Genomic DNA, 138,426 nt, shown 5'->3' on the forward strand with positions numbered 1-138,426 from the left:
CAAACCTAGACATTAGTGTCTCCTCCTACGAATTGTAAACCCATTGGCTGCAAATGGGTCTTCTGGATTAAGTTTCGTGCCGATAATTCTCTTGAGCGGTATAAAGCTCAATTGGTTGCAAAGAGATTCCATCAACAAGAAGGCATCGACCACAATGAGACTTTCAGCCCTGTCATCAAGCATGTGACAATTCACACTATTTTCTCTGTTGCCTTTTTTCATGGGTGGCAAGTCCGATAGCTTGATGTGAAGAACACCTTTCTTCATGGTCACCTAACGGAAGAAATTTTCATGGAGCAGCCCCATGGCTTTATTGAATATGCTCATCCCCGCTATGTCTACAAATTACAATGGTCTCTTTATGGTCTCAAACAAGCTCCTCGTGCCCGGTATCAACGCCTCGATGCTTTTTTGGTTTAGCTGCGCTTCATTCCTTCGCTTGTTGATTCCTCACTCTTTATTCTTCATATAGCTCAGCATAGTATCTTCCTTTTGGTTTATGTTGATGACATTATTGTCACCGGGCTAATGCGCACTTGTTGGCTTTCATTAAATCTCTATAGCAGGAATTTTCTATTAAGATATGGGAGAGCTTGATTACTTTCTTGGCATCGAAATACAATGGATAGATCGAGGCATTATTCTCCATCAAGCTAAATATGTTGCAGATTTACTTATGCGGGCCAAAATGACCAAGGCTCGTCCTGTTTCCGTGCTATGTACCACTTTGGTCGGTGCCTCGTCCGCTCATCTTGGTGCACCCTTCTCCGATCCACCGCTATATTGCAGCATTGTAGGGGCTCTACAAGATCTCACGTATACTCGCCCAGCTATCGTATATGTCGTCAACACAGCTTGTTAGTTCATGCATTCTCCCAATAAGATCCATTGGCAATTTATTAAAAGGATCCTTCGTTTCATCAAAGGCACCGAACATCATGGTATTTTCTTCACTTCCATCTCTTCTTTTTAGCTGCATGCCTTTTCCGATGCGGGATGGGCTAGTGCTCCGGATACTCATCGCTCCGTTGGGGAGTTTGGCATCTTCTTGGGTTCAAATCTCGTTTCATGGAGCTCCCACAAACAGCGGACCATTGCCCAATCCAAGATCGAAGCCGAGTTTAAGTGTCTTGCCGACACCACCGCAGAACTTATCCGGATAGAAGCTCTGCCACGCGATCTTCATGTTCGTCTACCCGCTCCTCCCGTTTTTGCTGTCTATCTTACCGGCAATCCCATCTTCCATGCTCGCACTAAACATGTAGAGATTGACTACCACTTTGTGCGCGAGCGTGTGACCGAGAATAGCTTCATGTTTAATACATCTCCACTCATGATCAACCAGCCCACATCTTCACTAAAGGTCTCTCCAATCGTCGGTTCCCTTTTCTTCAGATCAAGCTTACCATGACCCCTACCACATCAGCTTGCGGGTGCATGTTAGACAACAAGGCTACAGCTCAACAGAGATTTCCTCCATGATTATTTTCCTGTGTTAGACATATAAATATATTTAGGAGATTTGCCCTTGATTTTGATTTGGTGTAATTGCTATTTTGTTATTCATTACTTTAGATAGTTAACCTTTAAAGCCTATAAATAGGCACATGTACATTTCATTAGTGATGTACAAAATATTATAAAACACAATATATATGGCTACCTTTATCCACAACTCTTGTTGCCTTACGATATTAATTTCTTAAGGTTTTTCAGGGTCAACAAGTTGATTGGGTCGAGTCGACCCGACCCAGTTAACTCGGTTCGGCATTTCTACTCAAATTGGGCGCCGATTCAACCTATTTCCACCGAATTGATGCTATCAATCAATTCTAGGACATGTCTAAAACCCGGAAATGGTACCTTTTTGTCCAATTGATTTGCTTATCTAAAAAACCCCCAAATTGTCAGATTGATCCGAAAATGATTTTTGAATAATCCAAATCTCAAACGATCAAATCGAACTGATTCAAACCCACTAATAGATTCATAATGATGTAGAACTTTGGGCCGTGGTCTTAGATTTGATTGAAATTATCCAAAGAATGATTAATTGCATTTAGAGTGAAAACAAGGGACTAAATTGAAAATAAAAAGTGTAAATAGGTCCTTTTAGCCAAAATTGCTCAATTTTATAAACAGTTGGAATGAAATGCAATATGAGACATTAAAGGTAAATGTCATGACTTGGAAAAAGTGAAAATAAAACATAAAAGGACTCAAATTATAATTTTTTGGCCCAATTCGGTGTTTATGTTTATGAAGACTTTTGCAACCCCCAAATTGAATTTTCCAAATTTTAAACGGCCAAAATGAAAAGTGAATTAAAATAAAAATATTGGCTAATTTTTTTTATTTTTATGTTTTTGTGGCCACAAATTTTATTTTTCTTTATTTTATTTTGGATATTTTCCTAATATAGAAAAATAAAAAAAAGAGAAAAATTTCAAAAATTATTTTTTTTTTGTTCAAAATTGGTTCCTTAGGCTTGGCCAAGCTTATAAAGCTGATTTTCAAATTTTATGAATTTTTATTGTATTTTTAATGATTTTTCTAAGGAAAAAGAATGATTAAAAATCAGGTGTTAACCGACACCTTGCAAATATTGAAAAGTTTCAAGTAGTTAAAGAACAAGAGACGTGATCTCATATCATGCCAAACAATCAATTAAAGAGCAAGGCCGTGGAGATATCCGGCCCTTGATGGTTGCCGTCGCGGGAGAGGTGGCCCCCGACCGCAGACGCGGGAGCAGCGAGGAGGCAGCCTAGCGCGGAGGAGAATGGTGGTTATGGAAAAACCTAATTCTCTTCGTTTATGCTCTCTTGAGAAATCTTATCATGATCTATTCCACTCACTCTCCTAGGATTTTTTTTATCCGTGTTATATCCCATTTATCCTATGGATAGCTATCTATTAAGCACAGGATATGATAGGACATATCATATCCCGACTCATATCCTGAAGACCAAACGTGGCCTAAATGTTTCTGTCTCCTCCTTTGTTAATCAAGACCAAATCTTCCACTTCTTTCTACCTTTTGACTATTCAATTTTCTAGAAATGGTCACGCATGCAATTTTTTAGGTCGAAAATTGCTATCTATAGATCATTCAATAACTCTGAATAGGTAAAAGAAGATTTCTTCCAATTCAAAGTCTATCATTACTCACAACTTATTGGCAATTACCTGTTTTTTCCACGAAAAAGATAAATGGACCCCAATGAGGATTCCAGGGACCAAAACCACGTTGTTTCCTTTCCCGTGGGCGTCTGTCTGAAGGAAAAACGAGCCAAATGCGCCTTTCTTAGTAGAGAAGTCAAGCAGAATGCTTGAAAAAATTCTACCCAGCTTGGTCGTTATCTAAATATGAAACGAGCCTTACGAAATTGGCCGGTGAACCTGTCAAATGAAGGTACCATTCACGCAGCTGTCATATTGTCATCAACTTTTTTCTTTGGCGGGGTAGTCTCATTTGGGTGCTCCTCATTCTTTCACTGCTCAGAGTCCCTTTGATCCAAGGAAAATGATGCTTTGGCACTTCTTTGTGATTGTGAATGGGGTCATTCCTTTGTTCTCCTCCTGCATGTCCACAGCCGAGCTCATCACGAAGCTCCCCGGTCAGCCGGATGGCGTTTCTTTCAAGCAGTACTCGGGTTACATCGCTACGGATTCTCGACTTGGCCATGCTCTGTTCTATTACTTCGTGGAAACCGATGCTAGCAACCCGCTGTCTTACCCTCTAACCTTGTGGCTCGCCGGCGGTATAGTAGTCCTAACTGCTAATTCAATTACTGCTCTTGCTGTCTGTTTGCCGATTCTGATTGACTTTGGTTTAGGCCCCGGCTGCTCTTCTCTTGGGTTCGGTGCATTCAAGGAGCATGGCCCGTTTCGACCAGCTCGGGACGGCGGCTTGATGAAGAATGAATTCTCCTGGAATAAAGGTACTTCTTTCATTGGTTGATCGATCATGTTGTAAATGGAATGGACTCTTGACAAGTTGTTAAGGTTATTTATGCTCATTCGATTGCAATTTCGGTAGCGTCAAACATGCTGTACGTAGAATCCCCCATCTCAGTTGGGTTTTCATACTCGAATACGACTGTGGACTACGCCGATTGGAAAGATGCAGATACCGGTACATCTCAGCTGTTCCTAACGAATTTCCTTTGCGTCATGAGAACTTAGCGGCCTTCATATTTGTAGTAAGATGGACATCTTTTCGCATTGCAGCCAGAGAAAACATGCAGTTCCTTCTCGGTTGGTTCAAAGAATATCCGAAATATAGAGACTCCGATTTCTATATAGCGGGGGAGAGCTATGCTGGTAAGTGTCGGAACTCCTGGTCTCTTGGTCTCACTATGGATGTGATTGCAAATTCCGACTTGTTAGTCTCCAATTTGATACACTAATCTTCCTTCCGAACGAACTAATCTCTATAGAACATTGTTGTAGGCCACTATGTGCCGCAGTTTGCAGCTCTGGTAGTGGATCACAACAAGCATTCCCATGCGAATCCGATCAAGCTTAGGGGGATAGCAGTTAACAGTTCTCCTCTCCTTTTGATTGCGCGTTCTTCAGTTTGGCAGCTTTTTTCGTTTGATTTTCAAGCTTATTACCTGACAAAAAAAAATTCTCTTCTTCTTTCTGTCGATGCAGCTCGGCAACCCACTTCTGGATATTCATATTAGTGTAGATAGCGCCAATTTTTTGTGGTCTCATGGCGTCATTTCGGACGAGACATTCAAGTTGAAGAAGACGGTGTGCAACGACACGAGGTACTGGACGGAGGTATTCCATGACAAACTTTCAAAGGAATGCGCCATGGTATCAGCGAAGCAAGCGGAGGAAATGGGGAATTTCACTGATCCATTTGATGTGCTCGGACCTTACTGCTTCTCGGGGACTACTGCGGTGCGATCGGCTCCAAGAAGTTCGTGGGATGCGTACCATGCTAAAGTGAGTTCGACCCTGTGCAAGATCTTGCCTAGTTTCTAGAATGAAAGAGCCTAGGAACAAAACCATGATAGATAGCACCCTTTTGGTATTGCATCACAGACAATACAATTCGGGGGTTAGGCCTTGATCTGGTTCATTAAGTATCTGCTTTTCTTGTGAGCAGCTACCTTCAAGGATGGCGCTAGCCGATCCGTGCCTCGAGGATTATATAGTCTCGTACCTCAATAATCCTCGAGTGCAGGTAGCCCTCCATGCGAATAGGACGAAGCTCCCATCGGTTTGGGATATCTGTTCAAGGTTTTTATTGCTCACCTTTGCTCTATTACCTTCCTGATTCAGTTGAAACCGCACCTTCTGTTTCTAAATATCATTTCGTGCGGCATGTGGCAGTCCTTTTTCCTTACGCGACACCGGTATAGGAGACAACATCATACCTGTTTTATCGGCTTTAATCAAGGAGCATCTGCGAGTACTCCTCTTCAGGTAAGTCACAGACACGAACGGTCTAATTCCAACAAGTTTCGTTCGATGACACCTTGTTCTTGTCGGAATTATCACGGTATCTGTGCTGCGGAAGCAAGCCTCAAAAGTCATGAATGGACATAAACATCCTTGCGCCATCATGTAATATATGAACTGATAATGTGGAACTGGGCTGCACGTTGCAGCGGGGATCAAGATTCGAGAATACCATTGACGCAGACAAGAACGATCGCCAACTTGATTGCTCGAGACTTGAAATTCTCATCCTTTGGTGGATATGCGCCTTGGTACGACAGAATGCAGGTTAGATTCTCGTCCCGTCTTCGTTTTTACTTTTCCTTTTTTAACTCAGACACATCGCGAGTAAAAGAAAAGGAATGTTTCCGTCCATTGTTGAATCTACTTAGAAGTTTTCCGATGACCATATGCATTCTTAACAACATCAGTGACGCTCATGAATCCAGGTTGGTGGATGGACTCAGTCATTTGGTAGGTCAAGAAAAGGGAAGAACGGGACTCGCTTGACATTCGCCACGGCCCGAGGAGCGGCTCACGAGGTCCCATACAGTTCACCGTCGCAAGCTCTTACCTTGTTCAAGGCATTTCTCGAGGGATCCTCTCCGCCGAAAGTGCCGTTCAAGAACTGATCCGTTCATGGCTCTCATTAAGATGAACCATCATTAGAATGGGACTGTTCGAATAAAGGTGTCTTCGTTTTTTCAAATAAGGGACTAAAATGGACATTGTTTCAAATAATGGTTTGAAGTGCTTTTTTTGTTTCAAAGGAGGGCCTGAAGTGGACATTGTATCAAATAAGAGCATGAAATGTTCATATTAATATAAAAAAAGACCCCGACTTACCAGCTCATTACGGGCATTTTTGTCATTTATTATGCGATTCTTCATTTTTCCGTATTCATTTCGTGATAGAGAGAGAGTAGATTTAGCTAAAAAGTTATGGCATTTGTGGAAATTTCAATTGCTCGTTACATTGATACGTCGTGTTACTTGTTTCATAGAAACTTTAGTGCTATGTTGGATTAGTACTATAGATGTAATCAATTGGTTTCTTTATTTATTTATTTATAGGAAAACAGTATGACTATAGATGCATCGTAACTTGGATTTTGAGGGGATAATTAGGCCATGGAATTTGAGGCAAATTAGTGAAAATGATTAAATTTAGTTCAAGATCAAGCATGCATTAAGAATATGTATCATCACGACACATGCACAATTTTCTAGTCCTTCGACTTTTGGGTTTTCTTTTCTTTTGTACATTTTAAAAAAATTTACTTACGTCTTATTATTTTGTTATTTTACTTTTTTAATTGGATATAACATTTTATCCAAGTAATGAGGAGCTTAAGTGGATTATATGGGCAGGTATAAATTTATATGAGTTGGGTCTCATATAGATGTGTTTTAGCAATATCTGTCGAAAAATATAATATTATGTATAAATGGATCAATATAGGTTAAGTTGATCAATATAAACTGGGCTGTTTTTCGAAACCAACCTAAATCCGACCCGATTCGCCAATTTGATCACTAACAATACCATAAATGCAATCAAAGCTACCCAAAGAAAGCATGTATATAAAGGCTGGACCAAGTGGGGTCTTTTTGAAAGATTCGTATTCACATATCAATGAGTATGAACGCCCAAAGGGATGATGTCAAAGAGATATGGACGGACCGTAGAGATTCAAGGAGCTAAACTAGGTCAACATCCCTTAGCTTATCTTACTTTCTAAAAATATTATCCTTCATGCATTTATTCCAAGAAAAATAAGTAGTTTAAAAAATTTTTTTAATAGAAAAAATCGTTTGTATTGCTTACGAAAATGAATGAACATGAAATTATTTTCATTGCTCACGAAAATATTTAGGCATAAATTGCCATCAACAATGAAAATATCTGCTAGTGGCTAATCGTTTCGAATGATATAGACGATTATTTTTCAGGAAAATATCACGCCATCATTCGATCGCGAAATAAACGAAACCTTAGTTCATCATGTCCTTTCGTGGTTACTTTGATTGTTAGAATTCGGCGCACAATCAATTCGAAGTAAAACGTAAAGGGAGAAAGAGAAATCGTAACACGAGATTTTATCCCGGTTCACCCTTAAATTAGAGTTACGTCTAGCAGAAAATTCCACTATAATTAGCATCTCACATCCCTCGTTAGATTCCTTAATTACAAGAGAAAAAGAATATATATAGTAGTAGCTATTCATGAGTTTAAGTTCAAACTACCAATGAAAACATATGGTAAAACATATGGGCTTAGATTGTAAAAGAGTGTCTAGGAAGCGTTGCCCCCTTGAGACCCCCGTCAGGGCGGCTCCCCTAGACCTTGCCCACTCAACGTGGAGCGTGACCCACGTGCTTTCCTATTGTTGGGAAGTGTGAATAGCATCCCAACCTCGGACAAGATTTCATTTCTCAAATCGACGTCATTAGGCAGGCAAAGGTGACCATGGAATATTAGAATTCCATCCTCCGACACCTGAAAATTGATAATTTTTTGGCAAACATTTTCCAAAACCTGAGTTTTCCGTGAAACAAACGAACCCTTAATGGTGAATGTGGTGTGTCTCGATATTCAAGGGTTTTCCTATTCTAATCCTGCAAAAAGATCCAAACAATGGGATGGTGGTATCCACGAGAAGGATATCTCCCATCTTTGGAAGAAGTTATGTATCTCCAAGATCAAATTCCCATCTTGACCAAACCAGCTGCTGCCCATTTGGCACCTACCAGAGAATATGCTGAGTGCCAAAGATCCTTGGCCAAGTTACTACGAAACAATCACTGAGAAACAGATTCAGCCTTCTTTTGAAAAGAGAAATCTATTTGCAAGGGCTTTCCCCTTCATTGAAGATTGTCCAACATGAATTTTTTTTTTTTTTGTTTCCCAAGCACCTTCCAAGTGAAGGATTCAACCCGAAGAGGTGATTCTGATTTGCAGATGACCTTCGAAGTGTTTCTGCATCGTGCACCCCCGCCTAATTACTGCTAATCGGTTCCCGTAATACGATTTGACCGCTTGTAATATGATTCGACTGTAAAAATCTCGCTTCCATGGATAAATTTGAGATTTGTCAAAACGACTCTGTGGAGACAATTAAGAAATATGTCTTAGTTGCTTTTAGGGAGCGGAAAGATCTTTACAGAGGTCACTTCCTGACCTAACTCACTTTGCTCAAATGAGAGTTGGAATGACTAAAATGAGATCATTTTCTTGCTGCTTGTGATATGGCCAAGCAGAGTTCTTTCATGCAAGAATGCTCTTCCATGAGTTTCTGTTGCAGCGTGGGAATTCCGCGTTAGAGAAAATTTTGCTTGTACTTGAAAATGCCTTTCATTTCCGCATACTTTAGAAACGAGGAACATTAGAAAACAACACGTGACAATCACACGTAAGCACCAACTTGTCCGGTCAATGGCGACACGGGGTGGACGTGTGCGTCCATGTCAGCAAAGAAGACACTAGCTTGAGCACACTCAGCACAGTCAACATGGAACTTTCTTTGTGGGTTTCTTCAGCTGTCACGTTTGATCCTCGGGTACGTAATATCCCTACTAATACCTCTCGGGTCAAAAATGACGACGTTTCGGGCACGTCATCGACCCATTTGTTTTATCTTTTATTACACATGCGGAACGTGCAACTCCCAAACATCAAATCAGACAACAAGGATAGTTAAATAGACAGCTACAACAATCAAATCATAACATTTCAACAAAAAATCAACTTGTATTTAATTATCTTTGTTAATCCAAGGATGTGAAATATCTATAAGCCCATTCTTCGGGCCACTTTCTATAACTCTCGGAAATACCACGTCGGAAATAACACGACTCTCAAACAACTCCAACAAGATCCACGCCTCTTCTAGTTCTTCACAACTAAGGGCCTGAAAATGGTCAACAATGACGGGGTGAGATATAAATCTCGGTGAGTCAACGCCTAAGCCCGACTAGGACGTTGATTCGTTCGTAACATCCTATTAATCAATCATAACTTACAAGATGGATATCTCAACCACATGCGGCTTAACCGTCAGGAAGCCACATCACATATAAGGAGAACTTGATACGACAATCACACCAGTTCAACTCACTAGCAGAATATCATACAGATGTCAATCCACGGAATGCCACGCACGATTCGGTCGACCTAATTAAGGCCATTCGGTCATGTACGTTAGTCAATGGGTGCTAGTGCTCTAGTCAATAGGTGCTCTTTTCGGCAAGATAATGTATTGTTTCATTTCTTTCGGTCATGGCAACCGATAGTCCCCTAGCACCCTTGGGACGAACATATATGATATTGTCCTTTGGTACCTCCGAGCCGAAGATCGTAATCCCCATGGTACCCCCGAGACGGATATAATAAGTATATTGGATATCGTCCCTTAGTACCCCTGGGCCGACGATAATGATCCCTCTGGTACCCTTGGGACGGATACATTAAGTGTATTAGGTATGGTACCCCGGGCCGACGATAACCATCATATGACCAGACAAGTATGCCAATCGATGTCAATCAATCCGGTCGGTTTATCATCCTTCCTTATAAGCGGATGCTCCCACCGATGTGTACAAAAACTCGGCCCAAAGTCGTTTTCAAGTCAACACATGCAATTTGATATCATACGTGGTCACATGAATGCATAATTCTATCGACCGACAAATCAAGCAAATTGAGGCGATTAGCCTCTAATTAGACCCCCACGACAATCAACAGTCAATTTTGGCATTTACATCTAATAATTCAAAAATCAATTAATCAATTGCAGCTAGTCGATTTTAATCACAATTTCAATTCCAATTGACAGTCAATCGTGCGTTCGTCTCTAGCCTATCGCTTACTCACGATTATTCAAGCATAATCAGTCAATTCTAATCATCAATTAGCCACAGACAACTTAGTTAATCGACTAACTTAACTAATTACAATCATTTAGCCTAAACTACATTTCTATCTAATCCAATCGTAATTAAACTACATAAACATCCTAATTAGCTAATTAATCTAATTCTGAACGCAATTAACGTCCTAACTGAGAGTTAGGATTAACTCACAATAAAAACTGGCGGTTGGGGTAGGGTCGGGCACGAGACTTTTGGATCGGGTAGAGATTTCAAGTTTCTGTTTTCGAGCTGATACTGTTCACAGAACAGTAATTTCAGCGGCATGCGCTCGAGACGGTGGCTGGTGGCGGTTCACGGGCTCGGGTTGGCTTGGGCTCGACGGTGCGGCCACAAGGCGGAGGGTGAGCAGCTCCGGCTAGCTCGCGGCCGGCGGCGACCAGCGGGCTCCTCGGGGTCGCGGGGCTGGTCGGCTTGGGACAGAGGCGGCGGGCTCAGCAGGGGGGAAATGGAGGTCGCGGGTTCGGCGGGCTGAGGCAGTGGCGGCCGAAGGTCGTCGGGCTGGTGGGGTGTGAGGTGGGGCCGGGCCGACGACGAACGGTGGGTCTCGACCTGGAAGCAGCGGCGCGACAGAGGCTCCGGCCGGCGTCGGGGTAGCAGGTCGGTCGTGGGTCGCGGCTGGGTTTCGCTGGTCGGGGCGCGGTGGTCGAATGGCGAAGGCGAGGCGGTGGCTGGGAGGAGGAGCTGGCGTACGGCGGGGGCTCTGGTGACGGCGGCTGGGGCTGGGGCCGCGACGAGCTCGGCAAGGCGATTGACAGGCGGCCGACGGCTGAAGGTGACTGGCGGCAAGGGCGAACGGCGGTGAAGATTGGCGGGCGGAGGTGGTGGTCGCGCAAGGTGACCCGGTGGGGGGAGTTGAGCTGCAGCAGAAGAGAAAAGAAGATGATGAACAGAGGAGGGGGGGCTGTTGTTCGGCAAGGGGGGAAAGAGAGAGAGAGAGAAGACGATGGTGATGGGTTGGTGGGAGATTGGAGAGGTGAGGGGACAAGTGGGGCCACTTGGGGTTTTAAAAAATTTTGTCTTCTTGTGCGTTATTGGGGGAGTAAAATGGTTTTTTGATAAATCGGGAGAGAACGAATATTTAGGTGAACTGGTGGAGGGCATTTTGGTCGAAACACGGGCCCGGCTCGGTCAGAATTAGACTTAGGCACGATGAATAAAAAACCTAAATCGCGACGATTACGATTTTTGAAATCTAATATAAACCGAACGACAAATCGAAAATCGTCTAATTAATTGTCACTTACGTCCTTACGATCCGTAATTTTGTACCCACTAAAATTTAATTTTTATCATTTTTATTGAATTCAAACACTTCATATAAGTCGGATTTTTTAGGGCGTCACGTCAGCACCTTGTGTCCGAACCTCTTTAGGTAGTTGAGATCCTGGACTGCTGGTTTTCCAAGTGGTGATGCAAACGATCCTATTTAGAGGTCGGTCTTTGTCCATTTCAAATGCGTAACTTCTTTTGCCGCCCTACTGCCGATAACCGTATTGCCCCGATGCCGACATGTTTCAGAAACTACATGACACGACCAGGTAAAGGTTCGACATATACTGTCATAGTTAGATTCATGTGTCATTTTATGTGTCAGACATCAAGAGAGGTCATGTCAGTGTGCATAAAAATAAGCCCAAGTATCATGGACGTGGTAGGTTTTCCTTGTTTGGTTATTGTGAGAAAAGCTAAGATGGAGATACCCTTGGCTGACCTGTGTGGCTAGTGTTTGCTTCCATTTTATCAAAACATGAGACTATAAAATCAATCTGGATGCTTCTCAGTCGTTCAATACTCAAGAGTCCTTTAATCCAAGTAAATGATGCTTTGGTACTTCTTTGTGATTGTCAATGGTGTCATTCCTTTGTTCTTCCCCTGCACATCAACAGCCGAGCTCATCACCAAGCTCCCCGGTCAGCCAGATGGCGTTTCTTTCGAGCAGCACTCGGGTTACATTGTTACGGATTCTCGACTTGGCCATTTTCTGTTCTATTACTTGGTGGAAGCCGATGCCGGCGACCCATTGTCTTACCCTCTAACACTGTAGTTCAACGGCGGTATAGTGATCCTACTGCTATTAAATTACTGCTCTTGCCGTTTGTTCGCCAATTCTGATTGACTTTGGCTTAGGCCACGGCTGTTCTTCTCTTGGGTTTGGTGCATTCAAGGAGCACAGTCCATTTTGACCAGCTCGGGATAGTGGCTTGATGAAGAATGACTTCTCCTGGAATAAAGGTACTTCTTTCATCGGCCGATCGATCATGTTGTAAATGGAATGGGCTCTTGATAAGTTGTTAAGGGTTATTTGCGCTCATTCGATTGCAATTTCGGTAGTGTAGAACATGCTGTGCGTGGAATCCCCCATCTCAGTTGGGTTTTCAGACTCGGCTACGACTGTGGACTATGCCGATTGGAAAGATGCAGACACCGGTACATCTCAGTAGTTCCTAACGAATTTCCTTTGCTTCACGAGAACTTAGCAGCCTTCATATATGTAGTAAGACACACATATTTTCGGGTTGCAGCCAGAGAAAACATGCAGTTCCTTCTCAGTTGGTTCAAAGAATATCCGAAATATAGAGACTCCGATTTCTATATAGCGGGGGAGAGCTATGCTGGTAAGTGTCAGAACTACTCGTCTCTTGGTCTTGCTATGGATGTGATTGCAAATTCCGACTTGTTCATTTAACTCCAACTGTAGGCCACTATGTGCCGGAGCTTGCAGCTCTGGTGCCGGATCACAATAAGTAGCCCCATGGGAATCCGATCAAGCTTAGGGGGATAGCAGTTAACAGTTCTACTCTCCATTTGATTGCACGTTCTTCAGTTTGACAACTTTTTTTTTCATTTGATTTTCAAGCTTACTACCTGAACAAAAAAATTCTCTTCTTTCTGTTGATGCAGCTCAGCAACCCAATTCTGGATATTCAGATTAGTATGGATGGCGCCAATTTTTTGTGGTCCCATGGCGTCATTTCGGACGAGACATTGAAGTTGAAGAAGACAGCGTGCAACGACTCCAGGTACTGGATGGAACGATTCCAGTTCCACGGCAAACTTTCGAGGGAAAGCCCTGTGGTATGAGAGAAGCAGTTGGAGGAAATGGGGGATTTCATTGATCCATTTGATGTGCTCGAACCTTACTGCTTGTCCAGGACTACCGTGGTGCAATCGGCTCCAAGTAGTTCGTGGGATGCGTACCATGCTAAAGTGAGTTCGACTCCATGGAAGATCTCGCCTAGTTTCAATACGCACTCTCATTAGGAGACACCAATTTAAAATTTCACCTGAGCCTGCATAGAGCACAGTCACAGCATAGGAATGAAAGAACCTAGGATCAAAACCATGAGAGCACCCTTCTGGTATTGCATCACAGATAATAAAATTCAGGGATTAGGCCTTGATCCGGTTCACTAAGTATCAACTTTTCTTGTGAGCAGCTAGGTTCAGGGATGGGCCTTGTCAATCTGCGATGGTTATATATTCTCGTACCTCAACAATCCTCGAGTGCAGGAAGCCCTCCATGCGAATACGACGAAGCTCCCATCGGTTTGGTGATTCTTCTCATGGGGTTTTTTTCGTTCACCTCTGCTCTATTACCTTCCTGATTCAGTCGAAACTGCACGTGCTATTTCTAAATGTCGTTTCTTGTGGCACGCGGCTGGTCTTTTTTGTATCGCGGCGATGATTTTGGCAGCAACATCATACCTCTCTTATCAGCTTTAATCAAGGAGCATCTGCGAGTACTCCTCTCCAGGTAAGTCACAGACATGAACGGTCTAATTCCAACATGTTTCGTTCCACCACACCTTTTTCTTGTCGGAAGTATCACGGTATCTGTGCTGCGGAAGCAAACTCGAAGTCATGAACATAAACATCCGTGTGGCGTTACGTATATGATAAAGTGATAATGCGAAAATGGGCTGGACGTTGCAGCGGCGATCAAGATTCGAGAATACCATTGACGCAAACGAGACTGATCGCTAACTCGATTGCTCGAGACTTGAAATTCTCATCCTTTGATGGACAAGCACCTTGGTACAATAGAATGCAGGTTCGGTTCTCGTCTCGTCTTCGTTTTTTGTTAATCGTCCATTCCTGGATCTGCTTCGAAGGTTTTGGATGACCATATATTCATTCTTAACGACATCAGTGAGACTCATGAATCCAGGTTGGTGGATGGACTCAGTCGTTTGGTAGGTCAAGAAAAGGGAAGAACGTGACTCATTTGACATTCGCCATGGTCCGAGGAGCAGCTCATGAGGTCCCGTACACTTCGCCCCCGCAAGCTCTCACCTTGTTCAAAGCATTTCTCGGGGGATCCTCTCTACCGAAAGTGCCGTTCAAGAACTGATCCGTTCATGGCTCTCATTAAGATGAAGCATCATTCTTTCCGGGTCCATCGCTTGAGAATGGAGCTGTCCTTTGTTATACCTTTGATATTCACTTCTGATAGAAGAATCAATGTGTCTTCATATCGTATTTCCAGATCCATGGAAAAAAATCGAATGCGAACTACCTGTTACTACTGCGAGATTCGAGCTAGATTTGATCACGAATTTGACGGGGCCGAAGAGTAATTGCACGATAGATACGCATGCTAAAATGTCGATGCTCAGTAGATATCCTATCCTTAAACTAAAATGTTCCAAGTTTCAAAATACCGAAGAGTAATTGCGCTATAGATAGGCATGCTATAATCTTTGTACTCCTACACAATTTAGTCATATAGTTGGGATGTTCTGTGCCTATTACTAGTTCTTGCTATCATCTGTATGGACACCGTGCGACGTTTGGAATGTGCGATACTGCGATCGATGTTATCACAACCAAATTCGCCTTTCTAAGTAGAAAAGCCAAGCAGAATGCTAAAGTAGAAAAATAGTTTCTAGCCTGCTGGTCATTGAGAGATTATTTAAGATGAAATGAGCCTTATAAAACCAATTGACTGGTCAATCTGTCAAAGGAAGATCCATTCCCACAGAACTCTTATTTTATCATTAGGTCTGTTCTTGGATGGTGCAGTGTCATTTTGAAGCTCCTCAGTCCTTCACTGCTCAGAGTCCTTCGGTCCATGTAAATGATGTTTTGGTACTTCATTGTGATTGTGAATGGCGTCATTCCTCTGTTCTCCTCCATTACATCAACAGCCGAGCTCATCACTAAGCTCCGTGGTCAGCCGGATGGTGTTTCTTTCGTGCAGCACTCGGGTTACATCGTTACGGATTCTCGACGTGGCCATGCTCTGTTCTATTACTTCGTGGAAGCCGATGCTAGCGAGCCGCTATCTTACCCTCTGACATTGTGGTTCAACGGCATAGTAGTCCTACTGCTAATTCATTATTGCTTGTACTAGTGTTTGCCAGTTCTGATTTACTTTGGTTTAGGCCCTGGCTGCTCTTCTCTTGGGTTCAGGGCATTCATGGAGCACGGTCCGTTTCGACCAGGTGGGGACGGTGGCTTGATGAAGAGCGAATTTTCCTGGAATAAGGGTACTTCTTTCACCCGCCAATCTATCATCTTGTAATGGAATGGACTCCTGAAACTCGTTGAGGGTTATTTACGCTCATTCAATTGCAATTTGGGTAGTGTCGAACATGCTGCACGTGGAATCCCCTATCGGAGTTGGGTTCTCATACTTGAACACAACTTTGGACTACGTCGATTGGAAAGATGCAGACACCGGTATATCTGAGTTGTTAGCAATTTCTCTTCTTGTCAAAAGTAATGAGAACTTAGTGGCCTTCGTATTCGTAGTGAGACAGACATCCTTTCGCATTGCAGCCAGAGATAACATGCAGTTCCTTCTCAGTTGTTCGAAGAATATCCGAAATACAGAGACACAGATCTGTTTTTAGCAGGGGAGAGCTACGCTGGTAATAGTTGAAACTCCTCTAGTATCGCGGTCTCTCCATTGACGTGATTGTTGATTCCTATCTGTTCTTCTAAATCCGTTTTGGTATACTAATTTTTCTCCCCAAACTAAACTGTATAGAACATGATTGTAGGCCACAACGTGCCGCAGCTTGCAGCTCTGGTGCTGGATTACAATAAGCAGTCCCACGGGAAACCGACCAAGCTTAGGGCGATAGCAGTTAATGATACTTTGCTCGTTTGGATCCCGCGTTTTCAATGGCAGCTTTCTTCGTTCGGTTTTCAATCTTCATCTTCCTTCTGTTGATGCAGCTCGGCAACCCACTTCTGGATTTTCAGATTAGTATAGATGGTGCCAAATTTTTGTGGTCCCACGGCGTCATTTCAGGCGAGACATTGAAGCTGAAGGAGACGGCGTGCAACGACTCCAGGTACTTGACAGAACGAATCCACCACAAAATTTCCATGGAATGCGCGGAGGTGTTTGAGAAGCAGGTGGAGGAAATGGGGGAATTTTACCGATCCAGGTGATGTCCTCGAACCTTATTTTTCTCCGGGACCGCCCGCGACGATTTAATCGGCTTCAAGTAGCGCTTGGGATGCGTACCACGCCAAAGTGAGTTTCGACTCTCTGGAAGATCTTTCCTTAAAATTTCATCTGAACCTGCATGCAGCATAGGAATGAAACAGCCTAGGAACAAAAACTATAAGAGCATCCTTATGGTATTGATTCACAGATAGGACTATTCAGAAGTTAGGCCTTGACCTGGTTCATCAAGTATTGACTTTTCTTGTGAGCAGCTAGCTCGAAGGATGGTTCTTTACTGATCCGTGCCTCCGGGATTCGATATTTTCGTACCGCAATAAACCTCGAGTGCAGAAAGCGCTCCACGCCAATTGCTTTCCCGATTCAGTGGGAACCACGCATTCTGTTCCTAAATGTGGTTTCATGTGGCACGCGGCAGGCCTCGTTCTTACCAGAAAATGAATGGGTGGCTGAGATCGTGACGTGTGGCCAAACTTGAGTGACACGATCACAAAATGAATTTTTATTTTTGAAAAATCAATTATAATTCCAAAAGTAATTTTTATCTTTTGAAAATCCACGATCCTGCCATGTTGTCAAATTGTGGCCATCCGATCGGAATTTTATTTTTTATTTTTGAAAAATCATATTTATTTCAGAAAATCATTTTTTAATTTTCAAAATTACTAGATTGCGACACGTGGCACAATGTCCACCGTCCGATCTGGTTTTTAATTTTTAATTTTTAAAGAACTGAATTGAATCTTCCCTCGCTAACGTGGATGCAATGTGGCTACCATATATGTTGACCAGTCAACGATCCCGCCGGGGAAGAGGGCCGGCGGCTCCCCGGTTCCGGAAAACACGCCTGAACCTCGTCGGAGCGCCTATACCGTGACCAAAACTTGTGCGAATCACCCCTATTTCAATACTAAACCGTTCAAAGTCTCGAATCGTGCAATATATGTGGATTTTCCAGCCTTAAGACTGCCTAAAAAACAGCTCCACTAAGACCGACCATGAGCCTTCCTCCAACGAATTTCGATCTCCAAATATTCACGTAAAAAAACTAATCAAAGCAATCAAATAGCATAAGGGAAGGCAAATGGAACTTACCTGACCATCGTGCGAGGTTGAGAGCATCGCGAGAGAGCTAGGGAGTTCGCGATGTGTTCAAAGGTTTGAGAGGTTGACTCGGGGGATTATATGCAACGAAATCATAAAACAAGCATATATTCGCGATCAGCAAGGGTGTGGGAGTGATTTGAACTAAGAATCACAAAGAAATGTGAAGAAATGAAGGATCCTCCATGATCGAACCTTCAGATGATCATCAATGGCACTTACCTGGTTACTTGATGAAGCTTCAAACAAGGGAGATCCAGGTACTCCTTGAGGTTGTAGAAAGCTTCTTGAAGAGATGTCAGACCTCGAGATTGCCTGAGGAGTGACGAAATTTCGATCGAAGCTCGCGGCCAAAAAACTTGTCAATGGCGGCGCAGTGAGCTCTCTCTCTCGCTTTCTCTCTTTCTGTTCAGAATCTGTTAGAGCCATTTCTAACCGAAGGAAGACTTCCTTCCTTTGATCAAAATGTGTGGACGACTTATCCACCGACCCCAAAATTTTGGCGCGTGAAATGATCTTCTCGGCGCCGGGCTTCTCATGAGATTTAGGTAGCTCCGTTTTTTGGCGTTCGGCGTGCACGAATAGGTGTGAAAATCGGCCTCTCCTCCTCCAGCTTGCTCCCTATGAGTGCAAAACTGGTTGGGGAAGAAGGCTTCTGAGCACGGTTGGGTCTGTTAGACAGCAAGGCTACAACTTAGAGATTTCCTCCATGATTATTTTCCTGCGTTAGAGATATAAATATATTTAGGAGATTTTGTCTTGATTTTGATTTGATATAATTGATATTTTGTTATTTGTGACTTTAGATAGGCACATGTACCTTTCATTAGTGATGTACAAAATATTATAAAACACAACATATGACTATCTTTAGCCGCAACTCTTATTGCCTTAAGATCCAATATATGGCTATCAATTGCGAAAGCATCATAGCCATGAGTTCTGATCTAAATTCCCCAACAAAATCGAGTCCCACGACTCCTGCTGTTGTTAGTATCTCAATGTCATCCAGTTCAACAATATTGTCTCTCACCAGCCCCGTCATTCCTTCATCTGGAAATTTCATGGGGTCATCTGGTTGTTCGAATCTTTGGGGGGGGAGGGGGTGAAATTCACCGGGAACACCTATTTGGTGTGGAAAGCTCAAATCCTCCCCTTCCTTTGAGCAAATAAACTGATTTCGATCGTCGATGGAACGTTGTCATGTCCTCCACGACATATTACTCAAACCAATGTAGATAGTTCTTCCAATATTGTGCCCAATCCGGAATACGATAACTGGTATATACGGGACCGGATTGCTTTCAGGTGGATTTTAAGCATGACAACCGATTCAATTGTGGGTCATTTATCTAGTATGAACATCTCTCATGCCGTGTGGAATTTCTTTTCTGCATCTTTTGCTGCCCAAAACAATGCGCGAGCTACCCAATTACAGCTGCAACTTCGGGCGATGCGGAAAAGTTATCAAACCATGGCCGAATTCCTTCAACAAGCTACTTTTATATCTGATCAATTGGCCTCCATTGGTGAGATCATCTCACTACAAGGGTACCGAATGCATATCTTCCGAGGCCTAGGAGCGGAGTTTCAAAGCTTGGCTATTGCAATTTCGATTCACACTCAGCATCAACAAATGATCAAGGAGTCTTTTCATGGCCTTCTCTTGGCTCATGAAGCACCGTTGGAGCTCCAGGAACCACAAACCACCCAACCAGCTGCCTTTGTCTCGTACAACACCAGCTTGGGCAAAAATTCACGTTCACAGCATGGCCACACTTTCAATTTCAACAGCCCCAACTCAAATATGGGGCAACAGAAGAATCTTAATCCTCATGGACAGCAGCCCAACTTCAATAATCCAGGCAACTCTCAGCACCGAAATTTCAATGGCAACAAAAATCAAAGACGTAGCAATGTGAGGTGTCAGATTTGCAATCACCCAGGACACAATGTCGTTGCTTGTCACAATCGGTTGAACCAACTATTTGGGTTTTTTGGAAGCTACACGCACCAGCAATAGTCACTTCCACCACAAGTTCAATTGGCTGAGATACCTCCTCCACCATCGGTGCTTTCTCTTGATGCCTGATATCTCGACTTGTGTGCCACACATCACATTACCAACAATCCTCATAAGCTGTCCTCAACTCAGCCATATTGTGGCACTCAGCAAGTCACCATAGATAATGTGTTAAGTCTTCCCATCACTCATACAGGTACCCTTATTACCCGTGACTTCCGGATGTTTAACATCATAGTCGTTCCTTCTATCACTAAGAACTTAATTTCTGGTCGTCAATTCTCTGCTGAAAATTCATGTGATTTTATTTTCTCACCGAATCGCTTCTTTGTGAAGTGCCGTCGTACATGCGGGATCCTTCTCCAGCGGTACATTAATCAAGGCCTCTACTCTCATCATTGTCACCTACGTCTCCAATCTGCTTTGTTTCTCAACCGGAGTCACTCACCCATTGGCATCATCATCTTCGTCATGCCATATTTCCTACTATTTGAAGAATCTTCAATAATTCATTAAGTCATGTTCCAGTTTGCTCGGCTTGTCTTTCCAGCAAGAGTCATAAACAATCTCATCCACCAACAACTAATAGATCCAAGGGTCCCTTAGAACTAGTTCACTTTGATGTCCCGGGGCCTGCTCCTATCACATCATCCCAAAATAATAAATACTATGTGTGTTTACGGATGATTACTCTAAATTTTCTTGGTTTTTTCTTTTTCACTCTCGCGACCTGTTCTTATTCATTGTCACTGTTTTCCTCACCTATGTTGAAAATCAACTCAACGCTAAGGTCAAAGCTTTTCAATCTAACCGTGCGGGAGAATTTATCTTTGCACCATTTGTTCAATTATTGCAAGCAAAAGGTATTTTTCACGGGACGTCTTGTCCACGCCTACCTCTTTAGAATGGCTCGGCTAAGTGCAAACATTGCTACATAGTTGAAATGGGACTCGCGATGCTCTATCATGCTTTCGCCCCTATCATTATCGGGACTTTGCCTTTGAAGCAGCTATACACATTATCAATCGATCGCCCACATCGGTTCCATAGAATAAATTACCATGTGAGATCTAATTTCATATGGTTGCATCTATTGCACATCTCAGAGGTTTTGGCTGCACGGTGTATCCCAATCTTCGACCCTATGCAAAGAACAAACCGCAACCATAGTCACACCAGTGCTTTTTCTTATGCTACCCATCGGGATACAAAGGATACCGGTGTTATTCCCTCCAGCATCGATGGTTCTACATTGTTGCCGATGTAGTGTTTGACAAATTAGATATCCCTTATGCGCAACATTTCGCAATTATCTTTGGAGGCCGTCGCAACAATTCAACCGCTTTTTTATGCTGAGTTATCCGGAACTCCTCTGCCACAGCAACCACCGCGTGAGTCATGCTCTCCCTCTAATTGCTATTTGCGATCTGGAAATTCCTTGCGGTAGAATTAGCGCGGTTCGGGTGTGTTCAAAACCTCATTGGATGAACCCGCCGATGGGTCTCCCTCAGAGTCCGCAGCTTCACCAATCTTGCCAGCAGCTTCTCCGCCGAATTCAGCTTAGCCGACACATCCTATGGTGACACGCCTTCGTGATGGCACTTTAGCTCGGAGACATATCCACACCGATCACACTTATGCGTTGGCCACCTCTGTATCAGATTTTGTCACACTTTCTTGCTTTAGTCAAGCTATGAAAGATGCAAATTGGCTTGCAGCTATGGCGGTCGAATACACTACCCTCATAAAAAATTAGACCTAGACATTAGTGTCTCCTCCTACGAATTGTAAACCCATTGGCTGCAAATGGGTCTTCTGGATTAAGTTTCGTGCCGATAATTCTCTTGAGCGGTATAAAGCTCAATTGGTTGCAAAGAGATTCCATCAACAAGAAGGCATCGACCACAATGAGACTTTCAGCCCTGTCATCAAGCATGTGACGGTTCACACTATTTTCTCTGTTGCCTTTTTTCATGGGTGGCAAGTTCGATAGCTTGATGTGAAGAACACCTTTCTTCATGGTCACCTAACGGAAGAAATTTTCATGGAGCAGCCCCATGGCTTTATTGAATATGCTCATCCCTGCTATGTCCGCAAATTACAATGGTCTCTTTATGGTCTCAAACAAGCTCCTCGTGCCTGGTATCAACGCCTCGATGCTTTTTTGGTTTAGCTGCGCTTCATTCCTTCGATTGTTGATTCCTCACTCTTTATTCTTCATACAGCTCAGCATAGTATCTTCCTTTTGGTTTATGTTGATGACATTATTGTCACTGGGCTAATGCGCACTTGTTGGCTTTCATTAAATCTCTGTAGCAGGAATTTTCTATTAAGATCCGGGAGAGCTTGATTACTTTCTTGGCATCGAAATACAATGGATAGACCGAGGCATTATTCTCCATCAGGCTAAATATGTTGCAGATTTACTTATGCGGGCCAAAATGACCAAGGCTCGTCCTGTTTCCGTGCTATGTACCACTTTGGTCGGTGCCTCGTCTGCTCATCTTGGTGCACCCTTCTCCGATCCACCACTATATTGCAGCATTGTAAGGGCTCTACAGTATCTCACGTATACTCGCCCGGCTATCGTATATGCTGTCAACACTGCTTGTTAGTTCATGCATTCTCCCAATAAGATCCATTGGCAATTTATTAAAAGGATCCTTCGTTTCATCAAAGGCACCGAACATCATGGTATTTTCTTCACTTCCATCTCTTCTTTTTAGCTGCATGCCTTTTCCGATGCGGGATGGGCTAGTGCTCCAGATACTCATCGCTCTGTTGGGGAGTTTGGCATCTTCTTGGGTTCAAATCTCGTTTCATGGAGCTCCCACAAACAACGGACCATTGCCCCATCCAAGATCGAAGCTGAGTTTAAGTGTCTTGTCGACACCACTGCAGAACTTATCTGGATAGAAGCTCTGCCACGCGATCTTCATGTTCGTCTACCCGCTCCTCCTGTTTTTGCTGTCTATCTTCTTGGTAATCCCATCTTCCATGCTCGCACTAAACATGTAGAGATTGACTACCACTTTGTGCGCGAGCGTGTGACCAAGAATAGCTTCATGTTTAATACATCTCCACTCATGATCAACCAGCCCACATCTTCACTAAAGGTCTCTCCAATCGTCGGTTCCCTTTTCTTGGGATCAAGCTTACCATGACCCCTACCACATCGGCTTGCGGGTGCATGTTAGACAGCAAGGCTACAGCTCAGCAGAGATTTCCTCCATGATTATTTTCCTGTGTTAGAGATAAAAATATATTTAGGAGATTTTGCCTTGATTTTGATTTGGTGTAATTGCTATTTTGTTATTCGTTACTTTAGATAGTTAATCTTTAAAGCCTATAAATAGGCACATGTACATTTCATTAGTGATGTACAAAATATTATAAAACACAATATATGGCTACCTTTATCCACAACTCTTGTTGCCTTACGATATTAATTTCTTAAGGTTTTTCGGGGTCAACAAGTCGATTGGGTCGAGTCGACCCGACCCGGTTAACTCGGTTCGGCATTTCTACTCAAATTGGGCGCCGATTCAACCTATTTCCACCGAATTGATGCTATCAATCAATTCTAGGACATGTCTAAAACCCGGAAATGGTACTTTTTTGTCCAATTGATTTGCTTATCTATAAAACCCCCAAATTGTCAGATTGATCCGAAAATGATTTTTGAATAATCCAAATCTCAAACGATCAAATCAAACGGATTCAAACCCACTAATAGATTCAGAATGATGTAGAACTTTGGGCCGTGGTCTTAGATTTGATTGAAATTATCCAAAGAATGATTAATTGCATTTAGAGTGAAAACAAGGGACTAAATTGAAAATAAAAAGTGTAAATAGGTCCTTTTAGCCAAAATTGCTCAATTTTATAAACAGTTGGAATGAAATGCAATATGAGACATTAAAGGTAAATGTCATGACTTGGAAAAAGTGAAAATAAAACATAAAAGGACTCAAATTATAATTTTTTGGCCCAATTCGGTGTTTATGTTTATGAAGACTTTTGCAACCCCCAAATTGAATTTTCCAAATTTTAAAAGGCCAAAATGAAAAGTGAATTAAAATAAAAATATTGGCTAATTTTTTTTTATTTTTATGTTTTTGTGGACACAAATTTTATTTTTCTTTATTTTATTTTGGATATTTTCCTAATATAGAAAAATAAAAAAAAAAGAGAAAAATTTCAAAAATTATTTTTTTTTGTTCAAAATTGGTTCCTTAGGCTTGGCCAAGCTTCTAAAGCTGATTTTCAAATTTTATGAATTTTTATTGTATTTTTAATGATTTTTCTAAGGAAAAAGAATGATTAAAAATCGAGTGTTAACCGACACCTTGCAAATATTGAAAAGTTTCAAGTAATTAAAGAACAAGAGACGTGATCTCATATCACGCCAAACAATCAATTAAAGAGCAAGGCTGTGGAGATATCCGGCCCTTGATGGTTGCCGCATTTGGAGAGGTGGCCCCCGACCGGGGACGCCGGAGCTGCTAGGAGGCAACTTGGCGCGGAGGAGAATGGTGGTTATGGAAAAACCTAATTATCTTCGTTTATGCTCTCTTGAGAAATCTTATCCCGATCTATTCCACTCACTCTCCTAGGATTTTTTTTATCCGTGTTATATCCCATTTATCCTATGGATAGCTATCTATTAAGCACAGGATATGATAGGACATATCATATCCCGACTCATATCCCGACGACCAAACGTAGCCTAAATGTTTCTGTCTCCTCCTTTGTTAATCAAGACCAAATCTTCCACTTCTTTCTACCTTTTGACTATTCAATTTTCTAGAAATGGTCACGCATGCAATTTTTTAGGTCGAAAATTGCTATCTATAGATCATTCAATAACTCTGAATAGGTAAAAGAAGATTTCTTCCAATTCAAAGTCTATCATTACTCACAACTTATTGGCAATTACCTGTTTTTTCCACGAAAAAGATAAATGGACCCCAATGAGGATTCCAGGGACCAAAACCACGTTGTTTCCTTTCCCGTGGGCGTCTGTCTGAAGGAAAAACGAGCTAAATGCGCCTTTCTTAGTAGAAAAGTCAAGCAGAATGCTTGAAAAAATTCTACCCAGCTTGGTCCTTATCTAATATGAAACGAGCCTTACGAAATTGGCCGGTGAACCTGTCAAATGAAGATACCATTCACGCAGCTGTCATATTATCATCAACTTTTTTCTTTGGCGGGGTAGTCTCATTTGGGTGCTCCTCATTCTTTCACTGCTCAGAGTCCCTTTGATCCAAGGAAAATGATGCTTTGGCACTTCTTTGTGATTGTGAATGGGGTCATTCCTTTGTTCTCCTGCTGCACATCCACAGCCGAGCTCATCACGAAGCTCCCCGGTCAGCCAGATGGCATTTCTTTCAAGCAGCACTCGGGTTACATCGCTACGGATTCTCGACTTGGCCATGCTCTGTTCTATTACTTCGTGGAAGCTGATGCTAGCGACCCGCTGTCTTACCCTCTAACCTTGTGGCTCGCCGGCGGTATAGTAGTCCTAACTGCTAATTCAATTACTGCTCTTGCTGTTTGTTTGCCGATTCTGATTGACTTTGGTTTAGGCCCCGGCTGCTCTTCTCTGGGGCAAGGTGCATTCAAGGAGCATGGCCCGTTTCGACCAGCTCGGGACGGAAGCTTGATGAAGAATGAATTCTCCTGGAATAAAGGTACTTCTTTCATCGGTTGATCGATCATGTTGTAAATGGAATGGACTCTTGACAAGTTGTTAAGGTTATTTATGCTCATTCGATTGCAATTTCGGTAGCGTCGAACATGCTGTACGTAGAATCCCCCATCTCAGTTGGGTTTTCATACTCGAATACGACTGTGGACTACGCCGATTGGAAAGATGCAGATACCGGTACATCTCAGCTGTTCCTAACGAATTTCCTTTGCGTCATGAGAACTTAGCGGCCTTCATATTTGTAGTAAGATGGACATCTTTTCGCATTGCAGCCAGAGAAAACATGCAGTTCCTTCTCGGTTGGTTCAAAGAATATCCGAAATATAGAGACTCCGATTTCTATATAGCGGGGGAGAGCTATGCTGGTAAGTGTCGGAACTCCTCGTCTCTTGGTCTCGCTATGGATGTGATTGCAAATTCTGACTTGTTCGTCTCCAATTTGATATACTAATCTTCCTTCCAAACGAACTAATCTCTATAGAACATTGTTGTAGGCCACTATGTGCCGCCGTTTGCAGCTCTGGTAGTGGATCACAACAAGCATTCCCATGCGAATCCGATCAAGCTTAGGGGGATAGCGGTTAACAGTTCCCCTCTCCATTGGATTACGCGTTCTTCAGTTTGGCAACTTTTTTTCGTTTGATTTTCAAGTTTACTACCTGACCGAAAAAAATCTCCTTTTCTTTCTGACGACGCAGCTCGGCAACCCACTTCTGGATATTCAGATTAGTATAGATGGCGCCAATTTTTTGTGGTCCCACGGGGTCATTTCGGATGAGACATTGAAGTTGAAGAAGACGGTGTGCAACGACTCTAGGTACTGGATGGAACGATTCCAGTTCCATGGCAAACTTTCGAGGGAATGCGCCGAGGTATCAGCGAAGCAGGCGGAGGAAATGGGGAATTTCACTGATCCATTTGATGTGCTCGGACCTCACTGCTTCTTGGGGACTACTGCGGTGCGATCGGCTGCAAGTAGTTTGTGGGATGCGTACCATGCTAAAGTGAGTTCGACTCTGTCCAAGATCTTGCCTAGTTTCTAGAAGGAAAGAGCCTAGGAACAAAACCACGATAGATAGCACCCTTTTGGTATTGCATCACAGACAATACAATTCAGGGGTTAGGCCTTGATCTGGTTCATTATGTATCGACTTTTCTTGTGAGCAGCTAGCTTCAAGGATGGGGCTTGTCGATCCATGCCTCCAGGATTATATAGTCTTGTACCTCAATAATCCTCGAGTGCAGGAAGCCCTCCATGCGAATAGGACGAAGCTCCCATCGGTTTGGGATATCTGTTCAAGGTTTTTATTGCTCACCTCTGCTCTATTACCTTCCTGATTCAGTCGAAACCGCACGTTCTGTTTCTAAATGTCGTTTCGTGCGGTATGCGGCAGTGCTTTTTCCTTACGCGACACTGGTATAGGCGACAACATCATACCTGTTTTATCGGCTTTAATCAAGGAGCATCTGCGAGTACTCCTCTTCAGGTAAGTCACAGACACGAACGGTCTAATTCCAACATGTTTTGTTCGACGACACCTTGTTCTTGTCGGAAGTATCACGGTATCTGTGCTGCGGAAGCAAGCCTCAAAAGTCATGGATGGACATAAACATCCTTGCGCCGTCATGTAATATATGAACTGATAATGTGGAACTGGGCTGCACGTTGCAGCGGGGATCAAGATTCGAGGATACCATTGACGCAGACGAGAACGATCGCCAACTTGATTGCTCGAGACTTGAAATTCTCATCCTTTGGTGGATATGCACCTTGGTACGACAGAATGCAGGTTAGATTCTCGTCCCGTCTTCGTTTTTCTTTTTCCTTTTTAACTCAGACGCATCGCGGAGTAAAAGAAAAGGAATGTTTCCGTCCATTGTTGAATCTGCTTAGAAGTTTTCCGATCATATATGCATTCTTAACAACATCAGTGACGCTCATGAATCCAGGTTGGTGGATGGACTCAGTCATTTGGAAGGTCAAGAAAAGGGAAGAACGTGACTTGCTTGACATTCGCCACAGTCCGAGGAGCGGCTCACGAGGTCCCATACAGTTCGCCGTCGCAAGCTCTCACCTTGTTCAAGGCATTTCTCGATGGATCCTCTCCACCGAAAGTGCCGTTCAAGAACTGATCCGTTCATGGCTCTTGTTAAGAAGAAGCATCATTCTTTCCAGGTCGATCGCTTGAGAATGGAGCTGTCCTCTGTTATACCTTTGATATTCACATCTGAAAGAAGAGTCAATGTCTTCATATCGTATTTCCAGATCCAAGGAAAAAATCGAATGCGAACTACATGTTACAACTACCAGATTCGAGCTTGATGTGATCACAAATTTGACAGGGCCAAAGAGTAATTGCACAATAGATACGCATGCTAAAATGTCGATGCCCAGTAGATATCCTATCCTTAAACTAAAATGTTCCTAGTTTCAAAATAGCGAAGAGTAATTGCGCAATAGATAGGCATGCTATAATCTTTGTACTCCTACACAATTTAGTCATATAGTTGGGATGTTCTGTGCCTATTACTAGTTCTTGCTATCATGTGTATGGACACCGTGCGACGTCTGGAACGTGCGATACTACGATCGATGCTATCACGACCAAATTCGCCTTTCTAGGTTGAAAAGCCAAGCAGAATGCTAAAATAGAAAATAGTTTCTAGCCAGTTGGTCATTGAGAGATTATTTAAGATGAAATGAGCCTTATAAAACCAATTGACTGGTCAATCTGTCAAAGGAAGATTCATTCCCACAGAACTCTTATTTTATCATTAGATCTGTTCTTGGATGGTGTAGTGTCATTTGGAAGCTCCTCAGTTCTTCACTGCTCAGAGTCCTTCGGTCCATGTAAATGATGTTTTGGTACTTCATTGTGATTGTGAATGGTGTCATTCCTCTGTTCTCCTCCATTACATCAACGGCCGAGCTCATCACTAAGCTCCCTGGTCAGCCAGATGGCGTTTCTTTCGAGCAGCATTCGGGTTACATCGTTACGGATTCTCGGCGTGGCCATGCCCTGTTCTATTACTTCGTGGAAGCCAATGCTAGCGAGCCGCCATCTTACCCATTGACATTGTGGTTCAACGGCGGTATAGTAGTCCTACTGCTAATTCATTATTGCTTGAACTAGTGTTTGCCAGTTCTGATTTACTTTGGTTTAGGCCCCGGCTGCTCCTCTTGGGTTCAGGGCATTCATGGAGCACGGTCCGTTTCGACCAGGTGGGGACGGTGGCTTGATGAAGAACGAATTTTCCTGGAATAACGGTACTTCTTTCACCCACCGATCGATCATCTTGTAATGGAACAGACTCCTGAAAGTTAAGGGTTATTTATGCTCATTCGATTGCAATTTGGGTAGTGTCGAACATGCTGTACGTGGAATCCCCTATCGGAGTCGGGTTTTCATACTTGAACACAACTTTGGACTATGTTGATTGGAAAGATGCAGACACCGGTATATCTGAGTTGTTAGTTATTTTCCTTCTTGTCAAAAGTAATAAGAACTTAGCGGCCTTCGTATTCGTAGTGAGACAGACATCCCTTCGTATTGCAGCCAGAGATAACATGCAGTTCCTTCTCAGTTGGTTCGAAGAATATCCGAAATACAGAGACACAGATCTGTTTTTAGCAGGGGAGAGCTACGCTGGTAATAGTTGAAACTCCGATAGTATCGCGGTCTCTCCATGGACGTGATTGTTGATTCCTATCTGTTCTTCTAAATCTGTTTTGGTATACTAATTTTCCTCCCCAAACTAAACTGTATAGAACATGATTGTAGGCCACTACGTGCCGCAGCTTACTGCTCTGGTGCTGGATTACAATAAGCAGTCCCATGGGAAACCGATCAAGCTTAGGGCGATAGCAGTTAACGATACTTTGCTCGTTTGGATCCTGCGTTTTCAATGGCAGCTTTCTTCGTTCGGTTTTCAATCTTCATCTTCCTTATGTTGATGCAGCTCGGCAACCCACTTCTGGATTTTCAGATTGGTATAGATGGTGCCACATGGTGCCACATTTTTGTGGTCCCACGGCGTCATTTCGGACGAGACATTGAAGCTGAAGGAGACGGCGTGCAACGACTCCAGGTACTTGACAGAACGAATCCACCACAAAATTTCCTTGGAATGCGCTGAGGTGTTTCAGAAGCAGGTGGAGGAAATGGGGAATTTTACCGATCCAGGTGATGTGCTTGAACCTTATTGCTTCTCTGGGACCACCGCGATGACACAATCGGCTTCAAGTAGCGCGTGGGACGCGTACCACGCCAAAGTGAGTTTGACTCTCTGGAAGACCTTTCCTTAAAATTTCATCTGACCCTGCATAGAGCATAAGAATGAAACAGCCTAGGAACAAAAACCATGAGAGCATCCTTATAGTATTGATTCGCAGATAGGACTATTCAGAAGTTAGGCCCTGCCCTGGTTCATCAAGCATTGACTTTTCTTGTCAGCAGCTTGCTCGAAGGATGGTTCTTAGTGATCCGTGCCTCGGGGATTCGATATTTTCGTACCTCAATAAGCCTCGAGTGCAAAAAGCCCTCCATGCCAATACGACAAAGCTCCCATCGGCTTGGCAATTCTGTTCAGGGTCTTTTTTCTCACCTCTGTTCTATTTCCTTCCTAATTCAGTCGGAACCACGCATTCTGTTTCTAAATGTGGTTTCATGTGGCACACGGCAGGCCTCTATCTTATCATGCCGTCGATATGGGCATAGACATCATACCTCGTTTATCGGCCTTAATCGAGGATCATCTGCGAGTCCTCCTCTTTAGGTAAGTCATGGACATGAATCGTCTTATTCCAACAATGTTCCATTCCATGACAACTTCTTCCGGTCAGAAGAATCACTGTCTGTGTTGTGGTGAAACTTGCCTTGAATTCATGAACATAAACATCAGGGTTGCATTACTCCTATCAACTAACAAACGTGAAACTGGGCTGCTCATTGCAGTGGTGATCAAGATTCGAAAATACCGTTGACGCAGACGAGGATGATCGCCAACATGATCGCTCGAGACTAGAATTTCACATCCTTGGGTAAATACGCTCCTTGGTATGACCAAATGCAGGTTAGGTTCTCTTCTTGTGTACGTTTTTCTCTTAAACTCTGACACGCCGTGGTGTAAAGGAAAAAAAAATTTTGTGCCCGCCCATTGTTGAACGTGCTTCGAAACTTTCGGATGACCCTATACATTCTCGACAACATTATTGACGCTCATGAATCAGGTCGGTGGATGGACCGAGTCATTTGGTAGGTCAAGAAGAGGGAAGAATGCGACTCGTTTGACATTCGCCACGGTGAGAGGAGCAGCTCACGAGGTTCCATACACTTCGCCCTCGCAAGCTCTCACCTTGTTCAGAGCATTTCTTGAGGGATCCTCTCTACCGAAAGTGCCGTTCAAGAGCTGATCAATCCATTGCTCTTACTAAGAAGAACCATCACTTGAATGGAGCTGTCCTTTGTTGTATCTGGATGGTTCCACATTTGAAGGTAGAATCAATGTCTTCATATCTCAGTTCCAGATCCTTGGAAATAATTAGATGTGGACTACATTTTGTAATTGCGAGATTCGAGCTTGAACCGATCACGAGTTTGACGGACCAAAGAATGATTGCACAATTGGTAGGCACAGCAAAATGTCAATGCTCTGGCTGTTTAGTTCGCAGTTTAAACATGTTATGCGGAGCCACGCGCTGGCTTTAGCTCGAAGCTTTTTTTTTTTTTATCCTCGACGGTTTTTGCCATTTGGATCATCGGCTGTGAAGTTTTACTTCGTACTCTTCTTGAGCATACATTGGCTTTCCAAGCATGCACACCAAGTGTTTGTTTTTATGTCTTGATAGAAATGGAGCACGATATTCTTGCGTGGGATTCGCTGAGCTTGTGAGCCGTGTGAGAAACACCTCGTGATCGGGCCTCTGTGTGGAACTGTGAAAAAGGTGAAAGTTGAGAGATGTAAAAGCGTTCCGTCTTCGGGCTCCAAAAACCCTTTCGCTTGATTTATATTATTCTGTAGGAATTTGGTTCCACTAGAGAGAGAGAGAGAGAGGGGGAGAGGGAGAGTAAATTTAGAGACGAATTTATAAGCAGAGACACACGTTTGATAACGATACAAAATTTATATTCTTGCATATGATAACGGTATAAAATTTATACGATTGCCGACCGTTGGGCCTCGTCCGGTGATCGCCTAATCGAAGATCGGTGGCCAACGGATGGCGAATTGGAGCGGAGGACTGAAGGCTGGCGATGGGTGAATAGCGGATAGCGAAAGACAGCAATGAGAAAAATTCTAAATTCCATTTATGTTCAAAATAGAAAAGTAGAAAATTTCTATTTCTTATTTCTACTCTAGATCTACTTCTGGGCCAAAAATTGTCCCATAAATAGAAAAGTGAAGTTGCATTACGAAGCAGATTTCTGTTCCAAATCTGTTCTTCGGAACAAAACAATAGAAAAACAGAGAAATAGAACTGTTGTCATGCGCGCCCTTCTTGGAAATTTCGGTTGCTTGCTACATAGATTTGTCCTGTTACTTGTTTCACAGAAAATTTAGTAGTCAGTTAAGTTAGTATTATAGATGTAATCAATTTTTGTTTATTGTAGACAAATGTGATTATAGATGCACGATAATTAGGATTTTGAGGGGATAATTAGGCTATGGAATTTGAAGCAAATTAGTGAAAAAGGATTAAATTTAGTTCGTGATCAAGCACACATCCATAATACGTATCGTCACAACACATTAACAGTTTTCTAGTTCTTTTATAGGTTTTCCGATTTTTGGTTTTTTTTTTTTACAGTCTTATTTAATCTTCTTAAATCTTATTATTTTGTGATCCAAGTAATATATTTACATGAAAAGCACAGTGGATATAACTTTTCATGAGTTGGGTCACATATAAATGTGTTTTAATAATATGCGGGGGTGAGTGTGATTTCAAGGTAGAATTCAGAAACGAAGAACCCGACTAGTAAGATCCAATCCGATTCCAAGTTCTAGCATGAAACTTTAAATAAGTTTTTGTATTTTTCTTGTTCTACGTCTTCGTGCGATTTTGCGGTATTTCATGGCGTTCAATAATGAGTGTGTAATTTAGAACCACCAGCTTAAGCTTCCATTTCCACGATATTTATGATTGAGGATTTTTTACTTTGTTAATATTTCAAAATTTTCGGATTTCTAAATATGAGTTGTGGTTAATAGATTGTAGAAGTAAATGGTGATTATTAAATATAATGATTCACTGCAGTCATTTAATTAAGAATACATGTGGAATTTGGGTAAACCTTGGGACCGACTTTGGAACCTGTGACAGGCGGGTTCTAAGGTATGCATAATATGATCATTCTTTGATTTAAAGAATCATCCCATCTCAATTGAAATCTGTTCCATGACCGAAATAGGGGGGATACACGTTACCCACCTATTCCAACCGGGGAGAATAGGCCAAATTGAGAGATCGACTCTTACAAATAGGTTCTACGTCCTAGATGGAACCTAGATCGGCCCTGGAACCACTTAGCTCTAGTAATTTGGGTCATGTTAGGTTTTTGTTGGATCGGATATGAGTCACACAAATTGTATTGTGTATAAAATGGTTTAAATGGGTCAATACGGCTCTGACCATTTTTGACCCGATCCAAACTTGACCATGTTCACCTATATCGGGGCTTAACCACGTCATAAGGGAAATTACCAAAAAAAAAATTTTGATCTATTTGGTCCTAAATATTTTCACACTTTACCAATCGAATTCATCTCGGTCAATTTTGTTCGAAATTGCTATTGTGGACACCCATCGTCCTATGTGGCACAATTAACGCTGTCCTAGACATTTTTAAATAATATGTTAACAATTTTTTGTTCTTATTTTACTTTTTCTTTTGTTCTCTTTACCTTTTTATTTTTGGACCGAGGCCAGCAAGGGTCGTCGGCCATAGGTGGATGCCGCAAAGCCCTCGGCTGATCCGATCCGGGGGTAACAACCTCACCCAAACCCATCGAAGGCTGTGATGCCCTGGCTTTGGCTGGTGAAGGCGTGGTGGCCCTATCCCAAGCCCTCTCTGGCCATGGCGAAGGCATCGGGCGAGGACCAACCCGCCCTCGTTGTGGCCAGCGAGGGACCACGACGCCCTCTCCTAGTGCCGATGACCCTCAATTAAAAAAAAAAGTAAAGTGAAGAAAATAAAAGAAAAACCAAAAATTATTAAAACATGTTCACGTTCTCGTTAGTCGTGTCACTTAGGACAATCGGAGCTCATATCAGCGATTTCCGGTCAAAATTGGCGGGATGAACTCAATTGGTAAAACGTAAAAATGTTTAAAACCAAATTGACAGAATTTAAATAAAAAAAAAGTACAATTTAGGACTTTTTTGAGTAATTCTTCCCACCGCCATATGCACGATCGAAGCCATCAAAAGATAGCATGTACATAAAGGCCAGGTCAAATCCCGCATTCATCGTTGGAGCGGTCTTTACAAACACGGCTTGGTGTGGGACGCAGGCTGGATCTCATGTGGGCTGTTCTTGCATTCGGATCAATTGCAAAATTCATACACATGTACGTATGAATGTACGTATATGCGCAGATACGTATTGACCATTCAATAAATGAGTATGGACGGACTATAGAGATTCAAGAACCGTAACTAGGTCAACACAGTCTACTAAAATAAAATAAAAAAAAACCTTAAGCTTGTCACACTTTCTAAAGCATCATCAACTAGTGCGAAGCTGATGACAGCTCAATTAGGCGCATCTATATACTAATCTTAATTATTGGGTCCATCAAAATTTAAGCACATGCACAGTCCCAAGTGGTGTAATAAGATTCAAGTTGGTCAATGGGGCTGCTGATTTTAGTATTTTGTTCCTGACATTTAGGAAATTGATTTGTTAAGTTAGAGACCCCCCACTATTTTTTTTTTAATTTTTGTTTTTATGGATGATTTAATGGCTCGCAGATTTAGTTGTAATTTGAAGATCGTCACCAACTTTAGTTGCACATGTACCTTTTTTTCCTTTATGATAATTAAGTCTATCTTATGGATATTTCTTTATTGGATGAGTTTAAAAGATCGGGAAATTTACCAAAAAAGTTATAAATCTATTGCAATTGCACCAATTCAGTTCTAAACTTTTTTTTGTCCGATTTAGTCCTAAATATTTTGCATTTGTGCTAATTCAGTCCATCCGGCAAACTTTGGCCGGACGGCGGCGAAGTGGACACCGGCCAGCCGGCCGGTGACCGAATATTTTAACATTATTTTTGAATTTTTTAATCTTTATAATTTTTTCATTTTTTTATTATCTCTTTTCTTTTCTTTTTCCCTTCCCTTCCCTTCCCTCTTCTTTAGAGGGACGGTCGGCCTCGCTTGGCCATTGTGAGGCCGAGGCGGCCGTCCTTCGGCCGGTCGCCGAGCTCCGGCAATCAGTTGGAGGAAGAAGATGGAAGGGAGGAAGAAGAGGGGAGGGGAAGAAAAAAAGAAAATAAAATAAAATAATTTCAAAAAATTATTATAATATTAGGTTGTCGGCCGGCCAAAATTCACTAGATGGATCGAACCGACACAATTGCAAAAAGTTTAGGACTAAATCGGCAAAAAAATAAAAATATTTTGGACTGAATTGGCACAGTTGTAATAGGTTTAGGATATTTTTTTGGTAATTTTCCCTAAAAGATCGAATCATCCATTTTCATCGAAGTCAGCAGCTTCGTGCTGATAAGAGTGCTCAAACAGTTAGAGCGATCAAATAATGCCTCTCTTTGAGTTTTTACTGTGAAAAAGAAATTGCTTATCATAGCACAAATTATATTCATTAGGGCCTCATAAAGTGAAGTGCTTACGTAATTAATCTTTTTATGCTCTTAGTGAGCTGTACGAAAGTTTAAGGATAAATGAGATATGCACATATTATAGTATGCGTCGAACCCCGATCTAATAGAATATAATCTTGCGAAAACGAACACATATTTCTCTTAACATTGACAAATGAGCAGCAAGAATCAGGTTTAGGTTTACTTGTTCTACCTAATATTACGCACTTGGAAAATTAAATATAACCATATACAAAAGTTAAGTGTCAATGCTAGCTCAGATATCGTGAGGAGCGAGCAGATCTAAAACTAGGAAACAAATTCAGAGTCAATGGATTAGATCATGCTTACGAATTGCTTACACCCAATAACATATGATTTAACCTTCATTAGGAGAATATTAAGCTCGTAGTTCAGTCAACTTTTTCCCTATTTTTATTGTATATATATTTTTTAGGAGCTCGTGGATCTGCCATGGCCTAATCAAGTTTTGTTTTTTGGTCAAATTGGCCTAATCAAGTTCAATCGTAAGAGAATGGATCATACATATCAATTTGTCATTTCTTGTAAATTTTCTAATCTTTGTTTGGCAAAGTCTTGGTGACCTTGTTTAGATTTAAACTAGTTGACCCGATTCATCAAAAATCATAGGTGCATCATGTGCCTAACATTTAATTTACTCGAGCCAACACTAATGTTTCGCACCAAATGAAGTGAAAATGAAGCTTAATTCTAATAAGTGTTATTCATATTAGGAATTTCCAATTGAAAAAAAAGATCCATTTCTTAATCAACTATATATTTTTATTTTAATAAACTATACAAGTGAACAAAATTCTTTTCCTCCTTATTCATCGGTTGTGTTCCTAATAAACAGTGATTCTACCCATGATTCATCTGTTCATAAATCAGAAGACTCTAACGAGGGTTTAATCAATTTCTTTTCCTCCTTATTTACGACAGATTTAGACAAGTGGACAATCAGTTTTTTAGTCATCTATAGACCCCGCGATATTTGGAAAAATTACTAAAAAAATCATAAACCTATTATAGTTGTGTCAATTCAGTCTTAATATTTTTTGGCCAATTGAGTCCTAAAATTTTTGCATTTGTGCCAACTCTCCGTCCATTTGGCCGACCGGCGTTGACGTAGGCAATTTTTAATATTTTTATTTCTCTTTCATTTTATTTTTTTCGTCCGTTAGCCGGAGAGGGCTTCGTGGCCCTCATCGGGCATGGCCCGTAGCTACGATGGCCTTGCCCGGTGGCCGGCGAGCTCCCGCCTCCCTCGCCGGCTAGTGAGAAAAAAAAAAAAAAAAATGAGAAAGAAAAAAAATAAAAATAAAAAAGACATAAAAATAGAGAAAATAGTAAAATATTATTAAAAGTTATCCATGTCGGTGTTGATCGACCAAATGGACTAAATTGGCATAGCTACAAAAGGTTTATGACTCGATTGACAAAAAAGAAGAAGTTTAAAACTGAATTGACACAATTACAATAAGTTTATGGCTTTTTTGATAACTTTCCCAAAGTATTTCACCACCAAAAGGCTTCATCTTACTTATTGATATCTCCTTCCTTTCCGATTTTAATCTAGAAAACTCTAGAATAAGGTGAAAACAAAGATCATCTCATGAAATGAAATCAAAGGAAATTCTTGACCTATGCCATTGGCTCACCATCTGATTCAATTTTCCTGTGAATCCTTTCCTTGCTCCTAAGGGCTCATCTCAAGTCAAGCCAAGTCTTGAGGATCTACTGGTTAAGTCCGTTTGGTCTTGGGCAATCGTCATGTTAAGTAAGGTTAATAAAAATCAAGGGACATTGCGAAATTAATATCAGAAAAACGAAGGGTTAGTCACGTCACAGAGGTTGAACTTTGCAATGAGCTGTGATGTAGAACGACACGACGTTTAGAAGCAAAAAAGAAGAAGAAAAAATTAAGTATCATAAATCAAATTTCGATTTGCTACAGGGACCCCACATGGTCATCAGAGTCGTAGCTGCTGATGATGAGCGGCTGAAAGAGTTTGACTAAGAATCGGTGGTTGTAAGTATGGACAATGTGAAGTTGAAAACATTTCATTGTTAGCTCCTAATCCTAAAATTAAGGTTAGCTGTTAGAATTAATGAGTTCCTTCCTGCAGCTTCTTCATAGTCTATGCGAGTTGTTGACATTTCTTAAAGAGTAACATGCTCAAAGCAAAAGCAACTTGGACTTTGTGCTTCCATTTTTTTTTTAAAGAAAAAAATTGAGGGGAAAGTTATAAAATAAATTTACCAATCAATCGATCTGGTGGGTTCTGCTAGTAGTACTTATATAGGAAGAAGACACAGTTGTGCCATTTGTAAACAGCTTACTTACAAAAAAGGTATAAATGCTGAGATGGTGAATGCTCTTGAAATGTCTTCTCTCAGGAACACAACCATGGAGGAAAAGAAAATGAAGTCCGCTGGCGTCGAAGATGATGATGATGATGATGATGAGAATTCTTCTACAGGCACTAATGAGGTATTAATCTTCAAGATCTATCTGCGAAATTTCTTTCACGAAATCTTTCTCAGTTGACTTCTCTGAACATCATGAGCTCATGTTGAAATGGAAAAAAAAATTCTGTGGCGTTTGCATTCCGTTAGGGAGAGGTTCATGAAGCAAGAGATTTAATGCATTTACTTTGCGGTTTTGCTGCGAGATAAATCTCAAACAAGTCTGCTTATTGCTGCCTTGATATTTCGACATTACACAGATATACTCGATATTAATCTGTGAAAGTTGGTAACGTTAGGGAATTGTGGTGCCACACTAACTACAGTCTTGAATGTGTGACATATACAGGAAGAACACGGAGTCTGCGTCAAGCCAGAGCAGATTAGCCTCATGTCATTGCTTTCTAGTGAGAAGTTACCGGCAATTAAAAAGGTAGAGAGCCTCAACCTGAAACATCGAGGAGGAGATTATGGTTTTGAGATGATCATTAAGTGTTCATCTGAAATGCTGCATTGCTCGACGCTCGTCATGTAATTCGGAATCGTCTTAAGCTTTCATGTTTTCAGAGATGAACGTCAATGTTCTTTCTCTCATGTGATACTTATCAGTGAGGATCTATCTGAAGTTTGTGATGATCTCCTTGAACAGCTCTAACCCAGAAGAATGACAATTTCCCTAATAACCACCCATGGCATGGGCCTATCTTCTCCATCCATATTGCGACTTTTCTAATCATTCAAGCAGATCTTCCGGCCAATTCAATTAAGAAGATTTCGATGTGTGCTGTTTTGTATGCAATGTCTAGATTGAAAAGTATATGGATCTTGTCATGTTTATTAGCAAGTATGAAATTAGCTGTGAGATTATACTTTGCTTGCAAACTACTAAAACACTCAGGTTTTTGACAAGCAATGCATTGCTCAGAAGCCCTTGCTAACCCCGGAATGCGGATCATCTCCAGAAAAGAGTTCAAAAAGTTACTGCTCATCCGACCACACGATCAAGGTTCATCCTTCTACTTACGATATTTCATAAAAAATTAAAGAGGTGGTAAGGAGAGAATCTTCTGTAAATGGCCTATATTTCAAAGGCGCCACTCTTAATATCGAGAACTGTTTTTTAATCATCTTCTTTTGGTAAAAATCATGATGTTTCTGTGCTTCTAGGACGCTCGCCTTGAATCAGCTAGAGCTGAAATGGGTCAGGTTAGAGAAGAAAACCAAAGGCTGAAGTCCATGTTGTCCCAAATTGTGAAGGCCTACCAATGTTTACAACACCAATTCTTTGAGCTTGTCCAACAAGAGAAGAAGGTCGAGATGGGACCTTCACGGAGCAAACTTTCGCTTCCTTGCAACCAGGAAACCAAAGAAGAAGCCGAGCTCTTGTCCCTCACCCTAGGACTGAGCTCGAGCCGGCTGAAGACCGATGGAGAGAGGATAAACATATCATCGATGCGGAGAGAAAGCACAAAGAACGGAAATAGTGACTCGAAACAAGAATTGTCACTTGACTCGTGCAATGGAAAGTTCATGAGCTGTGATCATGAGAGCTCGAAGGACCCCAAGGAAGGTGAACTCTCGAGGACATGGCCATCAAGAAAGCTTCTCAGGACATTGAAAAGCGATGGTGAGCAGGTTTTGGAGCAGACCCGTTTGAAGAAAGCTAGGGTTTGCGTCAGAGTTAGGTCTGATGCACCCACTGTAAGTATTTTTAGCTGTAACAGTTTATGAATTTTTTTGTTCGCAAATACATCACAAACGCTCATATAGTCTTCAATGTGATTAGTTGCGATCTCAAGAATCTAAATTGAGTAGGCTATTTTAGGAAGATCTCAGTTCGTACCCATTCGTTTGCTATGGTCTACGTGTATATGGGAAAGAATTCAGTTTAGTCCTAGGATTAGATTTTGTCGGAAAGGATGAAATAAAAAGCGCCATATTGTTCTTGACACACAGATGGAAGATGGATGCCAATGGAGGAAGTACGGACAGAAAATTTCGAAAGCAAATCCATGTCCTCGAGCATACTACCGTTGCACTGTCTTGCCATCTTGTCCGGTCAGAAAGCAAGTAGGTCTCATTCATGCACACGGTTTTTCCTCTTTTCAAATGTATGCATTCTTGAATCTAGACATGGATTTCGTCCATTTTAATTTGGCAATATCACAGGTACAAAGATGTATAGAGGATATGTCCGTCTTGATCACCACTTATGAAGGGAATCACAACCACCCTCTTCCTATCTCGGCCCCGGTTATGGCTTCCACCACTTCCGCAGCTACTTCCATAATACAATCTAGCTCATCGACCTCACAGCAGCAGCAGCAGCAGCAACAACACGGCCTTCGATTTTCGGCGTCCTGTGGCCCTGCCTCCACCACGTCTACTGGTGGCATGTATGGACTTGATTACACGGGCGATCGAAATCCCAAGCTGCCTCGAATTTATTTTTCTAGCTCTTCCCAGATTTCTACTTGCAATTCTCACCCCACCATTACTCTTGATCTCACCTCGAGCCCCGACTTCTCTGATCTTGATGGATATCGATACTCTCCATGCTTCCCGTCTTTACTGACAGCCCCTTCAACATATCTCAGCTTCTGCTCACCACCACCTTCATCACCGTCATCGAGTCACTTGGATACCACAACCCATAAACCATCTTCGGGCATTGGTCCTAGGGTTTTAAATCATGGTATGCCACCACAACATCAATTCTACCAACCCCATTTGTGGCCAGTTACCAAGAGCCAAGCTTCTCATCCACAATCTTTACCCGACAAGTCTGGTGCGGAAGCGACGAAAGCAATATCGTTGAATTTGTCTTTCCAGTCTGTGTTAGCAGCCGCGATGACCTCGTTCGCCAGTGGCAGGGAAACCGACTGTCTTGGTGATAAAGGAAAGGAAGGAGGTTTTGGGAGGGACTTGAAGCTTGGTGATGATCCAGCAACACCAATCAAATTACTCCAACCATCGCCGCAAGCCGATGGTACAGCGCGTGTTTCATCAAACTACATGGACAAGCCAACGGCTTTCAGCTCCCGGGAAGGACCTAAGAGCTCAATTTGGTTTCCACATTCATCAGTGGCATTATCCACTTCCAAGAAGAGTGCTCGTGCTTCAATGTCTCCTGCTGAGACGAAGGATCATCTCATTAAGTTCCTTGGCAATTCTGACATGTGACATTTGGAAGGAACAAGAGTTGCCATAGTACAGAATTTACGTGATGTTAGATACTTAGAACCATGAGCTTTCAGGAATTAAGACCCAAACTATACTTCCCACTTAATTAAGGTTTTTTTGGATTGATCATTCTAAATTTTCCTCTTCTTCTTTCTCGCATTAGATGGATTAACCATGGATATACGCTAGTTAGACAAACGTGCGAGAATACTTGCATTGTCTTTTTGACTGTTCTGATGTAGAGTAAATGGATTAAAGTGGATAAAGATGATCTTTGTAAGTTCTCCAAGTCACAAATGCAGTTGAATCTCCCAAGGGGTGTGCAGGCATCATATTCTGCAATGGAATTCATGGAGAGGTAGGAAACGTAGACTATTGTTTAATGTGAGAATTATTGAAAAAGTCTTAAACCTATTGCAATTGTGTCAATTTAATCATATATCTTTTATATTTATGCCAATTCACTTCATTTGGTTGGTTGGCACTAACGTGAACTTTTTTTAATAATATTTTAGTAATTTTTATGATTTTTTTCTTTAGATTTTTTTCCTAAAACCATAGGGCCGGCGACCCTTGCCCGGGTTGGGCGATGGGCACGATGACCTCGCTCTCCCGGACCAAGCGAGGCCATCGGGGCCCTCGCCCGCACGAGACAAGCGTGGTGACGCCCTCACCGGCTCAAAGCTTTAGGACAAAAAAGCTAAAGGAAAAAGAAAAAAACCATAAAAACTCAAAAGATTATTAAAATATTATTTAAAAAATTCCACATCAGCATCGGGCAGTGTCAAGTTAGCGCTGGCCGCCCAAATCGGCTGAATTAGCGCAAATACAAAAGATCTAGGATTTAATTGACAAAAAAAAGGTTTATGACTGAATTGGCAAAATTATAATATATTTAAGACTTTTTTGGTAAATTTTCTGTTGTTTAATGTGTGGTTCCCTTTTTATTTAACACTTACTAAAATGAGCAGAGAAACTACTGCTTTTGCTGTAAAAAATATATGGAATTCACTAGTTTTTTTCACAAAAACAAAATGCAAATGCAGCACATATATGAACCTTCATTGAGCTGAGTTATACCTAATTAAGAGATGTAAAAAATAAGTTTCACATTTTCAATCTAGTCCCTAAATTATGTGGAGATGTCCAATACTGTGGTTGACCTTGAATTAATGAAAGCATTGCATTGAAAACCTTCATATGATCCAGAGATTAAAATTGAATGTATATCGAAAGTTCATAGATTATATTGAACAGATTAAAAGTTTGGGACCGTCATTGCACGTTGGACTAAAGTTCGGGAGTTATATTGAACAAATAAAAAATTCAAGGACGATATTGCATATTGAACAAATTAAAATCTGTCATTTTTTCTTATGACATTAAAAAGGGCCATCATTCCTATCCTCTCTTTTGTCTCATGGTCATGTATTAGCAATTGATTAGCTTTCCTTGCATCAAATTCAGTTCATTGAATCATTTCTGTCGAGACGATAAGGCGTGATTGGGCCGAGTCGAAATGGCTGGCCGGGCACGAAGCAGTACAGTCCGGCTCATTCGGACACTACTGGACTGACCCACTTTCACTTCCCCATCTAATCGCAACACCGCCATTTCTCGGAGGACGACACGTCTCGGGTGCGGACAGGTGGCGAAACCGGGCTGCATGCACATCAGACAACCGCCACAACTAACTCCGAAGCACGGTTCTTAGGAGAGACGCACTGAAACAGAGACAAGAACAGGCGAAAACGAAGACAGCCCTGAAGAACATCCTTTAGGCGCGTGAAAAGATCAGTTCTTTTTTTTTTGGCTGTTCTTCTTTGAATTCTTGGGTGTTCTTTGTGAAATTGCGGGACTTTTGTGTTGAGCCATCTTAGGAAATGGCACGGCCACAAGAGATGAAGGGAAGCGAGAAGCTGGCGAGCTGTGATGCGTACTTTGAGACGATTCAGTCCAAGAAAAAATTGCCTCCTTCAGTGCAAGAAAGTCTGACCTCTGCATTTGCCAGAATCCCAGTTTCTTCATTCCCACAAGTTCCTGGTGGCAAAGGTAGTAAGTTATAGCTGCAAATTCTTAATTACTAATTTCTCTTTTTTCTTTCCCCCCAATTATATGGACACAAAAATAGGGTTTAGGTTTTGAAGGTGAATCTGTTTTTCGTTTTGGGAATTGTAAGTTGAATGTAAGTTTGGTTTTTGGAATGTGAGAGTGTACTTGTTGTGGTCAGATCAGGAGTAGTTTATATTTAGTGTTATCTAATCCCATGCAAAACCATGGATGTTGTAGTGATCGAAATCGAAGGAGACGCCTCAGTGGCTGACGCGGTTAAGGTTCTATCGGAGCACAACATAATGTCGGCTCCGGTGAGGAACCCGGATGCCAAAACGAGTACAAATTGGAGAGACAGGTACTTGGGAATTGTGGACTACTCGGCCATAATCTTGTGGGTGTTGGAGAGCGCAGAGCTCGCGGCGGTTGCTCTGTTGGCAGGTTCGGCGAGTGCAGCAGGTGTGGGAGCTGGAGCAGTTGGCGCTCTCGGGGCATTGGTGCTGGGCGTGACTGGTCCTGCTGCTGTAGCTGGGCTCACCATCGCGGCGGTGGGTGCTGCCGCGGCAGGGGGCGTGGCTGCTGAGAAAGGCGCGGGTAGAGATGCTTCCACCGCCGCGGACAATTTGGGGCAGGATTTTTACAGGGTTATTCTCCAAGAGGAGCCCTTCAAGTCTACCTCAGTAAGGATAATTAAATTCTTAGCCTCAGTTAATGTCGGATTATTTTTGCGGTGTTGTCATGTGATAGCAAATGAGTTGTGGTTATGTTAAGTGCAAATTACAGTTGAATTGCTTGTCAATGGCAAGCCTGAATCAGAGTTCCATAATACCGATTGAAGCTTATTACAATAAGCTAATTTGTGAAGCGTTACCAATACCCTGAGCATGAGTACGTTTTTCTGTAGAGTGAACATGATCTGTGAAAGTTGAGATGAAAATGTGTTCTTTTGGGGGTGTTTCAGGTGAAGTCGATAATTAAATCTTATCGGTGGGCTCCATTCATACCAGTAGCAGAAGATAGTTCGATGTTGAGCGTGTTGTTGCTACTTTCGAAGTACAGGCTAAGGAGTGTTCCCGTCATCGAATCGGGAAAGCCCAACATACAGAACTTCATCACTCAATCTGCAGTTATTCAAGGCCTTGAGGGTTGCAGAGGAAGAGATTGGTTCGACTGCATTTCCGAAATCGCTATTGGTGAATTAGGACTTCCTTTCATGTCACGTGATGAGGTATCCTATGCATAAGATCTCCATCTGTAACTAGAAGATTTACAGGTGATCTTAAATTTGAGGAGCACTTGTTTGGCTTGTACAGGTCATTAGCGTCCAAAGTGACGAACTGATTCTGGAGGCTTTTAAGCGGATGAGAGAGAATCGGATTGGTGGCGTCCCTGTCGTGGCAGGGCCAAAGAAGAAGATCGTGGGAAACATAAGCATTAGAGATATTAGTCACTTGCTGCTGAAGCACCAGCTTTTCTCCAATTTCAGGTATTCTAACACGCCAAGTGCCTCTAGTCTATCAATATAGTTGAGCTTGTCCAATTTTTAAATGGATCTGTTTGGAGGGCACTTGTTGAACACCCATTAAGTAAAATTTGTTAGTTCCAATGTGCTGTTTCTCCGGTAACATAAATAACCGGAGCATTGTAAATCATAATGTTTCACTATTTGGTATGGTTGGAGAGTGTCTCGTGAGAACTCATTAAATAGGCCCTTCTTAAAAAGTTTTCTCCAGTAAATGCTGCGACGTCACATAACTTTTGCATTGTCCGAGTCTATCGCAGTATCAGTTTCCTATTCATGAAGTTCTTAGTTTGTTGGTAGAACAAATTAGTATTAATGCTGTGCAAACAAGAATGCCACACTATGTAAGCTCTATCTGCGAAAACTGATTTATCTGGTTCATTACTTCTTACTTTCTCTTGCCTTATGTCTGGTCTGTGGTAACCAGAGTCGTTATTAGCTTTCTTTGAGAAATTTTTCCGCAGGCACCTGACAGTGATGGATTTCATGAGCACTATCATCTCGAGAACTCAAGAACCCGGCAAAGTGATACCTCCGATCACGTGCAAGCCCGTTTCAACACTCGGCAGTGTGATCCACAGCCTCGCGTCGAAGTCGGTACATAGGATATATGTGGTGTCTGATGAGGAGGAGGTCGTAGGGGTGATCACTCTGCGAGATGTTATTTCTTGCTTCATTCACGAGCCTCCTAATTATTTTGACGATTACCTCGGGTTCTCGGTCAAGGAGATGCTCAATGAATGAGGCTCTTGTTACTGTCGCCACTAATGTGCTTCAAGTACTATGAGAGGCAGAGATTGTTATGGAGGATCCTGTATGCATTTATCCGTCTGACTCTTGTGATTTACTAGTATTTGTCGCATTTCTTACCTTGGACTATGTTCTCACCTTACCAGCTTGGAATGTGAAGTATGATTGTTTTATAACCTAGAGATTTCGCCTAGCACGACAAAACCGCGTGCATAGAAGTGACTCCAGTTCATCATCCTCGCGACGAAGCCCATGTTGTTCGGTGCGCATGTATGCACGCGCGTCACGGCGCGTGCCTGAGTGAATAAGCGAGAACAGAGATTACTAGAATATATCGACAGTATCTTTTGCACACTAAGCTTTATTTCTTTCTGACAAACTTAGTAATTACAGGGAAAAGCATTGAAAGTGCATAGTGCAAGAAGAGAAGCTTTATGCTCTTGTACTGAGGTTCTCACTGCTGGTCCAGCCTTCTTGAACCTGAATTGAGTACTGCAGATTCCAGAGAACATCTTCTATTGAAGGCCGCTTGCTGGGCTCTTCCGTAAGGCAATTCACGGTGACTTCTACCGCCGTCTTAAGCGATTGGTAAGCAAAGGTGCCTCGAATGGACGGATCTGTTGCACTGCGTAGCTGGGAGGGGTGTTCCGTTAGGCTCTTCTCTAGCTGCAATTTCAATTAGCAGGAGAAATCAGTTCCATCAGAAACATTCGGCTTTTCGCAATGCTAGATGCGAATGAGAATACGTAGACTGCTCTAGGAAGTGAAGTACCAGCTGTTTCATGTCATCCAATTCACCGGTGGACTTGACAAGCTTCCCAGTGATGACTTGCAGGAGAATCTTCCCAAGCTGATACATATCTTCCCTTTCTGAATCTTTTGGACTGAAAAAAGCAGACAGAATTCCTTTATCTGAGCGCTATAATAGTGGAAAATGAAGTTGAAAAGAAAGACGAGTCTGCATTGCTCATGAGCAGCATGCAAATGGACGTCAATAGAGATCGGACATTGTAATACCTGCTATCGTTCGATGCGATTTCGGAACCCATCTGGAAAATTTTGAGGGGGTAAACGAGCGTCAGGTAAAGGATGCAACAGAGATTTTGGAGCACGATGGAGCTTATGATTCAAAATCTCACCTTGAATGTCAGTGGAATGCTGTAATTGGCGATTTTCGGGGTGAGACTCTCATCCAGCAGAACATTGTCTATCTTCAGGTCATTCCCGAAAATTCCAGGAGCGATCCCAGTGTGCAAGAACTGGATGCCCCTCGCCACGCGTATGGAAATCGCCATTCGCTGTGGCCATTTCAGCATCTCTTTCCTTCTCCAATCTGCACATACATCAGCAGACATAAAACTGATTGGCAGATGACACACAGGCATTCGCCGAAAGAACAGGTCCTTTCTTTTCCGAAATCTTGCCTGTGATGTGATTCGCCAGTGATCCATTCGATACGTGTTCGAGGATGATAAACACTGTGCTGGCCACATTGGGGTGGTCGTGATAAGTGACGATGCAGTGTCCAAGAAGACTGACCAAATGGCGATGCCTTAGCTTAGATAGATTGTCCAGTTGCTGCACAGCCTGTTGAGGCAAACTTCTCTGTTTCAGTTTCAAGCACTTCACTAGGACTACTGTGCCATCTCTGAGCCAACCCTTATATATCTGCGGAACATATGAAGGTATCACTCTTCAGCTGTTAGATGGCTTCACTGTCGACTTCAGTCGTGATCGAACTTAACATTTGAATTGTAAAAGAAAACGCTTTACTTTACCTGTCCTTCATTTGCCTCTCCCATCAAATTGCATGGATCAAAACTGTTTGTTGCATCTTCAATTTCCTCCAGAGTGAAAACATGATAAGGTGGGAGGCCGAGTGTCGCCAGCCTCATTGTCTGAGGCATTCGCCCTATCGAAGAATTGAGCATTTTTCGCATGTTATCTAAGTTACAAACCGGATAACACAAAGATTGTCTACCGTGTCGTTGTTAGGAGGGATTATTACTTGTCATTTCCAATAATCTGAGCAATAATACTAAAGTACAGACGAGAGATCTTACTCGAATCAATGCTCGACCTTGGAGAGCCACGAAACGACAGTTCATCGGCATAGGACTTGGCGGGCTTGCTTTCAAATGATCGCCGTGCTTCTGCTCTCCTGATCAGCACTATGACCAGTCCGAATGCCCCTGCAATCCCAATGGTGCCTCCAATTATTCCAAGAACGAGGCTCAGTTTGATGCTCGACCCTTGTTTCTGAGCTTTAGCTGGAGGCTCAACTGCCAAAGCTTCTTTCTGGCAATAAGAGTAGGAGTGCTGGTACTTTGAGTTCCCGCCGGACAAGCAATTCCACGAGCTGATCACTGTCCGGTTTGCCGTACTTGACCCGATGCATGACGGCATGTTCCCAACCAAAAGATTGCGCGAAATGTCCACATAAGTGAGATTACCACCGCATGAAAGATTCGTTGGAAGTGCTCCACTGAGCTGATTGTCCTCTAAACTAAGGTAACGAATCGAAGGCAGACTGAAAATGAAAGACGGGACGTGCCCAGAAAGCCCGTTGGCCGAGACATCCAATCGCTGAAGCTGACCCAAGCCATTCAATTCACTAGGAATTTCAGATCCGAATGAGTTGTTTCTCAACAGAACGCTTACTAGGGTATCTCCGAGCCATGGGAACTCTGGTCCGAGAAAGTTGTCGCTCAAATTCAGCTCTTCAAGAACAGGTAGGCCCTTGAGATCTGGGACACTCCCATTGAGCAAATTATCAGACAGAACAAGACTCCTGAGGCTCTTGAATGAAGTGATGGACTGAGGAATCTCCCCGTAGATGGAGTTCGAGCTGAGGTTGAGCACCACGAGCGAGTGAAACCGGCTGACCTTGGAGGGAAGCGGTCCCCACAGGCCCAGGGACACGAGCGAGAGCACCGTCAGGTTGGAGAACTTGGTGAGCACGGTGAAGAAGGAGTCAATGGAGAAACCAGCAGAGAGAGTCTGCTGAGAAACGGCAAATCGGGGGGGATCGGGATTCAGGCCGTTGCCAGAGGATGAGTTCTTGGTCCCAACGATGGTCAGCTCCGTCACGCGATTGTCGGAGCAGGCAATGGTGAGAGAAGGTGATGGTGGGAGGTAGCAGAAGCTGGTCCAATTTGTCCATCCCTGGAGAGCTTCCGGGTACTCCAACTGCTTCTGAATTTGAAAGAGAGCTCTGGTTTCACTTGGGCTGAGTTGAGCCATTGCAAGTGGAACGACACCCATCGTCAAACTGATCACAGAGAACAAGATACAGAGCAAAACAGGGGAACCGGCCATTGCCCCAGCAAAGACGAGGTTCTCCAAAGTGGATCCTTTTGGAGCTTCTCTTGAATCCGAGTGGAATCAAATCATGCAACGCTCATGAGAAACCATAATGACGACTCTCTGGCATTAAAAGCCGTACCCGCACCTGCAACTTCATCCATTCATGGGAACTTTGGAAATGGAGCTCTGAGACTGAATTTGGGAAAGAAGTTGCAGAGAGAGACTTCCGTGGGGTCGCAGAGAGTTATGAAGGCACACTGCTGCTGTATTGAAGTTCACATGCTCCGAGGAATTTCAAGAAATGATGAAAGTATGAAGTCAGTAGAGAATCATTTAGTGCTGAAAAGCTGGAATCTTTTTGCTAGGGGAAAAAGAAAATTTGGATTTGGTGAAAAGGCGCTTGTGTACGTAATTATGTGTAAGAGAATAATGGATCTGGAAAGCGACAGTCGAGACAAGAGAGGCAAGGTGGCAAACCATGAAAATTACATCAATCACAATCATCTGTTGGATCGATATTGAATATGTCAAGATTAATAGATCCAGGACGGTGTCGGCGGAGTTCCCACGTGTCGACTCAACTCTAGGAATGCGTAGTTTCGGGTGCTCTTGAATTTGAAACCTACCCTATCCAAATTGATTTCCAATTTTTTTTTTTAATTTGATGTCTACTCTGTAGATCCTGGAATCGACTCAATTCGGTGCAGGCTGGTTCCAAAACGGCCAATTTCTTTTGTTCTATTTTTAATTTTCTTACTTCTTAAAAAGAGAAACTTTAATAAAAAAATCTCTTTGTTTATGCAATGTGGAGACGACAGATCAGTCGAATACAAAATACAATATAAATTAAAAAAAAAAAAGCAAAAATTAGGGTTTCTCGATTTAGTCCGGCTCCCTAGTTCGGTCCAGTTTCGCACCCTTAATCGAGAACTGGACTCAATAATAGTCGGTTCTAAACTTTTGAAATCGAGAAGCGGATTAGAATCGGCCGAGAAGGTCGATCCGGTCCGGTTCAAGGATCTTCCTTGAACCAGTACTCCCTCCAATAAAACCGATTAAATAATGCCTTAATTTTTATTTTTACATAAATTATTTATTTATCTTTTTGTACTTTTAATCTTGTTAACTTTGGATCCAGAGCTAGGCAGAGAGTCCCATCACCCGTGCACAAGGAGACAAAAGTGGCGGGGCCCCTCTTTGATCCTACGCTACGCGGACTATCCTTGGGTCCTTCATATGCGCGACGTGGACCGTCGATTCCCCGGCGAAACTCGTTAGTCAACGCAGCTGCGGATTCAAGCGCCAGCGGCAGCTTCTCCCTTGCGCCTCGGGGATTTGTTTGACCGAGGGGCGGAGGATATCAGCGTCACGTGCCGAGAGCACGTGACCTTCGCCCCTCGAGAAGCTTGGGCAATCGAATCAGGACCTCCTTTGTACCCTACGTTGAAAGTGCCGAACATCCCCAAAATTAAGCTTTGTCGGCGGAAGCCAAGACCGGCGTCCAATGTGGTACGATTAATTCGAGCGCATTGATCATTATTTAGAGACCTAAAAAGTTTCTGAAAATCTCTCTTTCTTTAATGAGAAAAAATCACAATTTTTTCTTTAAATTATACCTACTGTGATAAAATTACACTAAACTTTTACTAGTAATATAAAAAAAATCTAAATTTATACCCATATGACACATTTATTCCAAATTTTTGTTGTCATCAGAAAAAATTTAAAGTAAAAACATCACAGAATGCATAGTTTAAATTTCTTAGTGGCTTTTACCAATATCATTTTCGCGTTTTTGGACACGCCGAGCGAGAAATCAGCATCGAACGAAGTGCGGCTTCCTGCCTTCCCGGTGGGATTAGTTCTACCTAATCCCGTGTTGTCCGAGAACAAAAGTGATTTCATTGCAATTGGTAGCTTAGCTCTTGCAGAACCGGACAACCGCCTAATGTCGCTTAGAGAAATAAGAAACCAAAAAGCAAGGATTTGTTTAAGTTTAGGCAGGGGGGAGGACGCGATAGAAAAAGATGAAATCTGTGATTAATCTGATTTTTACATGTTCGTGGTAACATGTTGGAGATGTATATGTTGTGGCAGAGGTTGCACATGACATGCCTCGGAAACAATGCCTTGAGTTATTACAAATAATAATAAAAAAATCAGAGATAAAATCTACATTTAATAATTTGCTTTTTTTGGGCATATAAATACTATGGTGAAGCCCTAAGCAATCGGCCTCAATGTGCGGCGATTGTGTTCTGCTTCTTTCCACGCAATTTTATATATATATATATATATATATATATATATATATATATTCGATGTGGTAGGATGATCGTTTAGGAAGCACCGACACTTTTCGAAGGCCTCTGTGTTATCTTGTGTTGGCATTCTTTAACATTCTCCGACATGTGATCAATGCACTACACATAGTAACTATACTTGAGTCCAGCATTCTGTCATGCCATTTCGACACGTATATAGTCAATTTTACACGTTTTCAATAAATTATGGATTAAAATATAAATTTATCATATACCCAATTAGCCAAAAAAAAAATCTAATAATGAATTCCTAATAGAAGAAGAAGAAGAAGAAATTTACATATATACATGATAATTTATTATATATACATAAAAATATATATTTAATATACATCATAGTCGGCGATGCCGAGAATCTCCGCGTGAATCCTACGTAATCCAATGAGCACCGGCCGGCTGATGCCCGGTTCATGAGAAAGTGCTGAGTGGTTAGCGGCAAGAGTCTACTAAATTAAATTTCAGCCGACCCTTTGCCGAGAGACGGAGAACCAAGGCCCACGGAAGCACAATCTTTTATAGCATCCATGGGCCTCAATTTGAGAGACCCATAGTGGGCCGAGAATTGCTTCGTTTGAAAAGCCCAAGCCCAACAGACGATCAAAAGTATAGGTGGGGGTGGGGTCCAGCTGTTCCCTTCCCAGTCCCATCCCTGTCTTGGTCTGGGCCACGACCCACGAGTCACCGATGCTGCTTCCACGTGGACACCGCATGTACAGTTAATTAAGCATTTAGTTAATTACTACCATGACAGCTAAGCGCATGTAATGGCGCCGAAACGGCGCCGTCAGAGCTATTAACAAATAACGTTAATATAAAAATAATGAGCTTTTATTTTTGTATTATTAGAAGTTGCAACGTCGCTTTCCTCTCCGCCAAAACTTTCCGTTGTCGTTGTTTGTTCCACTGCAGGAGCGGCGACCGACGACGAGCGAGGGTGCCGGCCGGTGGATCGCTCCGCCGTGGAGAGCAGCAACCGCCGACGTTCTCGTCTTCCTACTGAAGGTGCATTTGCTGTTCGGGGGCTCCCCTTACGGTGCGCGAACTCGATCCGTCGGTCTAAGGTGCTTGTTGTTTTGAGTAGATCACCCCTGTTTCAATGTGGAGTTTTTGACTCGTGAAGTCGGTGCAATGAGGGCGTGATTGCGGTTTTACGGATGGAGTGGCTTTGTTTCTAGAATGCGGTGGTTGGTTATGCTGAGGAGTGGTGATGTTCGAGTCAGTAGATAGAGCTAATGAGCTGGTTGGTAGTAGCACAATAGGTGTAGAGACAGAAATGTTGTGTGCTCGAGCGTACCCAGCGATGAAAAGGAAATGACTTTGAGGTTATGAACGTTAATTTGATTGGATTTTTGGATTTCTTAGTGTTCACAAGTGTATTATCTTTAAATATAGGTTGAATTTCAATGAGTTGCTCATATGTTTGAAATGGATTTGATATGTCATGGATATCGGTTCTGCCAATCGGGGAGCATTCTGGGTGTGAACTTTTGTTACTTTTGTTCTTCTGCAGGTTGTTCTATATATATCCACAGAATTCACTTCCTTTCTTTCTTGGCTAAATGGGAAGAACACCAGCAAAATGGTTGAAGACCTTACTCCGTGGCAAGAAATTGTCAAAGTCTCATTTGCCAAAAGGAGAAGATGTTTCGGTATGATGCCTTTTAAATTAAACAAGCTCTCTTTTCTTATCTCGGAATGTGATAGATTTGAAAAACCACACAGCTGCTCCTAGCTAAAGCATCTCATTTCTCGAATGAGTTCAACTGTAGAAGCTTCAGTTGCTTCCATTCCTGTACCGCTCCTTATAGTCATAGAGTAAACCTAACATTGGTGTCCAACTGAGGGCATGTGGTCAGTGTGCAGATGGTTTATCATCTAACGGTTAGGTTATGGAGAACTTGTGTCTTTCTGTAACCGGCTACTGTACATGTGCACAGGAGAAATATCATGAACTGCTGACTGGGGCAGCCTATAGTATTGACAAACTTATTAACAAAGTAGATTCTCAGTGCAATACTTTCTCTCCATCAGCTGATTCTAGTTCTTGCCCTGGACATCTGTTATTTGTACGTGTCCAAATGAATGGATTGGTTCACTCACTTTATACATTCGAAGTTGCCTTACAACTAGTGCCTTTAACTGTTAATTAAATTGAAGAAATTTGTAACGGTAATTGAAATTCTTGTCGTGCTCTGTATCTTCCACTCTTTGTTTATTATCAGCATAGTGCTTCTTTGATCTGCTATTCTTTGCAACTCTGTCAACTCTGTTTGTTTAATGTTTGCTATTCTTCATCATCTAATGGTGTCTCTTCTTTTCTGTGGAAAGAAATCTGGACATAAGGGAGAGGCCTTAGTTCTGTCTAAGACACCCTCAACTGATATTATTGTGGAGACTCCTTCAAATTCATTGCCTATTTCTGTTACAAATACTATGAGTGAAGCGGACTTCGGGAAAGGACCAAATGCTATGGCACCTAATGATGCTAATATTCTTTCATCTGACAAAGATGGTAACGCACTTACAAATGGTTTGGCCTTATCAGAAGATACTGAAAATGAGAGGCTTCAGCAAGCAGCTACGAAGGCACAGGCTGTGTTTAGAGGTTATCTGGTAATCTTCTGTAACTACAATGTCGGCTCCCCTTTTCTTTGCAATTTATTTAGAGAATCTTCCTTGTGCTATATGTTTCCTCCTGGAAAAAATTTCCGAGTTGCTTGTGTCCCTGCAGTACTAATCCTTCGCAGTGCTTCATACATATTTTAAAGCTGTCATTGTTTGTGTATAAATGCAGGAGTTGATTGAATGAGTTTGTAATAGGTGAAACTAATATTGTCTAGGACCGAATTACCCATTGGAAACGTTAAAATTATGAACTTCTATGGAGCTACTGATTTTTGTTTTACTTGCTTGTAGCTTGTCTATTATGTAATCATGCAACTTGATTTAAGAATCAGTAATTTGGAGAGTTTTTCTTACCTTTGAATACATCCTACTGTTAATATTTGCAATATGAGATGTTGTCGTGAGTTGTTCCTTTGATATAGGAAGGCCCGTGTCAAGTGCATGCCAGATACACTATGATGCCATATTTGAGTAACGAGTCTTTCTCTAACGCTTTGAATCATGAGCCTTATTTGATCAATTACAAACATTTGAATCACAAGCTGTATTTATCAATAAGTGATATGATCGATTAATGAGTACTTCACAAACCATAATTATCAATTACTATGTATACATTCCGTCTATATATCGCTGAATGAATTTGTGATGCATTACTGATATATGTGTCGTGTCATATAGTTCTGCTCCATTTCATGCTTTCTAGAATTTCTTTCTTTGTCATTTGGAGATTCCGACCTTTTGTTCAAATGTGTACCATGCCCATGCCAGGCTCGTCGTTCATTTAGAGCACTCAAAGCTATTGTGAGGGTGCAAGCATTCATCCGTGGCCGCTTGGTCAGAAAACAAGCTATTGCCACATTTTACTGTGTGCGAGGCATTGTAAAGATTCAAAAATTAGCTCGTGCTAAACAGGTGAGAAAATTTTCTACTTTGAGGTCAAATCCGTACTCTTTTCTCATAATCTTTAGAGTCATTCTTTGTGTTCCTTTATGGACCAGTGCCGCACTGGACTCCAAGTACTAGCATCATCTTCATTTTAACTGATTTCACCATATGTTTCCCCTTTTCTGCACTTGTGCTTACTTTTTTTGGTCTTGTTTTTTGTCTGTTAAATAGGGTTGGGAATTGCGCAATCCTTCAGCAACTGGCCATGATAAGCTGCTTGAGGATGTGTTCATTCAGAAGGTGAGATCTGTATATGTATTCTATTTGTGTGTATTGGCACAAGTGTGGGGTGCTTTTCTTAATTTGGGTGAGAAGAGTTACCCCTTAAGATGAGTGATCTTCCTTTAAATTGCAAGCATTCGGATTTTATCTGTAAGATTGCACTGCTTCTGCGTTCCTTCAAAAATCATGCACTGTTATAGATGGTTCCTTTGCACCAGGAGATTGTGTAATTCCTTGGAGTTGACGTTTGTTTGATAACTTTGCTGAAATGATTTTTGTACACTGTATCTGGGTTTCTATGTGATTTATGAACTTCCTGCTTCAATTGATTTTGAATAACTTTACTAGTCACAGGGAGAATATGTCTTCTTATAAGAAATTTTAAGCAAAGAAAGTTGACGACCTCCTTTAAGAATGGAGAACATGGCTTCAGTCATCAAATTCTTGGAATTTGGCCTATGAGTAGGTTTCTTTACATGATGCCTTGATATGATGTGTGTGTCCATCTATCTAGTCGATGCTCTAAACGACTGTCCTTGTATATGGTATTAGATATCTTATCACGAATGATATTTTAAGCTGGAATGGATACACGAGATACTCATTGCTTTGTAATCATCATTTATACTCAGCTTCTTGCTTCATCTCGCCCTGCAAACCCTCTTCATCTTCAATACGGTCGCGGAGATCCAAATTCCTCTTATATGTGGCTTGAACGCTGGACGAAGTTTCGTTTTTGGGAAGCCTCTTCACTACCAAAGGAGAATTCTCACTCATATCCTCAGTCGAAACATCAAAATCTGGAAAACGAACAGTGTAGCCACAAGCAAAGTGTTCGCAGACTGCCTAGTACAGACATTAAAACTGACTCCAATGGCTTATCTTTGGAATCCAATAAGCCCAAACGCTACCCAAGGAATTTTTCTGGTCACATTGTAGATTCAGTTCATGATAAATCAGAGAATGAGATTGAGAAATTAAAACTCAATTTGAGAAGGACTAATGACTTTTCAAAGGAGGTTTCTGATGGGGTGAAGGCTAATAAGAAGAAAATGGACGAAAGTCTTGGGAATGAACGAACTTCAGTAACCTCTCTAGTTCTGCAGCAAGATGTCAGTCATTCATCTGAGGTGGAGCAAGAGTCCAAAATTGAAGTACTATCACAATTTGAACTGAAAGAAAATTTGAAAGCAGCAGCTTCTGAAGTGCAAGTTGATGAATTACAAGAGCATCTGGCTGTAGTTAAAGCTCATCCTGCAGAAAAAATGGGTCCAATTGAACAGAAGGATGCTAGCATGAATGGCAAGCATGAAAAAAGCACCCATAGAAGAGCTTCTTTACCAGCGAAGATTGACCAACAAGAGAATGGGAAGCATCCCACCACAAGAGTGCCCAGCTATATGGCACCGACTGAATCTGTAAAAGCCAAGCTGAGAGGACAAAGCTCCCCTAGGTTCGCCCAAGGTGGGATTGGTATGAATGGGGCAAGACGGTATTCATTGCCATCGTCCACCAATGGGGAAGTAGGTTCATTTTCACCGAGAGCTCTGAGACTTGTCGAAGCATCTGGCAAAGGAACAATTAGAAGTGATAAATCTCTTACATCTTCCAGAGATTTTGGTGGTAAGAACTTGACTTATGCAACTTCTATTTTACTTAACCGATAACAGTTGTGAACACATGTTTTACGTTGTAATGTGCTAGTTATCTTTTTATACATTAAAGAGGAGCAATCATTCTTTTAAAATCAAAGGGTTTCCTGAGGCAATCGTGATCTTTGGACTACATAACATGAAGTATTTGTGTCAAACATCTTGTGTAACAAGATATCGGAGAAGCAGCGAAATTTGTTGATCTACTGCCAGTTTCTTGCATATCGTACTTGGTATCTTGAATAAAATAAACAAAATACAGATGCAATGGGCCAACCCTTGACTAGTCTTTTGATTGAAGTTATAGAACTTTGTCAAATTAATAGTAAGATGGATTCTGTTAAACTTGGCATATTATACTGAAGATATGGATGAAAAGCAAACTATTTTCCCGCAAGAACTACTTCAAGTACTTTTGTAAAACATATGATCTCACGAAAAGATAAAAGTCTCTTGGAAGAAGTTTGGGAAGATTCCACTGAAAAGGGGCCATTTTGCTGGTCTCTAATAATGAAGTTCTTGAAGCCTAGTCAGAAATCTGATAGATTCTGTTTGTGATGCCTAACATTCATCATAAAGAATGATGAAGTTGTAATATATCGAATTACCTCTCTTTAGGTTATGCATTTTGCACTTCATGCTGAAATTTATGTTAGCTGTATATCTTTTAGCTATATATCAATTGAATGTAGTTGTTATTTGACTTGTAAGCCATTGTAGTAAATCTTTTGATAGATGACAATGAGATCACACTATGAGAACCTACGGCCTTCCAACTAGCCAATTATCAGTCTTGCTTGGATCCGTATTGTTTTGCTCAGTTAGATGTTATCTGATATCGATTTTCAAAATGCTCTGATGTTTAATATGCTCAATTGGGCTTGACGAGGAAAGATCTGTTGATCTATATGTTTACTGCATGGTTTTATGCCTACTACCTTTCTTCTTCTTTTATGGTTAAAAGTACTAAGGATTTGTTTCGCACTTTCGAGCTACGATTTTGAATTGTCTTATATCCTGTGATTAACCATTTTTATGTGATACTAATTCCAGAGAAGTTGATCAAAGTAGAGTGGAGGAGGTAATCTGGTATGGCATGATGATCTCTCAACTTTGGCAATATTCCATGCTCCCAGTTAGTCATCATTCAAGATGCTAGAAAATGCATGGGACATTATCATTTTCTGTTTAAGGGGTGTTTTAACTCTCTGAGCGATTGGGTGGTTAATGTGCTTAATTATTCTATGGGCCTAAATATGTGCTGCTTTTCTTAGATAATTGTTCTGTCTGTATTCCCTGTAAGCACTCTGATTTAATTTATGAACATTTTACAAGGCATGATAAGATTTCAACCTTCAAGTATCAGTTGTAAATGGGGCCACTTCGCCTTTTAAATTTTCCCATGGTGGAGTTGATACTTGATAGTATTGTGTTTCTCCTTATGTTTCCCCCCGAAATCTTCCGATGCTACTACGATTGATGAATTGAAACTTGAAAGCAACTATGCCCTTCTTTTATTTCTTCTGGCTGCTATATCCATGGACTTTTTGAGCATGGAACAACCTAGTCCTTGCCCAAAGCGGGATGGGTATCTCATCCCAGACAGAGCGCGTAGAGGGAAGTCCCTGGTGTCCAAGTAGGATGGAACGCTGCCGTACTAACGCTATACCCGCTCCCCAGGTAGACGCACCCGTAACTTGCCGACACGCCCCCATAAACTGTTGCTCCCGTGTTGTATGACCATAAGATCTTCCCCGTCATTGCCTCCATCGCGTATAAGGGACCATTAGGAGCAGGTGACCCAGCGAAAACAACACCATTGACTACTGAGACTGGCCCGGATGCGATCTCGTTGCTTGGGTTCGCTGTGGACCAGAGTATGTTGCCTGTGTTTGCGTCGAGCGCGACCCACGCACCTGCCGTTGTAGTCTGGGTCGAAGGGGCTAGGGTGAATCTCACTCGATTGCTGTTGGCGATGTTGGTGTAGATTCTTTGTCCGTCCGTCGCTGCACCCCATATGCCTCCTCCCTCTAGGCTGCCGGGCCCTGCCAACTGCACATTTTGAAGAACGATTTCATCATGTTGGGCGACTTCTTCTTATCACTAGATTGCATTAGATTGCATTAGAGTGAGACTACAATACCGAGCTGCCTCCAGGATTATACACGAGAATTAAGGCGGCGACTATTCATATGAGCGATAACGCAAAGAAGATCCATCACCTATGTAGCAAAATAAGGAACGACAGTCGTACTTACTTTGAACCATACTATGTCCCCGGTGTCTCGGTCCAGAGCCCAAGCAAAGCCACTCTTTTGCACGGCAGCTACGATGTCTCTCCAGGTGCCATTCGCCGATATACTGAGCAGCATGGGAGCCTCGCCAAAGTCCGCATCCAAGTTCGGTCCGGGAGGACAGTCGGGATTATTTGGCACCAAGCAAGCAAAGTAAAACACGTCATATCCTCCGAGTTGTCGCGCCCATCTGATCCTCCCCGATTCGATGTCGAATGCCATGATGGAATCGAAGTTCACACCCGGCCCTATGCACTGATCGGGTTGACTTGGCTTCGTGGTTTGGTTATTTTGCTTCTCTTGGCATTGTGCTACCGCTTGTGGGACCGTGTAGAGGTTCCCAGTGCCTACGTACACAAGCCTCCTTCTCGGATCGATCGCGGGACTGCTTCCCCATATGGCGGCACCGGAGTAGCCGCCACGCTTACCGCCGTTGTCTGGGATTGTGTAGGTCTGCCATATGATTGCTCCTGACCTAATACTGAGCTTCGCCAAACTGCCTCGAAAAGTGCAACATTGCTCCGCAGGTAAGGTCACTTCGAGTGATGATACTCCAACATAGAATCCCCTACAATCATAAAGAGGAGATCATAATCATCAGGTTCAAAAGGAGAGTAACTATTTCTTTTATCGTGTAGATACTTTGCAATTTCTTTTGGTACATGTTACTATGCTGGCATTAGTATTTCCATCCACCTCATATAAGCCGTTCCAGAGGTTGTTATTACTGCTAGAGGCCGGGGATCAAGCCGAGTCAACCACGTTAGTCTCCCGTCAAATCGGCTTACGGCGATAACGACTGCAGGTCCATAAATGGAGACGATCAGGAGGGGTCCGGCTATTGTAGGGGTTGACCTCGAGACTGTCACGTTCACTGTAACCCCGGTGCCCCTGAGCCCCGTCAACTCGCTTAGGTTTTGCTGCCATATCAAATCGCCGGAGAACGCGTTCACGGCGTACAAGTAGCCGTTCCACGAGGGAAAATACACGAAGCCGTTGGCTATCGCCGGGGTGGCGGATATATCCTTCCCGGCGATGAACTTCCATCTCAACTGTAAACCCCGGACGGTCAGCGGGCTGATCAACATCTCTTCTCGAGCACTTCTCGTGTTGCTCAAATCGCCTCCATGGTTTAGCCACTACATCAAATATTTGAACTCATAAACAGAAGCAGTGCAAAATGCAAAACACAACGCAATCACAGATACACGATGGCTGGGTTGGAGCTTAATTACCATGGCGACTGCACTGTCTAATACGCAAACGGTGGCCATCGCAAAGATGCAGAAGATACAGCAAGTTTTCTGAAGAAGTAGGTGAGCCATCGAGATCGAGGAACCTAATGTCCTTTCCCTTCGGGTGGATTCGACGAATGCAACACATGATTTATATGGACAAGTAAACGTGTGTTCCTCGGTATCGCTCTCTCACGTGTAAAGAGCGCTCTGTTTCAGTTGAGTTTTGAATCATTTAGAGCACTTGGGTATCTTCAACATAGGGGTGTGCAAACTAGACCGGACCGGCCCGGGACCGGCCCGGACCGGCCGGGTTGGTCCGGTCCTTGAGGTGGATGGTCCGGTCCTCAGGGTTTTTGTATTGGGACCGGACCGGCCCACCCTACTCGAACCTGGACCGCTAATAATATATAATTATTTATATATAAATATATACAATTGCAAAAAAAAAATTTGAAAACAAAACGGAATAATAAAAGTCCACTGCCCATTTTTTTCCCAACTTTGCACGGTCGCACTCTCCTCCTCAAGACTCTCTTTTTAGTCTTATTTTCCATCTTGTTTTTTGTCATCTTTTCTCTCTGCAGGCTTTTTTGAGTGCGGTTGGTAATGTTTTTATTATGTAATGGCTGGATTTGGTATTGAATTCGAACATTTTGGTTAAGTTCGTCGATCATAAAAGTCATAGCGAGTCACTATGTTTTTACCATGGCATAGTTTATTAAGTTGACTAGATTTTCAATAGTTAGCGGTCCCTCTGAGCCGGGACCGAGACCGGATCGGGACCAGCCCGGATCGGGACCGCTGGTCCCGGTCCGGTCCTTGGTCCCGAAAATATGGGGACCAGGACTATGGTCCGGTCCCCGGTTCCATACGGGGACCAGGACTATGGTCCGGTCCCCGGTTCCATACCGGGACCGGACCGGCTTGGACCATGCACACCCTAGTTCAACATAAAAATTCAATCTCTCATGAGCGTTTCCCGGAGGAAATGTGATCAAGAAAAACCCTAACCATGCAAAGCTCGCTTAGATGTCACGCCTCGCTCTTGTTGTTCACATTATTCGACAGTGTATCTCTCTATTTTTCTCCATGAAATTAACGCATGAATGAGGCAGCTTTATTCAGAAACCAAAATTTGCTCGAGTTGGGGATCTTGCCATTCATAACGGTTTGACTGAAAACTGGCGCAATTCGGACAACAAACAGAGACATTTTATTTTATATCCACCGTCCTAAGAAAATTGGTCTCTACTGTATGGAAACAAGTCCGAGTTAAGAGCTGAAGAAAAGTATGAAGAAAAATGTAAAAAGTACGTCTAAAGAGACCTCTCCAACTTTTAAGTATGTACTTCACAGGATTCGTGCACCTATTTTGGCTAACACAAGTCGGTATGTCCTTTTTTTTTCTTCTTCTTCTCAAAGTGAGGGATCTTGAGATTACATGGGTTTTCACAGTTTCCATTTCATGGACTGGGTATGCTAACCTATGAGTTCCAAGAGTATAGAGAAAGATGGATATACAATTTGAATGAGAAAATTGTCCAAAAAATACTAAACTCATTGTATGGTGGCCAATTCAATTCTAATTTTTTCAATTTTCTTGATTTAGTCCTAAATTCTTTTGACAATTTGTTAATGTAGTAATCCGAGCCAATTTAGGCCGGGAAATGACATACTTGCATAATTTTTGCAATTTTTTTTTAAATTTTCTGACTTTTTCTTTTCTTTTTCTTTTTTTCTTTTATCAAATTTCTGGCCAATGGCGTCCCGGCAACCCCCTCCTCACTGTCCTTGCCTCGCCAAGATCTTGTGAGAGTCGCGATACTCGTGCCCGGATCTTGGCGGAGGCATTGGCCCTTGCCAATGGCAAGCAAGGGTCACTGGCCATCTTTGGGGCCCCCGAGACCCCACCCATCCGGAAATCCAATGAAGAAAAGAAAGGGAAAAAACATATTTTGTTTTAAAAATTAAAAAAACTGTCTATGTCAACACCGGTCGTGTCAAGTAGGATAGTCGCTAGTGATTGGGTATCACCATAAGCATATTAGCTAGGAAGACTACATTAGCAAATGGTCAAAAGATTTAGGACTAAATTGACAAACCGGAAAGTTTAGAATTGAAGTAACGTTTCTTTGGACAATTATCCCCAATATGATACATGTGAAGATACATCATGTGTTACTTCTTTTAACTGTATTATGGAAAGTCATGTTGCATAACCATAATAAACAAAGCATGGTGAAAATGTTGAGTACATGTGTGAAGTGTGTTAGAAAAAATCCAACATTGGAGAATTGTTATAGTGTGGAGTAGTTAAAATTGTCTAATTGGCCTATTACTCAAAAACTTAAGTTTTTGAGTAGATGAGAATCTAGTCGGATATATTAGCGGGCTTGAACTTGGGCTCTTTCTTGGCCATCTCTTCGAATGAAGGTATTGAGCTTCTCTTGCACGTTTCCACTAAATGGTATTGGGATCGATAGTTGATTGGTGACTAACTCCCAATGTGTATTGGTTAATATCTCAAGGAAAGAATCTCGTGACCAATGCGGTTTTCAAGCCACGTTCATGATTTAGTTTGGCCGACAACGACAAGCTTCATAATTTGGTTAGGAGAAAGTGATTAGGAATGAAGGTGGGCATTGGATATTCAAGTTAATTCATATTGATGTAGAAGGATACTTGAATTAAGGGAACCAAACCTAGAGCTCACACACAAGGAGGATATTGTTCGGTGCACATGTGAATTGTGTTCAAAATGTCCCGTTTGTGGCGCGTTATTGTGAACAATTTTTGCATGCATCTCTAACATCTCTTTATAATTTTGTTATAGTGTTGGTAGAGAAAACTCCTATCTTGATAGAAGAAATAAGTGATAGCGGAAAAAATACACTAGAAGTGTCATAACTTTTGTACGGCGTTCACTTGAGTGCCATAACTTTCAAAACGTTCACTTAAATGCCACAACTTTCAAAAATCGTTCACTTGAGTACCATGTTGACGTGGACGCCGAAAAAGCTGACGTGGCATGCCGAAAAACTAACGTGGCTCGCCGGAAAGTTGAGGTGGCTCGCCGGAAAAGTTACTGTAACACTCAAGTGAACGATTTTTAAAAGTTATGATATTTAAGTGAACGTTTTGAAAGTTGTGGTACTCATGGTGTACTTGTCCCAGTGATAGCTAATTCATTTTCCAAGCTTCAAAGGATTTGAATCCTATAAGGTAAACAAATGAGAGAACAAGTCTCAAATCATTCTAATATATACACACACCCACACTAGCTTTCTTGTGGCTTGATCTGTATGTTTTTCCCCAGAAAATTATGTCCCACTTCGAGAAAGGACTGTCGCGTGGCCTTTACAAAGAAAATGTGGACCTCAGAGAGAGTGAAAAGCAAAGAGAACCACAACACGCATCCAGACATCCCTGAAGTGATCAGAGCAAAGCATAACGAACCTGGTCAGATTCAAGGGGCAGGTGAAAGGAGAAGAATATTTGTATCCTGGTGCCAGATGTGGACATCGATTCTGATGCACTAAAAGTTAAGCATGGCTTTGAACTTCCCTTAGCTACCATCATAAGCAGTGTCGAAGATAGATTCGTAGACTTAGCTGTGCTGTACAATATCATGTCCTGATCTATAGAGCTAGTCAGCACATCTTCCATTTTCAAGAAGAGCCGGCGGTCCATTACCAGTTCTAACGAAGTTCATGATGCTTTTGTTGTCACAAGAAAAGCTGAAAAAAGAGGGGTATAAGGTCAAAAGCTTATAAGCCGGCATTCGCAGCTCTCGTGCCCACAAGAAACATTCTCTGGGGAGTCATCTGGCCAAGAGCTGAGGCTACGTTCAAGCTCGATCTGCGGTTGACAGAGCTTTCAAGCACTTGCCGGTGAATATTCCGAAAGCTTCTAAAGTAGCAGCTTCAGCTTCTATATAAAACATGGTAGGAGAGCTGGTTGTTTAGCCCACTGGACCAAGCACACAAAAGGAATTCGAAGTTTTGGAGCTCGTTCGAACGCTTTCGAGGCCAAACAAGGCCATTGCGCTCATCAAGTATCCCCTAGAGTTCTCCTGAGCACTTCAATGGGGATTTTGAAAAGGCAAAGAAAATACAAGTGAAGCTCCTACTGAAGTGTTTGGGGGAACTCTTGGTGCCACATGATATACACCTTATTACCTTCAGAATAACGTCAGTCTTCAAGTGCTTGAGTTAAGTATGTGTCAACTTTGTGGTAAGAACGTTTGCTTTGTTTTGCCGTTCGCGCCTATTGAAACATTCACAAAATTGTGCCCATGGTCAGCATTCCACTTCTGATAATTTATTTCTTGATACTTAATAATTCACTTTTGGCTCGAGAATGAAGTGAAGGATACATTGTATAACCAACTTGTTTCCATATGGATTGTGACGCAAGAAACTAGCCGTTAGGTTTCGTACTTAGACACACAAACTATAAAGATCAGTCCCTCCAGTCCAAGTTGGATGGAACGGTGAAACTAGACCCACCTTGTACCCATTCCCATGATAAATGCACCCATAACTTATTGATATCCCTCCATACACCGTGGCTCCTGAATTGTATGACCACAGTATCTTGCCCGTCTTGGCGTCCATCGCATACACGGGCCCCTCCGGAGCCACGGAACCTGTGAACACGACCCCGTTCGCCACAGAAACCGGCCCCTGACTGGTTTCGTTGCTTGGGTTAGCTGTGGACCATAATATTTCTCCAGAACTTGCGTCCAGGGCGACCCAAGCGCCTGCTGTCGTCGTTCGGGTCGAGGGAGAGAGGGTGAAGTTCTCTCGATCGCGGTTGGCGATGTTAGTGTAGACCCTTTTGCCATCCGTGGCCGCGCCCCATATGCCTCCCCCTTCGACGCTACCAGGTCCCGCCAGCTTTCATGTCCAGAAGAATTATATTTGGAAGATAAATTAGTGAACTTCTTTGTTAAATTTATTTCACTTAGTTCATTCGTAGCATCAAGTAATTTCTTCTCTCAATTGCTAAATAGAGAACAATGAAAAACACAGTACTTACTCTAAACCATACTATCTCCCCAGTGTCACGATCCAGAGCCCAAGCAAAGCCGCTCTTTTGTACCGCGACCGCAATGTCGCGCTCAGTTCCGTTCGTACAAATCGTGATTAGCATTGGGGCTTCTCCGAAATCAGCATCCACGTTAGGCCCAGTTGGACAATCAGGATTGTTGGGCACCAAACAAGCTGCATACCATACATCGTAGCCTCCTAACTGCCGCGCCCACTTGATCCTTCCCGACTCGATCTCGAATGCCATGATAGAATTGAAGTTCACATCAGGCCCGATGCACTGGTCGGGCTCCTTTGGCGGGGTTGTCCGATTGTTTTGCCTCTCTTGGCATTCTTCCACCTCGGGCGGGGCCGTGTATAGGTTGCCTGTAGCTGCATAAGCGAGCCTCCTCTCGGGGTCTATTGCGGGGCTACTCCCCCATATGGCGGCTCCAGCGTAGGCTCCGCGTTTACCGCCGTTATCAGGGAGGGTGTAGGTTTGCCATAGGATTGCTCCGGATAGAATGTTTAGCTTAACCAAACTGCCTCTAAAGGTGCAACATTGCACAGCAGGTAAGGTCTCTTCTAGCGAGGATACTCCAACGTAATATGCCCTGAGAGAGAGAGGGTCAAATGGAAGAGAAATGAGACTACTCGTTCAATAAACTACTGAATATTGATATTGGTGTGTCCACCCTGCTGCATTTTCCGATTTAATAGTCAAGGATTAAAAATCTTTCTCCTTAGTATTTGTATCCACCTCATATAAGCCGTTCCAGAGGTCGTTATCACCGCTAGAGGCTGTGGATCAAGCCGTGTCAACCAAATTAGCCTCCCGTTGAATCGGCTCACGGCGATAACAACTGCAGGTCCATAAATTGAGACGATCAGGAGGCGTCCGGCTATCGTCGGGGTGGACCTCGAGACCGTGACGTTCACTACAGTCCCCGTGCCCCTAAGCCCCGTCAACTCGCTTAGGTTTTGCTGCCATATCAAACTGCCTGAGAACGCATTCACGGCATACAAGTAGCCGTTCCACGAGGGAAAATACACGACGCCGTTGGCTGTCGCCGGGGTGGCGGAAATATCCTTTCCAGCGGAGAACTTCCATCTCAACCGTAAAAACCGGACGGTCCACGGGCTGATCAACATCTCTTCTCGAGCACCTCTCGTGTTGCTCAAATCGCCTCCATGATTTAGCCACTGCATCAAATACTTAAAACTCATAAACAGGAGCAATTGAAAAATACAAAAAAAAAAAAAAAAAAGAACAGATTTGCGATGATGGTTTGGAGCTTAATTACCGCAGCGCCGGTGCTGTCTAATACCCAAAGGGTGCCGATCGTGAAGATACAGAAGATGCAGGAAGTTCTCTGAACACGCAGGCGAGCCATCGAGATTGAAGAACCTAATAGCCTTTTCCTCCAGGGGGATTCGACAGATCCTACGTATGATTTATACGGACAAGTTAACGTGTGTTCCTCGGTCTCATTCTCTCGTGTGTGAAGAGCTCTCTGTTTCAGTTAGGTTTGAATCATTCAGAGCACTTTCTGTATCTTCAACATCAAAATTCAATCTCTCATGAGCTGATAAACGTTTCCCTAGAGGAAATGTGGTCAAGAAAACCCTAACCATGCAAAGCTCGCTCGCTTAGACGTCACGCCTCGCTCCTGTGGTCACGTTATTCGACTTGTGTACCTCTCTATTTGTCTCCATGAAAGTAAGGCAGCTTTTATTCAGTAACTAAAACCTAAAACCTGCTCAAGTTGGGGATCTTGCCATTCATAACGTGTTTGACCTGAAAACTGGCTCAATCTGGAAAAAGAACAGAGACATCTTATTGTACTATCCACCGTCCTAAGAAAATTGGTCTGGTGAAGTACTTTGTATGGAAATAAGTCGAGTTAAGAGCTGAAGAAAAGTTAAAAGAAAAGTGTAAAAAGTAGCTCTAAACGGACCCCTCCCACTTCAAGGACGTACTTCACAGATTCATGCATCATTTTGGCTAACACAAGTTCATAATGGTTTTTTTTTCACAAAGTGAGGGATCTTGAGATTACATCAAATTTCACATTTCCCATTTCAAATTATTTTCCGCCATCTGACATGAAAAATCAAAATTTTAATTTTTCTTTTGGTTCCTTTTTCTTTGCTCCCTCTTCCTCGGCCGATCGCCGGTGACTAGCCATGGGCGAGGGACGAGCTCACCAAATGGTCGCTTTTCATATTCAAACACATTGTGCTTGATGTCGCCCTCTCATGTCAATGCTTGTGTGTGAATCTCGAGCTCACGGCTTCGAAATTTGAATTCTTTGAGGCTTTTTCCTTCTACTCTCCAGGACGTGATTTTGGTGTTTGCAATTGCATTGTGAAATTTGAGCTGGAGATTGATGGGAGAAAGCAAGGCAAGGGAGTCATCTCCGAAGAGGCAACAATCGGGCGGAGGAGGGAGCTCCGTGGGGGCGGCGGAGAGTAACATGGGGAAGAGATTAGTGAGGCAACTGAATCCAGGTGGAGGGGAGGGGAGGGGAGGGGGGAAAACGGAGGCTGCAGTGACCGGATGGATTCAAACGGCAAAACGTGAAAAATTTTAAAACTAATTCGATACATATGTAATCAATTTATGACTTTTTTGGTAATTTTCCCGATTCTAGCCACTAAATATATTTTCTATGTGACATCCGCCTATAGCCCTTACGTGGCCCATAAAAGTATTAACAAATTTTAATTTGTTTAAAGCAAATCCGTCAAATGACGATGATAAAGGGAAGTTAATAAAATACGTGAACTTCTCACCAAAGCCAACTCAATCAAGATCTCCAAGGGGTTTTGACAAAAAAAAAAAAAAAAAGGATCTCGAATGGGGGGCCCTAGAAAATATTAAGATCAAGAACTCAAAAAAAGATAAGAAAGAAAGAAAACTTTGGAATGTTATCAAAAAAGTCCTAAAAATTTTTAATTTAGCTAATTTAGTCCCAAACATTTTAGGAATCTGCCAATATAGTCCATCTAGTCAATTTAGGCTAAAAATCGCCGTGTAGATGTTGGCCTTCCTATGTGGTAAGGCTGGCATGATATGCAATTTTTTTTTTAAATTTCTTAATAATTTTCTGAATTTTTTATTTTTCTTTTCTTTTTTCTTTCATTATGGCAAGCGAGGGTCATCGGAGCTCGCCATCCGCTGGCAAAGGCCACGGACCTTTTTTAGTAAGAAAATTTTAAAAAATGAAAATTTGTCCATATCAGCACATGTTGTGCCATGTTGGATGGCCAACGCCTTTGTAAGCAATTTTCGAACAAAATAGGTTAGAAAGACTACGTTGAAAAATTATTTCTATGTTTAGGACTAAATTCATCAAATTATAAAGTTTAAAATTGAATTGGTATCTGGACAATAGGCTTACAAAAATGTTTGTAAATTTATCTAGAAATAATCTGATCTTTTTATAGCGGGTGGTTGTTTTTGAGATTTGAGAGGGAATGATTCATGAAAAGATAAAATGTGGATAGAGACTGCGTTAGGATTTGGCACACAATCATAATGGAGTAAAATTAAAAACGAGAAAAAAAATTGAGACACAAAATTTATCCTAGTTCCCAGTGATTTTCTATCGATGGGGAGAATGAACGACATTTCCAACATAATGAACTTGGTCCGAATTGTGGGTATAGTGAATTGGATTAATGGGAGAATCTTGGGGTGAGTGGATGAAAATTCTCCTTTGCTCTTCTTCTCAAATCCTTATCCCAAGCCCTATCCCTCCACATCCTCTTCAATCTTTTTCGGAGATGCTTTCTCATTCTCTGATGAACACGCAATAATATCTAGAGTTACTACATGAGAGTTCGAATGTAATTTGTACTGTGAGGAATACTACATGGATCTACTCCGGTCAGGTTGATAAAACGTGCAGCGCCTTCACGCGAGGGTTTAAACGATTAGACATGATCATTTGAAATGGTACGAGGATCGATGTTCTTTAGCTCGCCCATTCACTATGCTCACGGAAGTCTAGCCCTTTAGTATCTTTGTCCGATAAAAAGAATTGAATATGATTCAAGTGAAGTGTATAGGCCTTTTCCTTCATTTGTATGTCAAGCTTTCGAATCAGATAATCAAATAAATCACCCCACGGGAAAACTCAATTTTCTCGTATAATTGGGCGTATAAGTACAACAATTAATTAGAACCTAGTAGGATGTTTGATTCGTATCTACGATGAAAATACCGAAAGCGATAGGACCATAGAGAGACGTACCAAAGGGGGAAAAGGGGGCATGATTGGTCACAACCAAAATTATATGTCTTCTTCATCAAAACCTCCCACTTAGCCTACAGTTGCGTCCATGTTCACTTGCCCTCGGACGACTTTCTTTCCCTCTATAAAGAGCAACGTGAGATATTCTAAGAAGCCCGATCTCCACCGTCCATGTATGATAGACTGTAAATCAGCATATATTCTTCAACAATCCACAAAACTTTATCGTATCACTCGTACGTACATCGAGCTTACAAACTTTTTTCCTGAAATAGCGTTAGATGTACTAAGGCGTCTCCACGATCGGTACATGACAGATTATAAGTAAGCAAAGTACGTTGTATTTTTCAACTATCAACAAAAATATGTCACGTCACTCGTACTCTAATTTCATAGACCAATCTTAGTATATGTAGCCTTCAAAATTGTAATAGCAACACCAATTATTTTTTTTTGGTAAGGAAAAAAATAATAATAATAATTGGTGTTGCTATTACTATTGCTATTATTGTTATTGTTATTGTTATTGTTATTGTTATTTTTATTAGTAGTAGAAGAAGAAAACTTTCGTCTTGTCATTTTCACTCCACTAGCGCATTGATACAAGAAGCAGACAAGGCATTCCCGCAAGGGGGGAAAGAACGAATGAAGGAGAGTCCTCTATAAATAGTAGGGCAAGAAACCCTCGGATGAGCAAGCAACAGATGATTGAAAGAGCAGAAACATGTTAGGTTGCCTCTAGAGTTCCCCTGAGCACTTCACTGGGAACGTATGGAGAATTTTCTCTCATCGGTTTCTTGATAAATTTCCTACTGAAGTGTTTGGGGGAACTCCCGATGCCGCTTGACGATAGACTTCGCCTCCATCGATGCTCACGAGTCATGGCAAAGCTAATACAAGGGAGGTAACCGTTGATTCATAGATCGCTACTATGTGATTGCGATTTTAGAATGTGTTCTTGGTCGGTGACATATGATCGTTCGCATTGCATGTATTAGGGTTTATGAAGGGCTTGTGCCCAGTTGCTAAGGTGCTCTGGAAATATATAACCATACTATATCGTGAGAAGGATTTAAGAGGCTCATCTTAATTCATTGTTACCCTCAAAAGCACTAGCCCCTTGATTGGTTGGAGCAGAAAACATCTAATTCCCATCTGGTTTCCATTGGTGATACTCGAATGTCGAGCTTGCAGCAAAATTATCTGCTTTGTTGGAGTCGTCAAGTGAATCCCAAATTCACTTTATCTTAACATAATATCTCCATTTCATCACTTTTTCGACGTACTAGTGTCATAGCTTATTCAACTTGTCAAGCTAATCTGGCCGTACCTATCGAATGGAAGTTGTCTCATAGTCTTTGAAAATACTTCACCGGAGCTAAGCATATACGAACTCTGAATATTTGGTGTCGCTCTATCTTTTTAAGTTGATTTAGCGAAACCCTAGCTGGCAAGGGCAAGAACCATCATGTAGGAGTTCATCATTATGGTTACAGGAAGTTGGTTTGCTAATAAAAAATCATCTTTATTCTCTTTCGACTTTCGCTGGATGATCTTCACCAACTGAAATTAGAGAAGTGGTGTTACCGCACCGGAAATTGCTGGCCGAAGGCGGTGGACGAATTCCACTTTTATCTCTTACAAATTTAAGGCCATAGGAGATTCCACTACTTTAGATCACTTGTTAATCTAAGATACTGTTGTATCTATTCATTTGTTCAATTTGCTCAATTTATTTTCAGGGGAGAAAGGTCACCCGACACATATAATGTGTTCACTTCGATTTGTTTTTGTCATTCTAACAGGCTTGTTTCATCGCCTTCAAGGGAGCTCAAATGGATAATTGTTGGGATATGCTAGTTGAAGATTGGATGTACTCTCGGTTTGATCATCAAAATCTTAGTCGGATGTGCCTTGCGTCTTTGCATATTTTATGACAACATGTATAAGCAATTTAGTCATTCATGTATGCTACATTGTACGCTCAAGAAGTGGAATCATGTACTCTATATTTGATTTTATTGATTCTCATCATCTTCTAGTACACTTATTGTAGAGTGTGTACATTCGTTGACCCTAATTTTGCCTAAAGTTTAGATGTGCAGCACATTACATGACTTCTTAAAATAAGGGTGGAAGAAGATTTTTGCAAAATTAAACCAATGAGAGAAAAGGCTCGTACTGTAAATTTTTACGACACCTATTTGGAAACAGAGTCTAATCAATGAAGGGGAAGAAGCAAAACTTGTACTTTAACTTGTTTCTTATTTATAGAAGTAAACATAAATGGTAAACCCTTATGTGGATATAATTATGGATGGATTAGAGGATCTCATCAATTACAAGATACCTCAATCGTAAGCTCGTTTGACCTTGAAATAACATGTTATCTAGGACTTAAACTAAAACAGAAGTGAAGAAAAATTAGAAGGTAGTAAATGGACGTATAATTTAGAATCATTATTAGCCTAGACCAATCCAACGAAACTAAACTGTTTTCTTGTTAGCATATCGTTAAGAGTAAATTATTTCGCCTCCTCTTGTTGTGGAGTTCGAATATGGACATGCTTATTGTTAAGATACTTTTTATGGAACGATTTGATTGATCGATATTTCAACCGCGAGTACACATGTCGGTCTCCATACACGCTACTCGTCGAAAGCTGTTTTTTTATTTTTTGATGGAACAACAAAAACACATGTGCGAAGGACTCTTAACAGAAACAGACTTTGGGCTATCAAATCGGACCACAAATCAATCTCCTAGTTTGTAACTCCCAATTTCATCAACCTTGTGTCGTTTGTTGTTGTACTTTTTTGAAAATATGGTAACAAGCCACACCAGAAAGTAGCCATCTGTTGCTACATCCCCAGAAAAGAAGATGTAGCTGATATTTTTTATACATATCCGCTAAGAATTCTTGGAGGAAATTCCCATTGAAAGATTTTATAAGATCAGAACCAACTGCTTTAAAAACTTAAGTTGTTAGATGAAGGCGTGGTTTAATATTTAATTACTCTAACATTCCCCCTCTTCCTGCTCCGATACCATAAAAGATTTTAGAGACCACAGCCAACTGCTCTAAAGCTTAAGCTATTAGATGAATGCGTGGTTTAATATTTAATTATTGTAACGCCCATATCGCGGCCTCAAATGATTCCAAAAATATCATAAAATTAATTCAATCTGTTCCACTTACGCAAGATCCCTGGATTCATTTGATCCTTCGGTTTGGTCGCCCAAAGCACACGTAAACCCATGTCTTTGTGCGCTCTACTAAGTAGCACATAGTCTGCTTCACCACCAAAGCTCTGTATATCAATCTTTCCAATGTCTGTTCATCCGAAAGATCTTTAGTTTATCCGGGGTCGCACGTTGGATGGCTTTCGACCCACGAGTTTAATCAGCAACATGAGATTTTAATGGGCAATTGTTTGAGCAAAACCTCTAGCCGTGACCCGAACCATCCTATAAATATCGCTCAGCCTCCCACTGGTTCGCCTCCATTCTTTTTTGAGTTACATCTTACAACGAAATTTCTCAATCCAAAGTGGAGATTAAATAGCTGAACTTCATCTCATATCGATTAGTTTTGGTACTTTATTACGTTCAAATCAGAGTGCACACCTTGATCTTCATCTCCGGATGAAAGGCCTAAATCAAAACAAAGGGGAACTTCATCAGTTTCATCAAACTCTCGAAAGGGTACTTCTTTTTTCCTTCTTGTAAAGTTGATTTTCGATATATTTATTGGATCTCTTCTTTATCTATTCATGAACATTGAAGTTGCAATTTAATCATCTTGGTGAGCGGCAAGAATGAACGACATGGTTTGCCGCTTCAAGATCCCAGCAAGCCATCCATTTCTTCTCATCGGCCGCTCAAAGGCAAGTTTATATCTGTTCTTGATGACGGTTTCATTACGGGCTAATTGTTTGCATTCCTCATTTCTCAGGAATGAAATGCACACATGCCATTGGTGACTGGCTAGCTTTGGCAATTCCAGTTTTATCTTTTGAACTCAATTTGCATTTCGAATATTGAAAACAGAAATAGATGGGAATTTGTATGCGTATTCACGAGTCTGGCAATGAGGCGATGATTGGCTGATGAACAAGAAGAACGAGGCGTTCCATCCGTATAGGTTTCGCTGCTTTTGCTATGATGTGTTCAAGGATGCCACCGACAGGTTCGGTGGCAAAAACTTCATCGGCGAAGGTGGTTTCGACCATGTTTGCAAGGGTTGGATTAGCTATCGCACCATGAATGCGGCTAAACAGAAAAGCGGCCCGGCAATCGCTGTCAAGAGGCTCTGGGATGAGCAACCACAAGGTCAAGATGAATGGCTGGTTAGATTGATGCTCTCTTCATCTCTCGCTCTCTCTCCCCTTAGAATTTTGTACAACAACCATGCATATTTTAAAAGTTTAAACTGTTAGATGAATATATTATTTCGTAATATTTACATGGTTTGACACTCTCGCACTCTTATTCTAATGAGCTCAATGTTGTGCTTGCAGAATGAATTGAGATTCTTGAGCAAATTGATTCATCCAAATATCGTGAAGCTCATAGGGTACTGCGGCAACAACGAGCACCGAATTGTGGTTTACGAGTCTATGGCAAAGGGGTGCTTAGTAGATCAATTATTAAGAGTAACGACCAAGCAATGTGGGCTCTAAGAATGAGTGGAAGGATAATGAAATTTCATAAAACCAGTATATATTTGCAGTTCTGCTTATGATTTCAAACCTAAGGAACCTGACTTCACCTCGTGCTTTGCCGGAATAACAGAGAAATGCAGGGAGGTAAATTGGGGATGAAGAGTCAAAATCCCGATCGCGACTGCTAGAGGTTTGGATCACCTTCATTCACAATCCAAGCCGGTCATTCATCGCGATGTCAAAACCTCCAACACTTTGCTTACTGCTGTATGTTTCGCTTTTCTCTGTTTTTATGAAACAATTTCGGCTCATAGGAAAACACGATGACATAGGTTACAAGTTTACAACGTTGCTAAACGAATACACTTCGTATAATAATTCGACTGGCTCACATAGTCATAGTCAGTCATCCTCTATGATATTGCAGTGCTTCGGTGCTAAGATATCGGACTTTGGCCTCACCAAATTCGGCCCTCAGGGCAATCAGCCTCATGTCTCATCCAAACTTCTTGGCACAACAGGATACTTCGCCCCAGAATATATTGCCACAGGTACTCCAATGACAGATCTTACTATTCTTCTAATGATTTAGGGTTTTTATATACTTGGGTAAGCATATTGGCGACATTTCTTATCAGTTTTAAGTTCATTTTGATGGATCAAGCTAATAATGCTTCAAGAAGATGGTTCGAACCGTTTGTCGGCTCCTCAAAAACCCACGAGTCTCACATTCTTTTTCCATTGTAATTGGTAGATCATCTAACCCTAAAAACAGATGTTTACAACTTCGGGGTTGTTCTCCTGGAGATCTTCACAGGCTCTATGGCAACAAGGAAACATTCCAGCGGGGCTGCCGGAACCCTCGTGCAATGGGCGGAGCCCTACTTGAAGGACAAAGTCAAGTTGCATCATGTCATGGACAGTAAGCTCAATAGGAACTTCCTAATTCAAGAAGCCCAGAAGTTCACTGAAATCATAGTCAAGTGCCTTCATTTGGTCCCAAAGAGTCGACCGACAATGGCCGAAGTCGTAGCTGGACTAGAGGAAGTTCAGAGCGTGAGCAACCATAACCAGCCAAACTACGGCATCTCTAGGCACCCTAGAAGAGGGCCTCTAATAGGAAGGACTTGTTCAGAAAGGGGGAAAAAATCAGGATGGAAGTAAATAGGCTACCTGATGTAAATCGAGGTGATCGCTTTGTATCAATTTTTGAATGTAACTCATTTGCTGCAATGTTCGTGTAAATTTTGTTGAGTTTTTGCAGCTCGATTTCTTCCCGAATCTGTCGTTTCAGAGTTCGGATCCAAGCCCAAGATTGTGAAATAAATGGACAGAGAAATTGTCCGGAGAATGTCTCGCATTAAGGGTTGGTCCGGCGACCTCGGCCACACTAATTGCCGGACAATTCACTCAACTCAACTCTAAAGAGAAGGAGAGGAATATGCCTTTCTTTTCTTATTTCACCTTAATGAAATAATCATAATACTTACCTTTATATGGACTTGTTACATGACTCTATTTATTATTCTTAAATAAATCATAAATATATCTAGCATTTCAAGGAGAAAGAAACATTTAAATGGATTCCTTGATTTTACAAAACATTTAACTAAACATAAAAACACGAACGACCACAATGCATGCACGTAAGACATTCATGAATTTGGTTTCATCCCTAACAGTTTTGTCATGCATGCCCATTGGAACACTGAGTCATGTATAACCGACATACTCAGTATTTTGTGAATTTTGGGTGAATTAATTTCCTAGGCGGCCATGACGTTGCACGATAACTAGGAATTAGTATTTTGACATTTTGATATGCAATACGAATTGTACATATGGGTAGCTTTCAACTTCTGATAAACCGTTATTAGTTCTTGATGCTTGATAGATTCATTTTGGCTTGAGAATGAAGTGAAAGATATATTGTACAACCAACTTCTTCTCATAGGGATTGTGATCCAAGAAACTAGCTGTTAGGTTTCTTACTCGACACACAAAGTATAAAGATCAATCCCCACAGTCCAAGTTGGCTGGAACAGTGCCAATATGCCCACCTTATACCTAGTCCCATGATAAATGCACCCATGACTTGTTGATATCCCTCCATACACTGTGGCTCCTGAATTGTACGACCACTAAGGATGAGCATGGTTCTAGGATAGAACCTAGAACCGATTCGATTCCGGGTTCCAAGATATGCAGTGTTGATTCTAGGTTCTAAAAATTGAAGAACGTGTTCTAGTGAGTAGATTCCACGCTCTAGGTAGAAGGAGCCTGGAACCTATAACAAGTTTTTGCATTTTTCTTGGTACAAGTATTCACATAATCTTGCGGTGTTCCATGGCGTCCGTTAATGAATGTGTAATCTGGAACTATTAGTCTATGCTTCCATTTCCGACCATAATTACTACTGAAAATTTTACTTTGTTAACATTTCATAAAACAAGTGGTGGTCATTAAATATGATGATTCACTGTAATCGTTCAATTAAGAATACTTGTGAAACTTGTGGGTTCCAACTTTCAGGGTATGCATGATAGTTTTCAAGTTCCAAAATATGATGAACCTATTCCGACGGGTATATTCCAGGTTGTAAGTGGAATATGTACGAAACCTGGAACGGCTCACCCCTAATAACCATAATATCTTGCCCGTCTTGGCTTCCATCGCATACACGAGCCCATCCGGAGCCATCAAACCTGCAAACACAACCCCATTTGCCATTGAACCGACCAGGGATGCCAGGCCCTTGCCGGCCATAGTAAAAAGAAAAAATAAAAAATAATATAAATAAATAAATTATTAAATATTTGCCCACATCGGTACCGGCTGTGCCACGTGGGATAGCCGGCGTTTAAGTCGGTGATTTGCAACCAAAATTAGCCCAATGGACTCAATGAGCAAAACTGAAAAGTTTAGGACTGAATTGACAAAAATGCAATATGTTTAGAATTTTTTGGATAATTTTCCCACCAGAAAGAGGTTATGTGATCTATATATGAACTGTGAAGAATCATATGTTAAAGCTCGAGCTTACCTCTGCAACAGCAATGTTTAGTAAACAGATAGAGACGACGGCCAAGATGCCGTGAGTAATTCTCTGGCTATGGACTATGGAGGCGATGATCCATGCATGTATATGGAGATTGAAGCTCACTTTTCTTTTTCTTTATGTTGGGTATGTTTCGAGTAAATCCTAGAATTGATTGTCCTAGATGGAAAAAAAATCTTCATTTGACTTTGGAGTTGCGACAGAGGATTCATTTTTGGTCAACAAAATGCGGTGAGCAGCCAAGTTGCATATTGGTTGATGGCGTGACGATGTATAAGTGACAACCAAAATTGATTACAAGCGATGCCAAACAAAATGTTTAGGAAGCAAAAGGCAAAGGGCAAACCCAATTAAAAAACTCAACTTCTCAATAATGTCGACATCCAGATCCTCTTATTTCACGAAAAATGTGACACTTTTGAAAACTATTTTTTAGAAAGTCATTTTCCAGGAAAATTATATATTTTTCAGTGTTTAGCTAAAATTTGAACAGGAATAAGAAATTATTTGCCGCCATCCGATATGAAAAATCTAATTTCATTTTTTTGACAAAAATTACCAAAAAAATAAATTTTTTTAATTTTTCTTTTCGTTCTTTTTTCTTTGTTCACTCTTCCTCGGCCGGTTGCTCGCGACTAGCTATAAGCGAGGGGACGAGCTCACCGAACGATTCTTGTAACACTACGAAAATTTGGTCGATCCAAATAGTGAAATCTAGTCTATGGAACGGCTAGAAAATTTTAATTTGATGCCCAAGATCGGATATTGAGAAATTAGAAATCGAAAATCGGAAATTTCCGGGACCGTTACTCGAATTGGAATAAATTTCGATTAAATGAGTAATTGCGTCTTAGAATTAGAAAATTCCATATTAATCCTCATTCGGGTTAATTTGACTCGAGTTCGGATTAAATAACCCACCGTCGGATTTCCGGACGGCCGAATTACCTAGGGTGTGAAATTACCAAAATACCCTTGGCCAAAATGCAAAATTACGAAAATGTCCCTAGGGTTTTATGAGCTAAAAGACAAGGCTATTAACTCAGTGGACCCCACCTGACCAGCTCAGCCCTCAGCCATTTTTCCAAATCTCTCTCTCGTTTTCTCTCTTTTGCTCACATGTGCACCCTCCTCCCTTAACAACCGATTTTCTCCAGCCCTTCTTCTTCCTTCATTTCTTCTTTTCTTAGCGACAACCACCACTGGAAACGACCACCACACCATACGACAACATCCACAAAACTCCCTCGACACCGCCGGACCACCGTCGCACCGTCGGAGTCGCTGGAAAGCCGGTTGCTAGAACCTTCAGCAACATACCCTGTTTTCTGCCGGGATTGGGGTTGCAGAAGTGGTGCAACTGCTCCGAGCTGCCGACACCCCCACGACCACCACCTCGACCTCCAACCACCTCCTCTGATCTTCTGTGATGCCGTTCCACCGTTTGCAGTCGCCGCGAGGTCGCCGGAAAGGCTGGAACAGCCCCGAACCACAGTCTGCTCTGTTTTGACCCCTGTGATACCCGGTTCTGTTCTCAGCCCCTATCCGCCGCCGCGCCGCCCTTCTCCCCCCACCTCCGACCACCACATACTCCTCAAAACCCCCTTGAACCATCCCCACCAGCCTCGCGAAGTTCCGCTGCCGCCGGAGCCCCGAAACAGTCCCCAACCACCTCCCCTGTTTCTGTTTCCCCTGCACCCATGAAGCTGTTCTGCACTGGTTTTGCTGCTGCCGGCGCCACCTCCGGCCACCCCCATCTCCCACCGATCGCCTTACACCTCCACCACCAATCCTGAAGCCACCCACAGCCCCTAGACTCCTCAGAACAGCTCCTCAGCGGTGCCCTGCACTGTTTTTGTAAGTGGGTGCTCTGTTTTTGGGCTGGGCAGAATCTGTTGGGCCCAATTCTGTGGGCCCACGAGCTGGGCTGAGGCCCAAATAATTTGGGCACAAAGGTGGGCCTCATATTAGGCCCGCAGACGCATTAAATCAGAAGTTGGGTCCGTAGTTCGAAGATTTTGGTTCGCGATCCATACGAGCCTAAAGTTCGTGCCAAGGATTGTTCGAGGATCGTCGTTGGCCTAACCTCGCGCAATTAACGGTGAGTCGACCTCTAATCCTTGGTTAGGTCATTAATTACGTTCGGATTAGTTTATTTAGATTATTAGGTATTTAGGTAGCTCGATTAGGGCCGGTTTAGGTTAGAAACTTGGTTTAATTTTAATGGCCCTAATTGGTTAAGTTAGTCTAATTAGCTAAGATTCTATGGCTAATTGGATGAGATTGAATGATTGAATGATCGTTATTGATTGATCGAGAGTGAGTGATGGATTAGAGACGAGCGTACGATCGATTGATTAATCGAATCGGCTAATATTAAATTGTCTCTTGAATTAAATATAATTGCACCTAATTCAATCAATATTTATTATTGAATCGATTGGCTTACTTGAATTGATCGTCTAAATCGATTATCTGATTAGGTATTTTGATTGACCATTGGTGGATTGGATGTCTAGTTTGGGGGTAAATAGCCTTATTATGCGTGTAGAGCTTAGTAGATAATTTCATACATTCGTATGATTATATTTTGGTATCAATTGCACATATTGACGTGAAAACGGCCTTGGGTCGAGTCTTTATGCACACCTATGCAATCATCCGCCTATAAGGAAAATTGATGAACCGGCTTGATCGATGTGCATGCTTGTGTGGCCATGTGATGGTTATCGTCACCCAAGGGTATCAGGGGACGATACCTAATACACCTTATATATCCATCCCGGGGGTACCAGGGGGATCATTATCGTTGGCCCGGAGGTACCAGGGAACGATATCCGGTATACCTATTATATCCGTTCCGGGGGTACCGGAGGGATTATGATCGTCATACCGGGGTACCAGGGGATAATATCAGATATGTCTGTCCCGGGGGTACCAGGGGGACTATCGGTTGCCATGGCCGAAAGAAATGGAATGATGCCTTGTCTTGCCAAAGAGAGCATCGATTGACTAGAGCACTAACACCCACCGACTAGTGTGCCTAATTAAATAACCCTAGTTATGTCGATCGAACTATGTGATATTCTTCTAGTGAATTGATTAGGGGTGATTGACGTATCAAGTGTCCTTATATGTTGTATGGTTTCCTGACGGGTAAATTACATGTGATTGATTAATAGGATGTTCCGGACGAATCAACGCCCTAGCCGGGCTTAGGCGTTGACTCACTGGGATTTATTTCTCACCCTATTGTGGTTAACCTTTTTCGGGTCTAAAATGATGGAATTTAGGGTTCTGTTGGAATTGATGCTGAGGGCTATGTTGACATAGTCCTCTACCTGGAGTAGATGTGAGTTGACCCTACCCACTTCGAAGTATGGAGCTAAATGGTGTATTGTCTTGATTGGATAAGACAAGTTTGTCAATAAAATGATGTTTTTGAACTAATGTGTTTTCCTACTTGCCTATCCCTATTTTATATTTTTGTCCGGGAATATTATACGTTTCCGCATGTGTAGTTAATCTCATGGGTTGATAGCGTGCCCGAGACGCTATCCTTTTAACGCAAGGGACGAGACGACAAGGATGTCGCGCGCTCAAGGATCGTGGCATGACAGTTGCTCTTCATATTCAATCACACTGTGCTTGATGTCGCCCTCTCAAGTCAATGCTCAGGTGTGAATCTCGAGCTCACGGCTTCGAAATTTGAATTCTCTAATGTTTTTTCCTTCCACTCTTCATGCTTGCAGCTTGAAGCTTTTCAATTCATCCGAATTCGATCGAATTTGGTGGGTTGTCAAGGCGGATTCGAGTCTTGGGACGTGATTTTGGTGTTTGCAATTGCATTGTGAAATCTGAGCTAGAGATTGATGGGAGAAAGCGAGGCAAGGCAGTCGTCTCTGAAGAGGCAACAATCGAACATTGAAGGGAGCTCTGTGGGGGCAGTGGAGAGTAACACTGGGAAGAGATTAGGGAGGCAACTGAATTTGTGGGGGGTGGGGGAGGGGAACGGAGGCGAGATCGGATGAATCAAATTGGTAAAATATGAAAAATTTTAGGATTGATTTGATACATATACAATAGTTTTTTTTTATATATAATTTTCCCGATTCTAGCCACTGAATATATGTTTTCTATGTGACATCCGCCTTTAGCCCTTAGGTGGCCCATAAAAGTATTAACAATTTTTAATTTGTTTAAAGCAAATCCGCCAAATGACAATGATGGAGGGAACTTCTCACCAAAGTCAACTCAATCAAGAAGATCTCGAAGAGGTTTTGACTACAAAAAAAAAAAAGGATCTCGAAGGGGGGCCCAGAAAATATTAAGATCAAGAACTAAAAAAAGATAAGAAAGAAAGAAACTTTGGGAATGTTATAAAAAAAGTCATAAAACTTTTAGTTAGCTAAATTAGTCCTAAACATTTTAGAAATTTAACAATATAGTCTATCTAGTCAATCTGTGCCGGAAATCGCTACATGGGTGTAAGCCGTCCTATGTAACATGGTTGGCGTGATATGGATAATTTTTAATTAATTAATAATTTTCTGAATTTTTTTATTTTTCTTTTCTTTTTTCTTCTCTTCTCTTTTCTTCTTTTTTTTTTTTTATTATGACAAGTGAGGATCGCTGGAGCTCACCGGCCGCTAGCAAGGGCCACGGACCTTGCCCAGGTCTAGTTTGCAATTTTATAAATTTTCTGAATTTTTGTTATTTAATTTTTCTTTTTGTTTTATTTTTTAGAAAGGAAATTTTTTTAAAAAAAATGAAAATTTATCCACATAAGAACCTGTTGTGTCGGGATGGCCAATGCCCATGTCAGCAATTTCCGGTCAAAATGAATTAGAAAGACTACATTGAAAAATTGTTTATATGTTCAAGACTAAATTTATCAAATTATAAAGTTTAAAACTGAATTGGCATATATACAATAGGCTTACAAAAATCTTTGTAAATTTATCTAGAAATAATCTAATCTTTTTATAGTGGGTGTTTGTTTTTTAGATTTGTGACGGTTGATTAATCATGAACATTTTTTTTTAGAGGGAATGATTCATGGAAAGATAAAATCTGGATAGATATTGTTTTAGGATTCAGCATACAATCATAACGAAGTAAAATATAAAAGCAATAAAAGAAAATCAAGAAACGAGGTTTATCCTAATTCCTCGTGATTTTGTGTCGAGGGAGAGTATGAACCACATCCCCAACAAACTGAACCTAGTCCGAATTGTGGGTATAGTGAATTGGATTAATGGGAGAATCTTGGGTCGAGTGGATGAAAATTCTCCTTTGCTCTTCTTCTCAAATCCCTATCCCAAGCCCTGTCCCTCCACATCCTCTTCAATCTTTTTCAGAGATGCTTTCTCATTCTCTCATGAACACGCAATAATATCTAGGGTTACTCCATGAGTTTTCGAATGTAATTTGCACTGTGAGGAATACTCCATGGATCTACTCCAGCCAGGTTGATAAAACATGTAGCACCTTCATGCGAGGGTTTAAACTATTAGACATGATCATTTGAAATGGCACGAGGATCGATGTTCTTTAGCTCGCCTTTTCATTATGCTCACGGAAGTCTAGCCCTCTATTATCTTTGTCCAATACAAAGGATTGATTTGATTCGTGTGAAGTATATAGATCTTTTCATCCATATGTACGTTAAGTTTTTGAATCAGATAATCAAACAAATCACCACACGAGAAAACTCAATTTTCTTGTATAATTGGGCGCATAAGTACAAGAATTAATTAGAACCTAGTAAGATTTTATTCGTATCCTCGATAAAAAAAAAAAAAAAAGGGAAAGCGAAAGGACCACATAGAGACGTACCAAAGAGCGAAAAGGTGGCAGGATTGGTCACAACCAAAATTATATGTCTTCTTCATCAAAACCTCCCACTTAGCCTACAGTTGCGTCCATGTTCACTTGCCCTCGCACGACTTTCTTTCCCTGTATAAAGAGTAGCGTGAGATATTCTAAGAAGCCCGATCTCCACCGTCCATGTATGATAGACTGTAATTCAGCATATATGCTTCAACAATCCACAAAACTGTGTCGTATCACTCGTACGTACATCGAACTTACAACCTTTTTTCCTGAAATAGCGTTAGATGTACTACTAAGGCGTCTCCACGATCGGTACATGACAGATTACAAGTAAGCAAAGTACGTTGTATTTTTCAACTATCAACAAAAATATGTCACGTCACTCGTACTCTAATTTCATAGACCAATCTTAGCATATGTAGCCTTTAAAATTGTAATAACAACACCAATTATTACTATTGCTATTATTGTTATTGTTATTTTTATTAGTAGTAGAAGAAGAAAACTTTCGTCTTGTCATTTTCACTCCACTAGCGCATTGATACAAGAAGCAGACGAGGCATTCCCGCAAAGAGGGAAAGAACGAATGAAAGAGAGTCCTCTATAAATAGTAGGGCAAGAAACCCTCGGATGAGCAAGCAACAGATGATTGAAAGAGCAGAAACATGTTAGGTTGCCTCTAGAGTTCCCCTGAGCACTTCACTGAGAACGTATGGAGAATTTTCTCTCATCGGTTTCTTGATAAATTTCCTACTGAAGTGTTTGGGGGAACTCCCGATGCCGCTTGACGATAGACTTCGCCTCCATCGATGCTCACGAGTCATGGCAAAGCTGATACAAGGGAGGTAACCGTTGATTCATAGATCGCTACTATGTGATTGTGATTTTAGAATATGTTCTTGGTGGGTGATATATGATCGTTCGCATTGCATGTATTAGGGTTTATGAAGGGCTTGTGCCCAGTTGCTACAGCACTCTGGAAATATATAACCATACAAGATCGCGAGAAGTATTTAAGAGGCTCATCTTAATTCATTGTTACCCTCATAAGCAATAGCCCCTTAATTGGTTGGAGCAGAAACCATCTAATTCCCATATGGTGTCCATGATTATACTCGAATGCCGAGCTTGCAGCAAAATTATCTACTTTGTTGGAGTCGTCGAGTGAATCCTAAATTCATTTTATCCTAACAAGGTTTTGCCATTTTATCGCTTTTTCGACATGCTAGTGTCATAGCTTATTCAACTTGTCAAGCTAATTTGGCCTTACCTATCGAATGAAAGTTGTCTAGTAATCTTTGAAAATGATTCACCGAAGCAAAGCATATACGAACTCTGAATATTTGGTGTCGCTCTATCTGTTAAGTTGATTTAGCGAAACCCTAGTTGGCAAGGGCAAGAACCATGAAGTAGGAGTTCATCATTATGGTTACAGAAAGTTGGTTTGCTGATACACAATCATCTTTAGTCTCTTTCGACTTTCGCAGGATGAACTTCACCAACTGAAATTAGAGAAGTCGTGGTACCGTACCGGAAATTGCTGGCTGAAGGCGGTGGACGAATTCCACTTTTATCTCTTCAAATTTACGGCCATAGGAGAATCCAGTGCTTCAGATCACTTGTTAATCTAAGATACTGTTGTACCTATTCATTTGTTCAATTTGCTCAATTTATTTTCACGGGAGAAAGGTCACCCGACACATATAATGTGTTCGATCTGTTGGAAATAATAAAACTTATTTTGGACGTGAAAAAAAAAAATTGCAGCAGCTTTTTTTCACACTAAAGGCGGCAATCCTTGAGGCGGTGAAGTGCAGGGCAAGGTTTTTGGTCAAAGTGGGACTTTCATTAGCTGTCCAAGTGGATAAAGCAAAGACCAAGTTCAATTTTTGTTCTTTATTGGCGGTGGAGTGCAGGCAGTGGACTTGGGTATAAATATGGGGGGCATGATAGTTACTTTTTTTTTAGAGAGTAAGCCATAGAAGCCTTATGTATAGGAGTAAGAGAGTTACAGAGTTGTGAGTTTGTACTGAAAATCGTATAGTTAAGCTTGTGTTTATCTTGTGTAAAGCCTTAGCAAAGGCATTTCGAATACTACTCTCATATTTGCTTACTCAAGTTCTCTCTCACATTAAATCCTCCAAACTTCTACATCCCTTTTGGTTCTTGCAATTGGTATCAGAGCCAGCAGGCAGGAAACATGTCAAAGCCTAGGCGGTCAAGAACCGAAGTATCAAAACTAGCAACCGGAAATCGAGAACCTAGGGCATAAATCGAGGATCGTGAACTCGAAGCTAGAAATGGCATCCACCAGTGCTGTTCAATTACAACTTCCAAAGCTAAATGAGAGGAATTTCAATAACTAGTCCATCCAAATGAAGGTTCTGTTCAAATCGCAAGATTTGTGGAAGCTGGTAGAGAATGGCTACATTGAAGTAGCCGATGCTAAAGAATTCAATGCTTTGAGAAAGACGGAGAAAGATTTATTGGTGGAAACCCGAAAGAAAGATCAGAAAACATTATATTCGATCTTTCAAGCAGTGGAGGAGACGATATTTGAAAAAATATCGAGTGCAGAAACCACCCAAGCAGCATGAGATATTTTGCAAAAATCCTACAATGGCGATAATCCCGTGAAACGAGTTCGACTTCAAACACTTCGAGAACTCCAAGATGAATGAGTTGTAGAAAAAATTTTAAGGTCTTTGACTGAAGAATTTGACTACATTGTTGCAGCGATCGAAGAAGGTTAGGATATATCAACCACGACATTGGAGCGATTGATAGGTTCATTATACTTGCATGAGCAAAGAATGAATCAAAAGTCCATTGATTCATATCCCAAACAAGCTTGGCAAAGCCGATTTGCTCACTCAGCTCAAGGAGGGCCTCATGGTGTCCAAGGCCATGGAGGAGGACGAGGTATAGGTGGGAATTCGAATTCCATCGGAAGGCATAAAACACGTGACAAACTAAAGGTCAAGTGTTTTAGGTATAATGAAATCGGATATTACAAATCCGAATGTCGAGTAAATGTGGGGCATGAGCAGCCAAAACACATACATTCTATCGATGTTGATGAAGACGTGGTACTCGCATTTACCAAGGATTATGGTAGTTCCCTCTTTAGTAATAAAAGACGATTAGTAGTGAGAAGCACTCGGACAGGGGGAGCTCATCGAGATCGTGATAAGGACAACATAAAGTGTAGCGGACGGTGCTACATATGTGGCAAAGTACGTCACTTTGCTAGAGTCGGTTCAAACAAGTAAAAGAAAGTAACGCATCTTTTACCAGAAAAGAGCACGATGGCAAAGAAGAATGGGGTCTTCAAGCGATCGTTACAGCAGAGAGGTTCAAGAAGAGCTCGTAGCCACTAGCATCATCGAGGCAAATGATGTGATAGCCACCGAGATGTCCCCAACGAAGAGCAAGTCGAGGGAAAACTCGAAGAAGCAAGTAGTAGCTTCAACAAGCAGTTGTGAGAAGGAACTGCTGGAGATGTTGAAAGCAATGGATGAAATACTGAGGCAAAAGGACAACGAGCTCAAGCTAAAAGAAAGAGAGCACTAGAAGCTCCAGTATGAGCTCAAGAGTTGAAGAAGCTCAAGAAATGTTGCCCAAATAAAGTTATCATAAGAGGCAAGGATCAATGGAAGCATGTAGAAAAGAAGTACTATGAGAAAAAAGGTCTAAGATACCTATACTGAAGTGCTTCAAATGGAGTTAAATCAATTAAAGCATGAAATGAAAACCGTGAACGAAAGGTTTGACCACATGAGTTGCAATCTCAAAACTCTTGCGGCTACGGAGGTTGCAAAGAAAGAAAAAGTTACCGATGTGCAAGTTCAAACGGTGTTAAAGAAGTTTGAGCTTCGTAAAGCCCAATTTGAAGTCGCAGTCTTAGAAACAATTGAAGAAGATGAATATCATATGTTATAGGGTGAATAGTATTAGGTGTTAAGGGGGAGTGTTGGAGTCCAGCACCTAATATGAACAGAGAAGTGAAGTTGATTTTTGGCCACCACATTCATTGGATGATGAAGTCGGTTAACCAAAGAAGAAAAAGCCAAGTTAAACTTCTTAATGATTATGTCACATATGAAGGAGAGAAGTCTCGGTCAAAAAGTCAGAAGAAAAAGCAAAGTTAAAATTGACCGTTTGTGACTTATGCTTTAAGAGGAAAAAATTGCAGCAGCTTGGGTTTCACACTTGAAGTCGACAAACTTCAGGCTGTGGAGTTCTCAGGCGGTTATACTTGAGCCTATAGTTAAGCCTTAGTGGTGAAGCCTTTGGGGTTAAGCCACCCATATCCACAAGTCACCATATATGCAAAGGTAAGCTTCATAGATTAGAGAGAAAAGAGGCATCGCAGCCTATGTGTGTGGGGGAGTCTTGAAGCATATAGAGATACAGAGAGAATTGAGAGTTGAGTTTAGTGAGAACAAGCTTATAGAGCAAAGTTTGTATTTTTCTTTGTGTATCGCCTTCGCAATAGGCATTTTGAGTATTATACGCTCTCATTTGTATTTGTGTGTTCCCCCACCAAATCTCCAACACTTTCTCTATCTTTTTGTTCCAACGCTTCCGCATTACTTACGTGTAGTATACCTAGTAAGGTTGCGCACTCTACACGATCATCAAGATCTCATTCCAATGTACCTTAGGTCGTTGCACATTTTATGACAACATGTATAAGCAATTTAGTCGTTCATGTATGCTACTTTGTACGCTCGAGCAATGCAATCATGTCCTTCAAAATTAAATTTATTGATTCTCCTCATCTTCTGGTACACTATTAGTTTACAGTATGTACATACATTGACCCTAATTTTGCCTAAAGTTTAGTTGTGCAGCACATTACATGACTTCTAAAAATGAAGGAGGAAGAAGACTTTTGAAAAAATTAACTAATGAGTGGAAAGGCTCCGACCAGAAATATTTACAACATCCGTTTGGAAACGGAGTCTAATTAATAAAGGGGAAGAAGCAAAACTTGTACTTTAACTTGTTTACATGACTTCTAAAAATGAAGGAGGAAGAAGACTTTTGAAAAAATTAACTAATGAGAGGAAAGGCTCCGACCAGAAATATTTACAACATCCGTTTGGAAACGGAGTCTAATTAATAAAGGGGAAGAAGCAAAACTTGTACTTTAACTTGTTTCTTATTTATAGAAGTAAACATAAATGGTAAACCTCTATGTGGATATAATTATGGATGAATTAGAGGATTCCATCAATTACAAGAAACCTCAATCGTACGTTCGGGTGACCTTGAAATGACCCGTCATCTAGGGCTTAAACTAAAAATGAAGCGAAGAAAAATTAAAAGGGTAGTAAATGGAATTATGACTTAGAATCATTATTAGCCTAGACCAATCCAACGAAACTAAACCGTTTTATTGTTAGCATATGGTTAAGAGTAAATTATTTCGCCTCCTCTTGTTGTGGAGTTCGAATATGGACATGCTTATTGTTAAGATATTTTTTATGGAATGATTTGATTGGTCGATATTTCAACTGCGAGTACACATGTCGGTCTCCTTTCACGCTACTCGTCGAAAGCTGTTTTTTTCTCTTTCTTTTTATAAAGTTGATGGAACAACAAAAACACATGTGCGAAGGACTCTTAACAGAACCAGACTTAGGGCAATCAAATCGGACGACAAATCAATCTCCTAGTTTGAAACTCCCAATTTCCTCAACCTTGTGTCGTTTGTTGTTGTACTTTTTGGAAATACGGTAACAAGCAACACAAGGAAGTAGCCATCTGTTGCTATATCCCCAGGAAAGAAGGTGTAGCTGATCGTTTTAATACACATCTGCTAAGAATTCTTGGAATCTAGGAGGAAATTCCCACATCACGCCATCGAATGATTCCGAACATATCATAAAATTAATTCGATCTGTTCCCACTTTCACAAGATCCCTGGATTCATTTGATCCTTCGGTTTGGTCGTCCAAAGCACACGTAAACCCATGTCTTTGTGCGCTCTACTAAGTTGCACATAGTCTGCTTCACCACCAAAGCTCTGTATATCAATCTTTCAATTGTCTGTTCCTCCAAAAGATCTTTAGTTTATCTGGGATCGCTTGTTGGATGGATTTCGATCCATGAGTTTAATCATCAACAAGAGGTTTTAATGGGGGATTGTTTCAGCAAAACCTCGAGCCGAGACCCGAATCAGCCTATAAACATCACTCAGCCTCCCGCTGGTTCGCCTTCATTCTTTTTTGAGTTAGATCTTATAAAGAAACTTCTCATTCCAAAGTCGAGATTAAATAGCTGAACTTCATCTCATATCGATTAGTTTTGGTACTGTATTACATTCAAATCAGAGTGCACACCGCGATCTTCATGTCCGGATGAAAAGCCTAGATCGAAACAAAAGGGAACTTCATCAGTTTCATCAAACTCTCGAAAGGGTATCTACTGGATCTCTTCTTTATCTACTCATGAATATTGCAGTAGCAATTTTATCATCTTGGTGTAGGAAGGAGCAGCGAGAATGAACGACATGGGTTGCCACTTCAAGATCACAGCAAGCCATCCATTTCTTCTCATCGGCCGCTCAAAGGCAAGTTTATATCTTCCTATTGATGAGTGTTTCTTACTTGCTAATTGTTTGCATTCCTCATTAATCTTTGTTTGACTCATGCATTCAAGAGCTTGTAAAAAAGAGTACTAAACACCTTTCTCAGGAGTGAAATGCAGACATGCCATTGGAGACTGTCTGGCTTTGGCAATTCCAGTTTTATCTTACCTTGAACTTGATTTGCATTTCATATTTTGAAAACAGAAATAGATGGGAATTTGTATGCCTATTCACGAGGCTGGCAACAAGATGATGATTGGCCAATGAACAAGAAGGACGAGGTGTTCCATCCATATAGGCTTCACTGCTTTTGCTATGATGTGTTGAAGGATGCCACCAACAGGTTCAGTGGCAACAACTTCATCGGCGAAGGTGGTTTCGGCGATGTTTACAGGGGTTGGATTAGCTATCGCACCATGAACGCGGCTAGACCAAAAAGCGGCCTGGCAATCGCTGTCAAGAGGCTCCGGGACAAGGGACCACAAGGTCAAGATGAATGGCTGGTTAGATTGATTCCCTCCATCTATCACTCTCTCTCTCTCTCTTTAGAATTTTGTACGACAATGATGCATATTTTAAAAGTTTAAACTGTTACATGAAAATATCATTCCGCAATATTTACATGGTTTGACACGCACACTCTCTTCTTCCAATGAGCTCAATGTTGTGCTTGCAGAATGAATTGAGATTCTTGAGCAAATTGAATCATCCGAATATTGTGAAGCTCATAGGGTATTGCAGCAACAACGAGCACCGAATTGTGGTTTACGAGTTTATGGCTAAGGGGTGCTTAGAAGATCAGTTATTAAGAGGTAAGGACCAAGCAATGTGGACTCTATGAATGAGTGGAAGATGAACAAAATTTCATAAAACACTACGCATTTGCAGTTCTGCGCATGATTTCAAACCTAAAGAACCCAATTTGACTACGTGCTTTGCCGGAATAACAGAAAAACGCAGGAAGGTAAGTTGGAGAAGAAGAGTCAAAATCGCGATCGGAGCTGCTAGAGGTTTGGATCACCTTCATTCACAATCCAAGCCGGTCATTCATCGCGATGTCAAAACCTCCAACATTTTGCTTACTTCTGTATGTTTCGCTTTTCTCTATTTTTATGGAACAATTTCGGCTCATAAGAAAACAAGATGACACAGGTTACCAGTCTACAACATCGCTAAATGAATAAACCTGGTATTATGATTCGACCGGCTCACATAGTCATAGTCAGTCATCCTCTATGATATTGCAGCACTTCGACGCTAAGATATCGGACTTTGGCCTCGCCAAATTCGGCCCTCAAGGCGATCAGTCTCATGTCTCATCCAGACTTCTTGGCACGACAGGATACTTCGCCCCGGAATATATTGCCACAGGTATTTCAGTGACAAATCTTACTATTCTTCTAATGATGTAGGGTTTTTATATACTTGGGTAAGCACATCAACGATATTTCTTATCAGTTTTAAGTTCATTTTGATGGGTCAAGCTAATCATGCTTCGAGAAGATCGTTCGATCCGTTTGTTGACTCCACGAAAGCCCACGAGTCTCACATTCTTTTTCCATTGTAATTGGCAGGTCATCTAACCCTAAAAACAGATGTTTACAGCTTCGGAGTTGTTCTCCTGGAGATCTTCACGGGCTCTAGGGCGATAAGGAAACATACCAATGGGGCTGCCGTAACCCTCGTGCAATGGGCGGAGCCCTACTTGAAGGACAAAGTGAAGTTGCATCATGTCATGGACAGAAAGCTAAAGAGGAACTTCCCAATGCAAGAAGCCCAGAAGTTTGCAGAAATCATCGTCAAGTGTCTTCATTTGGACCCAACGAGTCGACCGACAATGGCCGAGGTCGTAGCTCGACTAGAGGAAATCCAGAGCGCGAGCAACCATAACCAGCCAAACTCCGGCATCTCTAGGCACCCTAGAAGGGGACTCCAATCGTAAGGACTTGTTCAGGAAGCAAAAAACAAAAAAAAATCAGGATGGAAGTAAATAGGCTACCTGATGAAAATCGAGGTGACCCTTTTGTATCAATTGTTTGAATGTAGCTCATTTGCTAAAACGTTGGTGTAAATTTTGTTGAGTTTTTGCGGCTCGATTTCTTCCCCGAATCTGTCGTATCGGAGTTTGGATCCAAGCCCAAGATTGTGAAACAAACCCAGAGGGAAATTGTCTGGAGAATGTCTCGAATTAAGGGTTGGTCCGGCGACCCCGGCCACACTAATTGCCGGACGTTGGCCTGGAAAGCATGAAAGCTTCTCGGGCATTATCAGGGTGGCCACCAAAGTCTACTGCAAAGGAAAACGGCAAATAACGAGTAACATGCACGTAGAAGAAGTCCGCCAATTGTAACTTTCCTTTTATTTTATTTAATTTTTTTTTGGGGGGGGTTGGGGGTGGGGGGTGGTGTTTGGTGACCCGACCCGTAACTCCTATGAAGAAGAGGGTAAAGGTAAAATTTGCCATTATTTACGTGATTTCTGGTTGCTGATTCTAGTAAGGGTAAGGGTACAATTCTACACAATTGTTTCAACCAGCGAGATTATAGTACTATTTTGAGCCTAATAAATTGTGAAATGAATCTCAGCCGTTGAATGATGTGATCTTACACAATGTCCACGTTGTTCAGCCGTTAGATCGGTTAGGATTACGTTCGGTCGGAGCATCAGATAGTTCCTTCCGAAAATTTGTCCGACCCGCTTGTGAATTTCATCTTCGGAAGAAAAAGAAAATCAGGGAGCTCATAATTTGATAAATCTTGTCGGGTTTTACCGGGCTGAACCCGCCCAACTGAGAACAGAACAGGCCTTCTCGATCGATCGGGTTCACCACCGCCACTTCTGCTTCTTCTTCTTCTTCTTCTTCTTCGATTTTCTCTCGGATTACTTCAAGTTCTTCCCAACAATTATGCCTCAGCCGTCGGAAGATAGAAGGGGGAAAGAATGCGTGTTAACGCAGTCGTTGCGAGGCAGCTTTGATCCAATGTAAGTTCATATTGCCCTGCTTTTGCTTTTGAAGGACATATCATTGTTTCTTCATGGTTCATGACTAAATCCGGCACGACCAAACGTGCATTCGTTACAATGCTTTGCTGCGTCAGGGCATGTGCATTTGGTCCTGATCTCTGCTTTCATCGTTGTTGGTTCTTAGAATTGGTCTAGTTGATTCTCGAGCATAGATATAGTGCATGATAATACATGAAAGAAGAAGCATTTTACACACCGAAAACAAAACCCCATTTCCACTGGGCATCAGTGAAGTTGAATTACATCTGGAACTGGGAGCAAGAGAATATTTCTATACTTCTATGAACACCCATTGACTCTCTCTCTCTCTCTCTCTCTCTCTCTCTCTCTCTCTCTCTCTGTTCGTAATAGAATAATCATCAGGCAAGCTGTAGGCCAGGAGGAGGAGCCGACGAATAGCTACACTCTGCCGGCGAGAAGCCGCAGTTCCTGTACAAACGACAAACCAAAATTTCCAGTGGAGACAAAAGAATGAAACCCGGAATAAGCGGATTGAATTTCAGTTCGAGTAATGGGCTAGTGACTCATATAGGACACGGAAGGAGATGGAATCTTGACTTGAGGATGAGCTAGTGTTTCTTAACACTCTTAAATCGGGATTTACCGAGTGGCAAATTCAGATTCGACACTGGTGGTTTAGAACAATAAAATGGAAGGGAAAAGAATGCGGAACATGTGTCCGGGCCGGAGAAAAGAAGGGCTAGATACATGCTAGATCTTTTAGAATAAAGACTGGAATTTGTTGACCATGAGATGGAATGTGGAGTTCAGGTTGGTGGTTTAGGGGTTCTGGAGGAGGGCTCTTTTGCATGCTGGGGGATGGGAAGGATTGATGCTGGGGATTGGACGTGGGGACTCCATTCCCAGTGTTTTCATTATGAAGTTCTTTTCCTGCACAAAAAAAGAAGAAGGAAATTGCAGTCAGATGTGCATATCATTTCATCACTGTTACTTACTAAGAGTCATTGCAAATGTTTAATTAAGATGAAAGAAACTCCTACTTCTCTTTATAGGAGCAAAAATTTATCCTTTGCCTCTGACACTTCTAGATAGATGCACTCAGTCTAAGAAGATTGCAGAAGTCTCATTGAAGTCCATAATACATGCTCCACTCTTAGAGGGTTCAATAATTAAAATGGAAAATCTTGCCATCACCTGAAGTTGGTCAGTGGGACCTTTTCATATTAGCATGTGTGAGTTATTTGTTGAAAAAAAGCTATGTTTCGAACCAATAAAGGATTTTGCTCATGTTAATATCGCCAGAGATGCTGGCAGATGATGCCATTAGTGCATTAACATTGCTAATTGATTGGACAATTTTTTTTTGCCATTTTCCGGTTTGGCGCTAATGATGTGGCCTTAGAGCCATCTTACAAGGACTTTACTGGGGGTGTCTGCAACAGACAGCTAAGTCCTCTGCAGAGAGAGACTGATAATTCTCAAGATATTCCTCCTAAGAGCCGAAGTTTAACCATGGAAGGCTTGATGATGAGTGAGATAGTCTGGCCAGTAGATACGACTTCAAGAGATTCTAGGTTGGAAAACCGGAAATCTTCACTTACTCTTTCTGGATCCTGATTTACTCATCAGTATGAAATGTATATGGATGTATGATGCTCATTGTTCTTTTGAAAAGGAAAAAAAAGACGGGACTGCCATTTGCTAAGCTCATGCCTTTAAGATAAGTAGATTGATCAGATAACTTACACTCTCTGAAAACTTTGGGCTGGGAATTCCTGCTGCTAGTGATCCAAACAGTGGGGTTACTTGAAGAGGCGAGCCAAACTCTGTATGTGACAGGGCAGGACCAACTCCATTTTCATTTATTTGTTCATCAATGGATTGGGGATTTTCTGCTGCCACCGGAACTAATTTTTGTCAGTTCGATCTACTTTTGCTGATCTACTTATATAAAATAATGAAAGTATTCTGTATGCCTTTTCTTGTGAGTAGAAGTTCATAACCTTTGTTGGTTGTATGATGAAATGGTATGGTGACATTCTGGTCGTTGACAAATTGTTCAGTATGGATTGGTGGAGCTGCAGTTTCAGTTTCAACATATTTGTCTAGGATGCCTCCTCTTTGTTGAGTGGGTTCTGTTCCATCTGTAGTTCCATGGAGCAATATTGTGGAACCTGTGCTATACTCGGAGCTGGCTGGAGACGCTTCACATAGATCAGGTTCCCTGAATTGCAAATGATCTATTAGTACTTGCACATAAGGTGAAGCTTATCTAATGTCTCGTCTTGTCTCGTAGCGAATCTATTACCTTGACGATTGACTTCCCTCAATGCTACTTCCCAACTCCTTGAGTAAGTCTTTGAAATTCTCCTGCTGGAAGTCGATATTGGAGATCATATGTTCATGGAATTCACCTCCTTTGGCTTGATTCAGAAAATCCTCAAGAACCTGAGTTCATATTTCTCAAGTGTTAGAGCGAATATATAGATGCCACTGCTGATCGCAGCATCTTAATTATTGCCTCAATCATGTGATATGGCCATGCATATGCTTGAATCTGTGTAATCTTTAATATTTGGGAGTTTTCCATAACTGAAGACAAATTGGTATATGCCACATGAGCCGGGTTTTGGGCGATTTATGGGAGGTCTGGCCAGTACCCTTTTGACCAACCAATCATGAATCACAATTAAAAACTCAAAAGCCTTACCGAGATCGTATAAATGAGTAGGACGGTTCTGTAGCATTCATGTTGTTGTTTAAGTTGTGCTAAATGGAGGAATCTATGAGCGAGCATCGAACATGTACCTTCCAAGCATTTTCTAGACTCTGGCATGTGCTTTCGGTGTTCACTTTTAGTGCAAGTGAACCGAGCAATTCTGCTTGCTGCATCAAGGCAGTGACTTTGGGATCATCTTTACTGAGAAATGTTCTTTCAGTTTTGCTATCCTTGGCTGCTGATTTGTCAAAAACAAAAGTACACTGCATGTGAGCAGCTAAAGATTTCTGTTATTCTGAGTTAAGAATACTAAAGCTGCACTAATCTCATCGACAGGACTGCTCTTTTGTCAATTAATTATGCTATATAAGACGATGCATCCTGACAACGCACCATAATAGCTATATCTAACTGACAAAATACTATTTTTTCAGGCAGACTTACCGTAGTTGTTGTGGATGTTCGAAACCACTACAGAGAAGGGAGTTCTTGGCTGCTGATCCAATGCCACTCTGGATTTCCCGTACGATATCATACCAAAGTTGCAAGCTTCTGTAAGATCAGGAACTTGAGTCCTCCTGCTGTACAAAAGAAGTAGTCTTACAATGAAGCACAGTTATTTTGTGGATGTTTCTTTGGAGAGACTGAGTCTTGCAATTACCTCATCCTTTTCAAATGTACTGCTCTTTCCGACGTTTCCTCCGAGATTGATGTGTTGTATGAGACGACCCTTTTGTTATTGGTGTTGATAAATGGAAAGTTGTTTTCTTTCGTCAAGCTTTCGTATTTTGCTCTCTTCTTGCATAAGGTGGTGAACCGATTCTTCACGGCATTGTCCGTCCTGCATGCGGTGATGAGTCATATGGTGCACCAGTAGTATTCCAATGGGGAAGATGCAAAGCAAGAGTTAAAATATACCTGCCTGAAACCACCTTTGATATTTCTGTCCATCTATTACCAAATATCTTCTGAGCCTGCCACCACCAAATTTGTTGTTACTTAAAACCATCAGTAATTTTTGGATTTAAGATAATTCAGAAGCTCTCTCTTTCTCTCTCTCTCTCTTGCTGCACATAAGAATACAGGGCAGCAACTACCTCGCATAAGAGCATGTCTTCCTCCGGCGACCATCCGCCCTTTTTGAAATCAGAGTTCAAGTATGTATACCATCTGCCACACATGTTTTACTTTTCATCAACATCAAACCATACACAACACTGAGAATTGCCGGAAGAAACAGAGTACCACTTGAGATGGATAATTCGATTAGTAACAGGAAAAAAGAACCTTCTCCTGCATTGCCTCGCCGTCTTATCCTTGAACTTAGACGCAATAGTCACCCAGCTGCAAATAGAACACATCATAAGAACTCAAATGCGACTTACTACTTTTGCCGGAGAGAGAGAGAGAGAGCTCATACTTGTCCGTTCCATGAATTGTGATCTGTTCACGTAGTGTATCATCCTCCTACAAATCAATTCCATTTGATCAAATTCTAAAAAGGAGAAACATCAAAAGAAAAGTTCTGGAGGGGCAAGAAATGGAACCTGTTGAGACCATGTGACAATGTGCCTCTCCTTCTTAACATCTCCATTGTTGCCACCACCGTCACACTCCCTCTTCATTTCCTGCATATCTTGATCCTCCACTTCTATCTCCTTCCTCTCATGCTCCTTTCGATTATAGGAAAAAGCCCACCCAATTCAACTCGTAGTGCAGAAGCCGAGACCTCACCAATCAGTCTTATATTTAGAAGCTGCACCCACAAAAGGGAACCAGCTCGTCTTCCCGCTCTCTCTCTCTCTCTCTCTCTCTCTCTCTCTCTCTCTCTTCACGGTTACTTCTCACTGTTTGGTTCTAATGGGACTGTGTAAAACAAAACCGAAAAGCTTCACTATACCCTTTCTTCGTCCCGATTCGGTCTCCTCGGATTCTCATCTTTCTGAGTTCGTTTCAATCAAAGACCCTCCTCTGCATTCAACCAAAAAGTCATCATCATAAAATGAGGATCTTTAACAAAAGTGGAAGGACAAAGGCTTTGCCACAAAGTCTAACACCGGAAGACCTTACTTAGGCACCGCGCATCGGATCATTAACATTCACCAGGATTTGTGAAAACTTTCGCATATAGCTTTACCTGGTGAGCTGCATTGGATGGATCTTGGGAGCGAAATTGAGCAACGATGATGATGATCTGTCTATGTGTGGAAATTTCTTAGATATCATGGTTTATTTTGACGTACTTGAATACATTCTCTTGCTTTCTTCCATTTTGCTCGGCAGAGAGAGGAAGACTATTAATACAAATCAAAGGATTCTTGCTCTAGCGCGCGGGCATGAGAGGGTGTTTGAAAAAAAACGAAAGCTCTGAAACCCACGAGAGCATATTAATGAATGGTGGTATAGAATAAGGCCACACACGCACATTTTGTGTAAGTAGAATATTATATCTAGGAATCTGATAGCAGGTACTATCGGATACCACACGATATTCCAATCAATAAGTGCTTTATGCAAAACACACGATGATGGTATATGGATGTACGGTTGAGTTTGTATCATCTCTAACAATGCTGTCACGAAAACATTTTCCTTATATCTACTTGTAGAGAGAGAAAGAGGGAGATGTTGATAAATGGGTCAATTTCACTCACCAAAAAATTCATTTTAAAAAAAAAAAAATTCATCATCTATGCGATGTTTTTAATGGAGGCATGATGTTCTTCATGACCTAAAACCCTTCATCCACTCCTATTTCAAACTTTTGGACATTTGAAAAAAAATTCCAGTGCTGCTTCTGGGTGTCATCGTTCATGCCGGATGAGCAAGCTTCATTATTTGTCTACCCTCCTGGAAAAAAGTATTTCAGGTTCACGCGCCCCTCGCTGGCGCGTGAGAAGAACGTTGATCCGCCGTTGGAGGAGATGCTGAGTCCCTTTTGCCATCTTGCATTATTCTTTCTTTTCGAAGTTGAATCTAATTGGAGAGTGAATGAGACATCTCACACCCAGGATTCCGCTTTGAGGGAAGTCTACGAGAAAAATGTATTTTAAAAACATTTTGAAAAGCAAATTTGACTTAAATACCGTTTACTAAAAACTATATTTTGTAAAGAACTTTCGCAATTTTTTGTTAAAAAAAAACTCTAAAATTATTTGCGGGCGGAACTCAACCGCCGGCGAGCCAAATCAGCCGTTGGCGGGCAACCTCAAGCATGGCTATTCGACAGTTATATCCGGCCTCGTCGGCAGCTTGAACCCTCAATGTTGAGGTTGCTTGAGGTGGGGGCATTTTCGGAATTATGAAAATTGAGCGAGGGCAAAGTTGGAAGAAAAAGTTATATTCGCATTTCGAAAATGCAATATTTCAAAACACTCCTAGACCTGCCTTGGGATAAAGACCTTTTGGAGATTGCATTTCCCTAAACCTCTCCACAAAAAAAATCAAGATTCATTTGCTTTTGCCCAAGGGGTTTTGAGGACCCATTTCAGATACATTTGCGTGTTGAAATTCTTACTATGTCATTGGGTGATGTTAATCGTAAATCGATCATATCCGCCTTGTATCTTGACTAATAAATTAGCACTACATAGTTACATTCCGGAGATAAGTGAGTTTATCCACACAAGAGAGAGAGAGAGAGAGAGAGAGAGAGAGAGAGGTTCTCTTGAGCAACACTAACTCTTGTAGATCCGGTTCGGACATGAGTCAAATATTATTCATTCGAAAGTTCCTATAATGGAATGAATGGATTGTAATATCATCTTCTTTCTTTGTTGTCTTTGCCAAATCGAAAGCTCTTGTTTGGTGCAATTTGTTGCTAGTGGTACGATTCTTTCCTTTTGTCTTCTCTCGTATTGGTTTCATCTTCACCCTCCCAAACAGTTGTCGACAAGTGCTTGGGAATATTCGTGTAGATAATTTCTCTCTTGGATTTCCACATATTAAAACTTGGACCAACTTTATGGTCCATGCCTTTTAACGATTGTATTCGGAAGAAAAGTCAATAATTCGTTAGTACATAATTTTAGCACTAGGTTTGTGCACACATTAAGTAAATCATCAGGTGATTTTCTATTCCCGATACATTATCACATGCCTTTTGACACAAGACTTTCAGATAAGCCGAGGAGTAATCAAGAGAAAAAATAAGACTTTATGGATTTGCTTAAATTTGTGTAAGTTACTAATTAACAAAAGCGGAACCGCGTCTTTCTCAACCACGGTATTCTAGACCTGAGGAAGTCATTTATCTTATTCGGCATGATTTAACCATGAAAATATTTATTAGGTGTATGAATTTTTTAACCTGGTTTTCACTATAATAGGTGTCCGAGAATGGTTCTCTCTGAGAACATAGCTAGTAATCCTTATCGGCACATCACACCGCCACCGTCATCACTGCCATGGTAGCAGCTTTGAGGCCACCACCATCCATCTCTTACCTAAGCTCCTCTCTCTCTCTCTCTCTCTCTCTCTCTCTCTCTCTCTCTCTCTCTCTCTGTATGTGTGTGTGTGTTTGCGAGCGCGAGACAGTGATATGAGGTTGTCGATGTTGTCGTTCGTGCCAACGACAGCCTCTAAACCACTAGTCAAGGTGGACGAAAGGACCACCAAGGTGTTGGGGCTTCACCTTCCATGAAACTAGAGATAGAGAGAATCGTTGGTGTCGGGGTAGACAGCAGCGAGCAATGTGGAAGTGACTAACGGAAACGACAGAGGTGAACATTGTACTAGAGGAGAGAGAAAGATGATGAGGTCAATTGGGGGCTAGTTTTTATTTTAGGCTTCATTTGTTTTGCAAAAATATTTTCAGGGAAAACATTATCCTCATTTTTCAGTGTTTGAATTGCTTAGGAAAACGTTGGAAAATGAGTTAACAAAAAATATTCCATAGTCAATAGAAAATTTATGCTCCAAACGCAGGAAAATGATTTCATCTGCAAAAAATCGAAAATCATTTTTTAGACAAACTCTAGTTTGGACACTTAAACTGTAATGACCCCAAAATTTCAGTCAGCTTATCCTAAGCTAAGTGCCACACTAAGTGTGGATAAATATCTGTAATGGATATTAGAAATTTATGACAAGACGACGGGGATTTATAATGCATTTAGATGAAGTCACATTGGATTAAATATACGAGAAATTGGGACCGGACAAGGACGAATGGTAGGACACCACATGATGTCACGTATGTGGTCGAGGGACCATGTGTCCACGTCAAAGGGACACGTGGTGGACCGGGTAAGGCGATGCCACGTGTCACGTGGCAGCCGACTTGGCAAGTCGGCCAAGAAGGTGGGACCCACAAGGGACGTGTATCGTTTCTTGATTGGTCGTTTTTCACTCTACTTCGCCTATAAATACCCTTTGACGTTAGTCTATTTCGTCATTTTGTCGTCAAAAAACTCTTTTCCAAAACTCTCTCCACCGACCTCCCTCTGTTCGTGCGCCCTAGCTCTGTTGTCCATGCCTCGAAAGTCGTCGATTGTCGTTGAGATCGTTCGCCATCAAATCATTCAAGGTTCAAGCGGTTACCAGAGGCGAGTGAATTTCTAACTTTTAGAGTTTGTGTGGATTGGTATTAGAATCGTACGTCAATGATTTGAAATCCCGATTGCATTCTTGAAATCTCGCTTATTATGCATGATTATCGCAGTGAAATTCCAAAAGTACTATCGAAGATTGTGCCGATGATAGGAAGGTTGCATTGTATGTGTAGATCATAGCATTTCATTGTGAGATGAGAAATGATTTCGTCAAAGACAGATGCTTCTATCGACCACACCCTTTGGGTAAAGTGGTTGAGACAGAACTTACGTCGACGATACCCCATGGAGCCGGTATGGAATCGGGATGCCTCTGCTGCATGATCCGAGATGCCTACGAAGTAGAGATGCCTCCGTTGTGTGATTCAAAGAAGGCCCCGCTGCATGATGCGGGATGCCTCTGGAGAAGAGATGCCTCCATTGTGTGATTCGGAGAGGACAGTCTCTTTATGAGTCGGCATAACATATATAAGAATTCGAAAGAATCTCATATATATTTTATCTCACACATGCATTAAAACTATGCATTGTTGATGCTATGTTTTGACTTCAATGGGTACATTATATTGGGGTAGACGTTCATTCGCTGAACAATTGAGCTCAACCCTCATGGGATAACTATCTTTATGTTAGCTTAGCTAACGAGTGATGCCGGCAGCAAGGAGCAGCCCATGGATGTTGATGGTGAAGATAAAGCCGCTAAGGGTGCCGTTAGGCCGGGAGTAGTTATCATATCTATATGACCGTCCTAGGTAAAGAACTGGGTAACGATTTGTATACAAGTAAAACCAGATATTTTGTGCTGCAAGTGTTTGTTGTTTGCAGTGTGTTTTATCTAATTAGTGAAACCTATTAGGCATGCCCGCCATCTATTCGTTGATATGCACTTGTAATCTATATGACCGTCTTGATCATTTATGATCAAGTCATCCACATGTGTCATTTATACTCTATACAATAAGAGATTGAAAAGGATAAAGAAAGAGCGAGAGAGGTTAGCAAGCATTCCTAGCATGTGGCGAATACTGGGACGCCACAAAACTCTAATGCTTGTTCTTAGTCCGTTGGCTACGGACACCCGCCTAGAGGTCGTGGCCGAGTCCTCCCGAGACCGTCAAGGCCAAACACAAGTTCACAGAGGCCGAGCCCATGTTCGTAATCCCCATGCTCGGGTCCCCAGAGCTCTGGCTTGTGTCCCCATGCCCGAGCCAAGTCCTTGGTGCCCCTACCTATGTCCCCACCCCCGGGACCAAGTCCCTCGAGACAGGCCTCGAGACCTCAACACCAATGCACGAGTCCTCGGCGCCCGGGCATGTGTCCATTGAGGCCAAACTCAAGATTCTGGATTCCCGCATCCGGTTCCAACGAGACCGAGCACAAGTCCATCAAGGTCGGGCTAGTAACCCTACCGCCTAGGACCATCAACCCCGTGCGAGGGTTCATCGAGACCGAGCCCAAGACGCCGAGGCCCGGGTTTATCGACCACTCGCCTAGAACGGGTTCCCAATGCCCAAGCCCAAGTCCATCGAGCCCGAACTTGGGACGCCGGTACCAGTGCCCGTGTCCCTAATTGATCATGCGCAAATCACTAGCGCCCAAATAGTGTATGTCTAATTAGTAAAATCAAATCAAATGTTTTTTTATCAAATGACAAAAAATGTTTTTCAATTCATTTTCAAGTTTCAGCCAAACATCGAATAATATAGTTAATTTTCAGGAAAATGACTTTCCAAAAAATATTTTCCAAAACAAACGGAGCTTTAATTAGATGAGAAATTGCATTTGTGTATAGCAACAACTAGCTGCTGCTCCATAGCTAATCGTCTCCCGTTAGAAATACCACGATGTTGATTGCGAAGTGGATACATGGATGGAAGAGCCATGAATTCTCACGTTCACCAAGAAAATTCTCGACCCTAATCTAGAGAACTTAAAAGGGCTTCTGATGGGAATGGTGGAGATTAGGTGAGGATTAAGGAGGGGGTTTGGTAATATCTGTCCCACCATAAGCCATCAAAACAAGACGGCCAAATGAAAAAAAGGCCGATCTTGTGGGAACCCTAAACCAAAAAGCTTTATATGATGCAACATTACCATCAGAGAGCTTTTAAAAGTTACTAGAGACAGTAACAAATACAGAGGAACCCACACGAACCCTAATTTTCAAAAGGCAAGAATATCAATTCTTGTCAATTGGTCTTTGATCAGCTCACTTTTGATCTTTGTTGACAATGATATGCTTTCAAAAAAATAAAATAAAATAAGAATAGAGATGATGGTGCTGCCCCCTCAAAGATAGAGTTAATTATATGCTTGAGCTCATGAATGCATAGTGGCATTAATTAAATGATGTGGAAAACTGAGTGCATGATATATTTAAGTAGTCCTTGAGACGTTCCATCAGTTCGGAAGAATGAATCCATGATGTGCTTGAACGGGGTCCTAGCTATCCACTTTTTCCCTTAAATTTTGCATTTTGCACCGACTAACTTTAGTTGATGAACAGGGTTTAGATCAGACCAGATTGACATAGAGAAGAGATTTGAGGAGAGGCAATGCTTACCGTCGCTGTCACTGGCGACTTAAAAGTTGATCAAATTTGGACAGACGAGACATTGTGGAGGGACTTTCCGCAAAGTCCCAATCCCTTCTTTCATGCAAAACAGTGCACTTGAAATCGACTCGTTTTTGAAGTTATCGAAGATTATCCATCAAAATCAAAGTCGATTTGGGGGGATTTTGACCCCTTAGTTTTATAATAGGTTTTAAAACGAATTCGAAAGAGAAGGGAACAAGATGGGCTAGGTGAACAGACGTTGCATTCAGATCTAATTGCCTATTCGACCATGAAAGAGAAAAGAACCGTCCTGTGCACTTTGTATGAAACCTTCGAATCGTTCTAGTTTACTCATGGATCTCCCCAGATCTAAGGATGCATTTTGGTACATTTTTACACCATATAACATGATGCAAATCGATTGTCCCTGTTCTAGCGTATCCTCAGGCTCAAAGGGTATCTTTACAATTATATACACACGGCACTTGATATCGGAGCATTATAGCGAGGCCCAAGTTCCGAAAGACATTGATGGGTTGATGGGGTTGGGGTGGGACTAGATAGATCATTGTGCATCTTCTTTTTCATGAGCTCAACATCATGCCTGGACAGAGCGTCCTCCCAATCGATTACAAGGCGCCGTGTCTCTTTAGCCCTTTAGCTCTTTCTCTCAATCTTTCTTCGCTTTAAGGACAAAAGGAATGCAAGTGCAAAGCAAGAAAAAACGAAAGGAAGAAAAGAAAAACATGGCCCTTTTTGGGGCTTTATGGTCTAGAGAAAGAGCTCTAAATTAGAGAGCGGTAACGATTAGTGTGTGGAAAACATGTCCGACCGCCTCATCACAGGATAAGACCGTGAAATTTTCATTTCGAACTTTGTACTTTCAACGAAACGATGAGGCTCTAGGACTTCATTGATTTGTATCGATTCCTTCGTCTCATTTTATGATTGTGTTAATTTGTTAATTACTTTATTCGCGTGTGAAGCGATCTACATGCATGGAAAAACCATAATTAATTGTACACTAAGACCAAAATGCACGCTTAAATGTATTAATAGATACAAAAGGTGATCATAAATCCAAAATATGATACTCGTTTTGGAGGGCATTGATCAATGTTAACCTAGTTGCAAGGAGCCAAGTAGGTATTTGCGGGTTTATTCGGACGGAGAAAATACGTTTGCATTCTCCAGGTTTAGTCTTGACACATGATTTTGTTTTAGTTCATGAATTATATGATTAGTCGTGGCGCACCTAAAACATGTACTCTCAATCTCTTATCGTCCAATATATATTAGTGAACCTTGAAAGGGATTAATCATTAATTAAGACCAACCAAATTTCTTCTTCTTTTGCCTTTTTTTTTTTTTTTGGGGGTGTAGCAAGGGCCAAGGAGTTCCTTGTACCTAGGGTACCCTCATTGACCGCTAGTCAATCTGATCAAAGAGTCTCTTTGACTCATTTTGGTGATCTTGGAGATGTGATGTGATGATCAATTAGTGCTTCCACGTTCAAAATTACATGGTCGTCGTCTACACCGACTGAGGAGTGAGTAATAATTGGAAGCTGCGTCAGCAAGCACACTGATGACAGCTGGGAAAAAAACAAGAATTTGTATGTAGCTCGAGTCTCTCAAGAATTTCAAACTCATGTTTGAACCGGCTATATATCTATATACGCCTTTTTAACACGCTTCGACCGCCAAAAGTCTGTTTCTTTAGAGAATTCGAGAAAAGTACGAAAGAAAAAATTAAATTTATTGCATTATAATCAATTCAGTAATAAACATTTTAATTAGATCAATTTAATCCTAAATATTTTCTTATTAGTACCAATGCAATCAATTCGATCAATTTTGATCAAAAATAGCCGATGTGGATGCAACTATTCTATATGGCACGATCTATGCTGACGTGAACATCCTGAAAAAGAAAATTGATTCTTTTTTCTTTTTTCCCCGTCATTTGCCACTGGTCAAGGACCGTCTCATTATTGCCCATGGCTGGCCAAAAAAAGGCCTTCGCGACCCTCTCTGGCCAAATGAAAAGAAATAAAAGTAATAACAAAAAAGAAAATAAAATAAATTATAAAATAATAAAAATATTATAAAAAAAAATCTAAGTTAGTGCTGATCGTGCCACATAAAGATGGTCGGCATCCATATCGGCGATTTCTAGCCGAAATTGGCCGGTTAACCGAATTGATACCAATGTAAAAATATTTTGAACTAAATTGGTCTATTTGAAAGGTTTATGACCGAATTGATACAAATACGATGGGTTTATGATTTTTTTTTGTACTTTTTCGATAATTTTTCCTGGAGAAGTCACATGTCGCCGAACCTAAGGGGTGAGTTTGATAAATTCTTGCGATTATTTTTCAAAAAAATATCTACGTCAACTCGCTCCACAAAAGGATGGAAATGAGGGCCCTAAAAAAAATCACACAATCTCACTAAACAAACGAGAGAGAGAATTGGTTTTAAACTTAGTATGGTCGGGCATCTATATTCCGCGATGCAAATCAAGAAATTGAATTTCAATTCTTTGCGGAGCTGGAGTTGAAATAGGGAAGATGCTCGTGATGAAAACATTAACACCTTCAAGCCAAATAACTTTTTTCAGTTATCCACTTTATGTCAAACATCTCTACGTCTCTCTCTCTCTCTCTCTCTCTCTCTCTCGGAAAGAAAGAAGGAAACAACTTTGGATAGGACAACTTTGTGTGTTGGACCCCCCTTTTCAATAGCATACGATGCAAAAAGCCTGCTTAATTTGATGCTTACTAAGTAACCACGATCGTCATTCTTTTGTCTTGTTGTTTGTGCATGTCCTCTTGCCTTACTAGTTACAAAATCTAGGTCCTCCTTTCGATTGCGAGCTGTCCCCTCCACAGTTCAAGACGTGTTTGACGCTCCCTAATGATTTCCATTTTGCTAAGATGAAGGAACTGAAATACAGTGGGGCCATGACAAGAGCCGAGCCAAGTCGAAAAGAGGAAGAAAAAGAGAGTTTGAATTTTCACCCTCACAAAGAAAGTTTGAACCTTGATGCGTAATGCATGGTACAAAAAACCAATTCAGGACCTGATTCTCTAAGCTCCGCCCCATCTCCTTTCGATCATTGATTTTGTTCCAAAGTTTTGTGACAGTTCTACACTGTATTGGGGTGTGATTCATACTCCATATTGACAAGAAGACACGAGGGTCCAGTTCCGACGAAGGTCAAGGGAGGTGTGATGGGGTCCCAAGGGCAGCGCCCTCGGATAGCTTGAGTTTGAACCCATAAATAGCTATTGTTATATAATATATTTCTTTTGTAATTGAGAATTGTAACTGAGAGGTGAGAGGTACTAATTATAGTGGAATCTTCTGCTAGATATAGCCCTTATTTAATGGTATACCAAGATAAATCTTGTGTCTAGATTTCTCTTTCTTACATTTACTCTCTATTTCGTTGTAATTGTGCACTCTGATCCTAACACACTGGCCAATGTTGAAAGCTTGTGCTATACACGATATGATGAGTAAGATAGCGAACGTGTGAGGAGCAAAAACCACCAAAAAAAAAAAAAACTGGAGAGTGAGAAGTTAGGGATCCAAAAACTTGTTTACCAAAATATGATGTCTATGAATTTCTATTTTCCTTACACGATAAAGATTTCACAAGGCACGAGAAGGAGCTGTCTGACCCGAATTTACTGAATTCCGGAGGCACCACGTGACGTGCTTTTGCAAGCACTCTTACATCGGCTCGTGACATCGAACATATTCTCCGATCCAATGTGGAAAGAAAAGGAAAAAGGAACATATAGGACCCATTTTGTGGTACAACAATTTGGAACTTATGTGGTAATGTTGTATCGAATGTTTGGTTTGCGCTGCTTGGGATTCTCACATGCCCTTTTGGTTCTCCTTTCTCAGATACTATTGAGTATAGTGGTGGATCGTGCAACTTTTTTTTTCATTCTGTCCTATCTCTTTGCCTTACAAACTGAGAATCCTATGCTTCGTTTCACATGATTTCTTCTTCGCATTGTTTTGTTTTGGTCCACATACGTAGACTGAAAGGGCTGACATTACAATTAGACTTCCAAAAGCAAACTAATATACACAGAAAGACCATTATTTTCTCAAGTTCATAAGACTAGTAAATTAACATGGTTCGGTCTGATGTGAAAGTGACATATCAAATATGCGATCTCGCAAATTATTTGTCCCAAAAGAGTATTAGGATTTATGTAAGAGATGCCAAGTGATGTAAATCACTCCTTTATAACTGTGGAACATGGCCATCTCATTAAATACCTAGTTACCTATCATTCAGTAAAATCGCACATCGGCCTCAATATCTATAGCATTGTCGAAAGAATATGTAGACTTCGTGCCGTTTATGCACCATTTATGCAAAGCACAATCACAACGAGAACCGAAGAGAGCGATGAGAAGTAACATTTACGATTCCATATGTTTTGCTTTGATTTTTCTGATTCGAATGTGATATTGCAGCTGTTTTACAAGTCGTCAAGCTCAGCTATAAATTAGTTTCGCTAAAGTCGGACGTACTAAGGGTGAGCAAGTCGGACCGATCGGACCATGAACCGCCCGAACCGGACCGGACCAGTGGTCCGGTTCCCGGTTCCAAAGGGCAGTGGTCCGGTTCCCGGTTCTAGAGGTACAGGATTAGACCAAACTGTCCGAATCGGATCGGTTGATTTTAATTTATTTATTTATTTATTTTTGCATTTACATGGTCTCATGCGGTTGAAACTTGGACCACATATCTATTTTGCAGCTTCTATTGCCATGACTCCGCCCAATAATGTCGAATGCTATATGTTATTAGATTGTGCTTAAAAATTCTATCATCTTATGCTTTTTTTTTAAAAAGGAATTTACTGTTTTAGAGTCATTTCTTCCTGGATAGTATTCCCTTGACTCCATTGGACCGCTCGGGAACCGGCACCACCGGTCCGGTTCTCGATTCTTGAGAAGAACCGGATCGGAGCGGGAACCGCTCGCCCCTAAGATGTACACAACTGCTAATGCTGTGAAAAAGAACCGGTTTTGCGAACTGTGATCTCATTTGTTCTCTTGAAAACCTTCTCTTTTTGCAAAGGAGAAGCTTCCAGGCAGGTGATGACTGCACCCCAGCTTCCTGAGAAACAGGGTTGTGCTCAAATGTCCTTATCTTCCTCTGAGCTGTGAATCTTCAGGGATCGTGAGTACTAACACAACGCCGTTTGACGATCCAATTCAGCAAGTAAACCAAATTCTTGTAGATCCGAACCGCTATTCGCACATCGAAATGTCTTCCAATTTTTTTTTTTTCCTAAATATGGGTTGAATGAAAGATCAAATCGACAGGAAAAGTGTCAAAAAATTCATAAACCTATTGCATTAGTATCAATTCAATTCTAAACATTTCAATCGGACCAATTTGGCCATAAACCTTTTGCATTGGTACCTATTGAATTCATCCGGTCAATTTAGGCTGAAAATCACCGACATGAACGAGGACCATCCTACGTGGCGTTGCTAACGCCGACGTAGTTATTTTTTAATAATCTTTTTTTTCATTCTTTTTTTTCTTTCACTTTAGCCAACGAAAGTCGCCGGCAACTATTGCCGACCACCGGGCAAGAGGGCTTGCTAGCCTTCGCCGGCCCTAGTGAGAGTTGTGGCCCTCGCCAGATTTGTGCGAGGGTCGACTCATCCGTGGTTGCGAAGGCCCCAGGTGAGGGCCTTCAAGGCTTTAATGGCCTTGCCGGCCGCAAGCGAGGCTACAAAGGCCCTCGCCTTGGGCCTTTGCAGCCTCCACCGCGACCCTCGCAGGCCAAAGTGAAAGAAGAAAATGAATGAAAAAAAAGAGAAAGAATAATTAGAAAAATATTTATAAAAAAAAATGAAAACATAGTTTTAAAAAAAATTATTAAAAATATCTACGTCAATGCTAGCTATGCCACGTAAAATAGCCAGCATCCACATCAGCGATTTCCTATTAAATGTGCCCGAATTGACCGAATTAGTAACAATACAAAAAGATTTATGACTAAATTGGTCCAGTTGAAAGGTTTAAGACTCAATTGGTATGATACCAGAGCTATCAGTTTAGGACGTTTTTAGTACTTTTTCCGCATAAACTTAGTGACTTTCCAGCTTGGTCTGCGATTCGGGACCATTCGTTCCTCCCGACCACGACGGACTGATTCCGTCAAATTAATTGGGTGATTCCTGAAGTTGTCGATGGAACCCCAAGTTCCACGGAATGATTAGGAACATGTCGGAAGCTAGATTTTGTGCGCGCGTTTCGTTGTTACTTTAGCAGAACTTCAGGTATGATGAACAAGAAGCGGAAAACGATGTCTCGATTGCAAGAACTTCATCTCTTACTCAAGCAGCTCCAATCGCAGTCACAAAGGAAAGGGAATGTAAGAAACACATGAACTTCTCTATTTGGCACAATGTGTCATGAGAAAGAACCCATCTTTTATCATTAAATTTTCAGAAACAAACACACCCTTAATCCTTTTTTAAGAAAATGCTTTCCCTTATTTCAGGTCAGTGAATTCATTTTCCTACTTTGAGCACGGAAGTCCGCAAAATCAATTCTCAGAAAATTCTTTCGCTCAAATAAACACATCCTAAATGCGACATTTTCCCAGTGCCGGATGATGGGAAAATGTTTTCACTAATCGGTGCCAATTTCATGATTAATGGAAAACAAGAATCTGCTTGTAGGAGGCAGAAAAGGCGAGCAAGTTAATTCTTCATGCACACAGCAGCCTTGGCCCATGTTAGGAATGGCTTTTAAACTTTTGACACAAGTTGGGGTGAACTAGGAGCATATCATACTCAAGTGATTGTTCATACTCAGATCTTGCTCAAACCCCACGATTAGTTCGATAAGACATGAAAATAAACGCATTTTTGTCTCTGACTTAAGTCGACAAGTTCCTCGAATCAATGAGGGCAATTCATGGAAAGAATTCTCGACTTCTTCCCACTGTAATAACAGCAAAAGCCATGCCGGTGCAAATGACCGAGCAACACGAATGTTATAAGTGGATTTATAAGAAGGGGGAAGAACAATTTGTGTCACATAAAAAGTAGCAACTTCACATGATCATCATCCGGATTAGACAATAAAAGAAAAAAAGAGTTAAAGAAGTTCCATTTTCTGCGTAATAATTATAGCCAAAAAATTTACATTACTTGGAATAAAACAAGAGAAAGGTCAATTTTATACGTCGAGTTAAACCTTAAAAGCCTTTAGGGCCCTTCTCCTTCAAGATGACGGGCTTATCGGCCATGGCCAAGCAGTACCTGGCGATCTCCCGGAACTTGGGCACGCTCCGGAGGTCGACCTTGGTCCCGTCTTTCAGCGTTATCACGATGTCGCCCCACTCGCCGATGAACCGCGGCACCACCTGGACGTCCTTGATCACCTCATACGAGAAGTCGCTCCGGTCCTGCCCCGTCAGCCCCGATACCACCGTCACCCGGAGGTTCGTGAACCGGTACCGGAGGTTGAACGCCCGCGACACCGCCGCCAGCGTCAGCGGCAGCCACAGCAGCGTGAACCCGAGGAGGAGGTTCGCCACCAGGTCGCCGTAGTGGGCCCCGCCGTCGAAGAAGATGGTCTCCTCCTTCGGCTTGGCTCCGGCTTGGGCGGCGGTTTGGGAGGAGGAGGAGGAGGAGGAGGACACAAGGAGTTTAGTTACTGGCCTGTTGGAGTTGGCTCTCGGTGACGTGAATGCGACGGGGAGGCTGTAGGCAGGGGGCTTGGTGGAGGATAGGTGGCGGCCGGCGGCCGAGGTGGTGGCGGAGTGTGGGAGTGGAGCGGTGGCCATCGGATTATCCGAAGCGGGATTGGATCGAGTAAGAGAGAAAATGTGATGGTGGATAAGTGAAGTGAATTTTGAATTTTCTTGGAGGACTTTTTTTTGTGGTGAGGATTTATCTGTGTTTCTATTGGTCGGATGGCGGAAGTGTGGGACCAGAGATTGGGCTTTCCTTTAGCCGGTCTAGATCTCGCATCATCTCAGCTTCCAAATACACACATGGGCCGAGAAGGCGCAAGGATTAAGATTCTGGATTCGCTTTTGTGGGCCGCGACCAGGCCCATCTCTCGAGTCCAAATTTTTGGTGAGTCCAGTCCAGCAAAGAGGAGTTTGAAACTCGGGGGTATTGCATGGTTTGCTTCATTTAGTTTACACAAGCAAAATGAATGTTTTGAACGACAAGTTAACGGCCAGCCGAAATTGAGTCATCAAAAGTCTTAGAGAAGCTCTAGCTACTTAAAACTTGTTGCTTAATACGATATATAAGGACCGTTACTATAAACGGGACTACACCCTTAATAGTGAAATATCGATTGCTTGTTGAACCCTGTTCAACAATTATAAGAAATGGAACCATCCGTGGAGAGACACTTCGATTATAACATGAGCCTTGATTGGAGAATCCATACCACTTACTTGGACCAAAAGGTCTTCTAATATCAATAGGTTGATTGTTTCGCTCCTCCATCTTTCAAAATGAAAAAAGAGCTTTGAGAGCTGTTTTATGGAATCCCAATTAAAAGGCGAGGTACTTCCTTAAGTAAAATTTAAGGCTAGATAAAATTTGAAAATTGAACTAAACATAGCCAGATTCTTTTATGCAATAGGAGACCACGAAAGCAAAGATGATTTTCATTAGGAGGACGGCATGGCCTTGGAAACCACATCAGATATATCATTGCTTTCGATTCGACATTCGATGGCGAGACATATCTCCAAAAGATCAAAGCACGGTACATATTTCAAACTTCACCTAAAGGTGTGTTTTGTTGAGCATGAATTGTTTTTTCTGGACTTTCACGAGTTTAGTATGGTGAAAATAATCGGTCAATGAAAAATCATTTATGGCCAAAGAAAATATATGTGCCTAAAGTTAAAGAAAATGAATTTCCTAACCTAAGAGGGAAAATCATGTTCCTGAAAAATGACTCCTAGAAAAAAAAAAATCTTTATCGTGGAGTTATTACCCGAAGAAACACACCTAAGGTCAAAATAATTATCTTTAAAACCAAGAGATCCACTTCAAAGATATAGGAGAAGTCCCCGGGTATATCAATATTTAGCCTTTGATTCATGTCTCGTCGACCAATCATTCCTAATTCACATCTTTGTTGAAATCATGCAGCTCCGGACCGAAAAGACTTATTGGAGTAATCCCAACTCCAGGATCACGGATGTCGATGAGGTGGGAATAGAAGCGGGATCATCGATTGCTCGATGGTTATAAACTTGGCTTTCTTTTTTCTAGAACCTTCATCTCGTCAGAAAGCCTTTCTCTCTGTCATTAAGGTCTCTCCATGTCAGCGACTCCATGCTAACAACCGAAACAAAAGCAAAAAAAGCAATACCCACGAAACAATAATTCATCCGAATCAACCTCGAACTTTGGACACCCCACAAATGTTATTATCAATCATGGACCCATTTGAAAAATCAAATCGCCTTTCCTTATTCTAGATAATCTCAATAGCAGCATCTTCTTCTAGGGATCGCCAGCGAATTGGAATTAAAAAAAAAAAGCAAGAGAAATTAAATTATCATTAAGCGCAAAAGGCAATGACTAAGCAATCATTTCTGCTATTGCCCGCCACATGATTTCTTCATCATGGGACCGTAGCAACCGATAAGAAACATGTTTGAGTTTTGTTTCCGCCGCCATGCACGTGGCCACTCCGCAAGCTCTTCTCGTTAATTAATCTCGATTTGTCATTAGTTTATGGGGGGATCTTTTGAAAAGAAATTGTGTTAGGTGGAAGAACAACATGCGCTGGGATCTGGAAAATGGCGATCGAGCGCCCGAAGTTCCAGCATTGATGCCAGAGATGATTGGTTTTATTCATGGGGCACATGATCCCACGAACAAAGATAAGATAAACCGGGTAACTGCCCAGCTTAGATTAATCGTTTTAAGGTTTCACATGTCGGGGTTCGTATTTTCTAACTTGTCTTTGGAGGACTTGATCGGTAGAATCTAGTGGTCTTCTGCGTATCTGTTAAAGCAGTTGCCTTTAGGTATTCCAATGGCAGGTGCCGTGGCCGCCAAGCTAGGGCGGGTTGAGGTTTGTTGTTTCGTTGATTAGTGTTCAGATGAGGTGAAAGCTCGTATGTATTTTTTATTTTTTTCCGTATTCTTCCGTTTCGTTTACATCGGTCGAGAACTTCAAAGTCCAAAGGAATTAGCGACGTTAATTACTGTCTAAATATAGCGAAAATGTGGATACAAATCAGAAAGGGACAATCATTCACTCCATGTTCATTCTGCAATGAATATATGCAGACAAAGAGAGGATTCAATTCCTTTGGATACAACTATATCTATCTGGTCAATGTCGGCCTTCTCCACGGTTTGTATTGATGGCTTTGCTGGTGTCGGCACCAAACGATGCATCAAACAAGGGCAATGTCTCCATGCTTGAAAAATTTAAGAACAGTGAGGTGATGTGAAAGATGGACATAGTGTCTGATGAACGTGTAGTGCAACAGTAGACTCTGTACAATGTTGAGATTCCCTTTTTGGAGGAAGGATTTATTTCCTTTGGACCTATTTATTTCGTACACCACCCGCCTGAATTTTCCGTCGACATAGACGGGTCTAGATGGTCATCTGTCTTCCAATTTCAGATGGGAACATGCTGTGCATCGTTGGAAATTTTACGCAGATGCAGGCACAATTGAAATCCGTCTTCATTTGCACGCAGCGGGGCTGAAGCTCGGTTCTCGAAAAGATGCGCAAGCGACTTCCATCGCCCTCGAGTGATGAAGTCTCGGAGTCTCCAGCACCTTCGATCGGCACAAAGTCAATCTTTGTCATGTTACATACGCGATTACCAATCTTCGCACTAGCGCAAACTTCACGAATCTCATATTGGCTTTGTCCATCGCTCCCACCGATACGAGTATCAACTAAGCTTTGTCTAGTACTTCACTGATGCAAGCCTCGGGCATGAACGAGGACACTTCCTTCTGTTCCAATGGGGTCACGTGAAGTCTGGCTTGTACAAAACAGATTGCAGAGGACTCAAGCACCGAGTTGATGGCGTGTGTGGTTTCTACAAGTTTTTTCAAAGTCTCTTTCACGGGAGGGTGACCCCAACTTTCGTCCTTTTATTTTCTTCCACGCTTCCATCTCCTTGTCTTCTTCTCTTCTCGGAATTTGTGCTTTGATTCTCTCTCTTTCTTCAGAGGATATGCACGCCCCCAATGAAAATGTATCTTTTATTGTCCTCCTTATGAAAAAGCTACGTGCTTTTGCTAACTCCGAGTAGATTTGTCCGGTTAAAATAATTTCTAAGTGGTGTTTGATTGATGAAATGATCGGCACAAATCGCTACCACTTTCTTCCACTCTCCCCCGTCCCTCCCCTCTCCTCTCCTCTCCTCTCCTTTAGAACTGACTGACATCAATCAATTCATCTAGGTTTCGAGTTTCACTAAGCGCCAGGCCTCTACGAAACATGGAAGTGTTCTTTTATTTCTAAGCAGGAAAAAAAAAAAGCAAGAGAATCTTAAACGATTGTCCTCGAAATTCCCAAATTTTATCATATGCGTTGCTATTTTTATACACCAAAATTTAAGCAAGAAAAAAATGGGGATTTTCCTCTTCCCTTCCTTCTTATGAGTTATATCTCGTGGAGGGTAATACGTAATGTACTTCCCATAACTTGGCTCCGACTAGGGATGGAGAATTCGATTTCGCTCCTTGGTTTCTTTTCAGTAATGCTGCTACTCCAGCCATGGCCAGAACCCGGAGTGGTCGTCCATGCTGCAGAACATGTTGGTGATGCTGCTCTCTTCCTTGACTATCATGGGGTGATCGGGCCTCGAGGGATTTTGGAACAGCTGTGCCACCGCCAGTCCCCCGGAGGCGGCAGGCCTTATCGAGGAGGGGAACAGCTGGCGGCCTGCTGCCGGAGGAGCGTGGCCTGAGACCGGGCTCTCGACAGGCGGCGTCCTCGTGATGTCGAGCTTGATCTCGGAGCTGTTCTCGCTCCGGTTGCTGCAGGAGCCCTGGTCGGTTTCTTTGTTGAGGTTGATGGATTCGGCTGGTTCTCTGGTACTCTTGAGTGCCAGTATCTGCATATTGAATATACCATGAAAAAAGGGAAAAACCTAAAAGATACCCATCAAGATTAATGCCAAGAAAAGCTAGCTAGGCCTCTCAATTTGGATTGAGAAAGTAACTTTGACTATGCTTTGCTCCACCAGATCACAATTTGAATAGAAATGAAAACCCATTTTCAGAGGAAAAGTCAACATTAAGAGCATTCATCCTTTGGCCATTTCATAAAGGCAAAAATGAAAGAAGAAGGAAAAAAAAAAAGAAAACCACCCTGCACACACCATTCAATCCCCATGAAAAATTCCAACAATTTCAAACGTCTCCAAACTAACCACAAACGACTCTTAGCTCAAGCTCAGTACTTTAGCTTCTGCAGTAAAATTTTCAAACATACCTCGGCTTGAAGCTTCTGGTTCTGAGCTTGGAGGGCTTCGTTGTCAGCCTTCACAGCATCGAACTGTCTCTTGAGCACATCATAGTCCTTCTCCAGCTGCTTCGTCTTCCACCTCGCCCTCCTGTTCTGGAACCAAATGGCGATCTGCCTGGGTTGGAGGCCGAGTGCTCTGGCGAGCTGCATTTTCCTCTCAGGCTCAAGCTTGTTGCCGAGCTCGAAGTTCTTCTCCAACGTCTTCACCTGCTCCATGTTGAGCCTCCTCTTCTTCTCTCCCCCGGGCTGCGACCCATCATCTTCCGACAGATCTTCCTCTCCATTGACGTTGCTGTTGTTGTTGTTGGGGTCGTCGCTCACGTCAATGCCTGTGAAGGACACGGATCTCTTGCCCAGCAGGGAGGCAACACCTGTGGGTGCACCAGCGGAAAAAAAAAAGGAAAAGACTTTCAAGCACACTCAGCGAAAATGAAGAAAAAGGAAGAGACCGGGCAGAGTCTTGTTAAGTACCATGGTAGTCTTGAGGTGTGCAAGAGGATAGGATCTGGTGCTGATGATGGCGATGAGGGTGTTCGTGATCTTGATCGTGGGGGGCTTGAAGCATGAAATTTGCTGAGAAGAAGGCCATAAATCCAATCCTACACTAGTTCCAAGCCATAACCTGAACCTTATGAACACACTCCTCCCGTTTGAATCTTTGAGACTCCACAGTTTTGCCTGACAGTCATGTTGAAGCTCAGAGAGAGAGAGAGAGAGAGAGAAAGAGGGGGGAGATGATGATGATGATGATGATGACTAAATTTGATAAAAATAAAAACCCTTTAAGCTAAAATTGAGAGGGAATAAATTCTCGTTGAGGTACGAAGGGAGATGCACAACAAGTTGGTGAAATGTTGGCAGCTTATATATCTCGCAAGCTCCTACGGATGAGTTGTTCTTCCAAAAACTATTGATATAACCAATAAGGAAATGGAAAAGGAAAAAGAAAAAAAAAAGGCGGTATTGGTGAGGAAAGAGTTGATGTCCTCCTAAATATAGTAAATACAGCTAAATTTCCCGTTTTTTTTTTTTAATAACTGGGGATACCCAGTACCCTTTAATTCTATTTTAATATTTCTGATGACAGGGAAAAAAAAAAAGGTTTGTCGGGCGAGGAAATTAAGGAGGGGGAAACCTTAGTTAGTGTGCCAACGGTTATGTTCGTCGTCTTTATTTAGAATTTTAGACTGGTGTGAATGTGAATGTGAAAGTGAAAGTCAAAAAAATGTCAAACTCATATAGTGAGAAAAGAAAGACCATTTCCTTAGCCAGGCAGAAAAATCAATTAATGTTGGTTCCTGTTTTCCGAGTGTAAAGGAACAGAAAAGCTTGTGGTCTGAGGAGATAAATAGTGGTACTTTTGTTGTTGCTCCCTTGGAGCTTCTAAGTCTCAGCATGCAACATTTCATTAGAGGATCAAAACCCTTCTTTTGTTTTTCTAGAGTGGTTAGTTCAACGAGGGGAGGTTCTTTTTTTTTTTTTTTTTTCGATTTCTCGGGATGCGCCTACTTGAGCGGTAGACATTTTCTGCAGACAAGTTTTCTGGACTTTCACGAGCTCGGCTCGCTGAAATCGGTCAGTCGATCGGAAAACCACTTGCGGCCAAAGTAAAAACACGCGTGCCTGAAAAGTCAAGAAGACGAACTCCCTAATCGGGAAAAAGGGGAGAACATTTTCCCGGAAAATAATTTTTCGAAAAAGCACTTTCTTTTATCATGAAGTTTTTCTCGAAACAAGCGGGCCATTGATGGATTTGGATTCTCTCACGGGCAAAAGCAAACGTGCATATGTGTGTGTGTGTGATATTTTAGGCCCCTATTCATGTTGTGGAGAGAGAGAGAGAGAGAGAGAGAGAGATTGCTTGAGAAAGTTGAGATGAGTTGGCCCCTAATATTTTTCCCTCTAAGGAGTAGAAAAGGAAGGAGAGAGAGAGAGAGAGAGAGAGAGAGAGAGAGAGAGGAATCTAAGGAGGAGAGAGAGAGAGAGAGAGAAGGGGGTCCAATGGAAGGGCAGGGTTTGCTACCTAAACCACCAACAAGCAATGTGCAATCGGATGGACCCTCTTTCCCATCATCCCCTTTTATCCTTTTCCCCCTTTCAAAACCCTCTCCTCTCTCTCTCTCTCTCTCTCTCTCTCTCTCAAGAGAATATTACTATATTCCACCAATGGAGCTGTTCATTCTTGTCTCGGAGCAACCTTATGTATGGGTTTTAATGTGTTCCTTCTCCCCCCTCCCCCCTTCTCTCTCTCTCTCCTACCCCATTGCTCAATACCATACACACACTCCCACCTCCTAGACTTTTAGATCTATGTTTCATTGTCTCGATTCGAATGGGATAAATCGGTTCGTGAATCCGCCAGCGTTTGAAATACGATGGGGAAAAGTATCCAAAAAGTCTTAAACTTACTGTACATCGGCCAAATCGATCATAAACCTTTCAATCGTGCCAATTCGATCCTTAACTTTTTGACGATTCGTCCCTATAGTCCTAAACCTTTTAATTATGTCAATTTAGTCATCAACTAATCCTAAATTTTTTGACAATTTGTTGATATAGTCCTTCGACCGATTATCCAAATAATTGGTTTAAAACTAAAATGGCAAAATTTAGAAAGTTTAGGACTAAATTGTCCTTGTTGAGAAGTTTAGGACTAAATTGGCAAACCGTCAAAAGGTTCGGGTCTAAATTGGTAGAATCGAAAAGTTTAGAATTTAATCGGCTGTCATACAATAAATTTGGGAGTTTTTTTTTTACAATTATCCCAAATGAGGTGCAGTTTGCTATTATGTTGTCGATTAAAAACCGAAAGAAAAGAAGAAGGGAGATCCGTATTGTCAAAAGCCAATACATACGTTTTGTTTGATTCTCTCTGCGAAATGCATCGGTCTCCCTGGCCCTAGTAGCTAGCGGTGTAATTCCTAATCCCGCACAAAATTAGGCTTTTCGTGCTGAAAACAGTCTTGATATACAAAAAAAAAAAAAACAATGAAATAAGTGAAAAAATAAATAAAGCAAAGCCCTAGTTTGCATTTTCATAATCAGCCTCTTTCTTTAATCCGTGGAGTTGCACCCATAGACCTTTAACAAAACATGTTTTAGTTGAAGCTTTCCTTTTACTTGTCGAATTGGGTTGTCAGACGATGATGTCCCAAAAGAAAAGGAACCGCCTACAAGCACTTTTTAAGTCTAAATATGAGTAAGGGCGACTCATTTTATGCTAATTAATTCAATTCTTAACCTCGTGAATCTTTACAATCTTGACTTTTTTTTTTTACCTAAACCAAATTGTATAACTCTCTCGAGTTATTGAAACCCTCTTGAGTTTTCTCTCTAGTCCCTACTAGGCCGCTCGAGGTTGATGTCGAGTATAAACCACATGCATGAAGAGCAACATAGCATGACACTCGTGAAAAGAATAAGACATTCGACGGGATAATTATCAAAAAGTTTTTAATCCTATTGCACGAATGTCAATCCAGTCTTAATCCTTTCGATTTGGCCAATTTAGTCTTAAACCTTTTGATATTTTTCCAATGCATTGTTCTGCACATTTTGGCCGGCAACCAATGACTTGGACGCCAGCTGTCCCGACTGCTAAAGGCCGAAAATAGATGACCTTCTAGCAATCTCTTTACAAGTTTGGTCATTGACCTTTTAATCAACTATAAAAATGCATTCTTTCCAGCCATTCCAAAATCCTTGCTATCACTGCGCGACCACACCGCGCAATTTACTTAGTCACGAATTGCCTTTAATTTGTAAGTGTATTCATTCAAAGTCGCAACGAAGGGGGAAAAAAAAAAACAGAATGTGGAGATGAAGGAACTTGCGAGGAACTACATCGCGCGATTTACTTTGCGGACTCGAATGATCTAGTTGAGTTTCACCTGCGAAAAACAGTATATTTTCCCCGGCGGGTCCTAAGGGAAAGTATGGTGCATATGTCCTGACCTAGATTATCGTCGGAAATTTCGTCGTGGCAATTTACCGAACACTCATGGTCTCCGTCCTTCCTAATTGGCTTGCCCTGCTTTTATTTTTTCCATTTCAAACACGTTGGACCCATCAATGGAATCCAAACGCCCAACACATGGTCCCAGAAATAGGAAGATTTAGCCAAAAGTTTGCGGGCCGATTTAACGGACGTCGCTCTTTTTCCCCCCCTCAGGAAAAACGCATCGACCTGATGAGATCGTTCGAATTGAAAGCGTGACTTCGACCACCCCGGAGAGAAGCAACTGCGGAATCGCCCTCCATGCGCTGTGTACATGTTCAGCTGTCGCTTTTGGCGACCATCTTCATGCTCGAGACATCAATTGTGGACACTGGACACGCATAGAAAAGGGAGACCGACCACTCGAAATTTAACCTGGATCATAAATCCATTTCGTAATATATATATATATATATATATATGATGAGGTAAGTTATTATATGAATTAGTTAAATTCAATAAATGGATCATAAATTAGCCGAAACATAATACGGGTATTAAATTGCTAATCAATGGGTCGTAAGTGGATTTACAATTTGTTTAGAGCCAACCCACCACTCTAGCCCTCACTCGATCTTGCACTGAGTTACTCCTTATTCTTACCTCAATTTGGATATGATTTTTCCTATATTTTATTTAAGTGACATATATGTTCTTTCACAGATTTATCTCCAATTATAAAAAGGAAAAATTCTAAAAAGGGGCCTGAACTACCTTCATTTTCTAAAAAAAAAAAAGGCCTGAAATAGACCTTGTTTGAGAGAAGAACCTGAAGTGTCTCTTTATTTTAAAGAATGGCTTGACCAAAGGCATTTTCGTTATTTACTTTTTTTTTCTCTGTTATTTACTGTTCTTCCTATTTCTTCTCTCTCTTTTTTCCCTTTTTTTTGTCCTTCTTTCTCGCCGGTGGTCGATCTCAAGCGACAACCGGCCACTAGCAAGGGCAGGGCGAAGCAACCTTTCACTCGAGCACGCCGAGGGTGGCCCTCACATAGGTAAGGCAAGCCCGATAAGGGCTCGTGGATGGAGGATTCGGAAGGGAGCTAATCCTCGATATTGGGCCCTTATTTGAGAAAACAGGGGTAATTCGGCTCTTATTTGAAATTTTTTCATTCTACATCATACCATTCAAGCCGGACAATTTTCTTTTGCTTTTGGTATGTTCTACTCGCATGGCGCAACCTACTCCTAAGGTTAAATTAAGACTATATTTTAATTATAGAATAATGTTAAGATCTTCTGTCGAAACATTCGTTTTGTCATTGTCGATTACCAAGCATCGGTATCGCACGACCACCGCCATCGAATTGGCCAATAATAGCACCAACAACATCTTGCATCGGCCACTGCCAACGCCGCCGCCCACCTGAATATATACTCATTATCTTCCAATGAACTTTATTGGCATAAAAGTCTTTAAATAACTTCGAAAATAACAGTATATTGTGAGCCACAAATTCTTTAAAAAATTGAACCCCACAACAATTTTCAATTATTGATTCTTCATTTTTTTTTTTGTGGCTCGGAACAAACCGTCAACCATACAATCACACAAAAATTGATACATAATCCATTCTCATCTGAAAAAAAAAAAAAGTGGACTTTTAGGAGGGAGAAAAATTCATAATTGATTTGACCTGATTCTAGGCAAATTTTGGAAAACAACGTTCCGACCGGCGAGCTTCGTAAACATGGTAGAAATGGTTCTGATGCACGACAAGACTTTGCCCTCTCGTCAATCATGCCCTCCAGGAAAAGGCAGAAAGATTCGGCCTGACTCTCGTGGCAGCAGATAAAAATAAAACCCCCAAAATTCGAAAATTGAGACTCTAGCTATGTATAATCTTGGACATGCATGGAGAGAGCATCTCCCAAGTAAATCAATTCAGGAGGTAACGGGGCCGACCTATCTGAAAATAGGCCAGGTAGGACCCAACAAGTACTAATTTGGCCACAGAAGGAAAAAAAACACACATAAATGCCCGCGAGTTACCGGAACTCGTTTTGTAAACGGTAATGACGAAGGCAATAGATCGCGGTGTGAAAGCCGTAGCGAAAATTTGGGTCTTTTCGTGAGACATCGCGTGAAGATTTCATGCCATGCGTGACGAAGGGTGTGTTTATTTCGGAAAAAAAGTTCATACTAAGGCATTTTTTGAGAAAGCATTTTTTTATACCTGACAATCATTTCACTCAAACAAACACCCTTTAAAGTGTTTTTTTTTTTTTCTATTGTTTTGGACATGTTTACATGGGACGAAGTGGGGTGTGGTCCAGACGATAACATGTCGCCTGGGAAGAGCTGACTTAGAACACCATCACATGAATTCATTAGTTGGAACATGAAGAGGGACGGGGGGGGTACCCCATCGGAATGGGGGTGGATCCATGTTCTTTTAGGGTTCTTTCCCCAATTTCCAAGGTCTTATTTAACTAATCCAAGCCCCCACAAACTCACATTTCCCCCCCCCAAAAAAAAAAAATGGAAGAAGTAGGAGAAGAAGAAGAAGAAGAAGCTGCTGAATCTTGTTCTGTTCCGCATGCGTCCCCTTGCTTCTGGTGCGCTCAGCTTGAATGCTGATCCCATGTGTGACATCCCCTTGTCCCACATTACTTAGGAGGGGAGTCTTGGGCTTGTTTATATGGCAATGTGCCCTCTTAACTTGCAAAATGCGTTTTCCGAACGTTGTATGGGCAACGCTCGAAAAAAATAAAACCGTGAGGATTATGTGTCCAAAGCGGACAATATCTTGCAAAGTGGCGCCACGAAAGTACGTGGGGCCCAGGCCGTTACAGCATGTGCGTCCCTTTTCTTGTCGTCGCCCTCTCTTTTCTTTTGGGCTGAAAAAAAAAAGAAGGAGAAGGTTTGGGCAAGGAGATATGCGTTTGACAGTGATTTGCCAACCACTGGTCTCGTTGGCTCTTTCCTTTCTTTTTTATTTCGGGGGGCTCTTGGTGTTTACCTCGAGATAGATGGCCCCATGATCAGAAGAACCCTTCCCCACTCAACTGGACTCTCCATCCATCCAGTATTGGCTCAGCAAGTTTTGAACTGTGTACACAGAGAGAGAAGAGAGAGAGAGAGAGAGAGAGAGAGAGAGAGAGAGTATGTATGTATGTGTTTTGAGACAGAGGAGAAGGTTTTGAGCTTGATGGGAGAAACCATCAAGCTCAAAACCTTGGTTGCTATTGAACTCACCAAAGGTGCTCCACTATGTTATTGTGACGATCCAAGCACTCCAACGGAGGTTTCAAATATTCAATTAGGAGTAAGGAGTTATAGAGCCCCTCCTCACTTGTAATCTTAGCCTCATCGTCGATGCGAGTCGAGAAGCCGAGCCCAGAGAGCCGAAATTATGTCCAGACAAGCAAGATCGACATATGTATACCACGCAATTCGGAGCCCGTACGTATTGTTCGGACATTCATTGGAGACATCCAGCCTAATCAATGCGGGTTCGACTGCCGAAAGGAACACTAATGTGATGACAACCTTGTAGATTGGAGTGGAGAAGATGCCTATTTTAAGTTATAACGACCCGATCTATTATACGCGGGCCAAGCTCTCAAAAAGAATACTCTGAGTAACGGCTAGAGATGATGATCATTTTGGGAATAGATGTTGACTTATAAATCACACAATAGGGCCTTTCATAACCGATGTAGAACTTAGGATGTCAGAAACTCCCCCAATTGTTGTCGTGATCAATGTTAGCAGTATTGTCCAGCGATACTTTCCGGTCTGGTTCATTCTTCTTCCCTCTATAGTCCTAGAAGCCTACCAAGAGCACCACATTGCTTAAGCGATCTCACCCATTGATCACTAAACGCACCCGTCAAATTAGATATGGGTCTAGTCTGTCCACAAACCACACATCTATCGAAAGGAGTCTTGATCATATACCATCTTTGTGATTACTCAAAATACTCCCTTTTGGGACATTGGCTCAAAAAGAACAAATCGCACCATTGCATATGGTGTTAGAGCATGACCTCCCGCAAGTAAATATGGGATTTCACGTTTTTCCTAATAAATGATTTATTTAATCAAGTCCGACTACTTTCATAAATTTTCAAATCAAGTCCCTCCGACATAAAATCCAACCAAATTCAGTTGACATAACCGTCAAACAACACCAAAGTGCAATGCGAACAAAATATTCAATTCCCTACATGGACGTTTGTGGAAAAATTTAGTTAATGGAGATAACTTTGAAGTGCGATGCAAACGTCCACCTCGGATGCATTTTATCCACGTCATACGATGGCATCGCTGGACGGCCATGTCAGCTGGAGCCAGCCAGATACGATGCTGGAGGGATTTTGGTTAGAACTAGCTCATTACAAAATAGCCTCCTACTTGTTCTCCTTCTCATCCGTTCACATCTCAATTTCGAAATTGTACTTATCTAATTTCTTCTAGAGCATAATTTATATTGGACCGAACCGATCCGGGGTTCAGGACATAGGAACACTGCAAAGAAGTGTCACAAGTTGCATACCTCATTAGGCGACCCGACATTTTAAAAGTTACATCAAAGGGCAGATTGCCCAAGTTGCAAGAATCGGCCACCATATAAGAAAAAAAAATTTATGTATGAACCCATACTCCTATCTCTAGTTTACGAGGATGGGCAAAGATCGGAGGTGATGCTGTGGAATCCATTTGAGGAAATGGAGGCGAATGTCTTTGTCTCGTCCCCATCTCATGTCTGCACAAATTTCGTCGGTTCCCACGACGAACCTCAACAGCCCAATCAATCTCGTTCGCCCGTCGATTGGGTGTTCGATCATTTGCCGAATTCCGCAATCTGTTCGGACAGTTCCTCGGTCCATCAAGAGACACGAATCCTTGCTCTCTTTTTTTTTTTTTTTGGGAGAAGAGAGGGGGAAGGGGGTTTAACGGAAGCTTAAAAGGGCTTTATGATCGACGAACGAGATTTACTCTTTTTTCTATCCGACGGTCGTCGAGGGGTTAGGGATCTGTCTCCTGAAGAACCGTCGAAGCGCCCTGCATCGGCCTATCAAACGCAGAAACTATATAGGGATGAAGGGAGTTTCAAGTGCAACTGAAATATGAAATCACACTCTCTACACAGATGAGAAGAGATGAGATTACTCTAATTACCCACACTTTGGCTTTTGGGCCTAAACCATCTCATTGGTGAGTTCTTAAGCATCGATTAGTGTTGCTAAAAAGGGATTAAGCATGGTGAAATGATGATGAGACCTGTACCGGGTCGTCATTGGCGGGCTTCCAGTTCCAGCTGTTGACTTTAGGCCCAACAGCGAAAGGAATTTCTTTTCCAAAGGTTTTGAACTGAAGCCGAAAAGTAATAAATTTCGACCTAGCCCGACAATGGTGAAAGAACATTTCAGTTTTTTAGGACTTCAAATCATTCAAATATAGTATTTACGGTAACACCAAAATTGATGAAAATAATGTATATCGTCCCTCCAATTTCTCCGATCACGCACTTCTCGTGAGATCGAGAACCACACTTTAAAAGCGCACTTTTCGTTCTCGAGATTAAAAAGAATTTTGCGATTTACCCCATGGAGACTAAGAAACCTAAAAAAAAAAGAAGGGAAATTGCCAATTGTATCTATATTTCAAGCTTTAGGATGCAAAGATTGTGATTCCGAAATTACAGGGTGCAAAGTTTAATCTTTTAAGCTAAACGATGGAAAGTGTAATCGACAAGAAAGTTTTTTTTTTTTTTTTTTTTGGTTGAATGACGAACTTTGTAACTTTTTTTTTCCCGTAATGAGTTTTTTAATATTTTAATATTTTTAAAAAATTTAATTCTTTTTTAATTCTTATTTTCTGATTTCTTTTCTTTTCTTTTTGTTAGGGCTGGTAGGGGGCCGCATGCCCCTAGGCAATGGCTTGCGAGCTCTCGTCGGCCGCTAGCAAGGGTGGCGGCTCTCGCCTAGCTACAAGTGAGGGTTCGCGACCCTCGCCACGTCTAGCGACGGTCGCTAGGCCTTGTCCAAGCCAGCCTTAACAAAACGAAATTATTAAAAAAAATTAGAAAATTATTAAAATTTTACCACGTCGGCGTTAGTCGGCAAAATGGACTGAATTGGCATAAGTGCAACAGGTTTATGACTCAATTGACAAAAAAAAAAATTAGACCAAATTGATACAATTGCAATGAGTTTATGACCGTTTTAGTGATTTTCTCATTTTGCAAAAGCGCCCTTAGGTTAGGCTAAATCTTCTTAACTGATGCCACATGATCTTATGAGAGAATATACGGAGATATGGTTACGAACACATCGGACCACAACAGATTCGGTCACTGTCGTGTACAGCCTGAATTGGCAAATCTTACAACTATTCTCATAACTGTATTTGTCTATCAGAAATGAGAGAGACCATGTTTTTCTTCCCTCTCCGGTTAGGTCCTAGCATCGGCGGAGGACGAGCATGCGCATGCTCGTATGTAAACATATTTTGGAATAGCACATGGAAAATCAAACCCAAACTCTCATCTATCCCTTTCCGCGTCTATTTAACTCGCAGCCACAGTGTCTCGGACCCGAGTAAATTTGAGATCCTGGCCCTCCGACCACCCGAGATCTAGGTTAATCCGTGATGGCCGACATCAAGTAGCATTAGATTGAACCTTGATTCGAGATGGTGGGGCGGCTGAGATGATCGCAGCCGGTGCACAGAAAACTTTACGTGGACCATCTTATCCGCCCTTGATTTAAATGACGGGGAAAGAGGCGTTCGGTACGACCCTCGAAATAGAGGGCGAACAACACCCGCCTGTGCGAACTTCTTTCTATGCCGATACGGAGAAGTGTTCTCACAAGATGATCGCTCGGGGACTCGCTCGCGGAAAACGAATGTCAATGATAATGAGTTGGACATGCATTGGTAGAGATGATGAAAATAATTTTTTACTTAGTAATGTTTGTAGGCGATATAAATAATCATTCTTTAAAAGAACCAAACCGTTAATTTCGCGAAATGGACGCGGGATCCTGTCCGTGAAGGGGAGGCGGGAGGCATCTTCAAGTAGAGAGTGGAAATTTATCGTCCGCTGGAAGCTCCGAGACCTGAAAGAGCCAGCCAACGGGTCAAATCATGGACATGGGGAAGAATGCGTTGAATTTGAGTGTGAATGGGAAGAGTTGACGTCCTATCATTTCCCATCGATTTGTGTACGCAAGAACTACAAGACAAAAAGGCACGCCCCATCTCTAAATTGTTCTACGCCTCCCCTTGCGCGTGCTATTGCCGTCTTCATCGGGGCTCACATAGATTCTACATTCGAGGGTGTGAAAACATCTATAAGGTATTAATAGCCCGTTGACCGTCCTACGTGGCGGTCCAGTCATCATGGCACACCGTCGCGTCGGTGGTCTTCGGCGAAAATTGAGCCGGAAGGCCTACATTAGAACTTAGTGAAAAGGTCGATGACTAAATTGACACAATTGAAAAGTTGACTACTACCCCTCCAATGTAAGTTCACGGTTGTAATGTATAATCTCGATTGATAGTGCATTTGGAAATATTTCGGTCTATACATTATTTCAGCCTTCGGGTTGGGTTGGAGTGGAGTCAGCGGTGATCGTGAATCGAACATCATTGATGGTGGTGGGGACGGAGGTTTCTTGGCTAGGGACATAGAGAGATTAGAGATTAGATAATAGGCTTTGGCATTTCGTAGAAATAGCTATCACTCCCAACATGTTTATAATGAAACAGCCATTCATTTATTTGGTTCAAAAAATTGATCATGAGTAGTTACTCTTTTAACATTAAACTTCCATTTGTTTCATGAAAAATTAACAATATGAAAAAAAGAAATTAAAAATAATCGCTTCTATCGCTTGAAGTCAATGAAAATTCTTTCTATTTTCGACAATAGTTTATGATCAAACATTTTGGTGAACAATTATACTTTTTTTTCGTTCGTTTTTTTTGTAAGCGATATAAGCGATAATTTTGAGGAAAATATTCTTAAAATCGTTCATTTTTTGCGAAATAAATGGAACATAAGAATAGCCCCTTTTAAGTCTAGGAATAGATATTCCTGTGCAACCAGGAAGCTTCGATTTTATATGCTAGAAATGTCCTTCGTGTGTAATAATTGATCACATTTAAAACAAATTATGATTATCGAAAACATGATTTATTTTTATTATATTCATACTCATTGTTTTGCGTTCGTTTAAATAATTATTTATTTGTGAAATAACATACTATAAATTACAATAATGACATAGAGAGTGGGCCAGGGAGGGGGCCCTATTGATTATAATAATTTCTCAATCAACGAGTGTTTTACGCAATACATGCTGTAATTGTGTGTAAATCTACAATTGAAATTGTATCATCCCTGTCGCATCAGTCAGGAAAACATTTCCCTTTATGATACTTTATTACTACTTGGCACAAATAAGATTCTAGATAATTTAAAGTTTCAAACTGCCTTTACTAAAAGGTGATTAGCTTGATTCTCGGCAGCATAAGATTACTTTCTCATGTTGAGACAACATCAGAGGAATTCATGCAATTTATGTTGTGACGAGGTCCTTCAACTCCTGGTTCCACTAGCCCAACTTTAAACCTCTGACTAGTTTTCCTCCCACAACTTATAAATTTTGGATGGAAACTGTGTAACATACGATCGGGTTATCCTATATCGATTCATGAGTGTGAGAAAAAACATCATCCTTTGAGCTCGCTTTTGAGATGAGAGAGGTCCTAGACCACCCGGCACATACATAAGCCAATGCTCACCTCTTTATTTTCTCCCACCACCCATCTTGCTGCGCCACATCAAATTTATCAGAGAACCCTCTCATCGAATGGTCTTAGATTTTGACCCAAAAAAAAAAAAAAACAAACGGTCTTAGATTCCATCACTGTGCAGGACCAATTCGACCTGGAGATTGTTCACATCTCAAAGTTCACGCTCAAACGTAGGCCCCACTCTCTGCGTATCGCGAGAGAAATAAAGCAGATATGTATAAAATCTAGAAGAAACGTCAACTCTATGAAGATTTTGGCTTCCAAGAGTTGTCGCCATCGATGGTAAACGAAAATATCGAACCTTGTCTCTTCAGGAAATGCCCAGAAGTGAATTATTGTGCTTCCTGGAAGATGCGCAAAAACATAGACATGTAACATCAAAAGTTGCACGAAAGCGTACAGACGAACCAACCCTTCTATTGTATGTCATAGGTTCGTATAGCATCGCAACAAGCGACCGAACCTTTAGCTATGTAAACCGATCAGCTACGTGAAACGGGACTAATGACGGTGACGAAACGACGAGGCCGGTGTCTGTATTTGATGTAGCAGACTCCTAATGATGGCCGCTTGATCACTGTCTCTGTCGGTTGAAGCCAGAAGCTGCGAGAGTTGGTCGCTCAGATCATCCACTTCTCTTTGCAAGCTTCTGATGCAGTTGCAGGTCTCTTGCAACAGGTTTGATGCTGATACCTGTCGAACAAGAACAGGATACTATGAATCTTAACCCTAATAAGGGAAGTATAAGGAACTGTGTCACGACAAAGTCCTGTCATGAAGACAACACTTAACCAACGTCGTGTGCCTCGCATGCATGCGCACGCGCTCACGTAGCGAAATGCGCGTGGGCATCTAAAACTCGAAGTTAGAGCAAAATTAGCAATGAGAATATCTTAAGCCTTTGATAGCTTAACGTGTATGGCTCGTTGCATGGATTAGCATCCCTTTTGTTAAAGAGAACTCACATAAGAAATTATCCTAAATAAATCCTAATTATCTTTAACACCTTCGGCCGGATGGTAAGTCATAAAACTGAAGTGACAGTATGTAGGAGAAGAGAATGTATTAAGAGTGAATATACGCCATATCGGAATTAGACAAATGCAAAAATCCTCACTAAATTACATTACCCGATGTGTGATAATGTAACGGTGCATAATCTACTTGCAGTAACCTGTCCAGATGAATTTACTGAATATGCTGTAAAAGTTTAAGAAGAATTACCATTTTACTTAGTAAGCGAACTTCAAAAAGCTTTAGGCTACATATTTAGCATTATACATGTATACTCCGTGCACATACCTCAAGCTCAATTCGAAGGCTATGCATGGACCAAAAGGAAGAAAACGGAAAGATTGTGCGAGTGCGCGCAAAATATTATCCATCCGCCAAAGCTAATGAAGGTGGTGCGTGATTGTCCGAGTACGCGAATATTATCCTTTCGCATTTCTTAACGCGTGATTTTCCGAGACAATAATTTTACTGGATATCGGTACCTTATCAGAACGGTTGGCGCGGAGCTGAGGATTGAGTTGTCGTAACTTGGACAAGAGGTCGGATATCTGTTCGTCGCTGATCTTGGCTATACTCGATGGCCTCGGCAGCGAAGAACTCGATGCTCTCCTGGTGGACATTGTATACGACAGTCGAAGCGAAGATGAGAAGCGGCTTTGTGAAGAAAAAGAAAGGAAGGGACAGACACTAGTAATTAAGGAGCAAACGCAGGAAGTAGAAGCTTCGAGCAAAAGGAGAACAATGGAGAAACAGCGAGAGAGGGAGGGAGGAAGGGAGGGAGGGAGACAGTAGTGAAGGAGGTTTTGGGGTTGTAAGAAGGCTAGTGTGTATAAGAAGCAGCTAGATCTAAGGTTCTTTATATAGGAGTTTTCTCTTGTTTTGTAATGAATATTTTAATCACACCCAGGGGGGAGAAAACGACTCGTAGCTAGATATTAACCTCTTGTTTGAAAATTGGACACTTTGTGCTTTGTTTTATATTATAAATTGCATAGTAAGGTGTAGAGGAAAGCACATGGATGGAACTAACTGTTGAGATGCATATGTGAGCTGTCCTGCATCAGAGATTAATGTGGTGTTGGGCAGTTGATATATCTTAGTTAGTCAGGTGGATCCAACTGGATATGCTTTCGGGCTCGGACTTGGGTTTCCTTTTAACAATTTTCCTTAGCTGAAAGTATCGGATTTCTATTGCGCGCTCCTAACATTAACGAACGGTCCGTGCCATGATGCGTTTAGTGCTCTTTTAACAAGTTCGATGGAGTCTACTTGATAATTTCTGCAGAACGTATGATTATCGGCATCAATAATAGTCATGAATCTACTCTTCCAAACTAGGGTTTACACGGGAAATTTCGAGGAGATGCTGTGACTTGATCAGAATGGTGTTCCATGAGACGTCTTCCAGTTTCATGAAATTTTATGAGCTCTAGTAAGGTAACGGAGCAATAACTCTAGACTAGCTTCTTCACATCACAATTGCAAGTCAAATTTCACTGTCTTTTTTAGAGCCGGGGCATTGACTGATCAGGCAAATGCATGAACAATTGCGACTATTCACAAAGACAATTGCGAATATTCACAAAGACAGGTATCAAATCATCTTACAGAAGAAGAGGTAGAGAGAGAGAGAGAGAGAGAGAGAGAGAGAGACAGGAGTAATTAATGAAACGCGTGCTTCTGAAGATCTGGCAATGAACAGGGAACCTAGCAATGAGTGGTCGAACTCGCACTACGAAATGAATGTCATGTGCGAGGGAGAGACAGAGAGCCGGTGCAATTCGGCGTGTGTGATCTCTATAATTCGTTGGAAAATGTCCCATAAAAGGATTTTGACGATCACAAAACTATGGTCGTGATATTTTCTCTTGCTTTAGAAGGACCGGTGTTAATCCGAACATTAAACGATGTTATTTAAACCATGCGGAGGGTACGTTCCGATTCTGCAAGCGCTTCAACAAAATTTCACTACAAGCGATTCTACGCACTCGTTAATTTTCCGCTACTCATATCGCCGGTTCGCTTTGTGCGTAGAATAAAGTATTTTTTTTATCAGAGTTAGTTCTACGAAATTAGTTTGTGTTTTCTTGAAAAGCCTATTCATTCCCCCCCTTCTTAGTTGCTTTATTGAACCAAACAATTCTAACCGGTGCCTGGGTACGAACCACAGGCAAGTTTTGCATGCATCGATGCACGCAAATCCATTTTGTCTAAGCCATTAGATCACATAGGTCAGACATGCGGTCCACAAATTTAATGATCGAGATGAAATGAGCTCACATATTCATAGCACATACGAGAATTTTTTTTTCGCTTGAGAGAGAGAGAGAGAGAGTAGCGAAATTGGTAGAGGTTGGAGGCAAAGGATCGACGAAAGTTGCGACGATGACTGCTTGGCGGCTCTCACTCTAACATAAAGCTAGGTAAGGTTTGACACGGTTTGGGAGATGGGGGAGAATGAAAAGGGCTACTTTGATTTCTTCTTAGTACTATACTTTGAAGATGTCAATTTACCTCCTCAATCAATAACACTTTGCTCATTTCTGAAGATGAACAGCTTAATTTCTACTTCTAAGGTGGCGCACCGTTGCAGTCAAAATTGCACATGCAGAGTATAGTACATTGATTATGTAACGTCTAATCACATTTCCTCACACAGGGAGACAGGAAGTAAGAGCCCTAAGAGCTCCAAAGCTTCCATTTCCATTCATCGCTCGAGATTCTCGTAAGACGTGTGTACGCGAGGAGAAGTATCTAGAAAATGTGTTTGAATCTCCATCTTGGCCCGGCCGAGTTAGGCGGAGACAAGGCGGAGGAAAATCATGTGCCACCTCAGATGATGGAGTCTCGTGCGGGACTCTTTCTTTGAGATATTCACCAAATGCTGGCTCATGTTATCGATCTGTCATCGACTCTAACATTACTTATTGGGGTCGACGCGGCATATGTACAACTACCTTCACATGAGAAGTTAATCGAAAGGGAATCTAAGTTCAAACTCATCAACATATCTAGTTATATTCACGTCTACTCAAAAACTTAAAAACAGTGAGCTGTGAGTCAATTAAGATGTAGTTACTACTCCCACGTTGTGTCACATCCCCAATGTGGAACTTCTTTCACTTGACACCCTCGTGCATGCACCTCGAACACTCATCTTCATATTGTCCTAAAGATTAGATACTGGAAATTTGATAACTACTCTTCAAGCCTACGGTCCATTATGGAGAAGTACCAAGAAAAAAAATCGTGGTGTCAATTCATTGCTAAACATTTCAATTACATTTTCACGTTTTATTAATTGAGTTTATCCAGCAAATTTAGGCCAAAATTGTTGAAGTAGATGCTAGCCATCTTGTGCGATACGGCTGGCTCTGACGCGGATATTTTTTTTTATATATTTTTTAATTATTTTTTATTTTTTTATAATTTCTCTTCTTTTTCCTTTTTTTTTCCCTTTCTTTTTCTTCTTTCCCTTTTCATTTTGCCAATCGCCAGCCATCGGCCACAAGCCATGATCGGCATAGCCGGCTCTTGCCCGGGCCGGGACAGCCTCGACAAGCGTCACTTTGGCGGCAAGGATCGGCCTCACCGGCATTACCAACCCTCATCCAAGCAACTCTCGGCGAGGCCACCCTGGCTTGGATGAGGCTTGGCCTCACCAGATTTGGCAAGAAGAGCCCTCGTCAAAAAATAAATCGAAAAGAATAATTAAAAATTGATTGGATAGACTCAATTGGTACCATTATAAAAAAGGTTTAAGACTAAATTGGTCTAATTGGAAAGATTTATAATCGAATTAACATAAATATAATAGATTGAGGACTATTTTGACACTTTTCCCGTCGAGAGTATTCCTTTTTCTGGCTAACCGAAGATTGAAAACGACGAATTCAAGCAAAGAAATTTACAGAGATGTACCGAGTGAAAGGAAGGAAATCCATTATTGAGGCTACGTAGGTTAAGGACGCGGAGTGAGCGAGGCACGAGCACGACCCTCCCTTTGTCGTGACCCAACATGCTCTTTCAATGCCATGCACGGAGAGGACCAAGCTAGCCAAGCTATTTAGAAGACTTAGGTCTCTCTAGACCTCACGCGTCTGATCTAACGATGTCTTGGAGTGGTTTCTAATCTCCTGATTCCCTTTTTCACAAGTAACGCTGTCAGATCGCCATCAGACATGACATCAGAGCTCGGTTCCTGAGTTTAAATCACTCACACCCCCATTTTTCCGCGATTTGTTTCGTCCGTCAGCTCATGGGGAAAAGTGCCATGAAAGCTCAAAGCATATTGAACTAGTATCAATCAGTCATAAGCTTTTTAATTGAACTAATTTAGTCCTAAACTTTTTAGATTGGTACAAGTTTTATCCGTCCTGTCAATTTTGACTAGAAACCGCTAATATGGACATCGTCAATCGCCAACCGTCCTACGTCGCGTGACCAATGCTAACATAGTCGTCCTACGTGATATAACCGACGTTGGCCACGACCTTTGCCAAGAGCCAAGCCAACGAGAATCCCTGGCCATAATGAAAAAGTAAATAAATGAAAAAAAAATTCAAAATATAAAATTTATCAATGTCAATATCCATGATGCCACGTAAAATGACTTTGCTCTTAGCTTATGTGTTATCTCATTGAATGTGGAAATAAAGATATCCATGAACCCAATAAGAGTCTCTCTCTCTCTTTTCCTCTTGAATGGATGTATCGCAAATCAATTCAGAACGATCGCCTGGATAATAGAAGAAAAATAGACGGCGCACGGTTTACCCGCATTTATCCCAGAATAGGGCTACGTCCCGCAAAGAGATTTCACTATGATTTTTTATTTACAGCCGCACAACTCATTACAACGATCAGTAAAAAAGCAGTAAATATATATATATATATATATATATATATATATATGTATGTGTGTGTGTGTCTTAAACGGGCCAAAAACCTAATTTGTCCGAAACCCCTTTAATCTCTCAACAAATGGGCTAACTTAAACAAAAGCTCAAATCCGTTGAGGTTTCGGGGGCGCTGCCCCCAAACCGTCGCATCTCGTGCGTAAATGTCACATGTCATCGAATCATACTTCGGTTTCCCTAAACTCACGTGGGCATGCCTAATATGAAAAACAAAGATTTCCGAAGTATTCTCCAACTCCAATACCTCTCCCTCTCCGTCCTTGCCTTGATCAAACAAGTTCGAGCACTTGTTCGAGTTTTGTCTTAACCTAGTCGAAAAGTCAAAGCTCTCGTTCACTGGCTACGGAGCCGACGACGGAGAAACTTAAGGCTCGTGAATTGGGAACAGAGTCGTGACCAATGAGGAAGAAGATTTCAAGCGTGGCCTTGAGGAGACACCCGAATCTAAGCAAGGTCCGTCGAAAATGACCATACGATGAGATGTTATCGTCCTTTCAAACCATGTGACAGTCTTCAAGATGTCCGCCTCGAACCCGATACCGAAGTCCCGTGTGCGTCTTGTAAGATCTATCGCCGGACTAAATCCAAACCGCGATTCCATTGAATGAGGATGATCCTCATAGACTCGCTTTATGAACACCCTCGGTAAAACAATGTCCAAATAAAACTCGTGGTGGCACGTAGGGGTAAGGAAACTGAACCGAACCGATCCGGACCAGCTCGGGATTGAACTGCAGCGGGCGGGTTGGTCCGGTCCCCGAGGGGGATGGTCCGGTCCCCGATCCCAATAAATAGGACCGGTGGACTGGCGGTCCGGTTCTTGATTCCAGGTGGATGGGACCGGCCAAGACCATTCGGATCGGACCACCCATAATATATAATTATTTATATATATAGATAAATACAATTAAAAAAATAAAGCTTTTATTTATTTTCAATATTCATTTCTCGAGCCATTTCCATTGTTAGGCTATACATTCTTGACAATGTATCTCCGGAACGTTCTGCATATATGGCATGTCCTTTACCTATCAACAATGATAGGAATCGTGAAAGAATTGAGTGGCAGTTCGGTTGGAACCATGAAAGCATATCCGAGATGAATGCTAGCGAAACCACTTTACAAGAATGATTTATATCAATTTCTCTTTAAAACTCGAACAGCCCATCAATGTCATGAATGTCATCTATCCTATTTATTATGGTCTTTTTCAATGCATTGTGTGATGAATGTACACTCGCGTGTTCTTTGCAGAAAGAAATCATTCAATCGGTTCATTTAATATAGTAGTAGCAATTTTTTACCGATCATGCATTTCATTTGTTCATTTCAATGAGTAGTCTCGTATTTTGTTTTTGCACACTACTTAGATGTGGAATCTGTCTAGTGAACAACATCACTATTAGTATGTCTTCGCCACCTAGGTTTTTTCAATTCTGTCTTTTATATATTTTTATTGTGTAAGCGGTTAAACCAATGTCATTGTTAAGCCTACAATTCTGTGAAGGCACGCCTTCATTATGAAAGTGAACAAACTAGACCAACGTGTTTTTTTATTCAACTGGAGGTATAGATTGTAAATTAATATGCAATCGAAGCTTATTGTATTTCAAAGATTTCTATAAGCAAGTGGTATTAGTGGTCCCACCGAGACGAGACTAGGACCGGATCGGACCGTCTGTCCCGGTTCGGCTCGATCCTTGGTATAAAAAATTTGAGAATCGTGACTACTGGTCCGGTCCCCGATTCCATATCGGGACCGGACCGGCCCAGACCATGCACACCCCTGGCGGCATGTCGTTTTGGGCGGCGAATGACGGGTGTTTTCACCACGCCAACAACAGAAACATCGTTCGTGCACAACGGAGATTTGGTTCGTTGGGATTCCCCGGTCGAGCAATTTGAATCAGTGTAGACAAGAAGCGTCACATCGTCTCAGAATCTTTTTGGCGACAATTGACGTGTCCTGAAGTTTCTGACCAGCCGTTGGCAACGACAAACCAACGGATATAGCCCATGTGCCCGTGTGGCCAAAAATGAGAAAAGGAAAAGAAAAACACTCTACTCTACGTAGTTTTTTTCGAAGTATTCGGGGCCGTATACCTTACCTGAGGACCGTAAACGATAGGGTTTAATTGCACTGCCGATGCTCGACGCGGATGAAAAAGCATCTTATGCAACCGCGGTGTCGCGGCGGAGGGTTTTTTTGGGGCCGGTGTCTTGATCTTGTCTCGGTGTATCGTACGCTGGAATTGACAACGTGAAGGTGTACTTTGGTCCAAAAGTGAATGAACGTGTAAAGGACAATGCGTTGGGTTTGATCAGTCGGTTCTCGTCCCTGTGGATGGCGACAGCACACTCTTTGGATGCACATGGAAAGTTGGGAACACCACCACCACGAGACCGGCTAGTGTACATGTTTTGTTCTCATGTGGGTACAACCATGCGAGGTTTCGAGCGAAGCATTAATTTCTACAAGCATCCGACACCATGTGGGGTTTGGAATTTGAATTCCAATATGATAATCACCTCCGGTTGATGCCTCGCTTTGGCCACAACCTTGAAGTCCTATGGTTGTGACATGGGAGAAGTCGGCAGATCAGTCAACCTCCCAATCCAATTCACTGATGAGACACTTCCGGTTCGGGTCCCGCACACGGAACCAGGAACCAGACCGATTATTGATGGATCCCGATTTCGAGAACTGGAGAACCGCCTAGAGCCCCGGCTGGTTCGATCCGGTTCCGAGTTGGACTGGGACTGGGACCGTGCTCACACCTGCTAAGCATGTGCCCAAACCGATTAGATTCGATCGCGGCGAGAATAAGAGAGATTATGAAAACAGATGTTGCTCGTGATGCAGATCCTACGTGTGTGTTCTCGGGTCTCATGAGATTGGGGAATCAAAATGGCTGTCACAAATTCAAGATGACCATGTCGATTTCACATCAACTGCAATGGATTGTCCTCGCCTCATCGTAGATACCGACCATAAGTACAGCCATGGCCCCCTCGTGAAAAGCCTCGAAACTTGAACTGCGTACGCTACTCAACCTGCTAACTTCCACCCTAGATTTCGACCCCCCCAAAAAAAAAACTTCCACCCTAGAAAAAGTGGGTACCCCTGACATGAAAGCTTATATTTATGCATAGCCTTCTCATCGTTCAGTGTTCTTGCCAGTAATTTTTGGCCTGTTACGAGGTCGTTTGACCAACCTTGTACGCGAAATCCTCGCGCCGGTTTCCCTAACAACAGGCAGCACGTATCTCACTTGTCGTGTTCTTGAAGAGCTGACAATGGATATGCCTCTTGAAGCCCTTGCTGATTATGTGCTTCTCTGAGTAAACACAGAGCCATTGGTCATGGAGATTGAAGGCAGCATGTGATGCTGAAGCATCTTTTGCCGTAGTTTCTTGTCCTCCTGTGTTTTTTTCCTTCATTCTCTGGCAAAGTCCTCCAAGTTAGGACCTTGTCATAAAGCACCATGTGAAGACTAGAAGCAAATCTTAAAGTGCATCAACCATATTGAAGAAGGGAACAGACATGTCGGAACAACAATGGTTTGGTTTCATGATTGTCTTAGTTTTTTATTGTACATCTCCTGTATAACCCATGTTTGTTTCACTTCCCTGCCGACAAGTTCGTATCAGAGTTGCCACCACAGAGAGTTCACCCCAGATAAAGGACATGGAACATAACATACTGCGTGTGATCTGTTTCTCGTTTTAACCCCGTGTTCACCTTGCTCTTCCCAAGTAAATCCAGAAACCGAGACTTTCCATTGAAGCTTTATCGTAGATTTCTTCGAAAGAAGCGTTACAAAACAAAATACTCGAGCAT

At 41.8% G+C, this 138,426-nt stretch overlaps 14 protein-coding genes and 1 pseudogene across 24 annotated transcripts; 8 read left to right on the forward strand and 7 right to left on the reverse strand.

The window, feature by feature from the left end:
* Window positions 1-3,461: 3,461 nt before the first annotated feature.
* On the forward strand, window positions 3,462-31,196 carry LOC125315048 (serine carboxypeptidase-like 45). Its single transcript, XM_048278929.1, has 14 exons — window positions 3,462-3,761; window positions 3,837-3,941; window positions 4,040-4,135; window positions 4,231-4,323; window positions 4,453-4,538; window positions 4,657-4,956; window positions 5,120-5,253; window positions 5,347-5,439; window positions 5,625-5,742; window positions 5,904-6,099; window positions 21,942-21,945; window positions 23,428-23,433; window positions 24,107-24,121; window positions 31,057-31,196. The coding sequence occupies exons 1-10, from the start codon at window positions 3,524-3,526 to the stop codon at window positions 6,084-6,086; spliced, it is 1,446 nt and encodes a 481-aa protein (XP_048134886.1). The 5' UTR covers window positions 3,462-3,523; the 3' UTR covers window positions 6,087-6,099; window positions 21,942-21,945; window positions 23,428-23,433; window positions 24,107-24,121; window positions 31,057-31,196.
* On the forward strand, window positions 25,122-27,794 carry LOC115754601 (serine carboxypeptidase-like 45). The gene is made up of 10 exons (XM_030693674.2): window positions 25,122-25,444; window positions 25,520-25,624; window positions 25,723-25,818; window positions 25,914-26,006; window positions 26,136-26,221; window positions 26,340-26,645; window positions 26,809-26,942; window positions 27,036-27,128; window positions 27,314-27,431; window positions 27,592-27,794. Exons 1-10 carry the CDS (start codon window positions 25,207-25,209, stop codon window positions 27,772-27,774), a joined length of 1,452 nt encoding a protein of 483 aa, XP_030549534.2. The 5' UTR covers window positions 25,122-25,206; the 3' UTR covers window positions 27,775-27,794.
* On the forward strand, window positions 28,294-31,196 carry LOC115754616 (annotated as a pseudogene).
* Window positions 31,197-39,066: 7,870 nt separating this feature from the next.
* Window positions 39,067-41,236, forward strand: LOC115750868 (WRKY transcription factor 72A). Its single transcript, XM_030688487.2, has 3 exons — window positions 39,067-39,660; window positions 39,916-40,029; window positions 40,129-41,236. Exons 1-3 carry the CDS (start codon window positions 39,157-39,159, stop codon window positions 41,140-41,142), a joined length of 1,632 nt encoding a protein of 543 aa, XP_030544347.2. The 5' UTR covers window positions 39,067-39,156; the 3' UTR covers window positions 41,143-41,236.
* A 1,519-nt stretch (window positions 41,237-42,755) lies between these two features.
* LOC115750913 (SNF1-related protein kinase regulatory subunit gamma-1-like) lies at window positions 42,756-45,640 on the forward strand. 2 transcript variants are annotated; one of them, XM_048279108.1, is made up of 6 exons: window positions 42,756-42,927; window positions 43,022-43,194; window positions 43,432-43,874; window positions 44,156-44,422; window positions 44,508-44,680; window positions 45,181-45,640. In XM_048279108.1, exons 2-6 carry the CDS (start codon window positions 43,026-43,028, stop codon window positions 45,458-45,460), a joined length of 1,332 nt encoding a protein of 443 aa, XP_048135065.1. In that variant the 5' UTR covers window positions 42,756-42,927; window positions 43,022-43,025; the 3' UTR covers window positions 45,461-45,640. The 2 variants fall into 2 exon arrangements, with proteins under 2 accessions (XP_048135065.1, XP_048135066.1); XM_048279109.1 differs by lacking the exon at window positions 42,756-42,927 and having other exon boundaries at window positions 43,062-43,194; window positions 43,373-43,874.
* A 171-nt stretch (window positions 45,641-45,811) lies between these two features.
* On the reverse strand, window positions 45,812-49,130 carry LOC115750856 (probable LRR receptor-like serine/threonine-protein kinase At1g14390). The gene is made up of 8 exons (XM_030688458.2): window positions 48,915-49,130; window positions 47,530-48,843; window positions 47,245-47,378; window positions 46,891-47,134; window positions 46,606-46,799; window positions 46,484-46,515; window positions 46,239-46,350; window positions 45,812-46,132 (listed from the first exon to the last, which is right to left on the reverse strand). Exons 1-8 carry the CDS (start codon window positions 48,931-48,933, stop codon window positions 45,899-45,901), a joined length of 2,283 nt encoding a protein of 760 aa, XP_030544318.1. The 5' UTR covers window positions 48,934-49,130; the 3' UTR covers window positions 45,812-45,898.
* A 2,812-nt stretch (window positions 49,131-51,942) lies between these two features.
* On the forward strand, window positions 51,943-57,877 carry LOC115750876 (protein IQ-DOMAIN 28-like). Of its 5 annotated transcripts, none has more exons than XM_030688510.2 (7): window positions 51,943-52,157; window positions 52,607-52,745; window positions 53,425-53,709; window positions 54,493-54,636; window positions 54,841-54,909; window positions 55,524-56,514; window positions 57,597-57,877. In XM_030688510.2, the coding sequence occupies exons 2-7, from the start codon at window positions 52,656-52,658 to the stop codon at window positions 57,626-57,628; spliced, it is 1,611 nt and encodes a 536-aa protein (XP_030544370.2). In that variant the 5' UTR covers window positions 51,943-52,157; window positions 52,607-52,655; the 3' UTR covers window positions 57,629-57,877. The 5 variants fall into 5 exon arrangements, with proteins under 5 accessions (XP_030544370.2, XP_030544363.2, XP_030544394.1 ...); XM_030688503.2 differs by having other exon boundaries at window positions 51,943-52,142; XM_030688534.2 differs by having other exon boundaries at window positions 51,943-52,129.
* Window positions 57,878-58,025: 148 nt separating this feature from the next.
* LOC115754535 (polyvinylalcohol dehydrogenase-like) lies at window positions 58,026-60,204 on the reverse strand. The gene is made up of 4 exons (XM_048279254.1): window positions 60,073-60,204; window positions 59,534-59,976; window positions 58,802-59,405; window positions 58,026-58,595 (listed from the first exon to the last, which is right to left on the reverse strand). Exons 1-4 carry the CDS (start codon window positions 60,160-60,162, stop codon window positions 58,137-58,139), a joined length of 1,596 nt encoding a protein of 531 aa, XP_048135211.1. The 5' UTR covers window positions 60,163-60,204; the 3' UTR covers window positions 58,026-58,136.
* A 4,196-nt stretch (window positions 60,205-64,400) lies between these two features.
* LOC125315070 (polyvinylalcohol dehydrogenase-like) lies at window positions 64,401-66,499 on the reverse strand. The gene is made up of 4 exons (XM_048279023.1): window positions 66,410-66,499; window positions 65,866-66,308; window positions 65,116-65,719; window positions 64,401-64,973 (listed from the first exon to the last, which is right to left on the reverse strand). Exons 1-4 carry the CDS (start codon window positions 66,497-66,499, stop codon window positions 64,515-64,517), a joined length of 1,596 nt encoding a protein of 531 aa, XP_048134980.1. The 3' UTR covers window positions 64,401-64,514.
* A 6,975-nt stretch (window positions 66,500-73,474) lies between these two features.
* LOC125315071 (probable serine/threonine-protein kinase PBL3) lies at window positions 73,475-75,193 on the forward strand. The gene is made up of 5 exons (XM_048279024.1): window positions 73,475-73,714; window positions 73,886-73,995; window positions 74,098-74,173; window positions 74,457-74,580; window positions 74,784-75,193. Exons 1-5 carry the CDS (start codon window positions 73,475-73,477, stop codon window positions 75,191-75,193), a joined length of 960 nt encoding a protein of 319 aa, XP_048134981.1.
* Window positions 75,194-89,783: 14,590 nt separating this feature from the next.
* Window positions 89,784-91,468, forward strand: LOC115754527 (probable serine/threonine-protein kinase PBL9). The gene is made up of 5 exons (XM_048279030.1): window positions 89,784-90,023; window positions 90,197-90,280; window positions 90,485-90,607; window positions 90,768-90,891; window positions 91,095-91,468. Exons 1-5 carry the CDS (start codon window positions 89,784-89,786, stop codon window positions 91,460-91,462), a joined length of 939 nt encoding a protein of 312 aa, XP_048134987.1. The 3' UTR covers window positions 91,463-91,468.
* A 1,182-nt stretch (window positions 91,469-92,650) lies between these two features.
* On the reverse strand, window positions 92,651-97,570 carry LOC115753628 (transcription factor MYB124-like). 5 transcript variants are annotated; one of them, XM_048278834.1, is made up of 13 exons: window positions 97,362-97,570; window positions 96,772-97,195; window positions 96,645-96,691; window positions 96,512-96,568; window positions 96,322-96,394; window positions 96,143-96,198; window positions 95,886-96,065; window positions 95,669-95,805; window positions 95,314-95,459; window positions 94,814-94,953; window positions 94,509-94,729; window positions 94,252-94,400; window positions 92,651-93,435 (listed from the first exon to the last, which is right to left on the reverse strand). In XM_048278834.1, exons 2-13 carry the CDS (start codon window positions 96,856-96,858, stop codon window positions 93,325-93,327), a joined length of 1,404 nt encoding a protein of 467 aa, XP_048134791.1. In that variant the 5' UTR covers window positions 96,859-97,195; window positions 97,362-97,570; the 3' UTR covers window positions 92,651-93,324. The 5 variants fall into 5 exon arrangements, with proteins under 5 accessions (XP_048134791.1, XP_048134788.1, XP_048134789.1 ...); XM_048278831.1 differs by having other exon boundaries at window positions 92,652-93,435; window positions 95,314-95,462; window positions 97,362-97,569; XM_048278832.1 differs by lacking the exon at window positions 97,362-97,570 and adding an exon at window positions 97,295-97,345 and having other exon boundaries at window positions 92,652-93,435; window positions 95,314-95,462.
* A 12,839-nt stretch (window positions 97,571-110,409) lies between these two features.
* LOC115753322 lies at window positions 110,410-111,248 on the reverse strand. Its single transcript, XM_030691894.2, has one exon. It carries the CDS (start codon window positions 111,183-111,185, stop codon window positions 110,595-110,597), a length of 591 nt encoding a protein of 196 aa, XP_030547754.1. The 5' UTR covers window positions 111,186-111,248; the 3' UTR covers window positions 110,410-110,594.
* A 3,649-nt stretch (window positions 111,249-114,897) lies between these two features.
* Window positions 114,898-116,808, reverse strand: LOC115753309 (homeobox-leucine zipper protein ATHB-13-like). 2 transcript variants are annotated; one of them, XM_030691884.2, is made up of 4 exons: window positions 116,353-116,808; window positions 115,849-116,252; window positions 115,074-115,468; window positions 114,898-115,032 (listed from the first exon to the last, which is right to left on the reverse strand). In XM_030691884.2, the coding sequence occupies exons 1-3, from the start codon at window positions 116,468-116,470 to the stop codon at window positions 115,118-115,120; spliced, it is 873 nt and encodes a 290-aa protein (XP_030547744.1). In that variant the 5' UTR covers window positions 116,471-116,808; the 3' UTR covers window positions 114,898-115,032; window positions 115,074-115,117. The 2 variants fall into 2 exon arrangements, with proteins under 2 accessions (XP_030547744.1, XP_030547734.1); XM_030691874.2 differs by having other exon boundaries at window positions 114,898-115,468.
* An 11,954-nt stretch (window positions 116,809-128,762) lies between these two features.
* LOC115751327 (transcription factor PRE6-like) lies at window positions 128,763-130,473 on the reverse strand. The gene is made up of 2 exons (XM_030689213.2): window positions 130,148-130,473; window positions 128,763-129,344 (listed from the first exon to the last, which is right to left on the reverse strand). The coding sequence occupies exons 1-2, from the start codon at window positions 130,283-130,285 to the stop codon at window positions 129,153-129,155; spliced, it is 330 nt and encodes a 109-aa protein (XP_030545073.1). The 5' UTR covers window positions 130,286-130,473; the 3' UTR covers window positions 128,763-129,152.
* Between the last annotated feature and the right edge of the window lie 7,953 nt (window positions 130,474-138,426).

Source organism: Rhodamnia argentea, chromosome 5, assembly GCF_020921035.1.
Source record: "Rhodamnia argentea isolate NSW1041297 chromosome 5, ASM2092103v1, whole genome shotgun sequence".
NCBI classification, from domain to species: Eukaryota; Viridiplantae; Streptophyta; class Magnoliopsida; order Myrtales; family Myrtaceae; genus Rhodamnia; species Rhodamnia argentea.

Excerpts from the sequence above, each read along its gene's own strand:
- LOC115751327 (XM_030689213.2), bottom strand. The coding sequence starts at position 130,285 with ATGTCCACCAGGAGAGCATCGAGTTCTTCGCTGCCGAGGCCATCGAGT. Across the intron at positions 129,345-130,147 it reads GCGCCAACCGTTCTGATAAG|GTATCAGCATCAAACCTGTT; the intron begins GTACCGATATCC and ends CTTGTTCGACAG.
- LOC115754601 (XM_030693674.2), top strand. The coding sequence starts at position 25,207 with ATGATGCTTTGGCACTTCTTTGTGATTGTGAATGGGGTCATTCCTTTG. Across the intron at positions 25,445-25,519 it reads AACCTTGTGGCTCGCCGGCG|GCCCCGGCTGCTCTTCTCTG; the intron begins GTATAGTAGTCC and ends ACTTTGGTTTAG. Across the intron at positions 26,943-27,035 it reads GTTTGGGATATCTGTTCAAG|TGCTTTTTCCTTACGCGACA; the intron begins GTTTTTATTGCT and ends GGTATGCGGCAG.
- LOC115754535 (XM_048279254.1), bottom strand. The coding sequence starts at position 60,162 with ATGGCTCACCTACTTCTTCAGAAAACTTGCTGTATCTTCTGCATCTTT. Across the intron at positions 59,977-60,072 it reads TAGACAGTGCAGTCGCCATG|TGGCTAAACCATGGAGGCGA; the intron begins GTAATTAAGCTC and ends TATTTGATGTAG. Across the intron at positions 59,406-59,533 it reads TCTGGAACGGCTTATATGAG|GGGATTCTATGTTGGAGTAT; the intron begins GTGGATGGAAAT and ends TTATGATTGTAG.
- LOC115750868 (XM_030688487.2), top strand. The coding sequence starts at position 39,157 with ATGGGTCAGGTTAGAGAAGAAAACCAAAGGCTGAAGTCCATGTTGTCC. Across the intron at positions 39,661-39,915 it reads TTAGGTCTGATGCACCCACT|ATGGAAGATGGATGCCAATG; the intron begins GTAAGTATTTTT and ends CTTGACACACAG. Across the intron at positions 40,030-40,128 it reads CTTGTCCGGTCAGAAAGCAA|GTACAAAGATGTATAGAGGA; the intron begins GTAGGTCTCATT and ends GCAATATCACAG.
- LOC115753309 (XM_030691884.2), bottom strand. The coding sequence starts at position 116,470 with ATGGCCTTCTTCTCAGCAAATTTCATGCTTCAAGCCCCCCACGATCAA. Across the intron at positions 116,253-116,352 it reads CACACCTCAAGACTACCATG|GTGTTGCCTCCCTGCTGGGC; the intron begins GTACTTAACAAG and ends GTGCACCCACAG. Across the intron at positions 115,469-115,848 it reads ACCAGAAGCTTCAAGCCGAG|ATACTGGCACTCAAGAGTAC; the intron begins GTATGTTTGAAA and ends TTCAATATGCAG.
- LOC115753628 (XM_048278831.1), bottom strand. The coding sequence starts at position 96,858 with ATGCAGGAAATGAAGAGGGAGTGTGACGGTGGTGGCAACAATGGAGAT. Across the intron at positions 94,954-95,313 it reads GTCTAGAAAATGCTTGGAAG|GTTCTTGAGGATTTTCTGAA; the intron begins GTACATGTTCGA and ends ATATGAACTCAG. Across the intron at positions 94,730-94,813 it reads GAGGGAAGTCAATCGTCAAG|GGAACCTGATCTATGTGAAG; the intron begins GTAATAGATTCG and ends TTTGCAATTCAG.
- LOC125315070 (XM_048279023.1), bottom strand. The coding sequence starts at position 66,499 with ATGGCTCGCCTGCGTGTTCAGAGAACTTCCTGCATCTTCTGTATCTTC. Across the intron at positions 66,309-66,409 it reads TAGACAGCACCGGCGCTGCG|TGGCTAAATCATGGAGGCGA; the intron begins GTAATTAAGCTC and ends TATTTGATGCAG. Across the intron at positions 65,720-65,865 it reads TCTGGAACGGCTTATATGAG|GGCATATTACGTTGGAGTAT; the intron begins GTGGATACAAAT and ends TCTCTCTCTCAG.
- LOC125315048 (XM_048278929.1), top strand. The coding sequence starts at position 3,524 with ATGATGCTTTGGCACTTCTTTGTGATTGTGAATGGGGTCATTCCTTTG. Across the intron at positions 3,942-4,039 it reads TGAATTCTCCTGGAATAAAG|CGTCAAACATGCTGTACGTA; the intron begins GTACTTCTTTCA and ends CAATTTCGGTAG. Across the intron at positions 4,957-5,119 it reads GGGATGCGTACCATGCTAAA|CTACCTTCAAGGATGGCGCT; the intron begins GTGAGTTCGACC and ends TCTTGTGAGCAG.
- LOC115750856 (XM_030688458.2), bottom strand. Across the intron at positions 46,516-46,605 it reads GCATTCCACTGACATTCAAG|ATGGGTTCCGAAATCGCATC; the intron begins GTGAGATTTTGA and ends AAAATTTTCCAG. Across the intron at positions 46,351-46,483 it reads ATCGCATCGAACGATAGCAG|TCCAAAAGATTCAGAAAGGG; the intron begins GTATTACAATGT and ends TGCTTTTTTCAG.
- LOC115750876 (XM_030688510.2), top strand. The coding sequence starts at position 52,656 with ATGGGAAGAACACCAGCAAAATGGTTGAAGACCTTACTCCGTGGCAAG. Across the intron at positions 52,746-53,424 it reads CAAAAGGAGAAGATGTTTCG|AAATCTGGACATAAGGGAGA; the intron begins GTATGATGCCTT and ends TTCTGTGGAAAG. Across the intron at positions 54,910-55,523 it reads AGGATGTGTTCATTCAGAAG|CTTCTTGCTTCATCTCGCCC; the intron begins GTGAGATCTGTA and ends ATTTATACTCAG.
- LOC115753322 (XM_030691894.2), bottom strand. The coding sequence starts at position 111,185 with ATGGCCACCGCTCCACTCCCACACTCCGCCACCACCTCGGCCGCCGGC.
- LOC115750913 (XM_048279108.1), top strand. The coding sequence starts at position 43,026 with ATGGCACGGCCACAAGAGATGAAGGGAAGCGAGAAGCTGGCGAGCTGT. Across the intron at positions 43,195-43,431 it reads ACAAGTTCCTGGTGGCAAAG|TGATCGAAATCGAAGGAGAC; the intron begins GTAGTAAGTTAT and ends TGGATGTTGTAG. Across the intron at positions 43,875-44,155 it reads AGCCCTTCAAGTCTACCTCA|GTGAAGTCGATAATTAAATC; the intron begins GTAAGGATAATT and ends GGGGTGTTTCAG.
- LOC125315071 (XM_048279024.1), top strand. The coding sequence starts at position 73,475 with ATGAACAAGAAGAACGAGGCGTTCCATCCGTATAGGTTTCGCTGCTTT. Across the intron at positions 73,715-73,885 it reads AAGGTCAAGATGAATGGCTG|AATGAATTGAGATTCTTGAG; the intron begins GTTAGATTGATG and ends TTGTGCTTGCAG. Across the intron at positions 73,996-74,097 it reads TACGAGTCTATGGCAAAGGG|TTCTGCTTATGATTTCAAAC; the intron begins GTGCTTAGTAGA and ends ATATATTTGCAG.
- LOC115754527 (XM_048279030.1), top strand. The coding sequence starts at position 89,784 with ATGAACAAGAAGGACGAGGTGTTCCATCCATATAGGCTTCACTGCTTT. Across the intron at positions 90,281-90,484 it reads GCAACAACGAGCACCGAATT|GTAAGTTGGAGAAGAAGAGT; the intron begins GTGGTTTACGAG and ends AAACGCAGGAAG. Across the intron at positions 90,892-91,094 it reads CCCGGAATATATTGCCACAG|GTCATCTAACCCTAAAAACA; the intron begins GTATTTCAGTGA and ends TGTAATTGGCAG.